This window comes from Nelumbo nucifera, chromosome 1, assembly GCF_055504915.1.
Source record: "Nelumbo nucifera cultivar China Antique chromosome 1, China Antique-T2T, whole genome shotgun sequence".
Lineage (NCBI taxonomy): Eukaryota > Viridiplantae > Streptophyta > Magnoliopsida > Proteales > Nelumbonaceae > Nelumbo > Nelumbo nucifera.
Window position 1 is genome coordinate 91,109,072 of NC_142649.1, and position 144,179 is coordinate 91,253,250.

At 38.2% G+C, this 144,179-nt stretch overlaps 3 protein-coding genes and 2 long non-coding RNA genes across 6 annotated transcripts; 3 read left to right on the top strand and 2 right to left on the bottom strand.

The window, feature by feature from the left end:
• Window positions 1–17,892: 17,892 nt before the first annotated feature.
• On the top strand, window positions 17,893–19,589 carry LOC104586238 (uncharacterized). The gene is made up of 2 exons (XR_733427.3): window positions 17,893–18,150; window positions 18,231–19,589. It is a non-coding gene; the product is annotated as an uncharacterized LOC104586238 (long non-coding RNA).
• Window positions 19,590–20,378: 789 nt separating this feature from the next.
• Window positions 20,379–24,145, bottom strand: LOC104586237 (uncharacterized). The gene is made up of 6 exons (XR_733426.3): window positions 23,812–24,145; window positions 23,652–23,735; window positions 21,283–21,348; window positions 21,024–21,197; window positions 20,881–20,944; window positions 20,379–20,798 (listed from the first exon to the last, which is right to left on the bottom strand). It is a non-coding gene; the product is annotated as an uncharacterized LOC104586237 (long non-coding RNA).
• A 2,976-nt stretch (window positions 24,146–27,121) lies between these two features.
• On the top strand, window positions 27,122–28,114 carry LOC104586236 (uncharacterized). The gene has a single exon (XM_010243406.3). The coding sequence runs from the start codon at window positions 27,331–27,333 to the stop codon at window positions 27,871–27,873; it is 543 nt and encodes a 180-aa protein (XP_010241708.1). The 5' UTR covers window positions 27,122–27,330; the 3' UTR covers window positions 27,874–28,114.
• Window positions 28,115–30,108: 1,994 nt separating this feature from the next.
• LOC104586235 (Chaperone DnaJ-domain superfamily protein) lies at window positions 30,109–71,312 on the bottom strand. Of its 2 annotated transcripts, XM_010243404.3 has the most exons (7): window positions 70,885–71,312; window positions 66,281–66,310; window positions 58,958–59,056; window positions 58,590–58,740; window positions 41,857–42,166; window positions 41,598–41,652; window positions 30,109–30,413 (listed from the first exon to the last, which is right to left on the bottom strand). In XM_010243404.3, the coding sequence occupies exons 1-7, from the start codon at window positions 71,005–71,007 to the stop codon at window positions 30,339–30,341; spliced, it is 843 nt and encodes a 280-aa protein (XP_010241706.1). In that variant the 5' UTR covers window positions 71,008–71,312; the 3' UTR covers window positions 30,109–30,338. The 2 variants fall into 2 exon arrangements, with proteins under 2 accessions (XP_010241706.1, XP_010241707.1); XM_010243405.3 differs by lacking the exon at window positions 66,281–66,310 and having other exon boundaries at window positions 70,885–71,159.
• A 38,517-nt stretch (window positions 71,313–109,829) lies between these two features.
• LOC104586234 (uncharacterized) lies at window positions 109,830–114,741 on the top strand. Its single transcript, XM_010243403.3, has 2 exons — window positions 109,830–110,359; window positions 114,116–114,741. Exons 1-2 carry the CDS (start codon window positions 110,090–110,092, stop codon window positions 114,503–114,505), a joined length of 660 nt encoding a protein of 219 aa, XP_010241705.1. The 5' UTR covers window positions 109,830–110,089; the 3' UTR covers window positions 114,506–114,741.
• Window positions 114,742–144,179: the final 29,438 nt, after the last annotated feature.

Genomic DNA, 144,179 nt, shown 5'->3' on the forward strand with positions numbered 1-144,179 from the left:
GTTTGATTATAATAGAAGATTTTATAGGACTTAGGCATAATAAGGAAATCCTAGTGTTATCATATCTTGGATTAGTACAAATAAACAATAATAATAGAAAGAAAGAAAGAAAGAAAAAAAAGAAAATTGTGTGTTAGTATTGACTTTTAGTTACTCATATATAGCATGTACTTTCAATTATCTAAATCAATTCCTTTTATGAAGTAATAGCATGTTCATAGAGTATGGGTGCATCACTAGATTACCTAGAGATTATTTGGCCTTCACTAGTTCTGTTTTATTAGGGAACCATGCATTCAACCTAAAGGTTTAAGCTGTTCAGGAAATAGGAAAGGTCCTTGAATAGGTATTTATCTCTAACAAGCCCCCTCACGTGAAGGCCCATTGGTCTTGATGTGAACAAGCATAAACTCACGCATACCTGATTTTGAAATTTAGGCCATGTTTGGGAGTGTTTATGTTAAAAATAAGTGCTTCTTGAATAAGCATTTATTTGCATTTGGCACCCAACTTTTTCAAGTGCTTATTTTAAAAAATAAGCACTTATTTTATATTGAGTGTTTGGTGGTCTTTTCGCACTTAAATAAGCAATTGTTACTCTTTTGTCCTTTATTTTCTTTTCAAATTTTTAAAATATCCAATCCAAAGTGAATGAATAAAAGTACTCTAATAGAAGTGCATTTATAAAAGTACTTTCATGTAAAAGTGTTGTCGTAAAAATGCTTTATAAAAGTACTTTTATAAGTGTTTTCATAAAAGTGCTTTCATAAAAGTACTTTTGTAAAAGTACTGTTCATAAAATTACTTTTAGAAAAGTGTCTTCCTAAAATTATTTTTGTAAAAGGGTATACTAAAAATTCACCAGGGACAATTATGGGAGAAAAAAATTGAATAAGTGCTTATTGTATGATAACTTAAAAAAAAAAAAAAAAAAAACTGGAAATTTGGGCTTAAAAGACAAACCCTTATTTTTAAAATAAGCACTTATTTCAGGCTTATTTCCCAAACACCAATAATTGCTTAATGGTGTGGTCCCCACCCAAATAAATACTTGTTTTTAAGCACTCCAAAACATGGCCCTAGTTAATTATAATGATAACAATGAGGATTCAACACTACATCACTTGGTCAAGCAGGAGATGTCAGTATTTATTCTCTAATTTGGGTCCATGAACTAAAGTAGGCAGCAAAATGAGGAGGGGCCTGCTTAATCATCTAGCCAGTTATAGTTGAGAAACAGTGACCTTTGTAAGGTACCGGCCGGTTGAGGGTGAGGGGTAATTAACAGCTCCTGAAGAAGAAGAAATGGTTAGAAATCCTTGTATTTCTTTCTTGATTGTGGGAAGTAAGCAAGAATTGCTAAATGCTAATCCCATGGAGACTGACCTTCTAGGAAGGACTTCCCTGAGATACAATGTCTTTAGAGATCAAAAGAGAAATGGGTGGGCTTCCAGTGTTCCACCTTAGGCATTGAAATCAACCATCTAGCCTGTGCCCAGTTTTACATGCTAAGGGTAGCTAGAGTACTGGCTGAACTATGTCAACCAATTAGAATAATGGGCTCTCTAGCTGATCTTCTCCTATGAGGACGGGATATATAAATGCCTGTTAGATCCCCAAAAGACAAATCCATACCTCTTTGATTTCTTCAAGCTGTGATTTCAATTGCCAACAACCACATAGTGGATCTAAGGAGGGTCCAGCCGTCCAGGCATTATATTCCTTTCATTAGCTCGATCAAGTCAACAATCTATGACAAGGAGTCCATTTGAATGGGTTGGCCCGCATTATATGTGTTATGAGCACCCACACCACGCGGCAGTAGTTGAGGCAGCAACACGCGCACGGTAGGGACCGCGCACGGCACCGCGCGCACGCACCGCGCAGCAGCGACCGCGCGCACACGCCGCGCAGCAGCGGTACCATGAGCCACGCACGGCACTGCGCGCACGCACCGCGCAGCAGCGGCACCATGAGCCGCGCGCACGCACCGCGCGGCAGCGGCACCACGCACAACACCGCGCGCACCACGCGGTGGCAGCACCACGAGCGCGCGCACGCAGCAGCAGCAGAGCGGGGCCCACACGACAGCTCATAGGGTGGGCCCACCCTTATCCGAAAACGTCAAGAGAACGCATGTTTCCCTCATCCCTTATCCCATTCGTCCTTATCTTATCCCCTTTTCTTAGAAGGATTTTTAGTACCATTAAAAGCAAGTAGTTTAATTAGGAGTAGGAGTTTGAGTCCGTTAGGACTAGTCTAGCCGAATCCAACAAGGAAACCTCCTCTTGTAATCTCCTATTTAAGGAGACGCTATTATTGAATGAAGTATCAAATTTTGCAGTCAAGAAAGGAAGTAAGGAGAGTTCGGTGATCTCTTGGACAAATCACCCCCCACGACAGTCAAAATAGGGCCTGTACGCAAGGCCAAGGGCAAGGAAAGGTCTGAGGCTCTGACGGCGGAACGACCCGTGACACGATCCTACGCTCGGGCCCATAACATCTTGGTATCAGAGCCAACCGTCATGGGAGAACAGGAGCCGCTGTCTTGCAGAGTCCATGAACTGGAGCATAGGCTCACTGAAACCAGTATGGAGGTCCGAGAGGTCAAGGAGGACGTTCGGGAGCTACGTCGCCTGTTAGAAGCGTTCCTCTCCAACAAAGATAAGAACTCGGAAGGGCTAGCCTCTACTAGCAGTCGCCGCACGGACGGGACAGGATCAGCCAACGAACATCAAGCCGCAGCACCGATGGCTGCAGTTGTTCCCAAATACAGCCGGCTTGAATTTCCATCTTACGACAGCGCCGGAAACCCATTAGGATGGCTGTACCGCTGCGAGCAGTTCTTCCGCAGCCAGTGCACGGATGACAGAGACAAGGTCAGCCTGGCAGCCTTCCACCTTACGGAAGAGGCACAACTTTGGTTCTACCGCGTGGAGCAAGAAGAACCAGGGCTCAGCTGGGAGCAGTTCAGGTCCTATTGCCTCCTTAGGTTTGGACCCCCAATGACGAGCAACCCACTGGGAGAGCTCATCAATCTCAAGCAAGGGGGAACCGTGGCTGAATACCAGCGCCAGTTCCAAACCCTGCTTGCCAAAGCAGCCACAGTTAGGCCGGATCAGCAAGTGGACATGTTCACAGCAGGGCTGATAGAGCCCCTAAGGGTAGACGTTGAGATGCAGCATCCCCCTAATCTGGTTACAGCAATGAACCTCGCCCGCGCCTTTGAGCGAAAGATGCAGCTCGCTCAGGGACCCTCTAGCATTAGACGGCCAGCCACGACTTGGGCACCGTCGAGGCCAGCGGGAGTGTCTACCCCTGCGCCCAGCAGAGAACAGAGGACCCACCCGGGTTACCCCTCCAGACCAGTATCACGGACAGGGAGCAGCAGGGTGTCACCCCCCATCAGGCGCCTGTCTCGAGCCGAGATGGCAGAACGGCGCGCGAAGGGACAATGTTTCAACTGTGATGATCTATACTCCGCAGGGCATAGATGCAAGAAACTGTTCTGCCTTCTAGTAGACGAGACGGAAGAGGATGAGGAAGAGCCGTCACCAACTGAACCAGAGATCTCGCTCCACGCCATCACGGGTATCAGAACCTCCCAAACAATGCAGCTAAAGGCTCTAGTGACGAGGAGACCCGTGCGCATTCTGGTGGACTCCGGGAGCACCCACAACTTCATCAACAATCAGGCGGCCCGCAAGCTAGAGTTGCCCATGGAAGCCAGGCCACAACTACAGGTAGCCGTGGCAAATGGGGAAAGAGTGCACAGCCCCGGTATCTGCAGGAACACCGAAATTCAGGTGGGAAAAGAATCCTTCCGGGCAGATTTATTTGTACTGTCCTTGGACGAATTTGACATCGTCCTAGGCATCAAATGGCTGATCACCTTAGGCCCAATTCTGTGGGACTTCGCTGCCCTGACTATGACTTTCCACTTGGATGGCAAACCAGTTACCTGGCAGGGAACCAGGACAAGGACCAAGACACAATTGCACGCACTCCAGGGGGAGAATTCGCACGCCACGAATGTGGAGAGACTTCTCACCGATTACTCGGTTGTTTTCCAAGAACCCAAGGGCCTCCCCCCTCCTAGAGCCTGCGACCACCGGATCCCTCTAATTGTAGGGTCAGACCCGGTCGTGGTGCGACCCTATCGCTACCCCCACCGGCAAAAAGATGAGCTAGAGAAGCAATGCGCAGACATGCTACAACAGGGGATCATTCGGCCCAGCCACTCCCCTTTTTCCTCCCCAGTTCTGTTGGTACCCAAAAAGGAGGGAACTTGGAGATTTTGTGTAGACTATAGGGAACTCAACAGCCGAACCATCAAGGATAAGTTCCCGATCCCCATCGCAGATGAATTATTGGACGAACTCCACGGCGCACAGTTCTTCTCAAAGTTAGACCTCAGATCGGGCTATTTCCAGGTCAGGATGTCTTCTGCGGATGTAGAGAAGACAGCCTTTAGGACGCATCATGGCCACTTCGAGTTCCTAGTTATGCCATTCGGCCTCTGCAACGCCCCTTCCACATTCCAGGCTCTGATGAATGAAGTCTTCCACTCTCAACTCCGAAAGTATGTACTAGTCTTCTTCGACGACATCTTGGTCTATAGCAAGTCGTGGGTGGAACATATACAACACCTAAGGATCGTGCTCGAGCTCCTTAAGCAACACCGACTCTTCCTTAAAAGATCCAAGTGCTCCTTTGGGAAACACCAAGTCCTTTACCTTGGACATGTAATCAGCGGACAAGGTGTATCTGTAGACAGCTCCAAGGTGCAGGCCATTAAGGACTGGCCCCGGCCACAGTCCGCCAAGGCCCTCCGCGGGTTCCTAGGGCTAACAGGGTATTACCGAAAGTTCGTCCAGAACTACGGCCTGCTAGCAGCCCCGCTTACCAACCTGCTCAGGAAAAACGCATTCCACTGGGATAGCACAGCCGAGGCAGCCTTCGTAGGCCTAAGGGAAGCCCTCTCCTCCACACCAGTCCTCCAGCTACCGAACTTCGACCTTGAGTTCACAGTCGAGTGTGACGCCTCTGGCACGGGCATAGGAGCCATCCTTCAACAGCAAGGGCACCCGATAGCCTTTTTCAGCCGCAAGCTAGCTGACCGCCATCTCAAACTACCCGCCTATGAACGCGAGCTCATTGGCCTGGCCAAGGCAGTACAACACCGGAGGCCGTACTTGTGGGGCAAACCCTTCGTCGTCAAGACAGACCACTATAGCCTCAAGTACTTGCTGGAACAACGGCTGACCACCTCTCCACAGCAACATTGGGTCATCAAACTTTTGGGGTTTGACTTCCGAGTGGACTATAAGGCAGGATCCCTGAACGGCGCAGCAGATGCCCTGTCCCGACGAGAGGAAGATAGTATGGTCCTCCATGCAATCTCCCAATCAAGAGCCACCCTGCTAGAAGACATCCGGAACGCACTGCCGCAGTCTTCCGAATGGAACGACCTAGTCCAACAAATACAGTCAGGGTCTGCTAACCCAAACTGGGCCTTCCACGATGGGCTGGTATTTTACAAAAAGAGGATATACCTACCAGCCAATTGCCCCCTCATCCCCTCCATCATCGCCAGCATACACCAATCGACTCACGAGGGCATTCAGAAAACGTTGCATCGCATTCACACTGACTTCCACTGGCAAGCTATGAGGGCCTTGGTACGGGACTTTATCCAGAACTGTGCGGTGTGCCAACAACAAAAATGGGAGAATCTGCACCCCGCAGGCCTGCTCCAACCCCTCTCCCTCCCAACACAGATATGGGCCGATATTGCCATGGATTTCATCGAAGGGCTGCCCAAGGTCGGAGGGAAGTCAGTACTGTTCGTGGTAGTAGACCGGTTCTCCAAATATGCTCATTTCCTCCCTTTATCCCATCCCTATACCGCAGTCTCGGTCGCCCATACGTTCTTCACCCACATTTTCCGCTTACATGGACTCCCCGAGTCCATCGTCAGTGACCGGGACCCAATCTTCACAAGCACATTCTGGAAGGAGCTCTTTAGATTACAAGGCACGGCCCTCTCCTTCTCCTCAGCCTACCATCCACAGTCAAACGGCCAAACAGAGGTGGTGAACCGGACAATTGAGATGTACCTTCGCTGCTTTGTGGGAGACCAGCCGCGGCGCTGGGTGGAGTACCTCCCATGGGCTGAATACTGCTACAATACATCTTATCACTCCTCCCTTGGAATGACCCCCTTCAGAGTGGTGTATGGTCGAGACCCTCCGCGCCTTCTGTCCTACGAACCGGGCTCAACACGGCTGGAAGAAGTGGACCGCAGCCTGCAAGCTCGCGACGCCCTCCTGGCCGAGGTCTCCTTGCGCTTACAGCAAGCACAGACGCGTATGAAAAACGCCTATGATCAACAGCACCGCGAAGTCACCTTCGAACCAGGGCAGTACGTTTGGCTGAAACTCCGACCATACAGGCAGCTGTCCCTCAGGCGCCGGGGGCCCCCTAAGCTGGCCCCCAAATTCTACGGGCCTTTCAAGGTTTTAAGGAAGATAGGAAAGGTAGCTTATCAACTTGAGCTTCCGGAGCACAGCAGGATCCATGACGTCTTCCATGTATCCCTCTTAAAGCTTTACATTGGCACTCCACCCGACCAAGTACCTCCCCTACCCCCTTTGCAGGACGGCAGACCTATCCTCCAGCCCCGCGCCCTCGTCGAGTCCCGTGTCCAGCAAGGCACCCTCGAGGTTTTGGTCGAATGGGAGGACCTTCCCCCAGCAGAGGCAACTTGGATCCCCTGGACCGACCTCCACAACGCTTATCCAAACCTCGAGCTTGAGGACAAGCTCGTAGTCCAGGAGGGGAGTGATGTTATGAGCACCCACACCACGCGGCAGTAGTTGAGGCAGCAACACGCGCACGGTAGGGACTGCGCAGCGGCGGCACCATGAGCCGTGCACGGCACCGCGCAGCAGCGACCGTGCGCACACGCCGCGCAGCAGCGGTACCATGAGCCGCGCACGGCACCGCGCGCACGCACCGCGCAGCAGCGGCACCGCGCGCACACACCGCGCAACAGCGGCACCATGAGCCGCGCGCGGCACCGCGCGCACGCACCGCGCGGCAGCGGCACCACGCACAACACCGCGCGCACCACGCGGCGGCAGCACCACGAGCGCGCGCACGTAGCAGCAGCAGAGCGGGGCCCACACGACAGCTCATAGGGTGGGCCCACCCTTATCCGAAAACGTCAAGAGAACGCATGTTTCCCTCATCCCTTATCCCATTCGTCCTTATCTTATCCCCTTTTCTTAGAAGGATTTTTAGTACCATTAAAAGCAAGTAGTTTAATTAGGAGTAGGAGTTTGAGTCCGTTAGGACTAGTCTAGCCGAATCCAACAAGGAAACCTCCTCTTGTAATCTCCTATTTAAGAAGACGCTATTATTGAATGAAGTATCGAATTTTGCAGTCAAGAAAGGAAGTAAGGAGAGTTCGGTGATCTCTTGGACAAATCACCCCCCACGACAGTCAAAATAGGGCCTGTACGCAAGGCCAAGGGCTAGGAAAGGTCCGAGGCTCTGACGGTGGAACGACCCGTGACACGATCCTACGCTCGGGCCCATAACAATATGCTTCCACGTCACTAGTCCAGGTCATCATGATTTGTTGGGCCTATTTTCAAATCCGACCCAGACATATTAGACCAGAATTAAAGCTGCCCATATCAACAATTCAAACATATTTTCGTTGGGCCATTAAACTGATGAAAATTAGGTTTGGGTCAAATGATCAATGACGGTTTGAGAAAATTGGTTGGAATATGAAACCACAAACCAGTACTGAAGTCTTCCTCTTTGAATGGCATCATAGCTGCCATTGTGGTGGCTGGGATTGATTTCAATGGGAGCAGACTTATCTCACTGAGAATTCAATATTTCAATCTGGCCCAAGATAGATTAGGTTAGGTGTCTTAACTTTCCAGTTTCATCAGTCAATTGAATGATAGAAAAGGGAAGGGTTTTGTTGTGAAGATCCAAAATTACAGACTGCTTCAAAAGAAATGCAGAGTGAGTGAGTGGCCATATATGGAAATGGGTATTTGCTTCAGCATCTGCTGCTAAAGCTTTGGCAGCAAATTAAAACACATTGCTGAAAGCCCGAAACTTGATGTTTGGCTAAACTAGCTAGTACGTCTCCTTGGGGCACTTGGGTCAGTAGTCCTACAGATAGACATTGACTACCACAAATTGCTCCTGGAGATACTCCATTAGCCAATCAGTGTTCTAGCAGGGTTTTATACCACTGAAGCTTTAATAGAAAATGCTTATTTTTTAAGTAGAAAAGCATTGATTTGCTACAGAAAACAGCTACTTAAGGTTGAAAATATACCAACCAGGTTGGAGGCGAACCTGAAATTAATGACATAAACCATTTGCCACGTTTCTAAGCTCCGGAGGATGAGAGCACATTCCGTGGCTTTTTAAATTTAGACATATAACATTTTTTAAAAAGTTGCTATTAATGTCTATAGTTCACTAAGCAAGTGACCTTTTTATTTTTTATAAAATTAGATATATGACAATTTTTAAAAAATTTCTATTAAAGTCTATATTATTATAATCTACAGCTCCTCATCATTTAAATACATAATCTTTTCATTTATTGAAAAGCTAAATATGTGATATTTTCTAAAAAACTGTTAAAACCCACAATCCATTATCACTATTTTCAATTCATTCTAATAAATAATTACAGAAAATACAAAAATAGTTATTCACAACTACTTTTAATCTATTTTTAATTATATTCTAATAAATATTGAAAAATTATTTTTTAAAATTTTAATAATGATTTAAAATATTAATAAATATAAATTTAGTATTATTAATTTTATAATGTAAATTTAATATTACTGATTCCAATTCTTATACGGGTAATTCATTAGTTAAAAAAGTCATGAGACGTGACATAATCTGTTCAACAAACAATTCATACAACCCACCAAAATGATGGAGCAGATGATTCAAACCATCGGATTGAAATCTTACTAAAGTGATGATGGAGAGTTCAAATCCGACCGTAGATGCCAATACCATACAACGTGATAATCTCTGGGCAATTGGGTCCCGTCGCCTTGGGAAATGGAGATGGGAACCCCTTAACGGTTTACTGTGGGGAGAGGCTGCCGGAATGTCCTTGGACGTCGGTCAGCGCAGAGACATAAAAGCTGGCATCGATCACATGTCGTCTTTTAATGAGGTGGACGCGGCATCCAAAACACACGCTAAGCTTCGCGTCAGCTTCCACCGCAAAGAAGAATATTGAGAGTTGTGCCCTTTTGGGGTTTGGTCCCTATGAGGGCATGTTCCGTTGAATTGTGATCTCATACCAACATAACATGTTCCAACCCCTATCAACTTCATCTAACACCGTATATCTCACCATGAATAAGATGTACGGTGTCAAATGCTATTTGGTAAGGCGTTGGAGCATGTTTGTTGATAGGAGATTCGGACTCTGTTTCGTTATGTACGGTGTCAGATGGTATTTGGTAGAAGGTTGGAACATGTTTGTTGGTAGAAGATCCGGAATCTGCTCCGTTACGGGGTCAACATTGTTCTGAGTTCTGACTTATGACCCGACCACCTCCTTAATTTTTCAAGATTCCATTTTGCTTAATTTATGCTGCTCATTATTTGTTTTTCTACTTATGAGTCATGAGTAGACCGGTTTATGGGTCAGGTAATCCATTGGGCTTGCTCGTGGGCTCGGACTCAAATCAAATTTTAGGCCAACTAGCTCAAGTTCGGGCTTGGGCCACAAGTATTATACCTGAAATATAAGAATTAATCCGAATTCCCTACTTACAGGATGATGCTTATACCCATCTTGTGGTATTTGCAGTCGTGCATTGGAAATATCTTTCATAAATGAAAATATATAAGTATAAGTGATGTTCCACGACGGCCTGTAATGTGTTGTGAGATGGGTGTGAAGAAGAAATCTGAACTTAAAAAATAATAGTCAGGTTGAGATTTTTAAATAAGCCCGTTCTAATATTATTATATTATAAATAATAAAAAATATAAATCAGTAATAGATATAAGATAGTAAATTGTATTTTGTGAATGAATTTTTTATTTTGTTTGAACTTAGATGAATAATTGTATCTTGGTACAACAATGTTTTTAACGTACAAAGTGTGTAATTGGACATGAACAAATTGAAATATATGGAATTAAAAGATAAAACTAAAATATTGCATAAGCATGCACCAAGCTTTGGGCTCGGGTCCAGGTTTCTAGCTTTATATTAGGATCGGGGTCGGCCTCAAAAATAGGCCTGATCATGGTTTTTAAAACTGACCCAGAGACTGAATTGGTCAGGGGTCCGGTTATCGGGTCGAACGGTCCGATCGTTCGAACCAAACGCTCAGCCTGTTTTGACAAAAAAATAAAAAACGGTCAAAACCGTCCTAACACTTAACCACCCGGTCCAACGGTTCACTGACCAAAATCAACGGTTTTTAGAAAAAAACGGAACCGGACACTTGACTGGTTCCCGGTTTTTCTGGTCCAACTGTCTGGTCCGGTCTGATTTTGAAAACCATGAGCCTGATAGTCCAGCCAAGCTAATGCCCGGGTTTCTAGCTTTATATTAGGACCAAGGTCAGCCTAAAAAATAGGCCTGATAGTCCAGTCAGTCGGGCTCAAGCCCCGGTTTCTGGCTTTATATTAGGACCAAGATCGGCCTCAAAAATAGGCCTGATAATCCAGCTAGGCCTAGACATTTCTATTTTTTAGTGGTAAGGCTTGGCCCGAACCTAGACCAAACTCAACCCACGAATAGATCAACTTAGGAGTGATGCCATGTTTGGTATAATGCTATTGCATGCATTTTTGTTTTCATTGAAGTATTTGGTAGCAAACTAGCAATATTTTCAACTTAGGGTCCATCTGATTATATTTCTAGATACATTTCACTTTGAACTAGAGATGGCAATTTGACCACTGTTCGGGTTTCGGAGAAACCTGAAAGTTTGGAGATTGAGGATTGGGTAGAGATAGTATTTGTCCACCCCTCCCCGGCCCTAGCCTTGACACAAATTCACCCTGACTATATTATATGACATAATATATATAATTGTTAATACATGTTATGTATATAAAAATAAAAAATAAATTTATAAGTATGCAAGTAGGAATGACCGGAGCAGGGTGAGGCAAATTGGGGGATCCCCATTCCCATTTAGGGTCAGGGACGGGGCATGCAAAATCCTGCCATTCTCCGCCCCATTCTGGGTCAAGGCGGGACATTTGGAACAATTGTTGTTTCTACTCACAACCTTTGCACTTGATCAATACAATAGTATGAAAAGATGATTTTTTTTCCTACCAGAAATGTTTTGAGTTCTTAAATACAAAATTGTTATTTCTATATTAAAAATCAAATTGAATGCCAATGATCAATTCCATACATGCATTTTCCTAGTTGAAGTCTCTATGCTATGTGGTGTGAGAAGATATTCTAAAAAAAAATTATATTGATTAACACCAGGCATTGCAATTAGAAAGGACAATGGTATGAAACTATCAAACACAACCTCGGTGACCAAACAGGTTGAACCATTGAGGAACCCTTGGACATATCAACACGCAGGTTAGACACTTATTCTTATTTAATTTGTGTGTAATGTGTTTTTGCATTTATCATACTTTTAATTTAATATGATGAATAATATAATGTTAAAGATGGACAAGCATCTGCTACCAACAAAACACTTCCAATGTTGTCCCAACAAGCCAGCATTGCAGTGTGGGAACATCTCCTTTGTCATTATTTAATGAAGATATTATGAATTGACGTATTTAACCCTGATGATTGTTCCAAAAGTGGTTCGGTTGTGGATTGGTTTTTAAAACACCATTCCAGATATGCCGCATCAAAATCAATAAAATGATTTGTTAAATAGGTGATTAGATTTGACTTTAAATGTTGGTTGGGAATTTAATCCCAACAATATTTGGATTTTCCTTCAAACTAAACATAGCCTTAATATTCATAATGCATTATGCCATTGTTTGATCTGAATCTTACCGAATTGGATTGGGGATGGATTCCTATTCAATCCAATTATGTATGGATTACCATTCACAGCCCTATGTCCCACCTATTTTGTGCACCAGTTCAAACGACTAACAAAATTCTATCAGTGGAAATCACTTTATCTAATATTCATGGAAACATCACAAGGTTACATTTTTCAGCATTGTGACTCTTGGTCTGTACATGACATAACCACAGTATGGATTTTTGTCAACAAACTTTATTGACAAGATAGTTGAGATCTTTGTGGGAGGTCGCTGGCCTAGAGAAGCAAGAGCCAATTCTCAAATCTGCCATGAAGTTCAGCTATAATTGAACCTTCCCAAAGAGGATAATGATATAGTTATTATAAAAATGTTCTAGGGTTTGTCTTCAAGTTTGCTTACATTTTTAATAATTGATTTGCAATATTCACAGACTTTTAGGATAATATTTAATTTATTTTAAGTTCTATTTCTACTATAGAAAAAATTGAACTGTAAAACTTTCATATTTTATTATATATTTTCTATCAAAATAGATAAATTACATTTTCTTAAATCTTATATGTAATTAGTTATTCTTTATCTAATTTTCCTTCTCAAAATTGCTCTTTTATCATCATCATCACTACTGTTTTTGTTTTTATTAAATAATTTTTTATTATTACTTATTGGTGCAACTTAGGTTGGCCTAACCCGAACCTAGACCAACCTAGCATAGCCTAGCCTAGCCTGAAATTTTATATAAATTGGGCTTGAATTTTCAGTCTCAGGCTGGGACTAGCCCCAAAACCTGAAGCTTATTACCAAATTAAGCAAATATATGGTTGTTCTTTATCAAAGGTGAGCTAAATGATGTCAATTCCGGGATCACATGTGCACTAACAATTGAAGCTGGACTGCAGACGAAAGTGTTAATTGTAGTCAATTAAAAGGAAGCTTAGAAAGGAAACTGCCAAACCGGCCCCCTCTCATCAAAGGCTTCAAGACTGTCTCACTCTTTCTTATTTAAGAAACCCATCTACCCAATTCTCTTCATGAAGTGAATCAATGATGGACCCCTAAGATAAAGAAGATCTAAATCCTAGTATGAGAAATCTTTGGCTTTAAAGCATAATTTTAGTCAAAACTTGAATTTATTGGATGGTATTAGAAGGAAATGAGAGAAAGTAGACGAAGATAATTTAAGCATATACATAAAAGATCATCAGAATCCTAAGAAGAGTTAATTTGTTATAAGTTAAAAGCAGCTAAAAGGGTAAAGGATAGACCAGAAAAAGATATAAATAAAAAATAGTAATAAATGATCTAAGTGCTGATAATTTAATAGTGGATATGACATTAATATTAAACAGAACAGATTATGTAACCAACGCTATATAATTGAGATAAGGCTTGAATGATGATGATTAGAAAGAAAGGCGACGCCACCAGCTGTAAAGGAATCAATAGAGAATACAACCATATCTTACCAAAAATTCGGTCCCTCTAACAATATAAAAGGAATCAAAAAATATAGCTTAGTTATAACCCTCACAATAGTCACATCAAAATGATTGTTAGGGGCCTACTTTACGTCTCATTCAAGAATATTTTTGTTTAGTTAATTATAGCTTGATTTCATTTTGTCTTTGATTCTAATCATGTCTTCGTGGATAAATACAAACCCATGAAGACGTGGGATGCCCATAGAGAGACATATTCAGATGTGAAAGGTCAATCTGATGATAATCTTCCAATTGTTTGATTTTTCTTTGTACTCAGCATCGCCATCATGCTAAGAATAATCCCATGCTATTCATACATATCACAATTATCTGATTTGATGCTTTCTATATTTGAGATTTCTTTTTGAATACATTATTCTGGATGTAATTTGTTTGAGTTCATTGTGTCCATGAGGATGGAATTGGAGTGCTTTTGTATGTCTTTCCTAATTCGGCATTTGATAGATGGATTATTTATTAATTATTAGTAATTATGTACATACTTTTGCACATAATAATTCTAGATGATGATAATGATGGATAGTAATAATGTATTCACATTCTTCTATAAACTTTATGTATATATTTTTATTTTTTGTTTATTATTATTAATTGGATGCGGACTGAAAATCTAAATCAAATTACGTAAACATTTCATCCCAATATGTGATAATCAGATCGAGTTGTGAAGTTTCAAATATCATTGATAAGCCTACTTGCTTGGTTAGATTATTCTTTTTGTAATATTTAATCTTTTTGGTATATTTTTTCTTTTATTCATTTATAAAAAAAATGTATGATTTAAATAGAGGGAATTGAATGGGGTGAAAAATAGTAGTTCAATTTACAATTTAAACCTTCATAATTAAATAGGGACTAAATTCAAAAATGAGTATTTTAGTAAAAAGAAAGTTTCACAATCTTATTCATATTTTTAATAGTAGTGTAAATATAGAATTATATATCTGTTCAATTTTTTCTATAACTTTTTTTTTGTATTTTTATATAAAAATAATTCTAATATGTCACACTTACTTTTTGTTTAATATGATAAATATATGATATTATACATGTGCCTAAGTGTTTTTTGAAAAATTTATGTATTTTTTTCATTTTTGTATTTTTATATTTATTAACTTTTATTATTTATTTATGAAATTAAAGCTTAAAATGTTTGACCCAAAATTTGAACTATTGATCTTTGTCAAACAGTTAAATCATTTCATTTTTTGTCAGTTCTAAATTATGTATTTTATTTTAATTACCAATAAAAATAATTCTTATTTATTACATTTTTTTAATTTGATTAATAAAAATATCATAAATGTGTCTAATTTTTTCTACATTTTTTGTAAGTTTCTATATTCATTTCTATTTTAAAATTTTTATTACCTAACTATATACGTTGATCAATTTGATTCGGATGGTTGAATTGCTTAACCACCAATTGGATTAAAAATGGTTTTATTTTTTAGTCAGTTTTAAAATATATAGGTTTATATTGTTAAAAATATTGACATAGATCTAATTTAATAAAAGAAAATGAGGGTTAATAATTTAAGTATAAAACTTAATGATATAGGATTAAATGAGGTGGAAAGTAATAATTGAAATTATATTTTCAACCTTAATATTAGAGATGGACTAAATACACAATTATGAGCATTTTAGTAGCTATTAAAGTTGTCACTAAAGTTATAATAAAATAACTTTTATACCCTTTCTCAAACAAAAAAGTAAAAGATAATTTTAGTCAAAAAAAAAATTACGTTGCATTCGCAGTGTGCATGTGTGAATGGATGGGAGTGCAAATGAAAAAAAAATGCAAATTTTATTTTGGACTTTACTTTATTCTACTGTGGATCTTATTTTCATTTTTATTGCAACCAAACAAAGTTAGGTAAATTTTGAAATAAAAATAAATCAAAACTTGCACCCAAATCATTTGCATTGCCATAGTTTTGCATCAATGCAAATGAATTTGCACTGCAACCAAACATAGCATAACGGAAAAATTTCAACTGTTTATTTGGAAGGATAAAAGACTTAAGCATACATTGGGTTTTCATAAATTGACTTGAGTGTATTCAGAGTTTTTCAATTAGACTTAAATATACCTTATGGGCTAACTCCACTGGACTCAAATATACTTTCCACAAAATGGGAACTTACTTAACTTTCTTAAAATCCTTGTTTCCTCTTATATACCCTTTTAACATATGAGAGTTTTGGTCATCTATGCAAACTGGAGAGAAGGGCATTTCACACTTTCACCTCCTCCCATTATCCTTGCCCAAAAAGGGGAGATGCAATGTGGAGAACTTTGAAGACGAGAGGTGTTGCACAAAAATAGGGTCCTTAAGAAGAAATCCATAAATGCTTCCAACAACTCCACCTGTTCTCTTAAAAAACACAAGAGAAAAGGAAATTTGATTACAAAGTTTCTTCTATTTCAATAAAGGATATCGGGATGCAAAAGAGTAGACTACAATCATGAATTGTGTCAAAAACTCTCCTGCTACCACCTAGGCATGATGACTATCATACTGGTGAAGGGAAGAAGAGAGAGAGGGAGGACTTTGGAAGTCCGCCGCTGCTGTTTGTGTATCGTGAGGTTGGGGAAGATGAATAGTGTTTTTCTCCGAATAGTTATTACAAGGATAGGATGGGGATTAAAAAATATTGCAATGGAGGATTTCAACGGAAGGCTAATGAAAGGGGGTCTTTGTCTCACGGTCATAGTACAGGGGAGTCTTTGTCACAAAACAAAGTATAGGGGGTCTTTGTAATTTACCCAATATTTTATTAGTACTTTATTATGAATATTTTGTTACATGTTTATTGATAATTTATTATTATTATTACTTTAATGTTTTGTTAATATTTTATTAATATTAGGGTTTGGGGGGGGTTTTGTTAAGAGTTCTTTACTTCTTGACAAACTCTAGAATGGGAATCCTATTCCCAAGGGGGGCCTGGAATGTCCATTCCCATTCTGCCAAGAATGAGAATCGAAATCTCATTCTGACCAAATAAACGGTTGGATGCCAACTTCAATTCTAGGCACATATTCCAAGGAACCAAATGAACCCTTAGGGCATGTTTAAAATAATTAATGAAAACCTAAGGTACGTTTAAGATGGAAAACAAATTTGGTCCAACCAACTAGTTTGATTGTGGATCGAAAACATTGTTAGATTGGATTCAATGGATGGGGATCCTGTTTCACTCTAAATATTTTACTCACATAACACCACCACCACCATGTATTGGAAACATCTCCCCATGAATGGCAAGGGAGATATTATATTCCGAATGTGCAATTGTAATGTCCCATGGGTAGGGATGTAAAAACAATTTGTGGGTAGTAAATCTGAGCCCAATCTGTTTTGGTTCATCTTCATTCTTAGATAAAGAAGCCCTACATTCAATTAAGGGCTCGTTTATTTGCATCAAATGCACATTGAGGTTTGAAAAGATGACTTTTTAGGCATCTAGACATCCACTCTTAATTGTAAAGATTCTTGTTAGTGGTTCATATGACTTTTCAATTTGCATAGAATGCACTCTTAATTTTAAAAATTTTTGTTAGTGGTTCATATGCTCATCCACCTCTTAGTGAGTTAAGATGTGTTATAAATTTTTGTTCCAAAAGTGACCTCACTCTATAAGATGTTCAGATCTTTTTTTATTGGTGGAATGACAAGATCAACCCACAATGCCTCGTTTGTTTACCACTAAGTTGGGGGGGGGGGGGGGGGGGGGGGTTGGTCAAGGAGAAAGTTACCACCTTTCCAATGTTTTTTATTGATAAATGTGGGGGTTATGGAAAGTCAGTTTTCCCCTGGATAAGTTGTTGGCAACTTATTCGCGGAAGTCTTACCCTTTTCCTAGGTGGGTTACTTTTCCATTAGGAGGGAAAGCTTCAAAAACCAGTGACACAAAAATGTCCATTGGACAAGCTTTTAAAAAACAAAAGGTCTAAGGTTAAACATGGTATGCATTTACCTAAATAACCTAGTAAACAAACAAGGCCTAAAAGCTACCCAAAAGATACTACAATGCCCTTTGGACAAGCTTCTAAAAACCAAATTTTTTAGGGTAAACATGGGAACAAAGAAAATTCACCTAGCTAAATTCAGCAAAAACACACAAGTAAATACACCTAAGTAGAACTTATTTGGATATGTGCATTTACCAGACTACTTATGAGTAAACGAATGGGGCCTAAAAAGTACTGAAAGGACGTTATAATTGCAAATTGGAAACATCTCCCATGTTGTTGTGATTCAAGGGAGATGTTCTCAATGTGTAGCTGTAATATCTTATGAATAGCATATAAAAACATCCCACACGTTGTGGGCGTGCCGCGTGTCCTCCCACACGTGCACTAAAGAGATTCGTGCGGATGAAACTTCAAGTCGTTTGCTCCCATACTCCGCGTGTCCTCCCTCGCCCAAAAAGGGCATCATCCCTTATTTTGGGTTATTCTTCCTCTCCCATTCTGTCGAACTAAAACTCTTGACCTTTCATAACCCACCGGAGATTGCCTCTTTCGAGTTCCGTCGATCGATGCCGACAACCGTTCCGACAGGATGTAAGTATCCCTTCCATAAGTTTTTCTCATCTTCTACCTTTTTTTTTTGTTTTTTTTTTCTCATTTTCTACCGTTCTTAGATCTAAAACCCGTCGGAGTGGGAGCCCCTTCGAGTTCCATCGGTCGACGCCGACGACCGTTCTGGCAGGAGGTAAGTATCCCTCAACCTTCCATAAGTTTTTCTCATTTTCTACTTTTTTTTTTTTGTTTTTTCTCATTTTCTACCGCTCTCATATCTGAAACCCGCCAGAGTGGCAGCCCCCTTCGAGTTCCAACGGTCGACGCCGACGATCGTTCCGGAATATTCATTTCTACCTTGTTTTTTTTTTCTCATTTTCTACCTTCCAGTAACAAAGCTGAAACCAACCCACTCCCCTGTTCTATTCATACTGTTTTCATCCGATTCTCAGTTGTAACATTATACCTAAAACTTGGAATTATTATTGATTTGTGTGTCAAATCAGTTGTAACATTATGTGGTCTTCAGTTGTAACAATGCAGTCAAATTTTATGTGATTTTTGAATTGTTTGATGCAGACTAACTGTTTAAACGAAGATGCCCTTTTTGGGCATTCAGTTTGACAAAAACGAAGCATGTGGTTTCAGATCCGAATGTTAAACTGCACCTATGTTTTATGTGATTTTCTAATTGAATTGGTTAAATTAAACGAAGCATGACTAATTGTTTGATAAATTGTGACAGAGTTTATGGAAAAAACTCTGAAAGTCTTGTGTTTATGAAAAAAACTCTAAAAGTCTATTAAATTTATGAAAAACAATAGAGTGCTTCCATGGATGAATGCTGAAAAAATATTAGTATATGCTTTGGAATATTTTGAGAATTTATATTTTTAGAAATGAATTTTATTTTAAAATTTGACTCTTGTGTATATAAATATAGGAATGAGTTCTCAATCCACATCCGAAATTAGGTTTTATAAGTACCTGAAATATAATGTAAGATACTACAAGTTTCAAAAAAAATACATAATTCGCATGTCAGATACATCTGCTAATCCTCAAAGATTGTTTTACACTTGCCCTAGCAAATTGGTAAGTAGTATTTTAATTTCATTGTGTTTGTGATGACGGGTCTAGTTATATTAGATATATTGATGAAGCCACCTCAACAAGGAACAATGTAGTGCATTTGGAAAGCCATATTGAAAAGCTAGAGAAGTTAATTGTTGAAGGGTTGGATGCTCTGAAGGCTTCTCAGTAGTTATTTATCGAAGGATTAAAGGCTATGCAGATTTTGACAATAAGTTTTGTAGTTGTGTTTATATTTGTCTTGTACATGTACAAGAACTAGTATTTAGGTGTACTTAGTATTTAGGTACAGGTTCTTGTAATATTTTGAACTATGTGTAATATTTCAGTTAAAGCCTTTGTCTTGTTAATCTAGATTGTTAAAGGGTTGGATGCCATTTTCAGTTAAAGCCTTTGTCTTGTTAATCTGGATTGTTAAAAGGTTGGATGACAACTATTAATCTGGATTGTCTTCATGGCCAAGAAAGCAACCACATACTATGGTACTAACAACATGAAGATCATTGATCAGGATTTAGGAGCAATGTATATCAGCTCCAGCCTCTAGATGTTCATGTTCATGTTTGATTTGATTGGTGAATAGCCTCTGTAGCAAAGCTTAGGTGAGAAAATCAAGCAAGGGAAAATAATCCTTTATTATCCAAAGTTTTAAGATTCTGATTTGTGTATCCTTTATTATCCAAAGTTTTATTTGTCTCCTACCTACCTATTTCATTTTTTTATTATTTCCAATATTATTTAATGCTCTCTTTCTCTTTTCTTAATTCGATTCTAGCCCTTTGATTCATTATTGTTCTTCCAACATTTCCAATATTAATTTTTCTTCTCTATCCAGTCCACTCAAATGGACCAAGTGAGTATTTCATCTTCAATAATTGAAACGTGAAAATGTAGGAATATAAGTTAGCTGCTACTTTAGTTTTGATTTGAGCTGTTTTTTTTTTTTTAATGACCGTTTATCCCCCATTCTCTCTTCCTCTCTGGCTAATGTTGTGACGATCAATTTTTGTTTCTTTCTTTCCTTCTTTCCAACATTCCATTGAAGTTTCTCTGTTAATTCCTTTTATAGGCAATTGCTTGTACGTGAAATAGAATATTGTCATGGCATATGAAAACCGATTGTTACCACACAACCCCATACTGTACGATCGAGAGATGGTATTCCTAAAAATTAAATGTGAGATGAGAAAAAAATAATAACTGGTTGCTCGATCAAAGTGCATACATCTTATCATAAGAACCTTCTACTACAAGAATCCCCATGTAATTGAAATACTGCAAAAGAAGTTTCTTCTCTTTATCTTCAGAACACAGATGGGGTCATTGACTCATTGAGGTTTTTTATGAGAACATTCTTATCTATGTTCATCAAACATTTCTCATTAGAGTGCTTCAACCAAACTGCTACAAGAGCTCTTAATAGAAAACTAGAGAGACTTCACAAACAAAGAGATTGGTAGAACATCAAAAGAGAAAATGTACTTTGTGAAAAAAAAGTTGTTGGGGAAAAAACAACAAATACACGTGAACATCTTTCATCCATGATAACTCCACTTTTCTGGTTGTTGGTCTTGACATGGTCCGATCCATGATGATTCCTACATTTACACATGATAGTTATTATTTTTTTAATTATGCAAAAAAAAACACATTTTCGGAAATAAACAATTAAAATTTCACCTGGCTCATATGAGATCCACTAGAGATGGTTTGGCTAGACACATTTCTGAGTACCTCTACGTACCTATACAGACAATTTCCAATTATAAATTAAAGCAAAATGATTTTACAAAATATTAAAAAAAAATCCATACACAACTTACTTATATGGGAAGATTGTTTACAAAAGAGCTTGAATGGTTATACATGAGCCAATGTGGTGCTTGCATAGGTGATGGCATTGTGTGAACATGTTGCCAATTCCAAAGACAAGGAATGGTGCTTGGTGGACCACTTCCATCTGTAATAGATTGAATATTTTCTCCAAAACCTTGATCCTGAATTAAAAGAATTTTGTTAAAGTTTTAATATAATATAAACCGAAATCTTTGGAAACTCGTCACTTTATATAAACATTAATACCTGTGTGTACATGACAGAGTGGCCAGAATTGGTTATAGGATTTGCACTGCCCTCAACTATACATATCTGAATGAAAGAAGAATTAATCGATAAATGTTTGAACAATAACAAGTGAAATAAATTAGAAAATACCTGTGTATTCTTATCAGATTGGTCCTTCTTAGGTCTTCTCCGCTTGGCTATTGCCTTTTCAAAGGCATTTTTTGGCCTTTTTTAAGAGCGTACAGTGGAAACCTTGTGTTTAAATCCCTTAACTGGTTTCGGAAACCTAGCCCCCAAAGGACTAACCTCAGTATTGGTGTTGTCACTAACATTTGTTTCTACTTGTGTGCCATCAAGATCAATGCAAGGATATTTTTCATTTTCAACTTGTACATCATGAGATGCTACAGATGATTTATCAATAATTGTCAACTACCTTAAACACCCCATCACATCTTCCAAAAGCTTCTCTCCTACTTGCATAGCAATCTTGTAAGCATCATCACTAGGTGCAGCTTTATTTACTACTTGGGTGAGTAGATGAAACATCTCTTTCCTATGTGTTGCTATTTTTGAAGCTTGATCTGAATACCTATCAAATCCAAGAGATGCTTCACCCTTAGACTTTTTTGCACCAATGGTCCATCGGTTCAATACATAGGATGATGGCAAGGGCTCTGCTTATAATCAAGTACCTTCAGTGCATGTTAGATCCCAACAAATTCAAAGTTCTTACAACTACAAGTAATTGATTCATTTCATTGAACTGACGATTCACCCCATACACCTCAATTGTATATTCAACTACCATTTCAACACCACAAAATCTTTTTGAATTGTGCATGTCAATTGTTTCATTACTTCATTATGAAAAATGGAAAAAATATGCCATACACATAACCGATGATGTGATTTTGGTAGCACAAACAAATTGCTTTTGCCATAGCTGCATCATCATCGGTTAGAATTGTTTTAGGCTTTTTTCCTCCCATGGTTTTGACAAACACATTAAACAATCACTCAAAAGTATCCTTAGTTTCATTGTACAACAATGCAACACCATTGTTTACCCCCACAAATACTGCAAATAGTCTATTCTCCTTATTGGTTCTATATGTTGTGTCAAAACATATTACATCACCAAAATGAGCATAATCTACAATCATTTGTGCATCTACCCAAAACAGATTTTTAACTAATTCAGCCTGGTCAAGTTGTATTTCATAAACAAATTACAGATCTTGTGACTACCTATCTTCAAAATATTTTAGAACACCACCTACCTCCCCCCTTTCCATATTCCTAGTCCAGTATGTACACAAGTAATTCATCAAATCCATTGAAGTGAATCTAATATTTTCATGCCCACTAGCCTCATTGGCCATCGACTCCATTACTGCTTTTGGAGCAATTCCTGCATCATCTACCATCATAGTTTGAATACCTTGCACCTTAGTAGCCTTTCTTTGTGACCTCAACATATGTGACTTGGAAGGAGTTACAACCATATGATTTTGCATCTCATCGAAACCAATGACACGATAACCATCCTTCACACGACTTATCTTCATAGTTGCCATACAACCACATCTTGTAATTGGCCAGCGTGTCTTTACAGAAACCCTACATCTATTTGCACTACTCTTTCTTTCTCTAGAGAAACAAAACTTGCAATACCTTATTTGGTTATTCAGCTTGTCAACCACTATTTTCTTTTCGAGTACTAAACCCACCTTCCCAGCATATCTATTTTCTTTCGAGTACTCTTGAGGAATAACACTTAGCTTTTCCTTCAATAGATTTGAAATACTTGCATCAATGCCATTACTTTCCTCACATGTAGGCATCTCATCAGTGGGTTTAGTAAGTTCTTCACTTCTGTTAGGTGAAAGTTTTACCTCATCAAAATCATTGGCGGGTTTGTTGGTACCCTCCATTTCACAAATGCTAGATGAAAGTTTGGATGGTTCACCCTCATCTCCATCAAGTTCAAACACCAGCCTTCGCATGGTGTTTGGTGTTCCGTCCATTCCAAATTTAATCTCTTCTTTGTTGTTGGATTAAATAAAACACCAAATAGTAAATTCAAAAATCCTCATACAATTCAAAAATCACATAAAAGTCGTCTTAGAAACATTAAAGATAGATGTACTGTGAACTAGTCATGCTTCGTTCCTAAAACAACACCTCGACTAGAATCAATATCATTTTTAATTTCCTTTAATTAATAAACACACAAATCAATAATAATTCCAAGTTTTAGGTATAATGTTACAACTGAAAATTGACTGAAAACAATATGAACAAAATAGGGGAGTGGGTTTCAGCTCTGTTACCGAAAGGTAGAAAATGAGAAAGAAAAACAAGGTAGAAAGAGTGAAACTTACCTCCAGTAAATGAATATTCCGGAACGGTCGTCGGCGTCGACCGGTGGAACTCAAAGGGGGCTCCCACCTCGACGGGTTTTAGATCTGAGAACGATAGAAAATGAGAAAAAACAAACTAAAAAGGTAGAAAATGAGAAAAACTTAAGGAAGCGATACTTACCTCTTGCTGGAACGGTTGTCGGCGTCGATCAGCAGAACTCAAAGGAGGTAATCTCCGATGGGTTACAGAAGGTTAAGGGTTTCAGTTCGACAGAATGGGAGATGAAGAATAACCCAAAATAAGGGATGATGTCCTTTTTGGGCAAGAGGAACTAACGTATGGGAGCAAATGGCGTGAAGTTTCATCTGCACGAATCTCTTTAGTGCGTGTGTGGGAGGAGGACACACGGCGCACCCTGTGGGGGGTAGATGCGAACCCTATTTTGGAGGGTAGATCCCAACTCCTCCATGACATAAATGCCAACTCCTTTATCCATACCTTTTCTCACATTGGTCTCTCTTTTGCTTCTCTTTGTCTAGTGGAGATAGTTTTACTAGTTAATCATTTTCTTCCCATATTTTCCCTCATTTTTCTCTTATTTGATATATAAAAAAGCTCATGAATTCATAGGGGTAAATATGTAAACAGTCTCTTTTCAAATATTATAACATTCAGATATTTGAACTGTTCAACTACAATTTGTTGATATGACAATTGTTTTTGTAAAAAGGGAAAATTTCATATTAGTACGCTATATTTTAAGGGTAGTCTCAGTTTAGTACCTGAACTTCAAAACGTACCATTGCAGTACTTGAACTCCCAAAAACTAATAGTTTAGTCCAAAATTGTCAATCAATGTTATGTGGCATGTGAAAGGACACAAATGCCCTTCAAGTGTCATCTAATTTTCTTTATCTACAACTCTCACATAAATCAACTTAAATAAAACTCATCCATCTAAAAGGTCCGTATGAGGATGGAAACAGCCTTCAAATGATTATTGGTTCATAGTCTTCAAATGAGAAGATGAAACTACTTTGGCATCACCAATGAGCCATCCACAGAAACCTTCTCCTACACTTTGATGGGTCTCTCTCTTCCTTTGTGTACTTATAGACACTGAAATTTAGTGGAAATGGCATTTTTGTGTTGGGTAACCATTACCTTAATGAATAGAACCCACCTGTTTCTTTTTTTAATTAATAAATAAATAAAGTACTTACCTTTGATTCCGAAATCATAACTATTTGGTTGTCATATTACAAGGAACTAATGTATTGTTGTGTTTTGTTTTGTGCTCCTTATTTCTTGTAACTACAAGTAATACCATTGATCTTTCTCTTTTCTCTCACTTGCATCCTTTTCCATCTTCCCATTTTGCATTTCTTTTCTTTTTTTAGTTAATTATATACATCATATTCTATTTGTCCATTTCTTTGTTGAATTCCATCGATTTTGAGACTTTTTTTCTTTCTAGATTTTGTTATCTTCATCTTTATACATACTAGAATTCTGATTCTTTTGGACAAAGGAACTAGGCAATGGATATATAGATTCATTGATTGATCGGTATATTATCAACAAGATGAAAGTACCTGTGGACCATATGAGGATGGAAACAATGAGCAATGTCTGTTTTGGTTCAGTCTTAAGGCAGAAGACAATGAACAATGTCTTATTTTGAATGGGTAGTTTTGACATCTTCAAAAGTTTTAAATCATACATGTCATCGTATGATACAAATAACTAAAAATTTGCATTAAATAATGATTTATTTATTATTTATAAAATAAAAATACTGTTTACAAAAATATTTGAAAATATAATATAAATTAAATCTATCAAATCCACTAATTACACTTATATAAAAATAATAATTTTTCAATTTAGAAAATTAATAAAAGTAAAAAATAATAATAATGGAATAATTATTTTAGTAATTAAAATTTATGAATTTTCATATGATGTATCTTCAAAATTTTTATAGATTTTATATGTTTTAAGTTTAGATTACATATTTTTATAAATTATTAACTGACATTTTAATTTATATTTTATAATAACATATTTTATAAATTAAAAATCTATATAATATGTGCCTTGGTCTTCTGATTGATGCATTATTAATAAAATTGTATAATATCTACGCATTCTACTATATTAATTATAATATATTGCTTCATATATATCATTTTAAAGATACAATTCCTATGTATTTACATTATTTTTAATTATTTTAACATTTAACTTAATACTATACTATTAATATATTTATAGAATTTATATGCATTTCCGTAGTACGTTCAAACATTTCCATATATTTCATTCGTATTCATATGTTTTCCAAATATATCCTTGAGCACAAAAAATTATACTACGACATAAAAATAAAAAATAAAATAAAATTTGACTATTTAGCTGAGAAAGACCCTTACTATTTATTTATTTATTTTACTTAGACAGCGTTACAATGACTAATGGAGGGAAATGCACGTGCAACGGTGCAAGAGAGGAAAGAAAATTGACTAGTATTTCATTCTCGGCAAACTTGGGATGGTCCTCGTTTTTGACGTGAAGCCAAGACTAGTATGTGATAAAGTTACTACTCATTATATATGGTTTCTTACGAACGAATCCATACAAACCACCTGCTTACAACTTTACAGTCAATAAATATACCTTACAATTCATTTATTTTGCCTCCCAAATAAATTGGTAAAAGATTTTATTCCTAAACTACCCTTCTTTTTATCATTAATTTTATGTATAAAATGGTGGAGAGATCGTAGAGGAGACACAAATATGAAATATCCTCTCACGAGTCACGATTATACTACACCAGCCGTGTAGGAGAGAGAGGAGAGACAAAGTTTGAAATGTCCACGTGGCAGCTTAATAACAAAAGCTTAGACCCTACTTTAAAGCTTGGATGTTGGGATGTCAGTGGATCGGGTTTTGGGCCTACCCTAATAGAAGCTTTAGATAAAGTTGCACTTACCCTACCCTATTAGATAACGATAGTGTCAATTTTATTCGGGTTTTGGACCGTAATGAACTTGTGCCAAACCCGATCCATTGACATTTCAGCATTGGATGGGTTGGGTAATAGGTTGAAGCAGTTTGGAATCGGGTTCAGTTTGTGATGTTCCGTACGAAACCAGACCCGTTGACATCTCCACCTGGAAGCGATGTTGAAGTAGACCAGACACATCAACAACTCCGATCTGTCCCGTGAGGCCGTGAACCATCAATTCTGGAATCTGGATACCTAGTCACACCTCCATTGGCCGAAAGGAGAAGGGTCGTCCACAGTGTAATTCCAAATGACAAATCTGTCGTCTTCTAATTCTGAGGGGCCACGTGTACGTAACATCGTGCCACGAAAGGCAACTGGGTCCCACAGCAACATTCTAAGTGAATGGTGTAAGATGAACCCGTAAGGGTTCCAAGAAAAGAACCAGAGCAAACACATTCAAAACTAGAAGTAAAACAAAACAAGCCTCCATCTATGATCTATGATCTATCTATCTACTCCTCCACTCCACCTTTTATCTCTTCTTGTCCACATTTCCTGCATCTACTGATCTACCCACCAAAGAAGCCCTAGGAAAAGAATAAACCCACCACACTGAATTGGGTGGTAAGTGGGTGGGGTTCAGACTTCAGAGCAGAGCTCTCATCAGTCTCAGGCTCTCAGCCATGGCAGACTATGAACAACAATCGGTAGTCCCGAAAGAAACAGCCTTGCAAGCCCTAAACACCATAATCCAGCTCCACTTCGAGAAAACCCTCGAGAAGAAACGGGCCGTCGATCTCCAAAAGAAGGAGCTTTGGAAGCTCTTCCAGTTCTTCTTCATCTTCCTCAGCCTGATCTTTGCCGCCCAGGTCCAGTCGCCCCGCCTCCAATGCCGGCACTGCTGGGTCCCGATAGGGCTCCTCACGCTTGCCCACCTCGTCTTCTACGTCTCCGTGGCTCAGACCCTCCGCTGCATCAACGGATTCAAGTACCAGCGGAGGTGCCACAAGCTGACGCTGGGGCTAGCGACCGAGAGGCTGAAGCAGATCAAGATGAGAAGGAACACCGAGCTGGCCGACGAGACGGACGACTTCGAGATCCACTACCAGGAACCTCCCGAGAGCTACTTCGTCAAGTTCAAGAGGAACTGGGCCTTGCATTTCGGGTTCTTGATCTTGATCTACGGCTTCATGGTCTCCTCTTCGGTTGTTCTTCTCTGTTTCTAGAGGCTGTTTCTTCTTCCACAATGTTCTAGGACGTCTTCGAAACACGCCGGCGTTAACCATGTTGTCGCCGGTGTTGTTCTGTAATTTTTGTAACAGCGATGTGAAAAATGTAGCTTTCCCCGTTTCTCTATTTACTTCCTGGTTTTTACTCCAGCCGTGACCAGAGAACTCGGAAAATGTTTTACATGATTTGTTTTGGAAATTCAATTCAAATTTTGAAAAGTAGTGAAGAACTTGACAACGGACAAAGTAGTGAAATATTTAATTATTTTTGCTACTGCTAGAAGTAAGCAGTGCCAGACATTGAAAGGACTGACTGTAATAAATGTGAAGGCTCGTCGTCCTCTTGTTCGTTCAATGTCTCTCACTTTGTAAGTGGAATTTGTAGCTTCGTTTTCCTAATGGGCCATAAGGCCCGGCCCATAACATCATACCTGGGCCTTAATCCATACAAATCTTTAGCAAAAGCTTGCAACTGAGGATTGAAAAACCTGTAACTGATCCTGGGCCTGCAACTTGCCACGTTTCACGTTTGTGTTTATGATTGAAATTCAGGAAATTGAGGCATTTTTGTATATTACTCAAGAGTCAAGACAATTTTTATTATCATTTCAAATACATCAGCACCACTACGATCCATATAGAACAACGAAGGAATAAATGCCAAAAAAACAAAAAAGTGTTTATTTTAAAAGTCACTTGCACGTATTTCCATGTGATGGATTGTACGAATACTTAAATTTAGGGCGTGTTCGTGCAATAATTATATTAAGAGGTATATTAATATTGGTGAATTTTTCTTTCCTCTGAATTCTGAATGCATATGATGTTCTGAATTCTAAATTCTGAAAATTATTAAACGTCTATTTTGACCCTGTATATGAGAATTTTTGCTTGTCTTTTTGGGGGTATTATTAGAAAACAAAAAATTGTATGATTGCATGTAAGAGATAAAAGGAAACAAACAACCATTTTTCTCTTAAAATTTAAAGATTCCTCTTAAGAGATAAGAGTTAAGAGGAAACAAACAGGCCTATTCAATTTTATTTTTTTCTTTTTGGATTTTGAGAAATTGGGATTCCGAACTAAGATACTCATGTTCTTTTTTCAAATTTATGGGGATCTACAGAATTTATTTTCCCTAGGTTATTAATACCCATCTCCTAGGTGAGAAGAGGGGAAGGGGGGAATTGCCAAAATGCACCTACCCAGGTAACTTCCCAAAAAGCAAATGGGGCCTTAAATCAAACAAAGCATGATATAGGTCTTTTAAGCCAAAACACTTACACGACACTTGAATTGAGGGTCGAATGCCTGTTTAAGAGGAATTTCACCCAATGGGGCATTGAAAAGTCATTAAGCTATATTTGGTGAAAAACCCAAAAAGATAAAAAATGCATATATTGAAATGAGAATTCAACTTTTGTAGTAAGGTTTAGCTGATCGCTTTAGCTATTCAGTGGGCTGTGGAATCAATGATAAGGTTCCATGCCAGTATTTATATACATGGGGCCCCCATTTTTACAGTGGGGCTCATGAATTTATTACTGACATGGAATCTCATCATTGATTCCACAGCCGGCCGAACAGCTTAAGCGCTCAGCTAGTCCGAATTCAGTTTTGGTGGCTTCTCCAAGGTGAAGTCAATGCAGTTGTGGAAGAAATGATAATGCCCATCCCAGCTATAAATGCTAAATTGAGATTGAGTGATTGTGGACCATATGCGTTTTATGACTGGCGTGGGGCGTTGTTATTGGTTCCAGCCCTCTACACAGCCATTGAATTCAACTAATCCGATCTGTGGCCCAAAATTCAGCCACAAATCTTATAAATGAATGAAGGCTTAAACTCTTCCAGTGGTTTTGATAATTCTAGTTTAGTATGGGCCCTCACTTACGTGAAGCCCATCTTCTGATGGGCCCTGAACTCAAAACCTTCCATGTGGCAAATTATGAGGGCTTAAGCTTTTAGCAGTAACTGTATCTCCAAACTCAAGATCTTAAGTGAATTTTTAATAAGCCTTTTTCTCCAACCCTCTTCTGCTTCATTAAATTCCAACTGCTTTTTGAAAATTTGGGCCCAGCCTTAACAGTACTAAATAAATTCATGTCCATCTGACAAGGAAACATTCCAATAGTAGTTTTCAATTGTAGAAGAAAGCCCACATTGTAATTCCTTGTTAAAAGTATCAACCAAACAATTGTTACCTCAAACCAAGAGTTAGGATCTCAGTTATTGCTTATCAAATGAAGGCCCGTAAACAAAAGGGCCTTCTAGATTAATAAAAAAGGTAAGGTTTATCCAGACGGCCCAACCACCAAAGAGGTTGGACTTAATTTATGAAAAATGAAAATGAGTATAAATTTAAAAAGAAAATATAACTAAAAGAATGAATTGAATCATACAACATTTCAGAATGCAGATCTAATGGAAAGTAAGTTTATTTTGGGAGTTAGAGTAACAGTTTATGCTGAGGAGAGAGCATTACACAATGACTTGTATGCATTAACACAGAGTTTGAATTTCTCCTCCGCCATTACCTGTTCCATCAACAAATCATGTAAATCAGGCCTTGTTAGTGTTTCAAATCTTGATTATGAAAGCAAACGTGCCCATGTATAAAGGGATTAAAAACACATTAAAGAGATGTTTCTTTTTTTTCGGGTCTTTTTACAGGCAACTGAGAGGTGTTGTATCACAGAACAGTGGAATTATGAATTGATGGGAATTAATTTGAGTTCCACTGTCATACATTTAATAGGAAATTCTGGATAGGTAATGGAAACAAGTTTCAATTCTCCTAATTCTTTAGGATAATAATGTGATAGATCCCAGGCGGATAACCCACCATCAGATCACCGGGCCCATACTGTTCAGGAAACCCAGGCCCGCACAGGTCGTGAAGCCCATGCAGCAGCAGTAGCAGCCTATGCAAAGCTTTACAAACCTCCACTGCTTTTTGTTTACAACCGCAGGCCACGTCATGACCACCCACATGCATAGCTCATGGTAATGATGAGCTGGTAAGTGAGAAAGCCGATATAAGGCCTACGGGTAGAACAGAATGGGCAGAAAAATCATAACCAACTTATTCCCTTCCCTCTTTCTCTTCTTTCCTCTCTTAATTCTGTTTCTGGAGGAAGGAGCTCCGTCGACATCCACCATGCCCACTACTCAACCAATCACAAGACGAAAGGACAGATCGGATGGAGGGAGAACTGAGAGGTATTAAAGACGCCCTCTCTGCTGTGATGTCTCAGCTCAAACGGATGTCAACCCAGCCAAGCAAGGAGGACCAGGAGGGATCGAGCAGCGGCGCCCTTCAACCGAATGGCACCTTCAACCTTCGCAGCCCCAAACTGGTGTTCCCCACGTACTCGGATGATGATCCTTCCCCCTGGATCTACCACGCAGAGCGGTATTTTGATTTTCATGAAATTCCAGCTGGTCAGAGAGTACAAATTGCCTCCATCCATCTAGATGGAGAGGCTAGTCTCTGGTACCAATGGTACCGCCGTTCACACCCACAACTGTCCTGGCTAGACTTTGTTGAGGCCCTGCAAATACAATTTGGTCCTTCCAGCTTCGAAAATTTTGACGAAGCTTTATCTAGAGTGAAACAGACTGGCTTCATTCGAGAATATCAAGTTGAATTCGAGCGGCTAGCCATGAGAGTGCATGGATGGCTGGAACATGCTCTCACTGGCTGTTTATTGGTGGCTTGAGGGAAGACATTAGATTGGAAGTGAAAGCCCTGCAACCCCCTACTATTTTAGCCATTGTGAGCCTAGTCCAACTGCATGAAGACAAGTTGAACCGGGTTAAGAGGAACCAACGGCCGGGAATTCTCGGACCAGCTCCCAAGCCCTTGACATCCAAAACCAAGTTAACCCCAGTTCAACCACACCCCCCGTCAGCCTCCACTGTGAGAAAATAACCCTGGACTGAGATGCAGGCCCGTCGGGAAAAAGGATTGTGCTATAACTGCGAGGAGAAATTTTCTCTGGGCCATAAGTGCAAGGCCTAACAGATGTTCCTCCTTCAAATTGTTGACAACCCGGATGAGAGTGAAGATGTGGATATTGGTCCTATGGTCTCCGACCAGGCGAAGGACTCTGTCAAGGAAAACCCAGAGATTTCACTCCACACCATAACTGGGCTCCACTCCACTGAGACCATTAGAGTGTATGGCATACTTAAGGGTAGTAAGGTGTGCATCTTAATTGACCGTGGGAGTTCCCTTAACTTCACCACTCTGGACCTAGCTCGACAAATGGGCCTAGAGGTTCAAGCGGTTACTCCCTTTGCTGTTAAGGCAGCTAATGGACAGCAAATTCCATGTGATGGGCTGTGCAGGGCCATGTGTTCAGTGTGGACCTATATCCTTTGGATTTTAGTGGGGCTGACTTAATCCTGGGGATCCAATGGCTTAAGCTCCTTGGGCCGACAGTATGTGATTGGACCCTCTTGACTATGGATTTCTGGATGAGTGGGAAGCAATGCCATTTAAAGGAAATTAGGCCAACCAAACTGTTAGTGGTGTTAGTGAAGGGGTATTTCAGTTTTTGTACTTGTTGAGAATGTTGATGTGTACTGTTATGTTAATTCGAGTGCCTCTTACTTAAAAAAGGGCACTTAAGTCTTTTCCAATAAGTTAATAATATAATAACAGGTCTGGCCGAATCTAGGGAGAACTTTTTTCTCTAATTCGAACCAGCCTTTCTCTTTCCTCTCTTTTCTCTCTTCCTCTTTCCTCTCCTACTTCTTGCTGTTTACTTTACAGTCAACGAACAAGACAGAATTCTAGGGCAGGTCAAACTTTAACATGGTATCAGAGCGGGGTTCAACAAATCAAACTTGCTAGAATTCTGTCTTCTGCACATTCGAATTAGGGTTTCTCTTGGGTTCTCAGCTGTGAGTTGGAGACTGGGAAAAGGGCTGAAAAGGAGTGATCGCCCTCTTCCCTAGGAGGTTCCTATGCCTCCGATTGTGTCGTTGGTGATTGGTTGCTGTGGTTTCTAAGCCCTAGTTAGGGCTGGTACGTGTGGTGCAGTGGTGTCTCAGCCCTTCGTGTGGTTGGCCTTCAGGCGATGAGGTAAAGTTTTTTTTTATGCATGTTATCTGTTATGGAATACATGAGAGGTGTAGTACAGTTCGCATGATGGGTTTTCAGATTGCAGTATGCTAGGGTTTATGCTAGGGTTTATTCTGGTTTGTGTGTGATTCGAAGGGCAACAGTGTCTACTTAATGGCGTTGCAGTTTTCAGCATTTAATACTGCTGAAATCAGTGTGCAGACTTTGGTGAGTAGGGTTTGTGGTGTTCCAGTTCTCAGCATTTAATACTGCTGAAACCAGTGTGCAGATTTCGGTGAGTAGGGTTTGTGGTGTTGCAGTTCTCAGCATTTATTACTGTTGAAATCAGTGTGCAGATTTTGGTGAAGTGTCTGTGTGTAGTGCTCATAATTCAGTGCTCAGAATTCAGTGATAAGGGAGTTCGGCAATGGCAGATAATAGTGATAGTAAACCTAGTGTCATGATATCTACTGACTACCTGAATGTCCAAATGACCTCCATTAAACTGAATGGAGAGAATGATGTCCCTTGGGCCAAGTCTGTAGAGGTTTTTTTGAAGGCGAAGAAGAAAGTGAAGCATATAAGAGAGGAGAAACGCCCCGCTAATTCTCAGGAGTATGAAGACTGGGAACAGGAAGATGCACAAATCATTACATGGTTGTGGAACAGTATGGAACCCAAAATCAGTGTGAACTTCATGTTTCTTGACACAGCCAAAGAGGTGTGGGATCATGCTAAGAAACTGTATTCAAGTCAGGATAATACCACTAGGGTATATCAACTGTATCAGGAATACTTCAATCTGCAACAGGGAAATCAGAGCCTTGAGGAGTACTATGCCAGTGTGAGGAATATCCGTAATGAGTTAAATGTCTATCATCCTCTCACTTCTGATGTCAAAGTTCAACAGCAACAGCGAGAGCAGCTTGATGTGACACGGTTTCTGGTGGGGCTGAAGTCTGAGTATGAACCAGTACGAGCCCAGATACTAGGGGGATCTGCTCTTCCAGCTTTAGAGGTGTTTGCTCGTCTTTGGAGGGCTTCCATTGGATCTATGAATTCTAATGTCTCCGATAAATCAGCATTCGCTGTGTCGAGAGGTCGAGGTGGCAGAAGTGGGGCTCGAGGAGCCTAGTCTGGCAGGAGTGGTAGTGGTGGATCTACACATATCCGTGGTGGTGGTCGTACTGGAGGCAGAGATTCAAGGGGAGCTCGTGGTAGAGGACGTGGCTCGGGTCCACGAAAGTGTACTCATTGTGGTTTGGATGGACATACCATTAACTACTGCTATGACTTACATGGTCCTCCCTCGACGTGGGCCAACCATGCCATGACTAGTGACACCAGTTTCAATTATAGACAGGAGAACCGGTCAGCTGACCCGATGCCTTCTACTCCCTCAGATGGTCCAGGCAAGGAGATGGTGAGTGTTCCTCGGGATGAGTATGAGAGGTTTGTTCAATCCAAGTCGCAATAGAACACAGCTTCCTTTGCACACTCAGGTATGGCTTGTTTGGCATCCACACCCAACCCCTGGATTATTGACTCTGGAGCCTCCAATCACATGACGGGAACTCCATGTGTGTTTTCATCTCTCACTCATTGCTCAACATCACAATCTATTACCCTTGCTAATGGCTCCACATCATCTATATGTGGTGTTGGTAATGTTGACCTAGACCCTGTATCCCTATCCTCTGTTTTATATGTACCTAAGCTTCCATTTAATCTTATGTCTGTTAGTAAGCTGACCAAGTCCCTTAAGTGCTCCATCACTTTTTACCCTTCTATGTGTGTTTTTCAGGATCTCAAGACAGGGATGAAGATTGGTGGAGGGCATGAAGCCGGTGGACTGTATTATCTTGATGGTGGTGGACGAACGTCAACGGCCCTTCAATCATCCATTTCTCTTCTCCAGTGGCATTGTAGATTTGGTCATCCTTTGCTAAAAGTGTTGCAGTCCTTAGTCCCTTCATTGAGTCAACTTTCTGTTTTAGATTGTGAGTCATGTCAATTTGGGAAACACCATCGTGTCCCCTTTCGTTCTAGGGTCGATAACCGTGTGTCGAGTCTTTTTTCTTTAATTCATTCAGATGTTTGGGGTCCTTATAAAGTGATGTCATATAATGGATACCGATATTTTGTTATTTTTGTTGATGACTGTTCAAGAATGACGTGGCTCTATTTAATGAAAGAAAGAAGTGAATTATTTGCCATCTTCCAGAAATTTTATGCTGAGATCCGCAATCAATTTGGCGTTCACATCAAAATTTTCCGTTCTGATAATGGTCGTGAATACTTGTCTTCATCTTTTCAAGAATACTTGGACCAACATGGCATTATACACCAAACTTCATGTACCTACACTCCACAACAAAATGGGGTTGCTGAGAGAAAGAACCGCCATCTTGTAGAAACGGTACGCTCCCTCATGCACCACATGAATGTTCCCAAAATCTTTTGGAGCGATGCAATGCTCACCTCTTGTTTCTTAATTAATCGGATGCCCACGCCTATCCTTGATGGTCGTTCTCCTTTTAGTGTCTTATTTCCCAACATGTCTCCGTTTCCGCTTTCTCCTCGGGTATTTGGGTGTGTCTGCTTCGTTCATAATCTGAATCCCGGGACTGACAAGTTAGATGCACGTTCCCTGAAGTGTATCTTCCTTGGCTATTCCCGAACTCAGAAAGGGTACAAGTGTTATCATCCCAGTTCTCGTCGTTCCTTGGTATGTGCTGATGTTACATTCTTCGAGTCTACTCCGTTCTTCGTGGGGTCCGGTGCTGCTGCTCCCTCCACATCACCACCTCCTCTAGTTCCAGTCATGCCTACGTCCTTGCCTCCGGTGCCACCGCCGGTTGACCGTCCACCCATCCGTCACGTGTATACACATCGCCCGCGTGTACCGGCTGTAGCTCCTCCAGCTTCATCACCGTCGACAGATCCAACTCCAGCTCCGACACCAGCCTTCGACCTAGATCTTCCTATTGCCTTCCGGAAAGGTAAACGTATTTGCACCCTTCACCCTATTTCCAATTTTGTTTCACTTACCAGACTTAAGAAGGCTATTTATGGACTTAAACAGTCCCCTCGAGCATGGTTCAATGAGGTGGTCAAGAAGTTTGGTATGAAACAGTGCCAAGTTGATCACTCTATCTTCAGTTTTGACTCGTCGACAGGCAAAATAATATTGGTGGTGTATGTGGATGATATCGTTGTGACCAGGAATGATAAAATGGGCATTGACAGATTGAAGGCATTCCTACAGGAACACTTTCAGACAAAGGACTTTGGCAAGTTGAAATACTTTTTGGGCATAGAGGTAGCAAGATCTAAGCATGGCATTAATTTGTGTCAGAGGAAATATGTGCTTGATTTACTAGAAGAAACAGGGTTGTTGGGTACTAAACCGGCTGAGACACCTATGGAAACAAATACGAGGCTGAGCAGTGATATAGGTGAAGTATTTGAAAACTCTGGCAGATACCGACAACTTGTAGGCAAACTAAACTATCTAACCATTACTCGGCCAGATATTTCATTTGCGGTTAGTGTGGTGAGTCAGTTCATGCAGAAACCTTTGGTCCCACATTGGAATGCAGTGCCAAGGATTGTGAGGTATCTGAAAGGAGCTCCTGGTCGTGGTTTGCTGTATAGGAGTGGTGGAAAACTAGTAGTAGAAGGATACACCGATGCTGATTGGGCAGGTTCTATGTTTAATAGACGATCTACCACAGGCTATTGCACCTTTCTGGGGGGTAACCTGGTAACGTGGAAAAGTAAGAAGCAAACAGTTGTGGCAAGAAGCAGTGCAGAAGTAGAATATAGAGCCATGGCACATACTGCTTGTGAATTAGTGTGGCTGAGGAACCTTCTACAGGAGATAGGATATGACATCAGTACTCCAATGAAGCTCTATTGTGACAATCAGGCAGCGGTTCATATCTCTTCCAGTCCGGTGTTTCATGAAAGAACCAAGCACATCGAAGTTGACTGTCATTTTGTGAGAAAGAAGGTGCTGAATGGGGTGATAGAAATTGCATATGTTAGTACGGGAAACCAGTGGGCAGACTTGTTTACAAAAGGTTTGAGTCAGGGGAGAGTGGACTACATATGTAACAAGCTGGGATTATATGATATATACTCACCAGCTTGAGGGGGAGTGTTAGTGGTGTTAGTGAAGGGGTATTTCGGTCTTTGTACTTGTTGAGAATGTTGATGTGTACTGTTATGTTAGTTCGAGTGCCTCTTACTTAAAGAAGGGCACTTAAGTCTTTTCCAATAAGTTAATAATATAATAACAGGTCTGGCCGAATCTAGGGAGAACTTTTTTCTCTAATTTGAACCAGCCTTTCTCTCTTTCCTCTCTTTTCTCTCTTCTTCTTTCCTCTCCTACTTCTTGCTGTTTACTTTACAGTCAACGAACAAGACAGAATTCTAGGGCAGGTCAAACTTTAATACGAACCAACAGCAAGTTCGACCTGACATGTTATCAATCACAGCCTTCACTCCAGTGCAGCAACCCTGGTTTATTTGGGTTCATTGGGAGTAGGACCCACTATCTATTGTGACAACAGAACCCATACTATTATGGAGGACACCACTTTACAACAGCTCTTAGCAGCGTATCAAAATGTCTTTGGAGAAACAAACAGCCTACCTCCTGTACGTACTCATGATCACCACATCCCTATTCAGCCAGGGGCCCAACCCACCAATGTCAGACCTTACAGATACCCACATGTTCAGCGGGCTGAAATTGACAAAATAGTAGCTGATTTGTTGTCCAAGCAATTGATACAACCGAGCTGCAGTCCCTATTCTTCTCTAGTCCTTGTCAAGAAGGATGGAACGTGGCGCTTTTGTATTGATTATCAGGCCCTCAATAGCATCACTGTGAAAGATAGATTCCCAATTCCACTAATAAATGAGTTATTTGATGAATTGAAGCATGTTGTTTATTTTTCCAAACTGGGCTTATGATCCGGCTACCACCAAATCCGGGTCCTCCCAAAAGGCATCCACAAAACGGCCTTTAGGACCCATGATGGTCACTATGAATTTTTGGTCATGCCTTTCGGGCTGGCTAATGCGCCCTCCACTTTTCAGAGCCTCATGAATGATATTTTCCGGCCCCACCTCAGGCGCTTTGTCTTGGTGTTCTTCGATGATATCTTGGTCTATAGTAGTGATTGAGCTTCTCATTTAGAACATTTGGAGTTAACCCTTGGGATTCTCCAGCGACATCAGTTATTCGCCAAGCCCTCCAAGTGCACATTCAGCCAGACACAGATTCAGTATTTGGGACAAGTAATTTCGCGGGGGACTGTAATGACCAATCCTGAGAAAATTGTGGCAATGACTCAGTGGGCTCAATCCAAGACCATTAAGAGTTTGTGGGGTTTTCTAGGCCTCACCAGTTACTACAGAAGTTTCATAAAAGGCTATGCATCCCTAGCCGCCCCTCTTACAGCTCTATTTAAGAAAGAAGCCTTTGCTTGGTCAGAACAAGCAGAAGTGGCCATAGTTGTCAAGGCGACGCCTAGGTGACAAGGTGCCTTTTGAGACTCGCCTCGCCTAATCGCCAAGCAGTTTTCTACTTCCTACTATAAAATAATTTTTTATTCATTCTTTTTTGAGATTATAATTATAAAATAGACATTATTTAACTAAAATAATCATTTTGTGTGTGTATATACTAATTTCTTTTTATTATTTTCTTATTTATTAGGGTTTAATCAACACAAATATTGCTAAATGCTGTATTGAACCCTCAAAGACTTAAAAACCTGAACCAATAAATAAAGAAGAACTTAAAATTTTATCTAATCAGCACATTTTCCTCTTCCATATATTCTTCTTCTACTTCTTCTTCTACTACTACTACTACTAATACTTTTTATTTTCTTCTTTTCCTATAACAAAAATAAGGGTTCAGCCCCTGTATTTTTTGAATTTTATTTTCCTTCTTCCTTTTCTTCTCATGAATATGTTGATTTTCTATACTTTAATATGAAATTTATACTTTTTTTATGAAAATCATGAATAATTATTAAAGAAATATGGTTATGGTACCTAGGGAACTACCCTAGGATCTATGTTTTTAACATAAAAAAATCCATCGCCTAGGCGACAAAGCGCCCCCCAGTCGCCTAGCCTTGCCTTGGCGCCTTGAAAACTATGGAAGTGGCATTTGAAACCCTCAAAAAAGTTATTACGACGCCGCCTACCTTAGCATTACCTGACTTTACCAAGCCATTTGTGGTGGAGTGTGATGTGTCGGGCAGAGGAATCGGTGCAGTTCTGATGCAAGAGGGACACCCTATTGCTTATTTCAGTAAGTTCCTGCCAGCCCAGGCCCAATTAAATTTACTTACGACAGGAACTGATGGCCAAGGTGCTCTCCGTGCACAAATGGAGAGCTTACTTATTGGGGCAAAAATTCACAATAAGGACTGATCAAAGGAGTCTCAAACATTTGATGGAACAAAGGATTCTTAGCCTTGAACAACAGAAGGGGACCAGCAAGTTAATGGGCTTTGATTTCACCATTGAGTACAAACCTGGTCCATCCAATACAGTTGCTGACGCTTTATCCAGAAGAGAAGAAATGAACTCTTTGACAGCTTACAGACCTCTCCACCCCTTGCTTGATCACATCAAGAAAGAAGCCCAACAAGATTATGAATTAAAATTGATTCGGGAGCAGTTGGGATCAGGAGCAAACCAAGTAACGGGGTACTCCCTGGTGGGTTCAGACTTATTCTACAAAGGGCAACTGGTGATAGCGCCTAAATCTGTTTTTCACACAGACCTTTTGAAGTTGTTCCATGAGTCAGTAGAGGGAGGTTATTCTGGGATGATCAGGATTTATAGGCGCATAGCAGCCCACTTTTATTGGCGGGGAATGAAGAAGGCGGTGCAAGATTTTGTTGCAAGTTGCCTGTATGCCAAACTCAAAAATATCAGGCCCAAACCCCAGCTGGGTTGCTACAGCCCCTACCCATTCCAGATCAGGTGTGAGACAAGGTAACTATGGATTTTATTACGGGATTGCCTAAGTCTGGTGGGAAGTCTGTTATACTGGTTGTTGTGGATAGACTGAGTAAGTATGTGCACTATGTTGCGCTTTCCCACCCTTACATGGCATCTCAAGTAGCTCAGGCCTATATTCGTGAAGTGGCTAAGCTCCATGGTACACCAACAACTATCATCACGGATCGGGACCCCACTTTTGTAAGCCGATTCTGGGAAGAATACTTCCGGGCACAGGGTACTCACACCTATCATTCCACCAGCTACCACCCGTAGACTGACGGTAAACCGGAAGTGGTTAACCATTGTCTAGAGACCTACCTCAGATGTTTCGCAGGAGAGAAGCCTACTCAGTGGCTGAAATGGCTCCCATGGGCTGAATTTTGGTATAATACCACTTACATGTTACTACAGGGACCACCCCATTCAAGATCTTGTATGGAAGAGACACACCCTCAGTGTTACCCTATGAGAAGGGCACTTCGGCAGTTGCAGAGGTCGAACAGCAGCTTGAAGCCAGAGATGAAGCACTTCGATCACTCAAGAGTCACTTACTCAAGGCTCAGAATTACATGAAGATGTAGTATGATAACAAACATCGTGAGGTGGAAAACCAAGTGGGGGACTTAGCCTACTTGAAACTGCAACCTTACAGAGTCATCACTGGCAAAAAGAGCTTGGCAGAAGTTCTCACCCTGCTTCTTTGGTCCCTTTCGCATTTCAGGTAGAGTGGGAGCAGTGGCTTACAAATTAGACTTGCCGAATACTGCCCAACTCCACCCAGTATTTCATGTCTCACTCCTCAAACCATGCCGGACAGATGCAGTTTTGGTGGAGCCACTATTGCCTGAGTTTACTAGTGAAGGACAGATGTTTGTTGAGCCCAATGTCATCACAGACATCCTCTGGATAAAGAAGGGTCACAAAGTGGTGAAGCAGGCCCTTGTTCAGTGGATGAACCTGCCCCCAGAAGATGCCACTTGGGATGATCTCAGTCAGTTGCAAAAACAATTTTCCATCTTGACCTTGAGGCCAAGGTCGTTCTTAAGGGTGGGGGAGATGATAGATCCCAAGCGGATAACCCACCATCAGATCACTGGGCCCATAATGTTCAGGAAACCCAGGCCCACACAGGTCGTGAAGCCCACGCAGCAGCAGTAGCGGCCCATGCAAAGCTTTACAAACCTCCACTGCGTTTTGTTTACAACTGCAGGCCACGTCATGACCACCCACATGCATAGCTCATGGTAATGATGAGCTGATAGTGAGAAAGCCTATATAAGGCCTACGGGTAGAACAGAATGGGCAGAAAAATCATAACCAACTTATTCCCTTCCCTCTTTCTCTTCTTTCCCTCTCTCTTAATTCTGTTTCTGGAGGAAGGAGCTCCCTCGAAGAAGCTCCGTCGACTTAGAGTTTATCACAATGTTGGCAATATTTGCAGTTTATGTTCACTCCAAAAGGCATTTTATCAACTGGAAAAATTGCAAGTACTCTGTTTGATATGACTAGGAATCACTTATACCATATTAAATGGTATAAATCTCCACTATATTCTTTTTTAAATACTCAGTGCAAACAACAGGATAATAACTTAAAAGACATGAGACCATACCTGTGAAGGTCCTTGATGCTTGTCAGGGTGCCACTTTAAAGCTGATAAGCGGAAACTAGGAAGAAGAAAACACATGTAAAATGTAAAGATCATACACTTAAGAATGTAGATTAACTGTTATCAACCAAAAAAATATATAATAGAGAGAAAAAAGTAGATGATCATGTAAAGGAAGAAAGCAGGCCAAGTTGAGGAGAAAATAGTGAAACACTGCTTCAAGGATAAGTTTATTTTCACAAAAGCAGATTGGCATACTTACGCGCTTTTAACATCTTCAATCTTTAATGGGCCTGTAGGTGGCAACCCAAGTATTTTTCTATCAGAATATGAACCTATAACACATGGCTCATTATCATCATCAGTTTCACTTGTAGTATCCCATTCTTCACTCCTATTTCTTGTCCAGTCTGCATGGTCTCTCCACTCAAATCCAGGTGTTGAATACTGGAAATGGGATTCATCCCAAGGTCTAAAAGACCAAGTAAAACATCTGCTACCAAATGTTGCTTGAAAGATTGTTTCTGGATGCTCATCAAAGTCATCAGAGAAACTGTCCCTTCTTAGCTTACCTAAACAGAACGGATGGAACACAAGTTTGTCAGAACAGTACCCAAATGTAAGAAATCAAAATAGGAATACTTCTGCGGCTCCCTAAGTAATATAAATGAACCATTAGATTGCATTTTAAGCTTTTCAGCTTCATCTCCCAGTCATGTCAGCAAGAAGAGTTGTATACCAAATCACCAGAAATCCAACAGATGCAGCTGAACCTAGATAAGTATATACATACTCGAGCAAATGAACTATGCCCCACCCCCCAAGCTTATTCTGGTAGTTAATAGAAAAATAGATAGATGAAAAATTAAGAGACATACAAGGTCAACAGAAAACAGAAGGGAATAAAAATATGCTATATTGTAAAGATAGAAGGCACATCCTGCCAGTACAACGCCCTTTACAGTAGCCACCATACAAAAACTAGCAGTTCCCAGAAGAAATATCACTAGTTACCTAACTGAAGCCCTCCCAAGTCCCACCTCATAACTAGAAACCCGACTACCAAACACCAATAAGAGCACCCACACCAAAGCCAGCCAAACTCTAAAACTGAAGAACCACCAAGGCGCCAACAAACCGATATACGGGACTTAAATATGGTGGATGGATGGAAAATTCCTTATATTGATCAAAAAACACACCGATATATGGGCATGTAATAGAGGCCAAACAGCATGGCAGGACAGTCAAACTATCAAAGAAATGAGGCACTTAACAAGGTCAAAAGAAGTAAAGTATAGATGGGTGAAGAGGTCTGCAAACAGCTTGGCAGATCAACTGGCATGGCAAGGGATGAACAGAACTGAAACCCTTTGGGTTATTTTGTAATGCATAAGCATATTCTGAGACTAGGCAATCTCAACCTCTGGGATGCCTTCCCCTATACTGGTCTGTTTCTAATTTAATAAAATTCTTTTCAGTTATTCATCAAAAAAGGGGGCATCCCATCATTTCCCTCCACCACCTTTCCCTTTTACCTCTTGTGCTCTCTGACAAGCCCCTTGTTTTTTCCTGCATCCCACTCTTGCAATCCATGGTTCTTCAATGTTTCTAGCAGGTTATTGACCTCTTTAAGAGGATTCCCCAGCTTTCTTATCATTAACTGGAACATCATTGACTTACTGGAGCAGCTCTCTCTACTTCTATGAAAATATTTAGCAAACTGAATAAACCCAAAATCTTCATCACTTAAGTCAATCACTCCACATCTTGTTCTGTCAGAATACACTTGCTAAGGTTGACCTATTTGTGTATCCAATTTTTTTGACAGGTGTTTTTGTATATCTAATTCACATCTTCAGATTCATCCAAGTCTCAATGTTTGCACTGCTATTTTAAGGATGAAAATTCCCTCTTCATCAGGTTTAACTTCTCAAAGGTGCATCTTTTGACCTTCCTCTGATTACTTGGTAGGTTTCTTGGAACTAATGCCGAAAAACGGTGCCACATCAGCACCACCATAGTTGTCAAGGTGCCTAGGCGAGCCTACATGACCACAGGGCGCCCCATCGCCTAGGCAGGTGCCTAGGTGATGCTTAGGTGATGGAATTTGAAAGTATAAAATAAAAGATCCCTACCCCTTCTTAAGCTACTTTATTAGTTTTTTATACTAACCAACATACCTTTATACTGGCTATAAGCAATAAATTCATTCAAATAAAACATAAAATGCCATCATATATACATCATACCTGTTTCAGGTCAACAAAAAAGGGGGAATGTAGCGGAAAAAAAAAAAAACGAGAGAAAAATAAGGGGGCAGAGCCCCTGTTTTGTTCCCAAAAAATATTTCTTAGAAAAGAAATATATATATATATATATATATATATATGAGTTAGAGGACATGGAGCAAATATATATATATAGGAGTAAGAGAACGACTTGGACTGTGTTTAAGGTGGCAGAGACCCTGTTTCAGGCTAATAAAGGGAGAATGCTGCAAAAAAAGGAGAGAAAAACAAAGGGGCATAGCCCCTGTTTCGTTCCAAAGAAAAAAAGCATTATTAAAAAATAGTGCAAAAAGATATGGGAAGTTTTAGAAAGTTGGGGTGCAGCCCCCGTTTAAGAAGGGAGTGGAGGCTGCAGAGCCCCTCTTTCGTTTCCAAAAGTATTTTTATAAAAAATTAAGAAAATAAAATACAGGAGTACCAGGGTGATTTGAGGAGAGAGGAGCTTGAGGACCATACTATTTCTTAAATAAGAAAAAAAAAGGACCATACTGTCTAAGAAGAAGAAGAAACTTACCTGGAGGTCTTGGATGACTTGGACCAAGTCCTCGGTTTCTCTTCTCAGTCTTGGTTCAGAACTCAAACCCAAAGAAACTTTCGTAGCTTTAGTAAAAAGGAGAATTATCTTTCTAAAAAAAACTGTAACATACAACAGGATGTATTCTAATAAAATAAAACTAACCAATAAAATGATAAATATATATAGGCATTCAAAAAATGATATAATATGTATATGTGTGAGCGCCTAATACAAAAAACATCTTGGCATTGGGTGAGGCAGCTTCTAAAAATCACCTAGTTTCCTAGGCAATGCCTAGGCGCCTGCCTAGGTGTCACCTTGACAACCATGAGCGCCATGTCTGAAATCCATTTTTTCAGACAATGCCTGATGTTTGGTTATTCATTTTTCAAAACAAAAAAGTTTTCTCAGACCATGCCTTGGAAACCGGGAAAGGTGTAGTCTGAGAAACCGCCCTTTTTATGTTTTCTCGTTTTCCTACTGTTGCTAGCAACAGTATGTTGACATGGCATTGAAAAACGCCAATGTGGCAGCAACAGCAATGGTACCAAACAGAATAAAAAAGAAAAAAAAAAGTTTTCTGAGAAAACGGCATGCCAATGCAGCACCATTTTCTCAAAAAACACCTCAGGAAACGGCATTGGTTCCAAACACCACCTTAGAAGGGGGAATTTTAATCAGATTTAACCTCTTCAAGGTTAGCACTGCTACTTAAATTGAGCATGAATTTTCTTCTCTTTTCTTGTGTAGAACTATAGAAATTTTTAAACTTACTAGATGATGTTTTCTTGTATAGAATCAGTGATTCACAAACATTATCATGTAATGATGTAACAAGCAACAAGGCACATTGGCAGAGATTGTGCATCTATAATGACAACCTAGCAAATCAGCAAAGATAAATGCCCTAAGGATTGTATGCCCGGAGTCTAATTCTTGCTTCAATGCAATGGAGAAAAAGTACAAAAGTAGGAATTCTGGTCTCAGATGATCTCTTCTGGATGAAATGGAAACAAATAAAACTTTCCTTTGCATCTTTTTTTTATAGGTAAAAATAAAATTCATTAAAAGGAAAAAGGAAACGAATACAAGCACCAATGTGATGTTAAGATAACACCCCAACAACAGAACAACAAAGCAAAATGATTACAAAGCAGAATCAATAGAAGACCCCAATAAGCTTAATCTTCCACTTCAAAAGCATCGTCATGCCCATCGTCAGCCTCATTCCACACCTCTCCACCTTCACCTAAGTAGTCGATCTAGACTACAATCAGTCTTGAATTAAAAAGAAAAAAATGATGAAAATTTGAAAAGAAGAAGAAGAGAAGAGAGGAAGAAAAGAAGTACACGAAGAGAGTTTCAGAAAAGAGAGAGAGTAGGTCATAATTTCTGCCGACCCTCTCTTAGTATTTATAACTATTGGCTAACTGTAAAAGGGCTGAATTGCCCTTATTGCTTACATGGCAAATAGAATAAGAAATAACTAATAATAAAGCTGAAATAACTACCAACTAACACTGTCATATCTAACAGAAATATTGCTGCCATATGAACACTGTGGGGACCACATCAGTGTTTTTTACACTCCCCCTCAAGTTGGGAATAGATATTTGTCATTCCCAACTTGCATAGATCTGCCTCTAAATTCTTCCTTGGAACAGCCTTGGTGAGAAGATCTGCAAGCTGCGTGCTGGAGGTGATATACGGAAGACACACTTCCTGAGATAAAACCCTTTCTCTAACAAAATGTCGGTCTACTTCAATATGCTTAGTTCTGTCATGCTGTACCAGATTATGAGCTATATTAATAGCAGCCTAATTATCACAATACAGCATTAAGGGCTTCTCATAAGCAATACCCAACTCCTCAAATAGTGATTTCAACCATAGGATTTCAGCCACACCATTAGCCATGGACCTGTATTCAGCTTCTGCACTAGAATGAGAAACAACACTTTGCTTCTTACTCCTCCAGGAGACCAGGTTACCTCCTACAAAAGCACAATATCCAGAGGTTGACCTTCTATATTCAATACTCCCAGCCCAATCAACATCTGTATGAATCTCTATCTTCATGTGATTATTATTCTTGAATAGTATACCTTTACCTGGGCACCTCTTCAAATATGCTAATATCCTCTCAACTGCGAGTAGTCCTAGGAGAGTGCATATACTAAATGACAATGCTGACCGCATAACTGATGTCCGGTCGTGTGAGACAAAGATAAAGGAGTTTTCCAACTAACCGTTGGAACATAGCTTTATCTTCAAGTGGCTCTCCACCCTCTGCACTGATCTTGTGATTCTGTTCAATAGGTGTATCTACAGGCTTAACACCTAACTTTCCAGTTTCTTCTAACAAATCTAGAGCATACTTTCTTTGGGAAACAAAAATCCCATGTTTAGATCTAGCTACCTCAATACCCAAGAAGTATCATAGCTCTCCCAAATCTTTCACCTCAAGTTCTTGATGAAGGAGTTGTTTGAGAGACTCAATCTCATCATTATCATTCCCTATCACTACAATATCATCCACGTATACAGCAAGCAAGGTCAAGGAAGAGTCCACTCTCTTAATGAACAATGTATGGTTTGACTGGGACTGTACATAGCCGAACCTTTCAAGGGCTTGTCTGAATCCATCAAACCAAGCTCTGGGGGACTGTTTTAGTCCATACAAAGCTTTATTCAACCAGCAAACCTTCTTTCCTGTGTCTGCATCATAAAATCCAGGAGGCAACTGCATGTAGACTTCTTCCTGCAAGTCTCCATTGAGGAAGGCATTTTTGACATCCATCTGGAACAAGGGCCAAGAGTAACTGGCTGCAAGGGACAATAAAACTCTAATAGTGGTCATCTTTGCTACTGGAGCAAAAGTCTCCAAATAATCTATAACATAAGTCTGAGTAAATCCCTTTGCAACTAACTGAGCCTTATACCTTTCAATAGAACCATCAGCATTATGTTTCACGGTAAATACCCATCTACATCCAACCGGTTTCTTCCCTTTAGGCTGGTCAACTAACTCCCAAGTATTATTCCTCAGAAGAGCATCCATTTCAACCTTCATTGCATCTTTCCACTTAGGAACTGACAAGGCCTCCTGCACTATTCAAGGGATAGGAATATCAGCAATAGATGTGAGGAAGGACCTGTAAGAGGGGGACAAGTGATCATAGGACAAGAATTGAGAAATGCAGTGGGCTATGGATGTGGTGCAACGTCGTTTGCCTTTACAGACTGCAATGGGGAGGTCAAGGTCATCCAAAGGAGGTAAGGGCTCAACAGTGGAAGGTATCTCAGTGGAACCTAGATCCAATAAAGGAACTGTAGTACCTGGGTCTGGATCCGCAAAAGGAACTGGGGCTGGCCTAGACTGCTGATGACCGAAATCAACCTGCCTCCACCGCCTATGATAAACTCTCAAATCCTGGCACCTCTGACACCCCTCCCCATTACATCCCTCATCACTCAATGGAACAGGTAAAGGAACTTCTGATGAGTTAACCCCACACTCACTACTCTCCCCCTAAGGAGAAACCTTAGGATAATAGGGTACATCCTTGAAGAAAGTAACATCCATAGAGACAAATCTTTTCCCATAAGTGGGTTCATAGTAGCAATATCCCTTTTGAGTTTGTGCATAATCAAGAAAAATACATTCGGAGGCCTTAGGATCAAATTTGGAATGATGAGGTCTAAGAATCTGAACAAAGCAAGTACAACCAAAGGTTTTAAGGGGAACAGTAAAGAAGCCTTTATCAGGGTATAGGAGGGTAAATGGAGGTTTCATGTCAAGAACCTGTAAAGGAACTCAGTTAATGAGATACACTGCTGTAAGAATAGCATCTCCTCGTAAACGAATAGGCACATTGGAGTTAAACATGATGCTTCTGGCCACCTCCAATATGTGCCTATTCTTCCTCTCAGCAACCCCATTCTGTTGTGGTGTATGAGGACAAGTACTTTGGTGGATAATCCATGGTCAAGCAAATAGGAGGCTAAATGGTTGGCAAAGTATTCTTTCGCATTATCGGATCTGAAGATTTTGATTTTGATCCCAAATTGAGTTAAAATCATCTGATGAAAGATCTGGGTCAAAGTAGGAACCTCATCTCGAGAACGCATAAAGTAAACCCAAAAAAACCGGGTATAGTCATTGTTAGAGCTAACCGAATAAGGGTAGATTAGTCATTTTATTTCTATTAAGTTGTGTGCTTATGTGGCAGTTTTAATAGAGACTTCTTGTCCCATACTTAAGTGGGGGCAGTTTAATCTTTGTACTACTAATTAGAGGCTAATCCATATTAGGGTCGACTAATAGGGTTTAGGCTATCAGGTTCGGCTGTTCTCTTCTTCTTCTTCTTCTTCTTCTTCTTCTTCTTCTTCTGCTCTTCTCCTGGTTCGAACTACTGTAGCTACAGAACAAGCATGGTATCAGAGCAGGACGTTACTCTCTAAATCTCCTCCCCTGCTCCTCTCTGTTCATGACCTCATTTTTTTTTCTTTCTTTCTGGGCTGAAAATGGAGAACACAGATTCAACCTAGGTCTGAGAACACTTCAGTCCTTCTTCCTCTGCGCAGAACTTGACTGTTTTTCAAGAAAAAAAAAACAACTTCAGAAGTGGATGGTCGACTGAAGTTCTCCATCGGAGGTTGGTTACCTTTTTTTTTGTGTTGTTGGTATTTCTGGGTTGAAAGCCTTCAAAATCTACTTGGACTGATCAGAACCTAGAGAACTAGGTTGTTTGTAGCCTTGGTTCTTGGAAAAAGGTCCAACAACAAGCTGTGTTTACAGTGGTCGAATGGTGTAAGGGTATGTTTGACCCTTTTATGTGGGTCTGTAGTTGTTTTGAAACCTTTGTTGGTCACAAGTGACCTGAATTGAATGACAGGTTACTGCAGTGGCAGTAGTTGATGTTTCCTTTGGACTTGTAGTGCCCTCTGAAAAGGTCAGACAAATTTGTACCATGTGTGGCATCTATGGTTGTGTGGTGGTGCTTGTGATGCTCAATCTCTATTGAGCAGCTTCAAGAGGGCTTGTATGTGGTCAGTGAGTTGCTGAATTAATGTCAGTGTGATTCATGGTTTTGTGAAATCAGTAGTGGTGTGAACAAGAACAAACATTTGTGTACCTATCAACTGTGTTTGGGGACGGCTATAGTGTCTGGGACATCTGTGTGTTTGGGGACTAATTGATTGTGACTGGTTGTGAACAGTGGTGATTGATTGTGACTGGTTGTGAGCCTATCATCTATGTTTGGGGACTGCTGTAGTGTAGGGAACATCAAACTCCTGACAGCAGAACTTAGTTGGCGACTGGGAATTCAGATTAGAAGTAGCATTGGAAGAGCATCATGGCAGCAACTGGAGATGGTTGTAGTGATCAGAAACCTAATGTGGTGATTCCCTCTGACTATTTGGGTGTGCAGATGACTTCAATTAAACTTAATGGTGAGAACTATGTACCATGGACCAAGTTAGTGGAAGTTTTTCTCAAGGCAAAGAGGAAAGTGAAGCATGTGAAAAAAGATAAACCACCAGCTAACTCTTTAGGGTTTGATGACTGGGAACAAGAAGATACCCAAATCATGACATGGTTATGGAATAGTATGGAACCCAAAATAAGTGCCAACTTGATGTTCTTAGATACAACTAAGGACATATAGGAACATGCCAAGAAGCTTTATTCTGGGCAGGATAATACTACAAGGGTATATCAGCTCTATCAGGAGTATTTCGATCTGCAACAAGGGAATAAAACCCTAGAAGAGTACTATGCCAGTATGAAGAACCTCAGAAATGAACTCAATGTCTATCATCCCCTCACTCCAGATGTTAAGGTTCAGCAACAACAGAGGGAACAGGAAGATGCCCAAATCATGACATGGTTTATGGAATAGTATGGAACCCAAAATAAGTGCCAACTTGATGTTCTTAGATACAACTAAGGACATATGGGAACATGCCAAGAAGCTTTATTCTGGGCAGGATAATACTACAAGGGTATATCAGCTCTATCAGGAGTATTTCGATCTGCAACAAGGGAATAAAACCCTAGAAGAGTACTATGCCAGTATGAAGAACCTCAGAAATGAACTCAATGTCTATCATTCCCTCATTCCAGATGTTAAGGTTCAGCAACAACAAAGGGAACAACTAGATGTCACTAGGTTCTTAGTGGGGTTGAAATCAGAATATGAATCAGTTAGGGCCCAAATATTGGAAGGCTCTACTCTTCCTACACTTGAGGAAGTTTTTGCACGGCTTCGTAGGATTTCTTTGGGACCTACAAAGAATCCCACACAATCTGACAGATCAGCATTTGTGATAGCCAGAGGAGGTGGACGTGGTACTAGAGGGGGAGGACATGCCTCTCGAGGAGGTCGTGGTGGTTCTGTATTTGGCCGTGGTGGTGGTCGTGACTCAAGGGGAGGCCGTGATAAAGGAAAAAGTAACTCTACAAGGAAGTGTACCCATTGTGGCAGGGACGGACATTCGGTGAATTTCTGTTATGATCTCCATGGCCCTCCTACATAGACCAATCATGCAGTAGCTGGTGGGGTTGATGTCAGTGATAACCAACAGGCAGATCTAACACCTTCCACATCTACATCTGTTTTCGGGAAGGAGATGGTGAGTGTACCGCATGATGAGTATGAGAGGTTCCTCCAGGCTACTTCACAGCATACTACAGCCACCCTTGCCCACTCAGGTATAGCTTGTCTGGCATCCAAACCCTCTCCCTGGATTATTGACTCTGGAGCCTCTGATCACATGACTGGGACTCCAGGTGTGCTCTCTTCCCTCTCTGAAAATTCCACATCTCAAACTGTTACCCTTGTCAACGGTTCCTCTTCTCCCATCTGTGGTGTTGGTAATGTTGACACGACTTCTCTTTCTTTATCATCTGTTCTATATGTCCCTAAGTTTCCATTCAATCTTATGTTTGTTAGTAAATTAACCAAGACTCTTAATTGCTCTATTACATTTTTCCCTTCCTTTTATGTTTTTTCAGGATCTCAAGATGGGGAAGATTGGTGGGGGGCATGAGGCTGGTGGATTGTATTACCTTGACGGTGGTGGATCGTCAGTTGCACTTCAGACTTCACTCACTCCTCTACAGTGGCATTGTCGACTAGGGCATCCATCTCTCAAGGCACTCGAGATACTGGTTCCGTCTTTGAGTCATTTGTTGTCTTTATAGTGTGAGTCGTGTCAGTATGGGAAACATCGTCGAGTTCCCTTCAGTCCTAGAGTTGATAGTCGTATGTTGAGTCCTTTTGCTTTGGTTCATTTAGATGTTTGGGGTCCGATCAAAATAGAGTCTTATAATGGTTACAAGTATTTTGTCACTTTTATTGATGATTGTTCAAGGATGACATGGATTTATTTAATGAAAGAAAATAGTGAATTATTTTCCATTTTTCAAAAATTCCATGCTGAAATACGTACACAATTTGGTGTTCCAATCAAAGTTCTTCGTTCAGATAACGGTCGTGAATACTTTCTTACTTCTTTTCAACAGTATTTAGAACAGCATGGCATCATTCATCAAACTCATGTGCATCCACTCCTCAACAAAATGGGGTGGCTGAACGAAAGAATCGTCATCTCCTTAAAACTGCTCGGTCTATTCTTCATCATATGAGTGTTCCTAAACGATTTTGGAGTGATGTTGTACTTACTGCGTGTTTCCTTATTAATCGGATGCCCTCCTTCATTCTTCATGGTCAGTCTCCCTTCTCTATTTTGTTCCCCACCTTGTCTCCCTTTCCATTAACACCCCGCATCTTTGGCTGTGTGTGCTCTATTAAGTGTGTCTTTCTTGGCTACTCTCGGACTCAAAAAGGATACAAGTGTTACAACCCCATTACTCGGAAGTGCTATGTCTGTCCTAATGTCACCTTTTTTTAGTCTGTCCCCTTCTTCTCGGGACCTGAAGCATCGGTGTCTCCACCTTTGCTTCCTCTTCCTCTTCCTCTTCCAGTCAGTGATCCCGTTCCGGGTGTTTCAATTAGGGTTGACCCTTCACCTCCTCCAGTGCAGATCCCTACTGAATGACCACCGATCCAGCACGTGTATACTCATCGACAGACACCGGCTCCTCCTCCAGCTTCTACCTTGTCTGCGGATCCTGTTGTTGCTCCTGTCCCAGAACCTTCAAAACTTGATCTTCCCATTGCTTTACGAAAAGGTAAACGTAGTTGTACCCTCCATCCCATTTCCAATTTTGTTTCAGCCTCTCTCCTTTCTACTTCACATCGCCAGTTTGTTTCACTGTTGTCATCTATTTCTATACCTAAGAATGTCCAAGAGGCTCTTAGCTCACCTGGGTGGCGGCAGGCAATGGAGGAGAAACTCTCTGCCCTTCAGCATACTCAAACGTGGGAGCTCACTACTCTTCCTCCTAGTAAGCATGTTGTGGGTTGTAAATGGGTGTATACTGTTAAATACTTGTCGGATGGTAGTGTGGAGCGTCTGAAGGCCAGACTTGTTACTAAAGGTTATTCACAGTTGTATGGGGTGGGCTATATGGAGACCTCTCCAGTGGCTAAGATTGGCTCTGTCCGTGTCTTAATTTCCCTGGCATTTATGTATGATTGGCCCTTGTTTCAACTTGACATTAAAAATGCCTTCCTTCATGGTGACCTTATGGAGGAGGTATATATGGAGCAACCACCTGGGTTTGTTGCTCAGGGAGAGGATGGTAAGGTGTGCAGATTGAAAAAGGCAATTTATGGGTTAAAACAATCGCATCGTGCTTGGTTTGGGAAGTTTAGTGAAGTGGTGAAGAATTTTGAAATGAAACAATGCCAGGTTGACCACTCGGTGTTCAGCTATGATTCAGAAGCCGGAAAGATTTTATTAGTGGTCTATGTGGATGATATTGTCATAACTGGTAGTGACAAATTGGGGATCGATAAACTAAAGGTCTTTCTGCAAAATCATTTTCAAACAAAAGACCTTGGGACATTGAAGTATTTCTTGGGTATAGAAGTTGCTAGATCAAGACAAGGTGTAAACCTGTGTCAAAGAAAATATGTTCTTGATCTGCTGGATGAAACAGGACTGTTAGGCGCAAAACCGGCTGAAACTCCCATGGAGCCAAATGCTAAGTTGAGTAGTGATACAGGGGAAATATTTGATGATCCTGGAAGGTATAGACGGTTAGTGGGGAAGCTGAACTATTTGACTATCATGAGACCAGACATCTCCTTTGCAGTCAGTGTGGTGAGCCAATTTATGCAGAACCCTCGGATACCTCACTGGGATGTAGTTCTTAGAATTGTAAGGTACCTGAAGAGAGACTTGAAGTAATTGGGTATACAGATGCAGATTGGGCAGGCTCTGTGTCTGATAGAAGATCTACTACAGGTTACTGCACATTTCTTGGAGGAAATCTTGTGACATGGAAGAGTAAGAAGCAGACGGTTGTGGCAAGGAGCAGTGTTGAAGCCAAATACAGAGCCATGGCACACACTACATGTGAATTAGTATGGCTGAAGAATCTCCTACAAGAAATCGGGTTCTCCATGGATAGACCTATGAAATTGTACTGTGACAATCAAGCTGCACTCCACATCTCATCTAACCTTGTTTTTCATGAGAGAACAAAGCACATAGAGATTGATTGCCACTTTGTGAGGGAGAAGTCCTTACTAGAGAGATAAGCATAGAACATGTGGGCTCAGGTGATCAATGGGCAGATTTGTTTACAAAAGGCTTAAGCTCAGGGAGAGTGAATTATATATGTAACAAGCTGGGATTATATGACATATATTCTCCAGCTTGAGGGGGAGTGTTAGAGCTAGCCGAATAAGGGTACATTAGTCATTTTATTTCTATTAAGTTATGTGCTTATGTGGTAGTTTTAATAAAGACTTCCTGTCCCATACTTAAGTGGGGGCAATTTAGTCTTTATACTACTAATTAGAGGCTAATCCATATTAGGGTCGACTGATAGGGTTTAGGCTAACAGGTTCGACTGTTCTCTTCTTCTTCTTCTTCTTCTTCTTCTTCTTCTTCTTCTTCTTCTGCTCTTCTCCTAGTTCGAACTACTGTAGCTACAGGACAAACAGTCATCAACAAACAACAAGAAATATCTATACCCCCCCCCCCATAGCAGTGATGTGATAAGGACCCCAAACATCGGTATGCACAATATCAAAAGGATTATTACTTCTTTTATTACTCAATGAATAAGATGTTCTACAATGCTTTGCAAGCTCACAACTCTCACATCTCAAATTGGACATCTGAACAGACTCAAATAAATCAAGAAACAAACTCTTCAAAGAACGAAAAGATAAATGACCCAACAGAGTATGCCAAAGCATAACCTGACTAACAGACTAAGAAACAAAAGACTTTCTATCTTCACTATCTTCCCAATGTTAACTCTCTAAGCAGATAGATCCCATTCGTCTCACGGCCAATCCCAATCACCTTCCTTGTCTCCAAGTCCTGAAAAACACATCGGTCAGGGAAAAAGGTTACTAAACAATTCTAATGTTTTGTAATGCTACTGACTGAAAGCAAATTAGTATTAAGCTTAGGAACATGCAGAACTGAAGATAAGGATATGGCATTAGACAACTTGATGTCTCCCTTGCCAGAAATGGGAACAAGGGAACCATCAGCAATGGACACCTTATCTCTACCAAAAGATAGTGATAGGTAGTGAACAGTGATGGCAAGCCAGTCATATGGTCAAATGCACCTGAGTCTATTACCCAACAATGTTCAGGGTTACTTGGAACTGAAGCATGATAAGCTGAGGCCCGAGTACCTGAATGAGCAAAAGCTGATGTGGGAGCAGATGGTGACTGAGATGATTGAGCTGAATTTCCAACTGAGTCAGGGCAGCCCGAACAGCAGCTAGGGTGTCTAGGGGTGTGCCTTTTGTGCCCGATGAGGAGGCACAATCAGTATTAACAGTCATATTAGCATTACCCCTTTTGTTCCTGAGTTTTGCTGGGACTAAATGAGAGTGCAGCTTCCAATAGGTGTCTTTAGTATGCTTGGGTTTCTTGCAATGTTCACATACTAGATCCCGCTTGTCTTCCTTCTTTATATTCCTCTCCGTATAACCCCCGGACTTAGGTTTGACTGCTGCCAAGGCTGGTGGGAAGGGCTGATGCTGCATCATAACCTTTCTCCTAGTCTCTTCACTGTGCACTAAGGAGTAGGCTTGTGATAGGGTCACACTGTCTCTTGTCAGTAGTTGCTGTCTCACAATATCATACTCAAGATTTAGACAAGCTAGGAACTCAAAAACCCTATTAGTCTCAACCTGCTTTCTATGAGTCTATGCATCATTCTGGCTTTCCCACTCAAGTGTTTCTAGGTGGTCAATTTCATGCCACAAAGATTTCAGTGTAGAGAAGTAAACCGAGACTGGTTTCTCTCCTTGCTTAAGGTTGTTAACCTCACATTTCAGTTCATAAGCCCTAGCAACATTAAGGGGTTGGGAGTAGGTCTCTTTCATGACATCCCAGATTTCCTTAGCTGTTTTCGCCCACAAATAGTTCCGGCTGATACGTGGCTGCATAGAGTTGCACAGCCATGTCATAACCAAATAGTTCTCCTGAACCCATTTGGTATAGGTTTGGTCCTCCTTAGTTGGTTCTTTCACATCTCCCAACAAGTAGCTCAATTTTCCCCTACCCCCAATGGCCATCATAGCCGATTGAGCCCATTCTAGGTAGTTTGATCCATCAAACTTAACTGTTGTAATCCGAAAGGTATTCTCAGACATGTTACCAGAATTGCTAGTCCCAAAAACGCCTTCCCCTTGACTCTTGAACTCCATTCTTGATCAAGAATTAATAAAAAAACTTTTTTAATTACTGTAATAGGAGAAACAGCACCCAAACAACTTATAACAGCCGACCTAGTTCTTCCAAAGAACACAGAAAACAGAATTCTGAATGAAACCAGTTCAAATTCTGATCTGAAACAAATAACAGTTCTGAATTTTAGGGTTTCCTCTCAAAACCCTAAAGAAAACACAAATTCTGAAGCCGCACCTCTCAGACTAAACCAAGATTATCTTTTCTGAACAGAATCACAAGAAAAAGCTTACTTTATGAAAAAATCTCTCGTCACCACCTTCTAGTTGATGCAAAACCCTAATCTTGAGGATCCAAAACTTCTTCTGATTCTTCCTGACTACTGGAACTCTCCCAAACTTCTACAATCTCTTAGTAGAAGCCGCACACTACTAGTAACCTCCAAGAATCAGCCGATCCTCCTTGTTGAAAAACTTCCAAACCTAGGTGGTTCTCATGCTGTCGGCCTAATCAGACTAGCATAAGATCTCCCAGGTCGGCTCTAATACCAAGTAGTCGATCTAGACTACAATCAGTCTTGAATTAAAAAGAAAAAAAGGATGAAAAATTGAAGAGAAGAAGAAGAGAAGAGAGGAAGAAAATAAGAGTAGGTCATAATTTCTGCCGACCCTCTCTTAGTATTTATAACTATTGGCTAACTGTAAAAGGGCTGAATTGCCCTTATTGCTTGCATGGCAAATAGAATAAGAAATAACTAATAATAAAGCTGAAATAACTACCAACTAACACTGTCATATCTAACAGAAATATTGCTGCCATACGAACACTGTGGGGACCACATCAGTGTTCTTTACAACCTACAACGGGCTTCTTAAGATTATCTTCTCTCTTCTTTCAAAAGCTTCAAAATCCCTTCTAGGAAACCCCTCTCCTACATTCTTTCCAACCCTAACATCCCTATCTGCCAACTTGAGCATGGTAACCCCTGGCACCGTAGTAAATTATGGTGTAAAGGGATCATATCTTCATGAGATGGAGATATAAAAAATACTTTTTTGTCTCTTTTTCCATGAGAAACTGTATCTATGTATGTATTCTAAAATAGAGGTATACTGTGTACATCATAGGATGTAAACCAATATACAAAAACATACAGCTTGAAAGCCTGAACAATTCAAAAATGAAACAATACTGTAAATGTTTCTTTCGCCCAGAGAAAAGGAAAGATAAGAAGTCTGCACTGCCCACCTAGCAAAGCTATTGGCAGTTGAATGAAGCTCTGTAAATACCCAAGTAACAGTTAATCTCCTTAGCTGAATCTTCTCCAACAACCAAAGCGGTCAGCCCCAATGAACACACTCAGCTTTTGTAGAATTCACATCACCAACAAGGCCGGTGCAAATTCTACCATCCAAGGCAAGAACAATCATGTGCAAGATTCCAAGGCAACACCATCAAAATACATACCTCACCATCTACATGAGGTTGCAATAGGGTATCCAAGGGAAGATTGGAAAACCTCTAGTAAATTGATTACCAAACCATTGTAAGAAATTCCTATGAGTTCATGGATGGCCAGATCTAATAATGACAAACAAAAAGGGCCCTGCTCCTTAGCCTATTTTCCTTCAAAGATATATTTGCCTCTCTCCTCTCAACCTCCCCCCCCCCCCACCTTCATCACAACACATGGCTTTCCAATACAAAAAGCACCTGGATCTCAGGTACTGTGTTCCAGCAATGCATCTTTTATTTGTTAAGGTTTAAATAATAGACTCGGTTCAATAAGTTGAACTCTTTGAGTTTGAAATTGTTGATAATCACATTGATAATATTCAAAGGACTTCTATGTATTCTAACCTTACAGGAAACCCAAAGAAGTTGTACATTGTCTCCACAGAGGGAACCATCCACAGTTGCACACTAACTTGCCAACTGAAGTTACAGAACAAGTTAAGAAGATCCAAACTTCAGTCACAGATTAATCAGGTTATATAATCAAAGGTCTCAATAAACCTTCTTATGGTGTCAGAAAGTAGAAATTTTATCATCTTCCTTCTGCTGCCACACACACACACACACACGCACATAGTAAGCTTTCCTTAAATGGCCCAGAAAGCTTCAACATGCTCAAAAGTTGTCCTAGATGTCTTCTCATTCATCGAAAAATTATAAGCCATGTGTTCTAGATAAGCTGTCTTTTATGGGCAACGTTTAAATTAAAAAGGTCCTCACTATATGACGAACAGTCTGGATTGACCACAAGATTCCTCCATCTGACTACAATATAATAGGTTGTGGAGGGAAGATCCCTATTTGAGCCGGCTAGGAAACCTTCTATATAGACAGACAATGAAAGAAAGCTTATGTTTGCTTTGGTTATACTGGCCTTTTCGAGCATGTGATGAACGGTAAGGTGCAGCTTTTGCAGAAGATTTCCTTGATCGAGACTGCTTAGTAAAACCATGCGAAAAATCAGTTTCTCCTTCACTGCAGCTGTTTTTGTTTCTTCTGTTGGTGTTCCATGTTTGACCATCATCCTGGATTTAGAAATTGTCAGATCCCATGCAAAACTTACTAATTAGAATAAAGCAAGACCATGAAAGTTCAAAGAACAATCTGCATAAATAAAAAAGAAAGATCATTCTTTCATAACCTTTTTTAGTTGTCTATAATAATAAATAAATTCTAAGATTTTTTGTGGGGATAATGTTCTTGAGTAATGTCACATATCAAAAGAGGTCAAGAAGGGTAAACCTGAAATGAAAATCTAGAGCATCCACTCTTGAAAAGAAGATCCTTCAGAGCTTTCTTTGCATCTGCACGTTTTTGACGTGTTGCATATCTCACATAGTTCTGATTCCAGGTATGTTGCGTCAGAGAATCTCAAAGAAACAGTAATTGGGGAAATTGTTCAGTTGTAAGCATTTCAAAGATTTGATGAAATATGATGCAAAATTTAAGTCATTAGAAATAGAAGATCAAAATGCACTTTCCATCACTGTAAAATAGAAGAATGATTATTCACATGAAAAATGGATTATGTATTTATATAGGTTTCTTATATGGATACATATATGTACAATACTTCAAACATGCATTTTCTAAAGCATGCCTATGTCCACCTGCAATGCAGGTAGGGATGATCATGTCCTAGGCTGGGCTGGGTTATTACAGGGTAGTAGGGCTGGGTTATTACAGGGTAGTAACAGCATTTGGGCTGTCTGCGTCTGTCCTGGCCCGCACCACAGGTCTGATAATAGATGTCCAGTCTGGGCCAGGCATCCAGGCCTGTCCATATAAATTAATAAAAATATATTTAAAAATTAAAATTTAAATATATGTCTGTATTTGAAAATACAAAAATATATAATTTATTTTACATATTTTAATATATCAGTATATATACTATAAATATATTTATACAATACATATATTATAAATATTATATAATATATATTAATATTATTTATATTAACCTTCTGGGCTGGGTTGGGCAATGCTGACCAGGCAGAAATGATCAAACCTTAAATGGAGGTAACAAAATAAACTGATGCAAAGAAAGAGGTAACATCAGTAGGGCAACATATATGCAAATGCATGTTTCACAAGTTGCACTTTTAAGACATTAGACTATTAAGAAAGACTGGGAAAAAAAGAAGAAAAGATCATCAATTTTTTACTGGAACACAACAAACAAGGGAATAGAATTCTTGAGAATTGCAAAATCAGATGGACTCTGGCTCAGGTTGAAAGAGGTTCTTGGTCATACTGAATAGGCTTTGCATACATACAAGTGATTCAGGTAAAACCTAGTACAATCCTTCCCAGTAACTGGATGCAAACTCAAGCAAGTCCTTTAGATCAATATTTTAAAACATGGAGGCAAGATGCAAGATGTTCTACCATCCTAAGGCATGAGGTGTAAGCCTCCCAGGCATGGAATTTTTAATTAATAGGTAATTAAAAATAAGATAAAATAAATAAAAAAGTAAATATCCAAAAAATAGGAAAATTTATGAGAAATTAGAAAGTTTCATATTTGCAATTTCTAATAATAAAACCATCACATTTATATATAAAATTGAAGCATCACTGCATAAAGTATCATTTACATAATTATATAAGTATCATCAGCCATCATTATATCACTTGCAAAGTTGCAAATCAAAACTACTGAAATAAGAATTCACATAAATTGCACAGCATTAACATAAACAAGTGTGCCATCTCATATTCAAATGAAGATAATGCATTAAATGAAATCAAATCTATGGTGTCCCAATTTCTATTTATAACATTTTCATGCAATATTACAATAAACAAATTTGGAGGGTTTTTATCCTTTGTATTATGTTAATATGTAATGGAGAACATGATAAAATGGTTCCCTCACCTTTATTTGTAATATTTTTTATTATAAAAACTAGCTTCAAAGGTAAAGAGCATATGAGGTGCACACCTCCTATCTAAAGTGCAATAAAGGTGCATGCCTCATGCCTCCAGTATGTGCCTTCAGACACTTTCTTAGTGCCTCACCCGGAGGCATATACCTCCTAAGTGCAATAAAGACGGGCAATGCACCATTCATATATGCCAAACATTCCAATGCAATTTTCTATTAGGACATGGACAAAGTAACTGCCAATTATTTTTTCTATTATTAGTAACTGCTAAAAGATTTATTTATTATGAAAAAGAATGATGTACAAGAAAGAATATGTGCCTAGTACCACTTGTAGATCATGGCCAACTGTGCTGTCAAACGCACTATGCCTTCCTTTGTTACCATTACGCAGCTGATCAATATACCAAAAGCCCTTGGCCTGTTGGAATGTATAAAGCCAAGTTGTTTAACTTTTAGGGTTGTAACATACCACCATGCTCTGCAGCTAACATATCAGTTGCTCTTACTCCAAAAAGCTTTCACTCTAAAAGCAGTAACTCTTTCCCTGGCCTCTCTCACTTTGGCAGTAGTTAGTCCCTTCCACAGTGGCTCACTTTGGCAAGAGGTAGCCCTTTCCCCATGGCGGCTCTCACTCTGTTCTAACACATTCCATCGCAGCTTCAACTCTACTCTGAGTAGTCCTTTCCATGACAGCTTTCACTCTGTTCCAGGTAGCCCTTTCCTAGATAGCCCTTTCCGTGATTCAAATCCAAGAAATGGGGATACTCAGTAGGCTCCAATACCAATATTACATACCCGACCAATACACTAAAAGTCCTGACTGTTGGAACTTGAAATGCATAAGCCAAGCTTCTAAACCTTTAGGACCATAACAATTACACATTTAGAAATACAACTGTGGCTACATTGCCCCAAAGAAATTGGTTTCTATAAAATCCATAACAAGTGTTATTCTGAGATGATGCAGGTTTGATATCCAGGTCAAGTTAACCATAAGCTAACAGAAATAGAAAATATGACTCCATACTTGGTGGTTGGAATAATGCTTTGTTTGAGTTGAGGTTAATGGCTGTAATATCTTCCAGCTGTTTAAAAATAAATAGACGAGAAGAATTAAGCTTAAAATGTGTACTTCAAAACAGCTTTATTTCTGAGATTAGATCAGAAATAGAGAAAATAAGAAAGAGAAGACAAGAGAAAAGTCGAAGCAGAAGAAATCATAATGAGAGTGGCATCTCCCACTCTCTTATTTTATTAGGGCAACATAAAAGAAGGTAGAATGACATAAATACCCATGAACACCAAGATACACATATTATTACAACACTCCCCTCAAGTTGGGTCATAGATGTCAAACATTCCCAACTCATTACATAATTCATTATGATGAAGGGCATTCACACCCCTTGTAAAGACATTAGCAAGTTGTTCCTTGGAGCTTACATATGGAGTACAAACTTCACCCCTTTCAATGTTCTCTCCCTAATAAAATGTTTGTCCACCTCAATATGCTTGGTTTGGTCATATATACCCAATTTTACATGACATCAGCAAGTTGTTTCTTTATTGTTGCAATAAAGAAACATGGAGCTGTCAACAGTAAATTCCAACTCTCCCAGGAAATTCTTATCCATAACACTTCAGCCACACCATGAGCCACAGTGTGGTATTCAAATTTCCACACTAGACCTAGCAACCACTAGTTGCTTCTTACACCAAGTCACCAAATTACTACCCACAGACCTCCTGTCATCGGCTGATCCTGTCCAATCAGCATCAGTATACACTTCGACCTCCACATGGTCATGCTTAGAAAAGAGGATGTATATTCCAACTCTTCAAGTATCAAAGCACCCTCTCTGCAGCCAAGAGATGAAACTTCTTAGGAGAATGTATATGCCGTATATACTGTATATGTGATGTCCCACCTAGTTGTAAATAGGTACAACAGTCTCCCCACAAGTCTCTGATATTGCTTAACATCTAAGAGAGTCTCTCCTTCACTTTCCCCAAGCTTGTGGCTTTGCTCAATAGGAGTGTCAACTGTTTTGACCCATAGTTTACCTGAATCCTATAGAAGATCTAGGATATACTTCCTTTGAGATATAAAGAATTAAAAATCCTTATCAGAGTGGGCAACCTCAATCCTAAAGAAATATCAAAAAAGGCCTAGATCTGTCACCTCAAACTGAGAGGCCAAGAATTGCTTCAACTTCCTTATCTCAGACTCCCAATTACCAATAATGATAATATCATCTACATGCACAATTAGACCTGCAATCTTGTCCCACTCTCTCTTCACAAATAGTGTATGATCTACCTAACATTGCCTGAAACCCACTTGTTGAACAACCTTATTAAACCTACTGAACCAAGCTCTAGGTGATTTCTTCAGGCCCTATGGAGACTTTCTCAGCGGACATACCTTCTTCCCACTACCCTTAACCCGGAAGGAAAGAATTTTTCATATCAAGTTGGAGTAGATCCCAATGAAAGTTTGCTACCAATGAAAAAAGAACTCAGATAGAGTTCATTTTTGCAATAGAAGCAAAGGTTTTAACAAAATCCACTCCATACACTTGGGAAAACCCCTTTTCTACCAACATTGCCTTGTATCTCTCCATTGAACTATTAGCCCTAAGCTTAACTGAGAAAACCCATTTACACCCAACCGGTTATTTGCCTTCAAGGAGATCCACTAATTCCCATGTGTTGTTTTTATGTAGGGCATAAATCTCTTCCTCCACAACAGCTGAGCTTTCAGGTAGAGCCAGGGTTTTAATACCATGATATTAGATCGAAAATAGAGAAAATAAGAAGGAAAAAGAGAGAGAATAGGAGAAAAGAAAATACAAAGTGGAAGATTATCTTTTTCTACACATGACAAAACCATCCTTTTTAGCTTTCCCACACATCCATCACAACATCAGAGTTGCTTCCACAGCTGTTTCAGATTGCTGAGAATCAGGATGCTACTGTGGTAGACTGCTATGAATTGAATGGTAGATCTGTAACTTGGTGTCCTTCATTTTGAAGACACTTCCAGGATTGGGAGATTGTTAAGTTTTCTGAGTTGCTTGAGCTGATTTCAATCCAATCTTTGGACATAAATAATGATGACAGTTGGAGCCGGAATTGGAGTGCTGATGGTCTTTTTTCAGTCAAATCCTTTGCTCTCAAACTTTCAGACAGGAATTTAGCTTCTGTGCCTGCCTCGAGAATTTGGAATCCCCTTTCTCCCTCAAAAGCTAATGCTCTGGTGTGGGCAGAAGCGCCAGACAGGTGTTTAACTAAAGCTTATCTGTCTAAAAGAGGGGTGCAGGTCCAGGACCAGTTGTGTGTGCTGTGTGGGCAGGCATTGGAGGATAATAATCATCCGTTCCTCCATTGCTCTGTCACCTCATATATCTGGTGGCATTACATCTCAGCTCTGGGGCTAGCTTGGGTTATGCCTGGAACAGTGATAGATCTGCTTTGGGGCTGGGAAGTTCATGGTCTCTCTAAGCTTGCCAGCAGTGTATGGGTCTCTGTTCCGGCTGCAGTGATAAGTACCATATGGACTGAAAGAAACAGCATGTTGTTCCAGAATTCTTCCAAAGATTTGGATGATTTAATTTCTTTTTCTTTTGGGAAGCTGGTCTCTTGGGTTCCAGCTGCAAAGGGGCTTCAGACTTCTGACCCGGGGGTTCTATTGAGGTCTAGGCATTTGTGGGAGTTGTATCATTTATCAATGGCTGCTGATTCCTATCCAAGGTGTTATCCTTGGGGGTCTGTTGTATTCTATCTGATTTTAATAAAATTACTTTACCTTTTCTCAAAAAAGAAATAAAATAAAAAGCAATGAAGATTTAGGAACGTTAATCAGGTCAAAGATAGTTGGAAGGGTTCTAATTCTTCTAGAATTTCAAGGATTCAGTAAGAAGTGAGTTGATAAATGACTAAGATGACTTTGATTTGATTAGTGAGTTTGGTGACTTTGGATCTGAATTATGGATCTGAATTATGGAGAGTCTTGAATTCTTCTAGAATTCAGTAAGACGTGATCATAAGAAGACTTTGGATCTGAATTATGGAGAGTCTTGAATGACTAAGATGTTTTTTGTATTTTGAACTAGTGATTTGATTAGTGAGTTATTGTATTTTTTTATTTTAAATTCTATCTGATGTTTGGTGACTCCTTGTCACCAAGAAGTGTATTGTGTTTTTTTTCTGTCAATAAAACTTCTTTATTTATCTTAAAAAAAAAACTCTTTTTTATCACAATTGTCTCATGTGATCCTCAAGGGAGCATATTATTTTTTATTTCATCTATTACTAACCTTTTAACTCTACGAGTGTTGGCTTGTCTTACACTGCTAAAGCCAAGCTTGGTAAAAGAGGACTTGTCAACTATTATGTTAGCAGCTGGCATAAAAACCTTTAACCAAACCAATGTGAACATGAATGAAGGAGCAGTCACCAATTTGAAACACCTGAAAGAGAGATGGGAACCCCTAACTCATCCTCATCCACATTGATGCCTGGTAGCCCACTTTTTCCATGGTTGAATCTTAACTGGCTATCAACTCAAAGTAATATTCCTTTCAGGTTCTGAATCATCTTCTTATGATCACGTCTACTACAACAAGTTTCTACAAAGGCCTAGTTAGAACTGTCAAAATGGTGAAGAAGAGATGAAACCGGCAGCTCGGTTGCTTTATCTCAACCCTTTTCCCTTAAACAGACATTTTGGCAACTATGTTAGATAAGTAAGAAGAATAATGTTTCTGCTCTATATAAAATTCATTTGGGCTTGCATTTCTAGTCACAAACTTTGAGCTTTCCAATTTGATTTGGATCCTTTCATTTATGATTTGGTATAAACAATTTTAATTATGGTTATAACTTAAATAAAATACATGAGCTTTAATAATATTGTTCTGCATGCAATTGGATCCAAACAATACCAATTTAACTAAGACTGGTTGGCATCTTTTCTAGAAGTTTGAAGTCCAAATGTGTGACAAGATATACAACGCCAAGTGCTATGGCATGATCTCATTGTTGACAAAGTTGAAACCCTTTATTATGTAATTATGTAATCATGGTTCCGGTGGGGCTTGGCTCATGTTGGTTTTTAAATAGGGGCCAAGCACCTCCAAGCTTGATCAATTGAATAGTTTGCTCCTTTTTTCCCCTATTTTATGTTCTAAATTTGTCATTAAAAAGGGTTCCTAGCCTAGTAGAGCATTGATGACAATTCAAGAGGTCACAAGTTCAAACCTTCTGAGGCCTTCAAAGTGATATAGTTTAGTTAACAAAAAAAAAATGAAAAGAGAAGTATATATTGAATACATAATATAATATAGTATATATGATATATAAACAAATATATGATATACTTGGATTCAAGGCCTGGTTGGGTTACTCAGACTTGAGACTTCAAGTCTACGCCCTGTCCAGAAATTTACAGTCCTTCTGGGTCAGGTTTATTTTGATCACCCCTGTTTTGAGCAATAATAATGTTTCCTGTTTATACACATAAGAACTAAGTGCCAAACTAAGAAAACAACCGCTACAAATAGCAGATACATCAATAAAATCCTCTAAATGAACATTAATTTAACAATGCTCTACAGCAAAGAGTTATATTATTATCCAAGTTAAGTACAAAGTGGATTGCATTTTGCCACCTTCGATGGTTGTTGACCTCTCCCAAAATCCTGCAAACACATTTCAATGTTTTAAAGATCACATAGAAATTATGACACTAAGATGATGATGATGATGGCATTGCACAGAACAGAATGGCAAAACAGGATTAATGTAGCCGAACCCATATGGTTGGAGTAAAGCTTAGATAATGATATCAATGATAAAATATATGACACTAAGAACTAACCAAAAGAAAGACGGTCAATATGAGAAAACTTAGGTATCAATACCATATAAGCCAGAAAAAAAAAATGGGATTGGAGTTGCAGAAAAGCATTCATGTATCTGACATCTAATTGTTGGGATAAGGTTCTAATGATGAGATGATACAATACAAATAGGTTAAAGGCACAGACAAGAACAAATAACTTACACAAAGTGAGAAACAAAAAAAAAGGGTCAAGAATCAGTAGGAAGTTATCAATCTTTGCAAAAAAGCAAGGGTAAACAACTTAAATGAAGGATTTCTATGAAATAGAGATCTCTTATATAACACTTTATTGCATAGACAACTAGCTAAAGGTCACAGTTCACAGAAGAGACAGTTTTGCCTGCAGACATGGTGCATCCTGGAAAGAGAGCTAACATTCCAGTGCATAGCTAAAATTTCAGGTGTTCATTTCTTTTATCATTTTCAGATGTGCTCAAATTTGAACCTCAATTTTCTACAACGAAGGAAGAAAGGAGTAGAGAAGAAATTGGGAGAAAATAAGAGAGGATCTTTGGTTGAAATTCAATGTGAATGAGAAGTTTATTTAATTTGTTATCAAACAAGAAAGGATCTTGGGTCATCTTATCCATGCAATGTCATTTTCCACAACTATTAGAAAGCTTAGTAAATATGTTATCTAACAAGTCCGAATGTTTAATTGATTTGAGAATGTTCAAAATCTATTAGAGCAAGGACACTGTTCAAAATCTTTAATCATGACTTTAAAATGCAAGGACACTATTCTCAAAGGCCTAAGATGGGTCATTGGGAAGGGCAACAAAGATTTTGGTCAGACAATCAGGTCCTTGACCAACCACTCATTGACAAAATCCCAGATTCTCTAAGAACAAGCATAGATTTAGAAACAAATGTCCAACATTTCATTTATTGGGACTCAAAATCATGGCACTTAAACAAGTTGGAATCAATGGTCCCAACAGATTTGATCAACAACATTTTGGGTACCCATTGCAGTTACCAATGTTGAGGATAATCTTTGATGGGATTCAAATACTCATGGAACTTTTTCAATTAAATCCATTTACTGACTAGTTGAACTTGGTCTGAACCATGAGGTCAAGACGAAAGCCATCTAGAGGATTCAATGCCTGCCGAAAATAAAGATTTTCCTATGGTTCCTTTTAAACAACAAACTCTCACAAGAAAAAATCTTCTTGATAAAGGGTTTGATTTTGATGGAAATTGTCAAGCATGTCATGAAGTAGAAGATTTAAATCACATCTTTGTTGATTGTCCCATTGCAAGCCAAACGTGGGCCACTACCCAATACCCATGAAATTTGTCCAGGGCCACAACCATAGTTGTCAAGGTGTCGCCTAGGCGACTAGGCGCCCTTGGCTGGGCGCCTTGCCGAAACGCCTTGACTTTTAGCAACTAGGCACCCGCCTAGGTGACAAAAATGACAAGGTGGGCGCCTTTTGTAATATCATTTATATTGCTGTATCTTATTAATGTATGTGCTCATTTTATTATATGATTTATATATCAATTATACTTTGTTTTAATGTTTTACCATTGAAATTTAAAAAATCAAAAGGTTTTGAGAAGAGAAAAAGAAAGAAAGAAAAAAAGAAAAGAAAGAAAGAAAGAAAGAAAAGAAAGAGGAAAGAAAGAATAGAATAATAAAGTTCTTTTTCTTCTATTCTCTCTCTAATTAAATAAAACAGAAACTTCATCCTTGTTTTTTTTTCTATTTTACTTTCCATCTTGAATATTTATCATATAAAGTTAATAACCTTCTTTAGCTGCTAATTAATATGAATTTGCTCTATTAAATACTTATTATAGTAGTATTGTTTTTGAAAATAATGAAATTAATAGATGTAAAAGATTTTTATCTTTTAGATGTGATAATTTGCCACATTTTTAGAGGAAATTTAATGTTCTTAATAAAGAGAATTGCTATTTTTCAATTAACATACATGCTGAATGGTATATAAAACTAGGACACTAGCCAAAAGTCAGCTTTTTATATTATAATTTTTTTATCGCCTTGGCGACTACGTGCCCTAGTGTTGCCCAGAATCGCCTAGACACCTTGAAAACTAAGGCCACAACAATCTGAATCATTAAGAGATTGGTGGGAAAGACTCCAAAATCTCAATAACTATCAGAGCTATTCCAACCATTTGGAAAAATGTGCTTTTATCCTATGGCCCATTCAGAAGAGTAGGAACGAGAACACATTCCAAAATAAAATGGTAGGCCCTGTCCATATCACTGAAAGAGCTTGGATCCAACTCAAGGAGTTCTTTAAGTCATCTCAAAATCAATTCAAGTGAGCAACCTAGGAGGAGTCAAATTTGGGTTACTTGGTTTCCCCCTAAACACCATTCTATCAAAATAAATTTTGATGCATCAAGAAAGGACAATGGAGACACTACGATTGGTTGCATTGCTAGGAATATTGAGGGCAAGATTGTTCGTACAATTACTTGTGCAACAGGAAGAGCATCTATCAATGTAGTAAAAGCGTTAGCAGCTAGAGAAGCCCATGTCATGGCCAGAGAATGGAGAGATTGTAACATCATTATAGAAGAAGATTCCAAGTTGATAGTTGAAGCTCACATAGGGAGTGCAAAATCCCCTAGAGTATTGGTACTTTGGTCGAACATTGAAGACTGCCACAAGATTGTAGAAGAAGACAGACTGATCACTGAAGATAAGTTATAAGCACATTTATAAAGAGGCGAACCAAGCAGCAGACTGGATTGCAAATTTAGGACACCTTGGTACTTTTATGGGTTTGTCCGAGGTTCTAGAATGTAGAGACTTAAAGCTTATTGTTTCTTTTGATTTTTGGGGAAGAGCTACCCCCGTCTTCTGTAGCTACTTTCTTATTTACCAAAAAAAATCTATCAGAGCTGAGCTTTCCATGCAAATGTTGTCAAAATCTTACAAATTACGATACGATTCACGATTTGAATCATGAATCCCAAGGGTATCGATTCGAATCTTATGTTTGAATCCTTCTCTGCAAAAACCTTACAATTTTTGTTTGAATCCTACGGCTTGATTCATATATCTTACGATTTTTACGATTCAAATAAATCCAATTAAGAATTAGTTCTCTACTTTTTTTTCGTTTATGTTTAGTTTTGCCATGGGAGACTTTTTTTAAAGCCCTTAGTAGAAAATGATTTATTTACATTATTCAAGACTAGAAATTGAGTCAAGTATCAAAAAAAAGAGACTAGAAATTGAGTTTGTTTACTATCATATGAAAGATAAAGGGCCATTGTATGTAGATTTGTTTGATTTTCAAGTCAAACTTCATTATATCATCTTAGGCTTCTATTGTACAAGTGGTAAATTCTATTGTTTTAAGTACATATATGGCAGATATAGATTAAAAATAAGATAAAGTCACTTTCCTATATATATTTAGCCTTTTAATATATCTATATTTAATTTTTTCACAACTTTATAAATAAAGGAGGGTTCTAACAGGCTCGTGCTAAGGCATTTCCTGAAAGTGACATGATGTAGCAATACCCAGAATCCCAGAAGTTGCAGGAAAGTAGACTTGCCAGTTTGTGCATGTGCATAAAAGAACACAAGTAAAACGTATGTGTAAAGTGGCAAGAAAAGATCCTGGAATTCACAATTTTATTGGACAGAGTGGAATGTCAAAAGAGGATTTGTGTGGCTGAACAAAATTTGGTTAGGCCAGAGAGAAGGCTCCATTGAATTGAGTTGAGTTGAGCATGTCCAAGTCAAATGCTTCTGATATTTCTACTTTTAAGGAAGTATTTTGTGTATCTAAACTTAAATATAAAAATTTAATGTTAAGAAGTTGAATCCTTCTTTTACATTAAGAGACATGATATGATTAGAGAAGTTTCATAATAAGCAGCAAAATTGGGACTAACACCAACAATTGATGATGAATGTAAGATTGGCACAAGAACCCTCACTGGTACCAAAAAGGTCTTGAAGTTTGGCAATACATTACTCAACTAAGCTAATAGAACCTTTATTTGACAGCATTACCATATTTCAAGTTTCCATCATTTACTGTTCAAGTATCATAAATCAACCAGACCTGAATTAATTTTCCATATGGAAATAAACAGGAGCACATTTAGACATGAATATCAAATACTTTACGGCATCAAGTTTCCTACATTTGTAATTAACTTTCCAACTTTATCAGATATTAAAAGCACGAGTAAACCTAACAGCCAACATTAGACCAAAAAATTCAAATAACCAATAAAATTTGGAAGATTAAAAAGTACCCAGTTATGAACTTAATATGGATGAAAACTAAAAGAACAGCAATGGTTCAAAATATGAATAGTTGACTAATAAAAGCACGAAAAAAAAATAAAAACTCAGACAACCCACCGGCTTCCATTTATTCTTCCACTTCTCGAGCGACGCAGGAGTTGAATGAAAAGAAGCGGAATGAGAAAATTGACAGAGGGAACTCCTAAAAATTAAGAGGTTTCTCCATCTGGGTACTTGCATATCTCCTTCAAAATCTCCAAAAAAACGAAGAACAAGCGAGAAAGATGTCAAATTAGAGTAATAAAACAGGGCAGTTTTATCGCCTCCCTCCCATGAATTCCGGCTACTATTTAGCGGAAGGATTGTTGTTTGTGGGGAAAATTCCAGCGTTCAAAAATAACAAGCCTTCTGTGTCTGCGGTCCAACAGAATTAGGGGAACAACAGGAATGCTTGTAATTGTAAACATGGAGTTTCAAGCTTCAACTCCTCGCCCTGCAGACAAGGTGGGACCCATAAAAATATATTCAACTTTGTCTTATAGTATGTCGTTTCTTGGCCCCATTATGTCTATATGGCGAATAACCAAGGGTTGCACATACTCGTTGTATAGTATAATCCTTAGTAAACAAGGTTATAAGATAAGTAGGGGTGAGAAAAAAACCGAAAAATCGAACCAACATATATTTTTATATATTTTATATGTACTTATGTATATTATATATATTTTATATTTTTATATATTATAAATTGATAAATATGCATTATATATTTCTAATATATGATATATTTATTTATTATTTAAAATATAATATATTATATATATTTCTAATTTTTTATTATATATTTATATGTATTTTTATAATATATATTATAAAAATTAAAAAATTGAAAAACCGATGAACCGAATTAACGATTAACCGAATCGGTCAACCGGTTAACCAATTGGCTTTAATTCGGTTTTAGTTACCGGTTTTCCAAAAACCAATAGTACCAATTCGGTTACAAAAAAAAAGGCTCACGATTAGGAATGGTAATGAGGTGGGTTCAGGGCGGGGCACCCCCCTCCCCATCCCCACACCGAAGTCATGATACCTTGCCTCGTACCCGCCCCATCCCTTGTGGTGGGGCGGGTTCAGGGCGGGGCATCCATTCCCCATCAGGGATGGGGAATCCCCGAATTTTCCCCGCTACAAAGCAATTACTGAAAAATACTTTAGGGATTATGGGATCCTAGGATTTTAAAAATTTTGGGAAAACTTAGAGATATTTTAAGTATCAATATTAAACCTAGAGATATTTTACTAATTTACCTTCGAGTTTGGGGGCAGGTTTGGGGAATTATATACAAAACTCGTCCCCGCCCCATACTCGGTTTGGGGAAAATTTATTTTTCCCGTCCCTGCCCCATCCTTGTTTAGGGTCGGGGAAAACCCGCTCCATTTGGGGTGGGGCGGGGCAGGGCCCCGGTTTTACGGGGGAAATTGCCATCCCTACTCATGGTTCGGTTACCCTAGTTATAAGGGTTTGGGCTTGCAGGAATTCAACAGCTCATGGATCCAAATCCACACCCCACATAATGGGCTAGAAATTTAAACAAGGGGAAGTAAAATACCTATATTTGTGTATTTAGTCAATCTCTAATTATGAGGATTGAAAATGTAATTTTAATTATTGTTTTTCACTTCATTTAATCTCCTTTCATCAAATGATTCAAGTCTTATATTTAAGGTCCCATTCTCTTTTTATTAAATCCTATATTTAAGTTTTTTTATTAATAAATGCTATTAATTATGTCTATGTCCAATAATTTTAACAATATAAAACCATATTTCAAAACTTACTCAAATACAAACTCATTCTTTACCTAAGTGATGACTAAGCAATTCAACCATCATAATCAAATTGGTCAACCCATGAAATCATAGTCAAATAATAAATTTGTTAAATATAAAAAATTATAAAAATATAGAAAAATTAGACACATTTATGATGTTTTTTAAAATCAAATTAAAAAATTAAGTGTAATAAACAATAATTATTTTTATTGATGATGAAAATGAAATACATAATCTAAAACTAACCAAAAATGAAATTGTTTTCTTGTTTGACAAAGATCAATAATTCAACTTTTGGGTCAAATGTGTCAACCTTTAATGTCATAATTAAATAATAAAAATTAATTAAATACAAAACACAAAAATACATAAATTTTACAAAAAAAAACATTTGGGCGCATGTACAATATCATATATTTATCATATTAAACAAAAAAGTTATTTTTACACACATAGAAATAAAAATTTATAGAAAAAAATTGAACAATCTATAATTCTATGTTTACACTACTATTAAAAATAGGGAAAATTCCTTAATAGTACCTTGAATTTTGGGAGTTGTGTAAAGTTAGTCCATGAACTTTAAAACGTGTTCCTACAGTACTCTGAACTTTCAAATTGTGTCTAATAGGTCCCTATCCTTGGTCCCTATCGTTAGTTGATCGTCAGTCAACACCGTTACGTGACATCATGTGCACATTAAATAATTCCAAAATGGCAAAATTACCCTTTATGATATTTTTCTAACCATTTTACCCACTTTGTTTGAGTGTTAAAAGAAGGAAAGGGGAAGAAGGGCTATGAAACCAGACATGTGATTGTCCGGTTACAGTTGATCGTTGAATGGGGGAGCTTGTAGGGATGGTAATTTTCCCCATTTCTCTAATCCTTGTGAGGATCCACCCCGAATGGGGCGGGGATGGGGAAATTTTCATCCCCGTTAGCAAGGATGGGACGGGACAAGAAGAGCACTCCCCACCCCGTGGGAACCTCGATCCCTGCCCCGTGGGATCCCCACTAATATATGTATATATGTATGCATACATTATATATGTATATATGTACACATACATCTATATATTAATATTTTTTAAAATATGGTTGAATATGTTTGAATCTTTTCTAATAGGATTGTAAATTTTAATTATTTTCTTTTTATTTTTTCAAATAAAATAAAAAACAAAAACAAAATGGTTAACATTATAAAAATCACGGGGAATGGGGATCCCCGTGGGGACGGGGATGGGGATAACCTTGTCCCCGTTAGTAGGACAGGGAGACCTGCCCCGTTTCCATTCCTAGGAGCTTGAACAGGGGAGTGGGAGCTTCAACAGTTGATCGGTGTTTGGTTTCATAACCATTCTTCCCCTTTCCTTCTTTTAACACTTAGACGAAATGGGTAAAATGGTTAGAAAAATATCATAAAGGGTAATTTTGCCATTTTGAAATTATTTAATGTGCACTTGGTGTCACGTAACGGTGTTGACTAATGGTCAACTAACGGTAGGGACCTATTAGACACAATTTGAAAGTCCAGTGTACTGTAGAGACATGTTTTAAAGTTTGGGGACTAACTTGACAACCCCCAAAGTTCAAGGTGTTGTTCAGGATTTTTCCCTTAAAAATATGAATAAGATAGTGGTAGGGGTGAGCAAATGAGTAGATTCTACTTCGAACCGAATGGAATCAACCTCGAACCAGCCTTGAACTGGCCCTACCTAATATGTTACAATGTAGGGTCTAGTTCCAAATTCTTGGAACCGACCCCTACCCAGGTCGGTTCCAGGGGTCTATGGGTTTACCCTACACAAACCAACCTGATGAACTGGCCTTGGTTGGCCTTAGTGCAACCAGCCTTGGAACTGAACTTGCCTTGTAATAAACTCCAAATTATTTTTAAGAATCTAAAGATTTGAACCCTAGCACTCATTGTTACAAAAGCCATGGTCTCATTTGACCATTGAGTTATTTAAGTAATTTTATCAATTGTTTCCATTTTAATATTTGAATGTGCATAATAAATAATGTAAAAGGTAATATTTACAAAATTTAAATTATATTATGAAAAATTTTGAACCATATGTGAATATATTATAATAATCTACAAATAAGTTTACTCAATTTAATCAATAAACATAATATAAGTTTTAAATTATATACTATCATTATTAAAGATCAACTTTTTAAAAGACATGTTTCATTTTTTTAAGAGGGAGAGTAAACAAAGAACAAGTTCCATGGGTAGACCTTGGAACCGACCCTGGAACCGATCTTCACAAGGTAGGTTCTAGTTCCAAAAACCTGGAACCAACCCCTATAAGGTAGGTTCTAAGTTCTGCCATGGAACTGAACCAAACCAACCCATGCTCACCCCTAGATTGTGGAACTTTCTTTTGACTAAAACATCCGTTTTTTGAATTTTATATCTATTTAATTGTGAAGCTTAAAATGTAATTTGAACTATTACTTTTCACCTCATTCAATTTCCTTTCTTTAAATCTTGCATTTTTTTTTATAAATGAACAAAAAAGATACACTAAGAAGATAAAACATTACAAAAATAAGAATCCAGCCAAGTAGGTAGGCCTGTTAATGATACCCAAAACTTTGCGGCCCAATATAAGGCGTTTACGTAATTAGATTTGGATTTTGTAATTTGCATTGGATTAATAATAAAAACCAAAATATAAATAAAATAAAAAATAGAAATTTTATAGAAATTTTTTAATACATTATTATCATTATCATCATCTAGAATTGTCATACTAGTTATAATACAAATGTAAGTGAAGTAGTTAAATGTTAATACTCTTAAGCTTGGTTTGTTTGTAATACAACTTAATTTGTATTGGTGCAAAAGCATGAGAATTCAAATGAATTGATGACAAATTCTGCTTAATTTACTTTTGTTTTAGGACCTATTTTGCTTTGTTTATTTGCATTGTAAATGAAATAAAGCCTTAAGCAAAGCAAAACAAAACCGGAGACAATTTCTATTATAGAGGAAAAGTATAAATACCTAAAAAACTTTAGCCAATAAAAAACCCACGTGAATTTCGATGAATAGTAGATTTAGGCATAATACATTTTCGATATCATAGTCCAAACTTGAAACAAAAATTAATCAGAATATGCACTCTTATACATCTATAGTTATATAAAAATAATATAAATGGATTCACACGACAAACAAACAGTGCCTTTAAGATTAGAAAATTAGAAAATAGAGCAAACTATTAGCGCAGGAATCTTTAGCACTAGTATTGACAACGAACTTTCTTTTCCTTTAATTAAAAGGAAGCAATTTTCTATTGGGAAATGGACTTCTGAACATTTTATATCAGTTGATTGATCCCTACACTTCCATGTTCCAATGAACATAACTAAACACCCTTTAAAGCAATACAACGAGAAAGTTGATGGTGGCACTGGAATTGTTTAGAGGAGATACTTAAAGGGATTCTATAATCCTCCATTTTGCATCATTTCTTCTTCTTTTTTCACTTTTTGATTTTATTTTTTGTGGGTTTCACTATGATACCAAAAAAATTGTAATCAATCAATAGGTATCATAATTCAAAATAGATGAATTGATTAAATATATTTAAAAAGAAGTTTTATGATGCATGTTGTTTGAGATGACATTGTTTTAATCAATGAAATTAATGAAAGATTAAATAAAAAATTAAGTTTACGGACAAATGCTTTACAAACATCAATCAATATCAATATATTATATATATTAGGGAAAATTCCCGATTAGTATCTTATACTTTGGGCTTAGTATCACTTTGGTCCCTGAACTTTGAAACGTGACAATTTAGTATCTGAACTTTCAAAACATGCTAATCCAGTACTAGTCGTTAACCAGCTATTAACCAACCGTTAAGTAGCATTTGAAAAAGATAAAAATGGCATTTGAGTGTCATCTAATTTTCTTTATCAACCATCAAAGCATTGACAAAAAATGAACAGCCCCAAGTTCGAGTAAGGATTTGGAACTCTTCTATTCAAAAAAGTTGGGGTCACCGGAAGACCCATTGAGACATGACCCCAACTTTCTTGAACAGAACAAATAAGGATTTGGAACTGTTCATTTTTTGTCAACGTTTTCATAGTTGATAAAGAAAATTAGATGACACTCGAAGGGCATTTGTGTCTTTTTCAAATGCCACTTATCGGCTAGTTAACAATAGGTATTGGATTGGCACATTTTAAAAGTTTGAGTATTGAATTATCACATTTTAAAGTTTAGGGACCAAAATGAAAGTAGGCCAAAGTACAGGGTACTAATCGATAATTATCTCTATATATTATTATGAAATGGGTGTGATGAGGGGTGATTTGGCCCGACCTAATAAGTAAAGGATACATGGACGCGACCAGCTAGCCATATGACAAATTAGCATGTGGTGCCACATCAACAGATCGCGTGACCTCGGGTGCTCAATTACTTAGGAGTGGGTGCACCTCGGTACCCACGTACACCGAGGTGTCATATAACCAAACCTAGAAGCTCGCCAGTTGTCTCCAAACTTCTTGATATCATGCCACATAACTGCAGGTTTTATCCTTGCCCCACCCGAATCAGAGGGAAACGATAAGCCTCATTAACTGGTATGTTACCCTCATTCCAAAACGGAACGGATCCCTACATCACGGGCTGAGGATTTTGGGAGCGTTTCGTGAAACCCACGGCAGCCCAGCTATATAAAAGCATCAACCCCCAAGACTCAGGTATGCACAATTACTTGTTCACTAGTTTATCTACATTCAAGCTTTCAGCTTGCAGCCAGAGTACAATACTAACTTAAGCATTGGAGCGACCTCGTCGGGTTAGCCACCCCAGATTCTTTGATCCTTTGTCTTGCAGCTTAGTCCAACTTGCTACGTGGCTAGTGTCTAGATAATCTTCCAATTAGGAGCTTCCGGATCTTGCACCATGAGGGTGTATTATCCTTGTGCTAAATGGAATCTATTCATGCAATTAGATGAACTCTTCATATGCGAGTAATTTGAGCATGCGATTATCACTTCTGCCCACTCCTCGCCCTCTCCCGAGGAAAGGCTTGCCGAGCAAGCTACCCCTTACCTCGTCGGGTAGCTTGCTCGTCTAGCACTCATTGTTCCCCTATCTTCCCCATCTCCCTCTCTTCCTCTCTCTCCGTGTCTCGTGCTCACTCTCCCTCTCATTTTCCCCTCCACCTCTCTCTTTCTATGAGAGCAGTCAAGATGAACCATTGCAGTGAAGAACTTTCTTGCCTTGTAACTTCAGAAAGGTTTGGGCTTCGGCTGTCGTTGTAAGAATTTCTTTCACTTCCCTTTCTATTTCTCAAAGCCCTTGTTTGGATCTTGTGTCTACATGCGCACGGGGAAAGCTACCTCTTTCAATGGTTTCCATTGTAGATGTTTTTCCATACTCCGTCGGGTTTTTTTTTCCGCGTCAACAGTCCTATAATATATTGCTTGGGTAACTTCTTGGCCTTCACTTTTTTTCAGGTTATTATGAATGTTATTGTTGCCTTTTTTTTTGTTTTTGTTTTTTCATGTTCTTATTATTTTCTTTAGAGACTCCCTTCTATCTGTGTTGTTTTCATTTTCTTACAAGCTAAGTTTTTGTTTTCATTTTTTTTACAGGCTATCTGTGTTGCCTGGCTCCATTGGAACTCCTTAATGGAGTTATGAATTTAAGCTTGATCAGAATTCTTAGGTTTGTTCTTTCGTGTTGAGTTATGGTTAATGGTGTAAATCAAGTCCGTGTCGCCTGTGACCTGGCACGATTGTATGATTGTATGGGCATGGGCCGATGGGTTGTGTTGGGCTTGGGGTTTCAGGTCAGCGGGCCAGGCCGATACGACATACACTGTCGTGACGTGCCAACCATAGCCCGTGGGCTAGCACGGCCCGGCCCGACCCATATATATAATATATTATATATTATATAATAATTAATAGTATATAATATATTAATAAAATAAACAATATTTTTCAATTTTATTATACTATTTTATTTAATTATTATATATAAGCAATTGTATACATCAAAATTCATATAAAATTAAAACTTTAAATTTTTTCAATTTTTTAAAATTAATAACTTTGACCCGATGCACAGCCTGGCCTGGCCCGAGGCTCGGCACGGCCTGCACTTTGGGCGGGTCGTGCCATGCCGGCCCAGCACGCCCGTTTTACACCTATAGTTATGGTATCCTCAGAAGGATTTTATACAACTTCAATTTACAGTTTTATACACCCTTTGAGTTATTTATTTATTTAATATTTCTTTTTGACCTTCTTCTTTTTGCTTTTGCAGTTCGACAGTTTGCTTTTTTTTTTCCTGATTGAGTCCAATTTATATGAGTTTTCATATTCTAGTTTTTTCCTCTTTTGCAGGATTTTTTCTTCCCAGATTTCCAACGGCAGCTTCAATTAATTAAATATATATCTTTGTTTCGGATTCCACGATATGATTATTTTTCTTAATGAAGGCAGAAGATACAATTAATCTACTTATGAAAGATACAACTAATATGTTTGTGGTCTTGTTTGCTTTTGAATGGTCTTCTACTAGCAGGCTCCTGGCCGATATTTTAGGTGTGGGCCTAAGCTTTCTTCACATTTATTAACTACTAATGGTTGGTGTTATATTGTTTCTTCACATTTATTAAATCTATAGGTATGCAGGATTAGTTTGTAGTCAGCTTGATTTATTGTTGTTTGTCCTTCTATGTTTAATTTGATACGTTTTTTTTTTTTATTTTTTTTTGCTGACATGTGTGCTTATTCCTTTGGGAGCATTGATTAGGGATTGTTTTTTTCTTTTTTCTCTTTAGTTTTGAACCGTTGGTTGTGGTTTATGGACAATTCTCTTTTATTTGGTATGATTCAGTTTTTAAAAGTTATACCTCTTTGCATTTTTTCATTGGTTTTATGTAGCTGTTTTTTATTGCAATTTGCTATTGCACTAGCAAAAAAAAAAAAAGATAAAATATATTAGATTTGGGCTGGTTTAGTTGTCCAAACTTACACCTCTTAATGTATTAAATTGTATTGCTGACCTGTAATATGCATGAATAGAAAAAGTGAGAAGCAGAGGGAGTTGGAGAGAGAGAGAGAGAGAGAGGAAGAGGATTGATCATTTTTACTGATGGAAGGGAGGGAGAGAGGGGGTGGAGGAGCAATGTAGATGCTTGAATGTTTATATATCCATTGGATGCCTCTCTTTTATTGATGGGAGGGGGAGGGGGAGGGAGATGCTTGAGTAGCTATATATTTATTTGACAAAAAAAATGGATTAGAGAGTGGGAGGAGGAACGAACTCTGGGCAAGATGGAATAAATAAGTCCAATTTGGCATATACAAGTCCAACTATGGGCACCAATGGTTGCCATCTTTATATACAACTCAACTTCTAGAAACTGTAATTCTTGACATATTTTTCCTAAAGTTATCTCTTGGCAAACATTTAACATCAATACATCATTGATTGATGTACAGGGTCTTGGAGAAACATTTGGGAGAGTGACAATTGAAGCTATGACATATTGATTTTCAATATGTTACAAATCCAACCATAAATATTGATGTTGCTGTTTCATTTAACCTCTCTCTCTTGCAATATCTATTGGATTTATGCCTTGAGAAACTAAGGGTATTTTAGTAGATGAGTGGAATAATTGCCAACCTTAGAATTCTTATTTCAACCAATCCCTCTAAACGCTAATATATGTACAAACTACTATAAAATATTTGAATATAAATATTTTTTGATTTTATTATTTCATATATTAAGTCCTAAAACTTGGGCAGTTGAAAGGCTGACTAGATCATTCAACCCACAACCTGCAAAGGTTAAATGAACTTTCACTATGGAATCATACTTGGGTCATTGATGCATCTCAATCAACAATGGGTGTATCAATAGGTAGAGCCTAGGTAGTCCCTTACAAATCCTAGGAAGATAATAGTGAATACAAGACCCAAAAAAATGCCAGAGAAAATCTCTTTCTCACAAGAACAACATCGGGGTTTATATTACAATTGGGGACCTAAGGTGTAAAACTTTTTAATCTAATAGTCAAATATCAGTAAAAGACCAAGTCAAGATTACTATAGTTGTTGTCATAATACCTTTGCTCATTTTTTTCTATTGTTTTCCCGGTCAAAATTTTGGTGACTTTATCATGTAAGAAGGTCCTTTTTGCTACTTTTCTTTTCTTTTTTTCTCTGTTGGTTGTGTTGAAAAGAGCAAAAACTTAGTATTAATGAGGCCAAAGATTAGAATAATCCTTTAGAAACTTGAGTTAGTTTCAAGAAAGAGAGTCTGAATTTGGGTGAAAAGAGATTGCATTCTGATGTTCAAAAAAGATTGGGCAGTTTAGCATTAAGGTTGTTGTTGGGCAGTAATATGGATCTAAAGCGAGGGAAATGACATTATTATTCAAAAGGAAATTATCTCTGGACTTCAAGAGGTAGCTGGCAGAGTCAGACATGGCAGGAAGGGATTCATAAAACAAAGATAGAAGCTTCCAATTGGATTTGTTGTGACTGTTTGGAGTAGGACTCTTCGCAATTTGTAACATCACTCTTTTCATCCATTATAAAGAAACCATCATAGTGGTGAAAAAAAATGTTTCCATTGCAAAGCTTGGGCTGAAAATGAACTAGGGAGTTGTTTCCAATTATAAGTTTTTCTACTTTTCTATATTTCCCTTTCCCACAATTTTGTAGGTCTTATTGTGTGAATATGTGGTTCACCATGGTAGTCTTATGTTGTTTCCCTGAAGGATTTTGTGGCTTCAAGGTTGAATGTTCTTGGAGCATGGAAGATGCCTCAGGTAAGTGCATATTCATCCATTGCACGTTTCTAATTGCCTCTTGATCAAAATGTCCCTATCTTTCTTAATTTGTACATTTGGATTGCATCACATTACTAGATGAGTAGCTAATAACATATTCAACTCTAATACAATGGGGATCCATTGTATGTTACTTAGTTAATTTTGTTGAAGGGGTGAGGATCCATTGTATGGATGGCCAGACTATGGTAGATGGTTGAGCGGAATTTCAAAAATTTCCTAATCCTTATAGGAAGTGTTTTGAAAAACTACATTTTTCAGGATTGGTCTTGCACTAAACTGGACCAGATCTGAAACCAAACAAAGAGGGAGATTTATACCTGATACAAATACCACAAACATAGATCCCAAGGTGGAAGTTCACGCCCAAATCAATTCTAAAACCAGCCTCCACTAAAGATGGCGTAGTATATAGGTGAAGCTTATTCAACAACATAGTTTTCAGCAAAACTACAACCCAATTGCTTGGATCGAAATAGGGAAGTTGAGCCTGATATCCCCTGAATTTTTCTTGCAAAATTTAGAGGAAAAACTGATCTATATCAGTTCCAAATAGCTGAGGTCGAACTAGGAAAAACTAAGAGACAAACGGGTGTAGAGAGAATTAGAAATTGCAAAAATATGAAGTTTTGGACTAGTCCGCCCCCTCCTCTTTTATAATCTCTTATGGAGCTATCTCCTAATCCAATTAGGAGATAATCCATATCTAAATCAGATCTAGACTCTAATTAGAGATATACCTTATTTTCTTATAAGATTAGGTGCTTCATAACCAAATTCGCCTCATGTCATATGACAACTTAAACTGTCATGTAACAACTTAATTAATCATATTAATTATGGACCTTAGGCCCATCAGCTATAAAGCTCATGACCCAAGGGTGTTGCATGGCCAACTTAGGCCTGGTTTCTATGGTGTGGGACCCTACAATGACTTCACATAAGTCTACATGGGTTCGGCCTGGCCTTTGTGAAAAAGGCTTGGCCGAATTCACTACTAAACACAGTGAACCCCCAAGCACATCACTATGGGGTCAATATGAGCCCAACATTTACACTTAAATGATCATTGAATTTAAACATCCTATGAAGACCCAGGGATAATAGATTTAAGTAAGACAAAGCCCATTAGGTAATCAACCCTTAATGGTCTCTTACACTTAACATCTCGTCTCATAATGATAAAACATTGCTCGACAGGGAAGGACCTCTTCCCTGGCTGCAAGGTACATTATCATACTCTCTGCTCTGATAGATCCCGAGAAATAAAACCTTTTGTAAACATTTTTCATAAAACATGTTTAATAAATATATTTTGCAAAAACCAAATCTTAAATACAGTTGAGATCTACTATTGGTGGTTTAGGTTTCTATTAGAGAGAGTGTAAGCCTTATCATTCACTTCGTCTAACAAATGGGCCGATCCAATCACTATGATCACCCTCTCAAATGAATTTTCAGACTGCCCCAACATACCCATGTTTTGACCCTCAATGGATCTCATTGATTGGCATACCAAAGATAGTTCAATCCAATAGCTAGTGCAGTATCATAATCAAGTCTAAGGATTGTGTAATTTTCTAGTTTTGCCCATCAATCTCCAAGGTCTAGGGCATAACTTGAAAATCCAGGTTTAGTGTTTCAACCAAACACACATTGTATGTGCTTTGGGTCTAACCCTAGTAGCTGAGACAAGATGCCCCAACTTCTTTGGTAGCACATCAATATCAGCCTTGGCAGGATAAACTCTTCAACTCTATCAAACGGCTGAGAACATTCTAAATTAACACGAATCTCATAAGTGTCTAGTTTAATGGGTAATTTCATAAAAACATACCAATATCAACATGAAACAATATTATACTTTTATTCATTTATAATAAATGTATTTGTACATCAATTTTATTGGAGCTAAGGCATACACTGTCTAACAAATTTATTAATTGTGGCTTTAACTATTTATTTGATGTTTGGATTTATTCTTCACTTTTATTTAAACTAATTATTAAAAATCATTAATTAGTTTTGTCATTGCTCTTTACCTCTTCTTTTCCTTTATAGTTCAACAAGCTGATTAATTTCTAATTCTTTTTCCTATTTATGTGATTCAAAACTCTTTTCTTTTTTGTGTTTATCAACAAGTCTATCAATTATAGCTTGCTTGGGTTTTCTCATAAAAGGTTAACACAATTGATGATGCGCGATCTGGCCGCTCCCTGTTGGAGGTCTGCTCGGATGCCGAGTTGGCTAGTTCACTGGGTTGACTTGCAAAGAGACAGTACTAGAGTACCCAGGCTGCTTTACCCAAGGTGGGCATTCCGATGTTTAAATCAATGAACTGAAGATTTTGGAGAGAGCTAAAGAGCGAAAGAGTTAGAGAGTTGCGAAATCTAAATTGTGCATAGCTCTTGAAGTTGGAAATGAAACCTTTATATAGGTATTGTTTGGTGTGAGCTCCACGCACCGCGTTCGAGATCTCCGGGAAGACGTGGTTGACCGGTTCAAAGTCTTTAGAGGTAGTTTCACATGCAAACTGAGCTTTCGTGCCTTCCTTTGAAACATTAGGTATGGGAGCTAACTTCCGAAGGACCCAGGAATGATGGGTCGCGCCATGGAGGAGGTCGACGAGCACATCTCGTAAGTCGCCACCTGGACCTTAATCAAGTTAGCAAGTTCTCGAGGGAGGTCGCTCCCCATGCCGAGGTCGCTTCGACCAGTACTAAGGTACCATAGGTCGACAAGTCCTCGCAGAGGTCACTCCTCACATCGAGGTCACTTGGACCAATAACAATGAGGTACAATGGGTCGACCTTGGATGAGGTGCTACTAGCTGCCCTACCGAGGTGCCTGAGCTGGGTATGAGGTACCCTGGACTAATTTCGGGGTGCATCTCCTTAACTCGGCGAGATACACGTCTATCTGTGTGGCATTGAGGTGTCAAGTGGAGAATGCGGATGCCACATATTGTCAGGTCAATAGAGGGAAAATCACCCATCATCAGTTGCCCCCCACATTGAGCTGAGGCCAGTTCGGCGAAAAGTGTAGCTTGTTTGGAGATGAGGCTCAAGGTGACCTACTACGAGCTTAGTAAAACTTGAATTTATTACAACATGTCCTCTATTTCGTTGGTTTTATGAAATCCTCTTGAATGGAAATTCTAAAGTCTTCCCTTATTCTCCATTTCTCTTTTTTATCAGGTTGGCGGTGAGATACCGATGTTCTTTGAGACTGATTCGAGTGTAGTATCGACAGTATCAAAACGATGCCGAACTAGATAGATGGGGGTCAACCTGCTTAGATCGGCCTACCTGTTGCCGACATTTTCAAGGTCGGCTTAAGGGGGTCTTAAGCTGAAAGCGGTTTAGCTTCCCCATAAAGTTCGGTTTGACTAGGTTGCCAAAGTGGATGGTTATTCTGTAAATGTTTTTTTGCGCAATGCAGATTCTATCATTCAATTTCTGATAGATGTGTATAAGTTGGGATTACACTCCCCTTGCGAGTTGATCAGTCGTGCTATGGTGGGGGTGTAACTGAAGCATCTGGGAACCAGGCACGAAGCACATTTGCATCTATGCCGTCGCGAGGGAGTGACTCTCACGGCCCTACGTTTGCGGGATAATGCCGCACATATGCTACACCTGCTCCTGGAATTGCCGGCCATCTACTCCTACTAGAGCCATGTGGGGCACACCTTAAGGGGGTGGCTCTACTGTCTACAGGTCGCATACTCTCAAGGGAACCATGAAAGGTTTGACCTGTGAGGCCAGCTCCATAGTCAACCAACTGCCAACTCTCATGGGAGCCATGGAGAGCTTGATCAGTAGTGAGGCTTTGTAGTTAGGGCTGGGAGACTATCTGGGCCAGATCGCTAAAGCTTGCCTAGGTCGGTCATTTAGATTCTGTCCCCCTTGTGATAGCATTGTCAATATGTGTGTTTGATGTCGGCATTGGATGGTAGATTGGTGCCACGGTTACACTGCGTTAGTCCTCAGAAATGCTGGTCATCTACTCCTACGGTAGCCATAAGGAGCTCAACCTACAGGGGCGGCTCTACTAACTGTAGGTCGCCAACTCGCACGGGAGCCTTGAAAGGCTCGACCTGCAAGGGCAACAACACAGTCCGTTGGTTGCCAACTCCCACAAGAGCTACAAAGGGATTGACTTTGCGAACAAAGCTAAAGAGGCTCATCTGGGCTGATTACCATTAAGTGCAAATTTAAAATGAGAGTTGAGAACCTGGCTTTTAAGTAGCGATTCTCACAGATGATGCCAATTGATGATGTGTGATCTAACCGCTTCCTATTGGAGGGAAACTCAGATGCCGAGCTGGCTAGTTTGCTGGGTCAACTTGTAAGAGATAGTATCAGAGTACCCGGGCTGCTTTATCTAGGCTAGAAACTCTGATGCTTGAGTCAACGAACTGGAGATTTTGGAGAGAGTTAAAGAGCGAAAGAGCGAAAGAGCTAGAGAGCTAAATTTCTCATGCCTCTTGAAGTTGGAAATGAAACCTTTATATATAGGTATTGTTTGGCGTGAGCTCCACGCACTGTGAGAATCGCTTGGACCTCAGTCAGGTTGGCAAGTTCTCGAGGGAGGTTGCTCCCCTTGCCGAGGTCACTTCGACCGGTATTGACAAGGTACCATAGGTTGGCAAGTCCTCATGGAGGTCACTCTTCATGCCGAGGTCCCTTGGACCGGTAATGACGAGGTACAACAAGTTAGCCCTGGATGAGGTGCTGCTAGCTGCCCTGCTGAGGTACCCAATCTTTGTATGAGGTGTCCTGGACTGATTTCGGGGTACATCTTCTTGAGTCGGTGAGATACACGTCTATCCGCGTGGCGCTAAGGTGTCAAGTGGCAAAGACGGATGCCACGTATCGTCAGGTCAGTGGAGGGCTAAATCACCCCTCATCAATAATCAATTTTATAAAAGTGAAAACAATGGCCTATTTGGATACCTGCAATACTTTACAAGAAAATTCTTATTTTCAGCTACTGAATGGTAAACTGGAAGATGGTGGAGGCCTCCATTTTAATTTATATTTTTGTTCCACTGTTATGCCATAGTTCATTGTTATCGTGTGAGGGTGCGACGTTGTTTTGAATTTTTGCACTTGATATTTATTTGATGCTAAGTTATATTTAGTTGTAGGCCTACAACATTATGTATTCTATTTTGTTGAGTGGAAAACAAAGTTCTAGAAAGAAATGGCTTTCCAGTTGTACATAATTTTAATTCTATGTTTTTTATAGCAAGTTGTCTAGAAGCAATATATCTTGTCATTAGATCGTAGGGGCTCCCTTGCTGGTGAAGTTTTAAAATAAATAGGATTAAAACAAAATACATGACATGTAATTTAATAATAATAATAATAATAATAACAACAATAACAATAATAATAATAATAATAATCTATACTACCTATAAAAGTACAAATAGATCTGATTGGCTTAAGGAATTTTCACTAGACTAAAATACCCCATCTTTAAGGTTTGAATCAGAAAAAGAGCAATGGTAAATATATAATTTTATTTTCTCATTTAATGCTTATCATAAAATGACTCTTCTTTCTCATTTAATGCTTATTACATAAAAGACACAAAACTCCTTTCTTTTTGTTTATAATTGTAAAACAAGTCAATGGAAAAAATGTTATTTAACATTTCCATTTAATGCTTGCTAGGGAAAATACACAAAAATCCTTTTTTTTTGTTTAATAATTGCATAAAAAACTATGGTAATTGTTGGAACCTCCCTTGAAGTAACTAGAATTTTATTAAGGGCAAATTTCTTAAACTACCCCTACTGTTTAGTGAATTGACAAATTATACCCTTACTGTTTAATTTTTATCTTGCACCACCCTATTGTTTTTGACAATTAACTAGCTATAATATTACTGACATATAATGATGTACTTAGAATGATGTACTTTATGAGTGGGAGCTGTTAGACAGTTTTGTATGCCCTTAGCTTCAATCAGAATGATGTACTTTATGAGTTTATTGTAAATGAATAAAAGTGCATATTTGATTCATGTTCCCTTGGTATATTTCTGTGTAATACCCTTAAACTTGACACTTAATGAGACTCGTGTTAGTTTAGAATGTTCACAGCCAGTGGGTCGGTCTGGGGAGACCTATCCTGATAAGGCTGACACTGTTGTGCCACCAAGTCGGTTGGGGTGGCCTGTCTCAGCTGTCAGGGTGAGACCCTAGGCACATACAGTGTAGGATTAATTGAATCTATGAATTGGACCAGATTTTCAGTATTGCCCTGGACCTTGGAGATTGATGGGCAAAACTGGAAAGTTACACCCGACCCCCAGACTCGATTATGATACTGCACTAGGTGTCGGATTGGGCTGTCTTTGATATACCAATCAATGAGATCCTTAGCGGGGTCAAAACCTAGGTATGTTGGGACAGTCTGAGAATTCATTTGAGTGGATGATCATAGTGACAGGATCAGCCCCTTTGTCGGACAAAGGTAATGATCGGGGATGCACTCTCACTGATGGAAACCAAGACTGCCGGCAGTCGATTTCAAATGTTGAGATTTGTTTTGCAAAATATATTTTATATGAGATATGAAAGTATATATATTATGGTTTCTAAAATGTTTGCAAAAGGTTTTAATTCCCGGGATCCATATAAGCAGAGAGTGCAACACTGTTCCTTGTAGCCGAGGGAGAGGTCCTCTCTTGTCGGGCAGTGTATGATCATTATGGGCTGAGAGGTTAAGTGTAAGACCATTGAGGATAATACCTGATAGGCTAATCTTGCATCTGCCCACAGTCCTTGGGTGTTACAAAGTGGCTTGGCCCAGGGACCACTTAGGGTAAGTGTTGGGCCCATTGAGCCCATTTGATCGGTTTCATGGGGTGCACTGTCCATAACAGTGTATTCGGCCAGGCCTTGTAACAAAGGCTGGGCCAAACCCATGTCGCTGATGTGTAGATTAATGCTTGGGTCCCACGCCATACAAGGAAGCCCAACTGGGCAGTAGTTAGGAAGCTTAAGTGAGCACACAAGCTGACCCTATCCCCTCAGAGAGTCCAGATCTGAATGTGATTCAGATATAGAAACCTCCTAATGAGATTAGGAGAAAGCTGATCTAATTTGCAAATAAGATAAGGGTTTATCCTTATCACCTAAAGAGAGGGCTGATCCAAATATGATTTGGATAAGCAACTCCTAATAGGATTAGGGGCTGATCTTTTAGATTAACAAAAGAAGGAGGGGGCGGTAGTTTTTAGAATTAAGCAACCCTGCAGAATTCTTTCTTGCCGCCTCATTGTTCTTGCCGCCCTGTTTGCCAGTTCGATCTTTAGTTGTGGGAGAAGTCAAGATTCGATCTTGACATTAGTTCTTTAAGAAAGAATTGATAAGAAGCTGTGCTCACGCGCCATCCTGCTGTTTCTTGCGAAGGACAGAGTTCTTGGAGAAGAACATTGCTGATTCTGCTCCATCCTGTACTGCGCCATCTTCAGTGGGAGCAGTTTTTGGATCCTTCCTTGGGCATGAACACCTTCGTTGGGGGATACTGTTTCTCTGTATCAGGTATAATCCTCTCCTACTCCTTTTGGTTTAGATCTGGTTCAGTTTATAGTTCAAGAATGATCATTGAAAATATGATTTTCTAAATAGGGAATGCGATTCCCAATTGAAGGGAGAGAAATTTTTTTTTGAAATACGCCCCTTTATTCCGCAAGATTTGGGCGTCCATACGATGGAACTTTCATCTCCTCAGTGGTATCAGAGCCAGGTTCAAATCTTGAACCAATTTGTTTCGGATCTGAACCTACGCAAATGGGCAGAAGGCGTTCTACCTGATTTGCGCAGATATGGGTTTTGGGAAATTTGTTCCCAAAATTAATGGGCGAATAATTTGAAATTAATTTTATTTAAATCTGATTATTGTTTAGAATTGTTCTTTATGATTTTCTTGATTTATGGGTTGTTCGTACAAGAGGAGATCGAAATCTTGATTTGCGCCGGGAACCTGCGTTTTTGCAGATTTTGGATTGCTTTATTACATTTGGTCTGTAAAATAATTTTTTATTTTTTAGACTAAATGTATAGGTATTCAATCTAATGTAATTATTAATAGAAATTAGGATTTCTATTTATTTTATTTTTTTGGATCGAAGATGGCGGCGCAGTAAAGGAGATTTCGCAGAGAAGAAGATTTCGCAGATGGGAGAATTGCAATATGTGATTCGCAGTTTATGAATCTGCAAACTGTGATCTAACCTCTGTTTTGCAGGATGGATTGTGCGAACAGCCCTATTTGACTGTATCTTGATTTTCTTTTATCAGTATTTAATTTCAGATTATTTTCTTGAATTAAAGATTTAATTAAAGATCATACCCTAGACCCATTCGAACCAAGATTGGTTCAAACTGTTTGGACCGAATCTAGTGTTTAATCAAGGCTGAAAGTCAGCCCTAGATTTCTCACTAATGGGCCTGAGGATTGATATTTAATTAAATGGTTAATTCGGCCCAACCTGTAAAGGCCCAGTTTTAAATGGTTAAAACTGCTGAAAGCCCACTTAACGCATAAAGCTACATGGGCTGAACCATTCGGCCCATATACCTAGATAATATTAATGGTTAATATTATGGATTTAAAATGGGCTTCAAATGGGCTTTACAGATAATTAATTGATTGGATCAATTTATCCTTGTATGTGATGTATGGATGTGTGATGTGCTACGTACATGGGCCATAAGTGCTTGGCCCATGCTCATTCGACAGTGGCTCTTGCGCACACCATGGATGAATGCACATCATTGCCATGGTGTCCCTTTTGGTCATTGGATGACCTCCCTCAGTGGTGGGCCCCACACCTCATCAAGAAGTTACGTGTGGAATCCTAGTCGATTTAGGCCCACCGAAATCTGACTTTATGAAAGTCAGTGGGAGCCACTTTGGTTTGACCTAGATCAAACTAGGGCGTAATCAACTTTTCCCTCCAGCTAATATGAGTGCATGAGATAGGGAGATTCATATGATGAACTCTCTAAAGGCCTTCCATCATTAGCATGAGGATGGGTCCTGCAGTAATGAGGAAACGCACCAGAAAATGGGCTATCCATTTGCTGTTGGGCTTGTCTGAGTGTTTCATAAGATGATAGGGGCGTCATAGACCGATGTGGGAGGGGTTTCACCAGAAAATGGGAACTCTCTCATGGTACCTTGGCGTTCACGAATATGATGGGTAAACATTCACTGGACAGAAATGTTTACCTGAAAACGGCTCTGAACCTTGTCTGACTGAGGCCAAAGGGAAAACTCATATGATGAGTGGATATGATCCTTTATAGAAAGGTGGTGGGGTTATGCAGCTGAAACAGTTGGCTCCATGCACCCTATGTGATTTCCCACATTTCCAGAGATAAACCGTAGTTTCCGTCATTGAGAAAGTAGGGAAATCTCAGAGATGAATAAATAGAAATGGAACGTAGATTAAAATCCATATCTATGAATTGAACATGAATCAAATATGGTTGTGGACTGATGTTTGCTCTTTTATTAGAAAATGGCAAACGGATCATTTGCAAAATTACTTGATGACAACAAGTTGAAGGGCCCAAACTATGCCGACTGGTACAGGAACCTTATGCTGGTCTTAGCTTCTGAAAAGTTAGATAAAGTGGTAAAGAATCCTGCCCCGGAGCGTCCGGGTGATAGGGCTTCTGAGGCCCGAAGGAGAGACTATCAGGAATGGGAGGAGAAAAACTCCCTTGCCCGGTGTTACATCATTGCCTCCTTGGACAACACAATACAGAGGCAGTTCGATCATATCGAACTTGCCAAGGACATATTGGACAGTCTCAGGACGATGTATGAAGAGCAGAACCGTTCTACTCGACAAAAGGTCTTGAAACAGTTCATGACCGCACAAATGACCAAGGGCCAACAAGTTCACGACCATTGTCTTCGGATGATGGGATACATCAACGAACTGAAGGCTCTTGGATCCGAGCTGGACCTTGTGACCCAGATGGATGCTATCCTTAATTCTTTGCCTACTTCTTTTAATCCGTTCATCATGAACTATAACATGAACAAACTGAATGTCAGCCTGCAAGAGCTCAGCAATATGTTGCAAAGAGCTGAAGATCTGATTAAAAAGGATGAGCCCGTAGGTATGCTTGTTGACGCTAGCAAGACAGGCAAGAGAAAGAGGAAGGCAAAGAAGCCACAGAAGAAAGCCACTAAGGGCAAGAAGCAGAAGAAAGACAAAGCATCAGATGCCTCTAATTTTCAACTCATATTTAATCTCAACTGCTTGGGGTTTGTAATTGCAATTCATAACCTCTAATTTTCATTATCATGAACTCTAGGATTATGTGATGATCTTTCAAGAACACTGAACACCATATATTGATTAACTTTGAGATCATATGAGGTACGATGAACTCTGAAAAGTCCAAAAGGATGGAGCCTCTGCCCCACCTCTTGAAGCTGTCGTAGCTCCGCATTTCACATGTTAGTGAGCTCGGCGTTATGCCAGCCTAGACGAAGATTCTGCTCCTCTACCGCCCGTGGGTCCAACAGAGGGGCCGGCTTAGACTCAGAAGGCGGCAAATTGAGATCAAAACGCAGTCTCTTCGAAGAGCTGGCACCGCTTCCATCACCCCCATAGAAAGAGGGCGAGTTCCCCATGGCGGAAAGGACCCAATAAAAAAAGTATGTTATTATTGCCGCTCCTCTACGCCGCTCTCGCCACTCTGTTCTTTGTCGAATATTCCCGTCAAAGGGACAACGAACAGATGGTGGAAGGTTACCCACATTAACGTTCAATTCGTTCTCGAAAATCTATGAAGGTGTTGTTTCCAAGTGCCGGATTCTTCATGAAAGGTAAATTTTTGTAATTGGAATGGTTTTTATATTTGAGTTTTGGTTTTGGATTTGAAACTCGGATTCGTCGAGATTGGTTGTTAGTTAAGTCTTTAATCTTGCTTTTTAGAAAAGCAAGAATTTGCAGGGATCCTGGCACCAAATCTGCAAGGAACCCAGGTTAGAAAAGCAAGAATTTACAGGGATGATGACAGGTAATGAACTGAATTAAATGGAAGGGTAAAACTGACTTTTTATCTTTTATGTTTGAATTTAATGGCCATGACAATTGTCAAAAACAGTAGGGTGGTGCAAGACAATACTTAAGCAGTGAGGGTACAATTTCTCAATTAACTAAACAATAGGGGTAGTTTAAGAAATTTGCCCTTTTATTAATAATAGTAGTACATTCTAAAGTTTTGAGTGGTTGAAGGAGCTGAAGTTGGATTTATCATATAGAAGTTAATTTTTACAAAGGTAACGAGAATTCAAATAAAATTATGATGAAGATAATTGATAAAAATTATTAATTTATTAATGAACCATAATAAATAAGAATACTAATAATTTTGTCAATGATAAATAAGAATAATAAGAATGTATTAATTCTTATTACCTTTGCAATAATTTTATTTGGACATATCTTTATATTAATGAACCATAATAAATGCGATAAATAAGAATAATTTTTATAGATGTAGAAATATAAAAAAAGTTGCAAAAAATTTTGGAAATATATTATACACTATCATCATCACAAAATTTGTCATGTGCAAAACATGTACACAAATACTTTCCACGCTCTCCTATTTTGTCAATGTTCAAAATTTCCTTTCCAAAGTTACCCTTGAAATTCCAATAATATCCCATTTTCTTATTCTCGGTCTCCATCCCTTTTTTCACTTTTTCTCCCTGTTTCTCACTTCTCAACCTAAAGATGTAAAACATTATTATGCCTGGATGATCTCTACAATGTAAAACATTCTTTTGCTCCATGAAGTTGGAGCAAAGAATAACCACTTTTACCTATTATCTCATGGGATTCAAATATTAAGTTCATTTTTATATATAGGACTTAATTGTTAAAATTTTGGTGGTTTGAAATTCTAAGAATTTTTGGTTTCCCTTAAAAGGCTTAAAACTGTTTCTATTTATCTATTTACCTATTACTTTTGGCTAATAGTTAATTCCATGTCTTAATTATTGAGTCCATAATGAAACTAATAATCTATCTAAGAGATTGTAACTATATGTAGGCTTAATTCTCCTCACCTTTAAACCGGTAAACCTATGGATGTGATAAACTAGAGGCTTTCCTATGTAGACGAACAACCTTTTAAAATGAGATATTGTAAGTATGTCTTTTAGCTAGAAGAGAGATAATGAAAGTGATAGATCCTTTATATGCTTTTCTCTTATGATTTATAATTGGTGCTTTGTGCATTTTGAAAACTTAAAAACTTGCAGCCTTTACTATGGATTGTGATAAACCATGCAAGTTTATACAAAAGGAGAAGAAAGGAAAGGAATTAATGTTCTTGAAGTGTGTGTGTGTTCAAATCTGAAATTGTTCATGTGATTTCCTCATGAATTTGGTACCATGAATTACTTTTTTCAGACCTAAAATCTCCTGTTTTGTTCTATAACATGGTTTGGATCTTGCTTTGTTTGCATTTAAGAAATACTACTATTAATTACCTTTTATATCTAAAATTTCTCATGTGATTCCATTATGAATTTGCTACTATGAGTTAAATTTTCCAGACCTGAAATCTACCATTTTGCTTTGTAGTATGGCCTGAACCTTCTTTTTTTGCATATGATATACTATTATTTATGATTCTCCCTATGATATCTGTAACATCTCCTTCTACAGCTTTGTAAAACTATGGTAATACAAATGATTTGGGTGAAAATTCTGAATTATTTTTGTTTAATTCAAATTTTAGCTTATTTTGTTTTAGGGATAAGTACACTGTACTCCCCCTTAGAAATCTGAAATGGCAGTCCCCTCCTAGTCTACTAGTAGCCCCCCCTCCCCCTCCCCCCATATAAACCGCATCTTGCCCGTGAATTTGGCATCAATCCACGGGCAGGATTCAGTGCATTCCTAGAAATGTTAGCTCCATTAAGGGTTGACTGAACTATAAAAACCCCTTTGTTTTATTGCAGTACAAATGAAGTAAAGTAAAACCCAAAGCAATCTGTTATCAGTCATCACCCTTCCATTATGCAATCATTAGATGCAATGTGAAGAAACCAAAACAAAACATTCATCATTCTTAGTGGCTGCAACATGATTATGGGACCTCTTGGGCAGTGTTGATTCAATCTACGGATCGTGTTCCAGACTCAACATTGATCATTTGTACTTGGCTGCCAACACTTATGGATTAGTTTTGGGTATATGGTTCTAATTGAATAACCATTTTATTCAATTTGTGTATTTTTCTCCACCTCAGAAAATTTTATGAGTATGTACAGTGAGGAATAAAGACAAGTGGGGGAATCTATCAATGGGGTATTATAGCATAAGTAGGGGTTTGGGACAATACATTCAAAAAACCAATAAATTTATTGAGGGGGAACAAACCATAAATTTCCCTTTTTTTGGTAATAACATGTATTGGATTGTTTGTATTGAACTAATTGTTAAAAGAAGTATTCATATTAAACCAATTTCATGTATTGAAATAATTACTTTTATCAGGCCCACATTGATTTTTTGTATAGGTGAATGTGTGAGTGGGCCCCATAGGTGATAATCATATATGTCAATGTATAGGGACTACGTACATTAATATCTTGTATAGGAAAATGTATGAGTGATGCCCACTTTAATATTTTGCATAGGTAAATATGTAAGTGGGACCCACAAGTACTATTTGTATGTTTGAATATATTACTAGGCCCCACAAATGACATTTTACATGTATGTAAGAGGGACTTACAAGTATGTTTACCAAACGGTTTTTCGATCTTTTTAGCTTTTGAGAAGATCTTTGGAACAAATTTACAACTAAACGGTCTTTGGTCTTTAAAGATCTATTTGTGAAAGTTCATTGGTCTTTTGAGGTCTTGAGCTTTTGGAAGATCATTTAAAAAAGACTTGCCAAACGGCTCCCAAGTGTTCTCGGTCCAGACTCTCTCTCTCTCCCCTTCAATTCCTTTTCTCCTCTTCAAAACTCTCCATCTACTTTACAATTTTGTTCTTGAACTAGATCTACAAAATTTTGGGAGCCTTAGTTTTGTTTTGTTATTCTAGCTAAGCTAAAAAAAAATAAATCAATAAGTTCAAGAGCAAATTACAATCGATTTGCAAGGTTACCTGCGGTTTTGCTAGGGTTCTAATCTCTCAAAATGTTGGTTGATCAATTTGCATGCGTGTTCTCACAAGCTATCATTCCTGTGGGGGAAGGGGAAAGGTTTATTACTAGTAAGAAATGATTAATGATTAAGAACCAATAATTTAACAACAAATATATGACATTGAACATAATAGAATTCACGACAATTGGCAACCAAAATAGGACCCATATAATGGACCTCATATAATTGGGATAAAGCTTGGATGATGATGATGACGATAATGACAATAATATTTTTTCTTGGTGTTCAATCTAATGAAGAATTATGTGTTAATTCTGGGACCAGATGGATTCTCCAACCTCTTTTATCAATCTTTTCGGGAGATAGTAAAGGAAGATGTAGTAAGGGATATTAAATGTTTTTTTAACTCTGAAGAGATGAGTAGAAGTCTCAACTCAACTTTCACTGCTCTAATCCTTAAAATTAAGAATCCAGAAAATGCATCACAATTCAGGCCAATTAGTCTTTGTAACACTGTTTACAAAATAATTGCAAAAATTTTAATAAACAGAATGAAACCAATCTTGAATGATATCATCTCAGAAAACCAAAGTTCCTTTATCCCTAGAGAGTCATTTCAAATAACATCTTAATTGCTCATGAAGTATTACACTATATGGCTCACAAAAAAGCAAAAAAAGGCTTCAAGGCAATTAAGTTGGATATGAGTAAAGCTTATGATAGAGTTGAATGGGGTTTTCTGAAATTAACCATGCAGAAAATGGGCTTTGGTAATACATTTATTTCTTGGATCATGAAGTGTGTATCCACAGTTACCTACCAGGTCTTAGTAAATGGCTCCCTATCAAGGAAAATCTACCCCCAAAGAGGTTTAAGACTAAGGGATCCCCTGTCCCCTTATCTTTTCCTCTTGTGCTTAGAAGTCTTCTCATCCATTGTTAATCAAAAAGTGGCCCGGAAAGAGCTCTCTGGAATCAAAATCTGCAACTTAGCTCCAACAGTATCTCATTTGTTTTTTGCATATGACAGTTACTTTTTCTCTAAGGCAAATCTTAAGGATGCTAGTGCTTTGCTGGAAGCCATCTCCCTTTATGAAAGAGCCTCCAGGCAACAGGTGAATTATCAAAAATCTGAAGTTTTCTATAGTAAAAACATGCATCCCAAACTAAAAAAGATGGTTTCAAATGTGTTTAAAGTTAAAAAAGTAGACAAACATTCTATTTATTTAGGTGCTCGCCCTCTTGTTAATAGGAAAAAGACCCAAATCTTTGAACATCTTTTGGAGAGGGTATCAAACAAAGCAAAACATTGGAGGGGTTCTTTGCTATCTCAATCAGGGAAAGAAGTCCTAATGAAGTTTGTCCTGACTGCAATTCCAACCTATTGCATGCCTTGTTTCCTACTCCCAAAGAGCATATGTAATTCTTTGACAAAAAGCCAAAAATCTTCTAGTGGGGAGGTCAAGAGGATAAGAAAAAAATAAGATGGGTAAATTGGAAACAAATTTGTAAAAACAAATCAAATGGGGGTTTAGGTTTTGGAGATCCTAGAACTTTTAACCTTGCTCTTCTTTCCAAATTAGCATGGAGGCTTTGTACTGATACTATAAATTTATGGGCAAGAGTTCTGAAAGCAAAATATTACCCTGAACACCACTTTATCCAAGCAAAGCTAAGAAGTCAGCCCTCTTGGGGATGGAGGAGTGTCCTAGAAGGAAAAAAAATCCTAGAAAATGGCATTTGCTGGAAAGTGGATAGTGGAACCAGTATTAAAGTCTGGGAGGATCCATGGATCGCAAACAAAAGTGGTTTTAGATTAATGGGCCCAAGGCAACAAAATAGTGAGAACCTCCGAGTGCTTGACCTAATAAACCAAGATAATAGAAGTTGGAATTTTGAAATGATAAACTCCACTATTCTTTCTACCTTTATCCAAAAAAAATTTAGACATTGAGATTCTCTTTGACCCCTAGGATGATAAATTAATCTAGTTAGGCAGTAAAAATGGAAAATTCTCAATTTGATCAGCTTACTTCCTAGCTAAACAATCCCAAGAAGAAAACCCTGAGGTCAATGTAATTTTCATGCAAAATAAAAATTATGGAATCTTGTTTAGAGACTTCCAATTGAACCAAAAATCAAACAATTCCTATGGAGATACTATTTAAATGGTTTAGCAATTAAAGAAAATCTTGTTAAAAGAGGATTAGGAGATTCTAGTATTTGTGAAAGATGTGAAAAAGATCCTGAATCAATTCTTCATGCGTTGCTTCTGTGTGATAAATCTAGATGCATCTGGTTGGGATCAGGTATTGGAATCTGATGTAGCGCGATCCGGTCACCCCTAACTGGCACTCACGTGGCTCCTAGAAGATACCTAAGATGAAGAAGAAGAAGAATCCCCGGGGGCTTACCCGGCGGGAACACTCTGATGCTTAAGTTAGTACTCTGTAGGAGAAGCAAGGAGAAGATGAAGGCTAAGAATGTAGATAGCGCGTTATCACTATACTCGAGAGATTAGAGGTCTCAAGAAGAAGTTTCTCTTCTGCCCTGAGGGCTTTTATAGGGGCGTTCATGTCAGGTCGGGCATAACCGCCACTGGGCTCCTGCCACAGTCGTTTCCTGCCAGGGATGCGCAAGTGGCCGTTGTGACGTACTTCTTGCCCGGGTGAGTGACATGTTTCCAAAGTGGCAGGCACGCCTCCTCCTGCTGAGAGACGTGGACACAGAATGTCGAAAGGATAGGGACTATGCCGTCAGTAAGGGATGTGGCGCAATCCGATCGGTATGGCCTGTCAGATAGAAGCTTCCTAAGGAGTGCTCACACGGCTCATTTGCGAGCTACTTTGTGGCGAGCTCGGAATACTTCAGGATTACCATTAATAGAATTGGTCCTTGGGATGACTTGTCTGCTTGGGAGCTCGGGCGAGCTAGTTCCCCTAGATCGCAAGCTAAAGTTGCCTCGGAGTATCGCTTCAAAGGTAGCTTGGGGAACCCGGAGCTCGCGTTGTGGCGAGCTCCTCTTTTTGTGAGTTACAATGTAGCGAGTTGCCTTATGGGCCCGCCACTTGGTCGCACTAGGCTACAATGCTGAACTGTCGCTCGTGCTGAGTCAGTGTCCACGTGTCACTGTTTCATAGGTCAGGTCAAATCGTCCTCCATCAGAATCAACCCAAGCTATGGTCAAAATTTTACAGTCTTCAAAGATTGGTTAATGCATATTTTCCTCCAATTAAGAGAGACTCAAATGGAAAAATTAGCAGATATTGCCCTAATGTTATGGGGCATCTGGAAAGACAAAAATGTGTTTTATTTTGAAAATGAAAATTCAAATCCTTTTATAGTTATCTCTCTCATTTGTAGGTCAATAGCAAAGAGATATCATCTCTGACAGCAGAGATCAGAAAGCTCTTCCAAGACTAGCCACGGAAAGATGAATGTTTTTTGGATCCCACCAGATCAAGGCCATTTGAAAATTAATGTTGATGGCGGTTTTTTGGAGTCATCTACACAGGCTTCTTTTGGTTTTATTATTAGAGATCATTTGGGGTGCTGATGGGGTGCGGGTTATGGACCAGCTAAAGCATCATCGCCTCTGAAATCAGAAGCTCAAGCCCTTTTAGAAGCAGCTATTTTTGTTGACTAAATGAACAAATCAGACCTTTGTATTGAATTAGATTGTGAATACTTAGTTAAATTGCTAAATGATTCTGATGGTTGTGAAGACCCGGATGTTCTCTTTTGCTGCAAGGATATTCAAGAAATTACAAAAAGAAGAAACTTCAGAGTATAATTCTGCCCAAGAGACGCAAACCAAGCAGCTCATGCTGCAGCCAAATGTGGTTTCTCTGGAAGTTTTGAGTCTAGTATTGCAATTCCTTTATGTCTATCAAATGTAGTAAAGTTGGATTTAGTTTTTTGTGATCGTCTGTAGTAGTTTGTTTCTTGAGTCAGTAGCTGTTGTATTTTTTGTTTTGTTTTCCTTGCCTGTCTTAGTTGTATCTTTTTCTCTGGCCTTAATGAAATGGATTTAGGATTCACAAAAAAAAAAAAGGCTTTTTGTTTCCTTAGAGCACCCTTCGAATTTGTTAATACTCTTTTGTTCTCTCTTCTCTTTTAAGATTTTAAGTGGATTAGATTTAGATGGGATTTAACAAAATTCAAATCCAATCTAGTTATTGGATTTGGATTGGATTCAAATTTAATCCGACTTTGCTTCAATTTTTTAAAATAACACACAAAATTAAAAAGTTAATTATATTTCAACTTTTCAAAATCCAATTGGATTTGAAGACCTAAAATTCAAATCCTAACGGATTTGAATCGAATTGGGATTTTATCCAACTCCACTTTAATTTTAAAAAATACAAAAAAAAATTAACTACTTTTCAACTTTCTAAAATCCAATATGATTTGAAGACTGTAAATTCAAATTCAAATCCTAATGGTCAACTTTTAATTTCCTAAAGTGCCCTTCTAAATTTATTAATATCCCACTCTGTTATCTCTTCTCTCTTAAGGCTGTAAACGGATTCGGATTTTATTCAGATTTAATCCGACTCTACTTCAAATTTTAAAATACAAAAAAATGAAAATTTTAATTACTTTTCAACTTTACGAAACTAGATTGGATTTGAAGACTTAAAATTCGAATTCGAATTCTAATGGACTCGAATCAGATTCAGATTTAATCCAACTCTGCTTTAATTTTAAAAAACACAAAAAATTAAAAAGTTAATTATTTTAAGACATTCCAAAATCTGATTGTATTTGAATTTGAATCCTAACGGATTTGGATTGGATTTCGATTTAATCTAACTCCGCTTTAATTCTTTAAAATACTAAAAAATAGAAAGTTAATTATTTTTAAAATTTTATATCTAATAAATTAATGTAAATATAACGTAGTGAATTTATTACATATACAAAATTCATATACCTACTATATAAAAGAGGGGGTTTAGTGCTCTCCCTCTTTTCGTCAATGATCAACTTTTTATATACAAATTCATATATAATATAAAATATAAAAATATATTTTCTTATAATTTTAAACATAATTATATAAATTTTATATATTAACAACAATAAATATTATAATATAATTTAATTGGATGGAGTCAAATCCGAATCTGATCCGATTACATAAACAAATCATTTAAATCTAAGATAATTGAAATGGATGTCAGATTGGGTTGTGCATCTGAATCCAATCCAAATACAATTGGATTTGAAGATTTCGGATTCTTGGATTCGAATTTGATTCGGATTGGATTCAAATTTAATTCGATTCTACTTCAATTTTTCAAATACAAAAATTAAAAAAGTTAATTACTTTTCAACTTTCCAAAATCCGATTGAATTAGAATTCACCTACTTTAACAATCCTTAGACTAGGATTGATTATTGGTTTAGTGTTTAATAATCAATCTACTTTCTAAAGATGAAAATATTTTCCACATTTTCTTTTAATGAATAATTTTGTTTAATTTATTTTTTTAAATGATAATCTGGTCAAACCTAGAATGCATACAATACCCATATATTTTTAACCTTATATACACATGCAAAGCACGTGATCTTCCACTAGTAATAATAATAATAATAGGAGTGTAAATCAGAAATGACTTAATGTGACCATTTTTCTAGTACCTTAGTTTAATAATTCAAAACAAGGGAGAGATTGAGGAGGATGCATGTTCCCTAGACAATTTAAGCAAGTTGGGAAAAATGGAAGAATATCTATGACTTTTGTGTGATAGAAGAATATCATTTAGATTCAAAGGAAAATTCTATTAAACAATTGCAAAGCTAGCTATATTGTATAGAGTAGAGTGTAAGGCAATCAGGAAACAATATGTTCAAAAACTGAATGTAGTAAAATGCAAATGTAAAGATGGATAAACAGAAAACTAGAAGGAGTGAAGCCACCTGTAAAAACCTAGGAGTAACTCCAATAAATAAGAAAAGAGATATAATAGACTAAGATGTTATGGTCACGTGCATAGAAGACCACTAATAGCTCCAATTAGAAATAATATGTTGTAAGTAAAAGGGGCTAGAAGAACTGCATATAGACCAAAAAGGACATGGGTAAAAGTAGTAAAGAATAATTTAAACACTAATAGTTTGACATTAAATATCAATTTAAATAGAATGAATTGGTGAAACATGATTTATGTAGCCAACCTATATAATTGGGATAAGACATGAATAATGATGACGATGAATATCATGTTTTAATTGGTAAAAGCTATTCTAGTATCATGTCGACAGCATAGATCTTTTCATTTTTTTTCTCTGCAAACCATTGGTCATAATGATGCTGTAAGGTGAACAAAAAATTACAATGACAACAATATTTAATAACCAATGACTTATTAGGTCCTCCCTCCAAATATTCAGGTGCTGAATCAAACCCACTTTTTGGTTAATGCATGTCAAGTGCACCCTACTCTATCCTCATCCTTTAAATTCTTTTAATAATAATAATTTGGTAAAAGTAAAGATGTAGCGTAAAGGGATGTGGATTATTGGGGTGGACATCCCCGTCTGCTCTATCCGCTCTGCATTCTTTGTGCAGATTTTGCACTTTACATTTAAAAACATAAATATAAATATATTCAGTATAAATACAAAATTTGGAAATTTAAATATAAAGTATTTGCAAGATTTTGGTAAGAACACATATACAAATATGTATAAGGCAAAACCTTGTACTTTATATTGTTTTGTATTTTTAAACCTTGTATTGCACATACTTGTAACTGATTAACTGATCAAGGAACAGCCATGCCACTAGAGCTGTAATGTGGGTTAGGCCGGTGGCGGGCCAGCACAGTACATCACGATAGGGGCCAAGCCTGACATAGCACAGTCGCTACAGTACCATGCCGTTCTGGGTCTAGCCTGCGGAGGGTATTGGCCCCCCAAAGCATGGCCCATAGGTGGTCTAGCCCGATATGGCCCGGATTTGAGAGTTATTTGTAATATTCAAACCCATTGTAATTTTTATCATTTTATTAATTCAACTCTATTGTATTATTTTTTTAATGTATTTTTCATTTTATTGTACACATTAAATTTGAAATGAAATAAAATTTTCACAATTTTTCCAACTTATTATCGATTATTCATGTTAATTTTCTGCTATTATATGTTATTTTTTATTTTTTTCTTAATTTATGAAAATTAGAAAAGAAAAAATAGGCTCAACACGATATGGCTGAGTTGGGATGTCAATTGAACTGGATTTGGTCCAATCCTATCAAGTCCAATGTGAGTCCATTACAAATGGACTGGTAGGGGTGGCCACGAGTCAAGCTCTTCACGAGCTACTCGAGCTCGACTCATGAAAAGCTCAAGTCGACTCAGTTTCGATCGAGCTTCAAGCCAATCTCGAGACCAATTTACAGGCTCGTTTATTAATCGAGCCGAGCTTGAGCCTAATAGAGCTCGACTCGTGAGGCTTGCGAGTCGAGCTTGAATAAATATAATAATAATAATAACATAAAATTATAGAAAATAATATATATAATAAAAATATTATAATTCTTAATTATTATAATTATTAATTTTTTAAATATCAAATAAAAAATATTTTTTATTTTATAATTTTTTTTCTTAAATCGAACTCGAGCCTCATACTACCTTGGTGAGCCGAGCTCGAGCCTCGTACTATTCGGCTTGGCTCGGCTCGGCTCGGCTCGGCTCGAATCTACCCCTATGGACCAAGCCCAATCCAATCCAATGAATGTTTTGGACCAGTTTGGACCGGTCCAATTCAATGTCTGGACCGTCCAATCTGTTTAAATTTATTTTGATTTAGATTGGTTTCAACCCAAACCTGGTCTATTGACACATATATTCTTATCTTATATCAATGGACCAAATATTGGCTTAATCCAACCCAATCCAATATAAATTTGTTACGGATGGACCAGGTCCAGTCCAATCTAATAAATATTTTGGACTGGATTGGTCCAATCCAATATGTCTTGTTGGCTTGTCCAATCCGTCTAAATTGATTTTAGACTGGACTGGGTCCGATCCAAAACCAGTCCATTAACACTCTACGGCTGAGAGCTAACTAGGATATGGGCCATGTTGGGCCTGACCTGGCGGGAAGGGGACTGGGCTACCCGAGCATGGCCCACCAAAGCCCAAAGGCCTGGCATGGCATGACACAGATGGCATCCGGGTTCCCTTCAATCCGTGCCATGCCAACACGACATGGCCCATATTACAGGTTTACATGTCATGATGGGATTCAATCACTGCAAGGCCCATTCGAACAACCATTATAGCCTTGCATTGGGAATATCTCCCCATGAAATAAAGCATAAAAGTACAGAGATGTTCCCGATGCAAGGCTGAAAAGGCTGTTCGAACGGGCCTTGCAGTGACTGAAGCCGATCTCCTACATGCCACCCTCATTACGAGATTTATTTGGGTACCTCCCTTCAACTAGAAATTGTATAGGAAATCTGGATCCACCTTAGGAAAGGTTTTGATCATCACTGGAACAGATAGACAAGTCTTACGTCCATGTGGCCGGAAAAAAGCCATCTCAGACATTAATGGTTAAATTTTTCAATAAAAAAAGAGGGATAGAGAGATGCTTAAGAGAGATTGGAATCAGTCCTCACAAGACTTGGCTCACACCATCCTCACAAACCACTTACAATCATATATCAGGAATATCTGTACTCGTATATTTTTATTTATGAAAAGATATTCCTAATGTACAGCTACAATGACTGTAAAAAGGGACCGAATTTGAATTTTTTAGGCTCAGTTTGGAAGGAGTATAAATACATATTTATACAGTGCAAATACATACAAAATAATAAAAAATACAATGTTTTACACTCTACATATTTGTATTTGTACTCCTTCCAAACTGAGCCATAAGAGAAAAAGAGAGATTTCCATGCCTAAATTCATTTGTATTTGTGCTTTTATTTTCTTTCTACAGGGGTTTTGACAAGGGGGTTGCTTTCTTTTTGATCCTGTGTTGGGCGATCGATACCAGTGGTTGTTGCTTTGTGTTTGCCATCCATGGTTAATTCCGTTCACAGTTTTTCGATGGATGGCGGTTATATTTTCTGGTAGCGATTTTTGGGGCTTTGTCGTCTTTTGTGGATCTACTCCAATCATACTTTTACCGATACTTTGCAGTTTCTTTTGGGAATCTCTTTGTTATCTTTTGTTTATGTTTTTTGTGGATTGAAGATGTGCTGGTTTACTATTTCTGTTAGTCATTATTACTTCACTTTTTATTTGATTGCAGAAGTTGTTTATGTTTTCCTTCATCTATTTTTATGTTTTGTTCTTTCTGAAAAATTGTATCTAAATTTTTCTGATTGGCCTTCCTGTTAATTCTTTATACTTGCATTAATTTCTTGATTGAATGAAATATGCTTTTAAGCCTTGATCATTTATCATGTTTTTTAATCCGTTGTTGACCTTATTGGTTAGACCAGTGATCTGGTCATGATCCTGGTTTCGATCAACATCTAAGAGTCTAACTAACTACATTACAAAAAGAATCTTTACTCGGTCGGCAACCCACCAACCCAGACAGTTGGACCATTGATCCATCTGACAGGTTCTGCAATTTCTGGTTCTTTGTATTATTTTAAAGTTTCTATATTTTTAGTTTGAAGCTTTTTCAACCGTTCGTTAAAATTAACTGGTGATTGAGTAAAATTAACTGGTGAAGATGATGGAATGAATTTGTGAAGTATTAATATAAGACTATTCATTATATGTTTGGATAACTGTAGACCCCAACCATTTAATGATTACGTAACGAAAAAAAATAAATAAAAAACATGACACTATCCAAAATGCAGGTTCTCAGTTAAAGGGACTTAATTGGAACCCAGATTTCTTACTCATTTTCTCTACCCATGCCCTGCCCATAATACACCGCATCATCTGCACATCTCATAATACGAGACGGTGACGTGTGGCAGCAATTCAAAGTGGGTGGAGTGTGGGTAGAGAGTAATGTGTAGGAAATCCCGTTTGGATTAGTTGATGCAATTCACCCCAAGGGAAGAAGTTATCTTGAATGGAGCTTTAGATCTGTGTTGGGAGCAAGGTTTTAAAAATCGGACCAAACACAAAATAAATTTTGGGACTGGTTTCTGAGTTGAACAATCTGATTGTCCTGTTCGAATGAATGATCCATTCTAATTTAAAAAAATAAATAAATAATTAAAATAAAAATTGGTCAAAATTGTTATCTGGGTTGATGAGTTGCCAATACAATCTCCTGGATTAATGGATAACTGACCAAATCAATAAGTTTTGATCGAATAGCGATTTTAGGATGAAACGGAACCAATTGCCTAACTGAGTCTCACGTCAACCAGTCCGACATTCTGATCTGGTCCGATTTTCAAAAGCATGGTTGGGAGTGCTTCATCATTGATTAAACTGCATTGACCGAGCTTTCCAGGTTTTACATCAAACATAGCCTCTAAGCTTTAAAGCTTTATGTGTGGGGTCCACTCTGTAAAGCTTGAAGCCACTATATAAAGCCCTCCCAAGCAGACACTCAAGCGTCCAATGGGATACTTTAGCAAAGAAGCCTATAACACCAATAAAACTACCCTCGTCCAAGAAATCAGCTTAAGACGTGACTTCTATGTGCGTACTTTAACCAAACGTACATTTGGAGGGTGGACAACGCAAAACCGCAAAAGGTCCCTAAAAAATACAAAGCTACAAAATTTGATGCTTGACAATCAGATCCTTTTGTACCAGTTTACTCAGGGAGGGACCCATCAACTTGTGAATGCTGATCGTGTGAATGTACAGCAAGTTGCATGCTAAGCACCATCTTTATATACCTACATAATCCTTTTATTACCTACGACCAACTGGTGCCTGTTGGGAGTTGGGATCACCTGCCAATAAAAGATGTTCTAACACCCTCTCAACATGATCTGACACTGGACATCTCATATATAGTGGGTCTCAATCTCATGCTAAGATGTACGGTGTGAGATTATGTTGAGAGAGTGTTGGAATGTATTTTGCTAATAGGTGATTCAGATTCATCAGATGGGTGGAGTTCAGATCATTTGCCAATAAAACACGTCCAATCCTCTACCAATATGATCTTACACTGCATATCTTATATATGGTGGGTCTCACTTTTATGGGGAGTCCCAATATCATGGTAAGATGTACAGTATTAGATGAAGTTGGTAGAGGATTAAAACGAGTTCAGATCTATGCCCCACGAGGGGGGGCGCCCCACAACGTCCCACAGTGCATTCCCGCCTTGTATACTCCCGATGATGACATCATTGGGTCTGATAGTATCATCGGGAGATATTCTCAATAGATGGTGGGGATGTGTTGTGGGACATTGTGGGGTGCCCCCTTGTGGGGCACAGATGTGAACTCAGTTGAAACGCGTTTTATTAGCAGTAGATCTCAACTCGTGGTGTTTAGTTGGTAGGTAGGTTTGTTGGCTTGTCCGGGCAGATACAGGGATTTGAATTCCTCTACCACTAATTTGGGGGGAGGGGTTAACTAAGAAGAAGGTAGTCAAAAATTTTATGCAAAATTTGCATTGCTAATAAATGTAAACAAGGGAAGAAGTGCAAATTTTGCATGAGATAGTTACAAATAAATACCTATAAGTTTTCTTACTTTACTTTCCTTTTTCTCCCTACTATCACCATATTTATTCCTGTTAGTTATACGTACCCATTCTCTAAAACTAGAACCACAAAGAATTGAGCCTTAAATTAATTAACCTAATTAATAGTAATGGATTACCTACCTTTTCCGGTCTGGAGCACTAAACGTCTTTCTCAGTTTCTGGTTGCCATGAATTTTTAAAATGAAAAAAATCATTGATGAAACCCAAAGGTTTGTTTATTATTTACTTATTTGCATTTGTCCTTATAAACATTTTTATATTAGTTTATTTAATGTTCATTTATGTCGAAATTTATCCAGGTACCATGTTTATCTTTGAATCTTTTTATTTTAAAAAGCATGTTCAATGGGTATTTTTTATTTCATTAATTTTCGTTATTTTTTCTTTCTATATGAAATTAATTTATTCACCTAGAGAAAGATATGACTTCCCTAAGTAAATTACCAAAAAAATTATCAAGGGAAAAGTTGAATTTTCATGAGAGCATGATCCCATATTTGCTAATAAAAAATATATAAAATTTGACTAAGGTTAAGTGTGGGAGTGCTTATTTGAAAAATAAGTGCTTATTAAAATAAGCACTTATGAGTACGGGTGTCAACAGTATTCTAAAATCCGATTTTGAATTTGAGATTCAACATAATCAAATCAAAATAAGATAATATAATTCAAATATCCAATTGGTCGAATTCGAATATGACCTGATTCGATTTGATAAATATCCAAATTCGACTGATTATTTAATTCTTATATATTATATATAAAGTAATTAATTTTTTTATATAATAATTAAATTATATAAATAATTTATATATTTATATAGTTTATATAAATAAAATATTAATTTTATATATTTATTAATTATCTAAAATAATTAATTGGTCGAATTTGAATTGAATCAAATATTCAAATATTTTATCAAATTCAAATTCAAATATTAATTTTCAATATCCATCAAATATCAAATCAAATTTGGATATCGGATTTTCTAGTCAGATTCGAATTCGCCTGATTTGATTCAAATTCGATCCATTAATACCCCTACTTATCAGTGTTTGGTGAAAAAACACTTATGTTAAAACAAGGGTAATATAGGTATTTTAAAATGATGTGGCTGGCCAAGATTGGACAAAAAGGAAATAAGCACTTAAAAATAAGCACAAAATTTGGGATTCTTAAATAAGTGCTTATTCTCAGAATAAACATTTATTTTGGATTTATTTCCCCAAAGCAAATAAGTAGGAATGGCGGGGCAGATTCGAGGAGGGTTTTGTAAATTCTAGATCCTACCCACCTCCCTAAACCTCCCAATCTATACCCGCCCCAAAATCTATAGTGGGCTGGATTTTGAGGATCCAAATCCTTTCGGCATATGAAAATGCAAAACCCTCCCTGACCCTATCCTCATCGCATTCAAGGGTAGGGGCAAGTTGGGTTTAGAACCCATATCTATTTGCTATTATTTATTGTCATATATAAGCAAAAATAAGTAAAATAACATAAATAAATAACAAAATTTCTAATTATTTGTTTAAAACATAAAAAAACACATAAATTATCAATTATCTTTCACATAAAATTCAAAATATTATTAAATTTAAGACCTATTAGGTAAAAATTTATATGTTTTCCAAAAATATGCACATCAGGGAAGACCAAATTTAATCTAATACCGTATTCTACCCATACTCAGGGTTGTAGAATCCTAAAAATCGTCCCCACCCCAAAACCCCATTTTCAAATAAAAAAACCTGCCTCGTCTAAGAGGATAGGGGTGGGTACCACCGAGTGGGGTAAAAATTGAAAATGATTATCGGTATGGTCCAGCCCGAAATAAATGCTTTTAAAATTAGAATAACAATTATTTTTAATCACTCCCAAACTAATTGGATCTTTCGTCCCTTTATGGGCCCAAACGTATCGGGTCGGGATAAAATGTGTGGACCTGTGGAAACGGGTCGATGGGCAAACAGATCAATAACTCGATACTACAGTGCTCATACAACAGTTTGTATGAGAATGGACAGGAATCATAGGACAAAAGATTTGGTATCCAGCAAATCATGAACTCATCATCATCTAATTAGACGGTCAGGAGCATCTAAAATCTACTAGCTTCATTTTACTACTGATTGACAGGTGGGTCCCAGCAGTGGCCCACTGGCCCACGTGTAGCATCATGGTGCATAAAAATATTTGATAGGTCCAACTTGAATAAAATATATAACGCTCAGATCCACCAGACTACGGTGGTTAACTGTAACTCCGTATCAAACGTGAGAATAAGTATCGATAAATCTCACACCATCACCCGTTGGATTTTAAAACCAGATGACCCGAGTCTCTAGATGTCAAGATCCAACGGTGAAGACTATTTCTGCACGGTAAAAGAGAAGGATTTAGTTTCACCATTTTGGGAAATCCAGGAGAAATGAAAAATTACAGGCTGTGATTTTGTAAATCAAATCTCAAAGAAAAAGTATACTTTTCTAAAAAAAGAAGTATGAAATTCGTTCGAGGGTCTGAATGTGTGTGTTGGCGTCTGTCTGTCTTTCTTTAAAATTTCTCCGCCGTAGAACGAATGTCGGAGCTTCGAACGCTGAAACCGCGCCTTATTTAAACCCAATTCCCACCATTAATCTCCCTCGTCCTTCCTCATTCTTCTCTCCTCTTCACCTTCTTCTTTTGAATCTCTCTCAATTGACAGAGGGAGAGAGAGGGATCGGAGGTGGGAATTGCTGTTCGAGGATTTGAGATTGAGCCATGGGAGGCTGTGCAAGCAGGCCAAAAGGTTTCAGGGCTGAAGTTGAGAAAGCTGCAGCGCCTGAGCCGGCGCCGGCCAAGGAGGAGCCTTGTACGGCCTCCGAAGCGAAGATCGAAGGAGAAGTTAAGGAGATCGAGGCAGCGGTGAAGGTGAACGAGGAAGCAGCTAAGACCGGAGGTTTAGCTGAGGAGGGCAAGGTGAAGGGCGAGAATGTTGAGGTCGACGAACACGGTAACAAGCGCCGATCTCTCAGCACCTTGTTCAAGGAGGTAACGAATAGACCTAAGCTGCTTTGATTCTTGATGAATTTCTTCTTTTTCTTTCGCTCTACTGCTTGTATGCCTTTTCAGCTTCTTTGCTTATTTATTCATTGCATGAAATAAATAGTACTCTCTGCTCACTGACGTTAGCTCATTAAGCTGTACTTGATATTTGAAACCATTGTGGAGTTCCTGGTTGAAATCACTGCAAGCCATTAATTCTCTGGAAAAACATAAGAAATGTTGGGATCATTCTGCAAACAGATTGTTTCTGCCGTAGATCTTCTATTCTTTTTGTTCTCATTTTGAGGATCTAAATTCCAGACCTCCTTTACTTTCGTCCTAAATCATTCAACAAAAGAGATTTCCTTTTGATTTTTTTTTTCAGAAATAATAATTCTTTAATTAATTAATTAATACAATATATTATTCTCGATCTCCCAACATCATGAGCTGGAACAGCTCTTGGCCCTGCGCTCTGAAAGGGGCTTTATTTTAAGGAGAAACTCTTCTTGTCTTTTAGCCCTTGTTTGGCGCGTCTTGATTAGCAACAACAGCAATGATAAAGCTGTTACAGTCCGATGTGGTATGGACTGTGTTGCACTATAAAACAGTAGGGTTCATTTTCTCATCCGTTAAATCTATGTTGGGCGCCAGACAGATTCCGGGACCCGCCACCTGTTGGGTCTTGGTATCTACCTGTGGGGTGAAGGAGAAAAACTGTCGGCATTGAAATGTCACTTGTCATTTGCTTGTCTTCATGTTTGATGTCTGACAGCAAAGGAATGGGTAGTGGGTACCCGATTACCCTGTTCCGGTTAGCAGGGTCCTAGAGTTTGAATCCACGAACTATGGACCCGACCATAGGGTTGATCTCGGGTGAACATATTCACCAATTTCCATTAGTTCTTATCATTTAGCGGGTCTGGATCTGGATCCACCACTAATTGGACCCGAACTTGATAAATCCCAGAACGAATGCATATTAGGATTTGGTTCTGGAAACATATGGGCCTATCGAAAACCCGGTCCATTTACACCTGGGTAGACCAGACCGAATGCTTATAGATCATAGTAGGGTCTGGCTAAAAGAAAACCTTAGAAGTTAGAACCAAGCTAAAACTTGGGTAGACCAGACCGAATGCTTATAATAGTGTCTGCTGATCTCTGACCCGGCTCATTTGGCACCCTTCTTAAGATAGAAGGTTTGGTTGTAACCATGTGTCTAGTAGCGATATGAACTTCTTGGTGTCATTTTTTCCTCTAGATATATCTTTTTTTTCAGAGGAGGTCCCGTCGTCCTCAATGGAATATAATGGCTTTTGTGACAATTGACCCAACTTAGAAAACAGTTACCTTTGGATCTAGTTAAAATGACGCGAATCTCTTGTTCACGAGAAATCTGTTCATGTCTGCTTACAACACACTATCCTCGTGTATTGGATACATCTCCCGGATGAGATATTCTCCATGTGTGACAACGATCCATGTGTGACAACGATGTTACGTGGGCAGATAGAGTTCTTGTGGGCAGGAGATCCGGACTCAGTTAAAATAATTGTTACTGCAACATAATGCCGCTTGTGGAGTCAGATTAAAGAGTACTACGGTCAGAAAGGATCTTTTCCCTAATCTCTTTTCTTGTGTTCTTTTCTTTCTTGGCAAAAGGCAGGCAATGCCTCCAAGAGGGAATGCTTGTGCTACGACCGCATGGGTTACATTATCATTGTCAAAACGCTGGCCACATCCTGTGTATTAGACATTACAGCTGCACAAGGGGAACATCTCCGCACAAGGGGAACATCTGGCCAGGACTCTCCAATCGCCTTACTTGATGTGAAAAATTACTTTACTGGTCAAGGATGGGATGTGGGGAACTGGGGCGTGCGTAGGGGCAAGCCTAAGTCCGGAATCCGGATAATATATCATCTTCAATTGGAGAATATTGATGATGATGGTGATGATACAAAGAGATTGCACACCCTCTTATTATGCTCACCATGTATAAGAGAGGTTATTTAAGTACACAAGGTTGTTACACGTCTCTATTGTCCAATACACTGTCACTGACTCATATCTCTTGGTTAATAGACCCATGCCATTGTATTATCTCAGCATTTTGGTCTGTTGCTTTGATGGAGAGGTTATTTAAGCACACAAGGTTGTTACACGTACTCTATAGTCCAACACACTGATTCAGATCTCTTGGTTAATAGACCCATGCCATTGTATTATCTCAGCATTTTGGTCTCTTGCTTTTATAGCTGGTGCTAAATTATCCTGTTTCTTTTGGCTGCTGAATTTGAATTCGATCTCCTTAAGGGTGGTCCCAATTCGATCTGTATATAATTGGATTGAATATGGATCTATCCCTATCCAATCTAGCAAACTGATTCAATTCGATTTAAATATATGCTCTTATATGCTGAACATTTATATAATATCTATTTATAAAGTTGGTTTAAATGTTGTTTTTATTAAATTGCCATAGGTTCAAGTTTCATAATGTTATTTTTGATTCATTTTGTTCATGAAAGCCATTTTTAGTTCATTTTATTAATAATGTTGATATACTCATTAGGAGTGTACATGGGTTGGGTCGGTTTGGTTGCTAGCATGGCCAACCGAGCTGACCTCTCAGGTTGGTGAATAGGCAAACTGAAACCAATTGACCCAATCATGAAGGTTCGGTTTGGGTTAGTTTTTTGGTTTGATCAGGTCAATCTATTTGCCATGCCCATTCCTTTTTAACCCAACTTTTTATGTTGTAAAAAATTTTAAAAATTTAAAATATACTATAATATATTAATATTTATAATATTATTCTATACTAATATATATAATATTAATATATATCTATAGTCGGTTTGGTTCAGTTTATACATGTTCAAACTGAAACTGACCTGAGATTTTGGGTTAATCTATTTGAGGAACTGAAACCAACCAGCAATTTAAGAAACCTGCCAAACTCAGTTTGAGTTGGGTCAGGTTGGTCAGTTTGGTCGGTTTGATCAAACTCATGAATTACCCTAATTTTGATAATTTTTAGTTTAATTTATTAACATTATTCAATATCCAATTGCAATCTGAATTCGATTCGGATCCAATGGATATGATCCCATTGAATTAGAATATAAATGAATCAAATTTGGATTTACCAATATCCAATTCGATTCAATCTATTTGCAGCACTTACTGTTTCTCCACTTATTTTCGTCTAAGGGCTCATTTGGTGAGACCTGGCAAATGGTTGGAAGATGACTTGGGCAAGCATTACAACACTTGGTGCTGTTTCACTTCTATTCATTGCTATTAAAGTTTTAGTCCTTTCAAAAGATTGAAAACTTGGTTTTTTAGCCGTCTGACCATAAGGTACACCGTACACCTGACTGTTTTTCTGAAAGAGAATAACAATATATTGTATATAAAGAGGAGGTATACCCGACTATTCTTGGTTGAATTTTTGTGCAAGTCGTACAAAACTTGCTTATTTTGGGATATCTATGCCCTCTACTGGTTTGTATCACTGAGATAACTTGCTTATTTTGGGATGCTATGAGCAAGTTGATGAATGTCTAACTTAACGATGTCACTAATTGGATGTTGATGGTGATTATAATCCATCCAATTTGGTAATTCAGTTGCTCCACTGATGCAGTTCAGATGTAGAATATATAACAATCCATTAATTTAATTGCCCATGTTTTTATTGTGTTGGACGTTTTGTGAAAGCCTCTTAACTTTTTAAAATTTTTCATTTTGCAGAATGAAGAAGAGTCAGAATCAACTGGCAGTTCTGAAACAACCCAAACAGAAAATGTCCCTTTGGATACAGTACTGAAAGAAAAAGAAGATCCAAAGACAGAGGAAACCATCACCAATGTTCTGGAAGCTGAAAAGGCCAAAAGCCCAGTCAAGGAGGACACTGCCGCAATTGTCATTACATCTGAGACAGTCCAAACAGAGAAACCAACTGAGTCTGTACTAGTAGTGGAGACTGTAAGTACTGATGAAAAGAAAAAAGAAAAAGAGGTTGCCACCAAGGATGCCAAAGTAACAGAGACAGCTTCAGCAGATGACATTAAAGGAGAGCAACCTGTTTCGTTGGAATCATCTGTGAAGGTAGTTGCTGGAGAAGTTGCAGAAACAAAGTAAAAATGGAAACTGGGAGGAACTGGTGCAAATAGTTATTCTAAGGATTTGTTTCTTCCTATTGTTTCTGCAATATAGGAAGTTGCTCTATCTGTGCTTTTCTCTCTATTCATTCATTCAAGTTCCTTTTCCTTTCTGGGCATGTCTCATTTTATTTATCCCTTTTCAGTTCAGGTGGACATGTATGGGATTGTTGGATGAACTGATATAATTATAAATTTTTGTGTACTTGTCCTGTAGATGGTTTATCTCTACTTTCAATTAAAACATAAAACCACGCGATCCCCCCCCCCCCCCCAAGGCTATGCTTCGTTTGATAGAAAATTTATGATAGTTCTTAACAAAATTTATGAAATTCCTCGACAGCTTTTCCTCAACTTTCTGTTTCTCTCTTATTTGCGATCAAACCAAACACAGCCCAAAGAAAAACTACTCACAATGCCCTAATGATATTGCTTTTGAAGTGTCTATTTTTGCATGTATAAGTTGGTTAATCCCCACAACCAGATAAAATACAGTTTGAAAGGGCTACTACTAGTTCCTATGATAATAGTAATTTGATTGCCGCATTAAGGTCCATTGCCATCAAAACAGATGTTAATCATCCATACGGGCCATTTAATAACTGCTGAAGTTGGGTCGATTATTGTAACATCAAACAAGAAAGATTAATATAATTTAAGGGTAAATTACAAAGACCCCTGGGTCTCTGACAAAGACTTCTATGTACTTTGTTTTGCGACAAAGACTCTCCCTGTATTATAACCGTGAGATAATTTCCGTTAGCTTTTTGTTGAAATCCGTCGTCGTTGCAATATTTTTTATTAGGAAAAAAACATTATACATCTTCCCCGATGTCATGATATACGAACAACAGCGGACGTAATCCCTTTTACCTCAAATTCCTTCGTATATTTCTCTCCATTTCTCTCCCCCGATTTCTCTTCTTCCCCTTCCCCTTCACCTCAAATTCAACAACAGCAGCTAAGTGGAATACTTGAAACTACGATTGCTTCACAGAAACCCCCCAACACAAACTCTCTCTTTGGACTCTGAGCGTCTCTCTGTTCTTGTCTTGGCCCTGCGCAGCCGTAGAGCCTTCAAGGCTCCCATTGTTTCCGGCGCATCGACGGGCTCCGGCCAGTATTTCGTCGATTTCAGGATCGGAACCCCACCTCAGAGCCTCCTCCTTGGGGCGGATACAGGCAACGATCTCGTCTGGGTCAAGTGCTCTGCTTGCTGAAACTGTAGCAAACACCCTCCAGGCTCGGCCTTTTTGGCTCGCCATTGAACCACATTTGCTCCGATCCACTGTTACGGCTCAGCGTGTCAACTCGTCCCTCACCCTCTGAAACACCAGCCCTTAACCACACTCGCCTCCACAGTACTTGCCGCTACGATTACTCGTACGCCGATGAGTCTAGAACAAGTGGGCTTTTTGCCACAGAGACGACGATGTTGAATACGAGCTATGGAGGAGCTGCTCGGCTGAAAAACCTTGCTTTTGGTTGTGGGTCGGGGAAGCTTTATATTATGTTGTGTATCGTGAAGGAGCTATTCAGAACCTTCAACTATGGAGGGTGTTTGAAACTCAAGTTTTAGTTTTGGAGAGAACCTTCCAACTTAAAACGATGGGTTGCTGATGGGCAATTCAACCAAATCATATGATTTATTAGTTCTGAACACTGGGGGTCGGATCATGGTGGTCGAGTCATTGGCGTTGCTGCTCTTCTGATTAATTGAGAATATTTCATCTGCATAGTTGGGAGGTAACACAGTAGATCAAAAAAGATGTTGGAATGTTCTTCCCGTTTCCTGTCTCCTTTCCGCGAAGAAAGCGGTGATGAAGAGTTGTCTATGCTTCCTCGGCACACGAAAGTCATTGTTACAGGGAACAACCGGACAAAATCTGTTTTGGTGGGTCTGCAAGGGGTTGTCAAAAGGGCTGTTGGACTCGGCGGTTGGCACTGGCTGGTATTTCTTCCGATCTCTCTATTTTCCATGACAGCGACATCTGTGTATCATTCTATTTGTTCATGACTTTGTCATGCATACCTAGTTTAGGGTTTTTGCTTCCCCTTGTAATCAGGGCAATTGCTTCTTTAAATTGGTCTCTGGCTTCACTGGTAACTTAGAATATTGGACGAAGATAAGGCTCATCCCGGAATTGAAGGCTCATCCTAATCCTCGATTTGTATATTTTCTGTACAGTTAGCACTCAGAAGTTTTAGAAGTTTTGTATTTCCTTTTGGATTAGGAGTTGGTTTTTAGAAAGTTTTGAGGAGCAAGAACTCCGATCGAATTTGTATATATATATATATCATAAGATATCAATGGAAAGGGAGAAGCTTGGGGCTTCCGAAAAATTTCATGGTATCAGAGCATGGGACTCAATAGCAGTGATTGGCGACGGTGGGATGTTTCCAGCAAGAAACGTTGGTGAAAGTGTGAGAACATCTGGTTCTTGCGACGCTTTGGAGAACGACGGTAGCTGTGCAGTTCCTCCCGTGCCGGAAATCAAGGCGACAATGGAAATTGATGATCATCATAGTTTGTTAAGCTTGATCTTCTTCCCTCTATTGCTATTAAGGTGCTCCATCACAGAAGTGGTCTGTAGTATCTACCGGCCTTTCTAAGCTTCCGGCAGGAACGCTGTTGCCTTTGCTGGAGCACGATCAGAATTTGGTGGTTGCAACTGCCGGAGGAGGACCAACTCCAATGAGGATAAACTACGTCCGGATCAAGATCCCCGACGTGATGCACAACCTCAAGATCGTTGTCCACAGCGTGTACTTGCCATTCCCACATCTTCATCCTACAATTTTATAGAGAGGTAAGAGCTTGTCGTACGCCTTCAGGGAGAAGGAAGAGTTGAACAGAAAGGAGCTCGGGTTTGACTCGGAATCGGCGGGCTTGCTTGTTCTGATTTCTTCGTGAGCCTCGTTAGGATTGTCCATCTCGACGTGTTTCTTGCTCGGACGAATCTTGCTGATCGGTCACCATGGCTGCCAACACCGAGAAGAACGGTGAGAGCTCGAGTAAGTCTGTTGGACTGTCTTCTCCTTTCTATTTGCATCCATCAGATAATCATGGAGTTATTATTAGTCCGGTTAGTTTGCAGCACAAGCCTCGCAAACATCGTGAGACAGTAGAGTTGATTCAAAAGACAAAACAATTGTGTGTAACAATTGTGGTCGATCTGGCCATGAAGCAAAAAATTGTTTCCAATTAATTGGATACCCTGATTGGTGGGGAGACAGACCCCGCGGTAAGTCGACCGGGCGTGGAGTAGGATGAGGAGAAGGGGGTGGACCCTCTAGTGGACGTGGCCGAGGTACGGCAAAGGCTCATGTTGCTTAGTCATCAGCAAGGCGTGAGGTGGCTGCTAATGCAGTCGTGACTGACGGAGACAGGACTGGACTGAATGGGCTTAATGACGAAAAATGACAGACTCTTGTAAGCATGCTTAATGCTTACAAAACCAGGACTAATGAAAAACTCTCTGGTAAGAATTACTCCACTAAATGGATTGTTGACTCTGGGGCGTCACATCACATGACAGGGAATTTAAATGTGCTCATCGACACCTATGATGTTGCACCTTGTCCTGTTAGGTTACCCAACGGTGCGCACACCGAGGCCGTGAAAGAAGGCACCGTTGAACTTGGAAATAATTTTAAATTGCTGCACGTATTATATGTCCCAAAACTCAATTGTAATTTATTGTCAGTAGGTCGGTTACTTCGTGACACAGATTATATTGTGACGTTTACTAATAAGTTGTGTGTGATACAGGACTACATCTTGAGGACTCTGATTGGCGCGGGTGAACAGCTTGATGGGGTCTATGTCTTCAAGGGTGTGGCACCGGTTCGAGCTTACAAGACAGATGGAATTGGGTCATGCGATTTGTGGCATCGGAGATTGGGACACCCTTCTTATCAAACGATTAACTTCTTAATATCAGTAATAATAAGAACGAAACCTGTGATGTTTGTTTGAAGGCAAAACAAACTAGAGATGTTTTTATTCAAAGCAGCAATAAGGTGACTGATTGTTTTGCATTAATTCATTGTGACTTATGGAGTGCTTATAGAGTACCTGCATCTTGTGGTGCGGTATATTTTCTGACAATTGTTGATGATTATTCTCGAGCGGTTTGGATTTATTTGCTGGCTGAAGAAAGTGAAGTTGGTAAAAAACTCAAAAATTTCTATGTCATGATTGAACGTTAATTTAATAAGAAGGTTAAGGTGGTGAGAAGTGATAATGGAATAGAGTTTAAACCCTTGAAGTCATATTTTGACGAGCAATGAATTTTATTTCAAACTTCCTGCGTTGGGACACCACAACAAAATGGTCGTGTGGAGAGAAAGCATCATCATATTTTGAATATGGCTAGAGTGCTCAGGTTTCAAGCACATCTTCCGATCAATTTCTGGGGTGAGTGTGTTTTAACCGTAGGGTACTTGATTAACCGGGCACCTTCGACCCTTCTTGGTGGTAAAATACCTTACGAGATGCTATTTGGACAAAGTCCTTATAAACATCTTTGAGTTTTTGGTTGCTTATGTTTCTCGCATACTCGGGACCATGACAAGTTTACCGCTAGGAGTAGGAAATGTGTCTTTATTGGGTACCCTTTTGGGAAAAATGGGTAGAAATTGTACGACCTTGAGTCTAGTGATTACTTCATCTCACGAGACATGGTGTTTAGGTAGGCCGAGTTTTCCTTTGCCACTCCGGAACATCAATCCTCTGTAACCAGTCCTCCCGTAGCCAAAGAAAATATTGGGTTGCCTTGGGCCACTCCTCCTGACATGGTATTTGAGTCACCTCATATAGAAGTCAGGGGGAGTGCCATGATCGATGAAGAAGGACATCCGAACATGGGTAATGATGAGGAGGGAGGTCCTCTTGATGAGACAAGGAGCCATACAGATTACAGAGATAATGAAACTCTAGCTGCTCCTCAGCCCACCACGGAGGTATTAGGCCGTAGACATCGAGAAAAGCGGACCCCCAGCTATTTACAGGACTTTGTCACACACTCAGCTCATCGCTTAGACCCCTCCGCTGTTTCTCCTGCATCATCTTAGTCCTCAGGTACTCCTTATCCCATAACTCAATATATGACGTATGATAATTTTTCTATGAAACACAGACATTTCTTGGCAGCTGTTACTGCAGGCCGAGAACCTACTCGTTTCTCTGAGGCAATGACTGATGCTCGGTGGCGCGAGGCTATGCGCCAAGAGATACAGGCTTTGGAAGACAATGAGACATGGACCTTGGAAGACCTCCCACTTGGAAAAAAGACAATCGGGTGTAAATAGGTCTACAGAATCAAATACAACTCTGATGGATCCATTGAAAGATTTAAAGCACGGTTGGTAGTCCTAGGCAACACTCAAGTTGAAGGTCTTGATTACAACGAGACCTTTGCCCCAGTGACTAAAATGGTCACAGTTCGAACCTTCTTAGCAGTTGCTACGACCCAACATTGGGAATTGCATCAGATGGATGTCCACAATGCTTTTCTGCACGGTGATCTCCATGAGGAGGTCTATATGAAACCTGCTCCAAGTTTTTCGGCCTCCGGGACTGGAAAGGTATGCAAACTCCAGAAATCTTTGTATGGTCTGCGGCAAGCCCCCTGGAACTGGTTCTCTAAGTTAGGTGCTGCCTTGAAAACTTTTGGGTTTGAACAGTCCTATTCCAATTATTCCTTATTTACATATCACAAGAATGGGCTTGTCTTGCACGTCCTGGTTTATGTTGATGACTTGATCGTTGGTGGGAATAACCCGGAGTTCATACACAAATTTAAACAGTATATGAACCGGTGTTTTCACATGAAGGACTTGGGTGTTCTTAAATATTTTTTGGGCATTGAAGTGACTCGCAGATCATCGGGGATATTTCTTTGCCAACGAAAATATGCACTTGATATTATTACAGAAACTGACTTATTGGGGTCCAAACCTGCTCCCTTTCCTATTACTCAGAATGATAAACTTGCCCTTACTGACGGAGCACTCCTGGATGACCCTGAACGATATCGACGTTTTGTGGGCCGTTTGATTTATTTAACCATTACACGATCGGAGCTCAGTTATTGCATCCATGTCCTGGCTCAATTTATGCAGTGTCCTCGTGTTGATCATTGGGATGTGGCATTACGTGTGGTTCGTTATCTAAAAGGACGTCCTGGTCAAGGAATATTTTTGCGTTTTGATGGTGATCTGCAATTGTGATTCCGACTAGGCAAGTTGCCCTCTAACTCGTCGCTCTTTTACTGGGTACTTTGTCATGTTATGACATTCCTCCATCTCCTGGACGACTAAGAAACAACATACTGTCTCCCGGTCCTCTATCGAGGCTGAATACCAGTCAATGGCTACTGCTAGTTGTGAGTTGAAGTGGCTGAAAGGTCTGCTGTCGTCTTTGGGTATATCTCATCCTCAACCTATACGCTTGTTTTGTGACAATCAAGCTGCTCTGCACATTGCTGCAAACCCTGTCTTCCATGAGCGAACCAAACATATTGAAGTTGATTGTCATTTCATTCACAATGAGCTCCAAGTCGGCACCATTGCGCCTTCCTATGTCCGTACCGGTGAACAAGTTTCTGACATTTTCACAAAGGCTTTCGGACAAAAACAGTTTGATTTTTTCCTTCCCAAGCTGGGCATTCACAATCCTCATGCACCACCTTGAGGGGGAGTATTGGACGAAGATAAGGCTCATCCCGGATTTGAAGGCTCATCCTTATCCCAGATTTGTATATTCCTTGTACAGTTAGGATTTAGAAGTTTTGTATTTTCTTTTGGATTAGGAGCTGGTTTTTAGAAAGTTTTGTGGAGCAAGAACTTCGATCGAATTTGTATATATATATATCATAAGATATCAATGGAAAGGGAGAAGCTTGGGGCTTCCGAAAATTTTCATAGAAAGATTTATTGGTTGAGTAATGTGGTGGGTTTCTCATAATGATAAGGATCGTAACTGGATCTATGTTCATGAAATTTCTATCAACAATTATAAATTAGGGATTTATGGGTGAGTGAAAAACGTTATAATTGTGTGGGAAATTAGTTTGAAAGGCGGAGAAAAAGAGTATTATTTGTTATGTTTCTTGTTTTTGTCATTTGATCATTGATTTAAATTAAGCTCACGAAGATTATTAGTCGGTGCAAAGGCAGTTCAGGGTGCAAACCCATCAGTCGTTTCTTGGGTAATAGCAAACACCCTCCAACTATGGAGGAGCTGTAAATAACTGTTGTTCGGTATCATGAGGTCGAAGAAGATGAACGGTGCTTTTCTCTCAATTGTTCTTATTAGAAGGGTGGTATGGGGATAAAAAAAATATTGCAACAACAGATTTCAATGGAAAACTAACGGAAAGAGGTCTTTATCTCACAGTCATAGCACAGGGGGGTCTTTGTCACAAAACAAAGTACAGGAGGTCTTTGTCAGAGACCCCATAGTACAGGGGGGTCTTTGTAATTTACCAATAATTTAAAGACAATAGTAGATTAGATGAAAAATGAAACTTGGAGTATGATCCCAAGTGTAGGAGCTAAGAAGAGACTAATAGTTACAAACCATTGAGAACATTAGGAGCTAAGAAGCGTGGAGTATGATATTCTTTTTCTGTTTTAATTTAATTTTATTTAGGGGCATATTTCTTCAACTACCCTTATGTTTTAATAATTAACTAAATCATATTGTCTTAAAGTACCTCTACTGTTTCTTACAATTGTCTAAAACATCCCCACCTTTAAGTTTTCATCATAACCGTATGACATCACGTGATTGATATATTCTTTTCAAAATCTCTAAAATACCCTTTTGTCACAATGAGATTGGGAGCGGAAACTCTATTAGAGAGTTTCAAACCAAAGCGCAACGGACTGCTCCCGCTCGTGCCTACACTCAATATCGGCAAAACCCAAGAAAACAAGCAACTCTGGCACCAAACCAAACCACTCAAACCTACTACTGCATGGGCTATCTCGGCTGCGACGCGGAGGAGACGTGTCTCCGAAACGAGTTCAGGCAGGGTTTGAGAAATGATGTGCTGGAACATGAGCAGGATCTCTTTTGTCTTCATAGTGGTGGTTTGTTATTAATTAAACTGTCAAAATTGGCGTTGCAATGAAGTTGGGGCATCCATGGCGCTTGCTTTGAGTCTGAGCTCCTCGTTCGCACTAGCATTGTTGGCAACAACAACTATGATGACAACCGGAAATGCCACTCTTGCTAATACCACAAGATCTTCCTCTTTCTTCCCTTACCTTGTTGGTTCACCTTCTCTCCCAAGCCCCGTCACTCCGAAAGTTCCTCGAAGGCCATCATCTGCAATAGTTGCTAGAGCATCTCATCTTCTTCTCCGTCTACTGTAGTGGCCGAGCCTGAAAGCATCAAGGTATTTTTTTGCTTTCCGATTCATTCAGTTACTCGCATTTTCTTGTTCAATTGATTGCTCTTCTTCAGGCGAGGCAAACGACGATCCAATATAAGAGCAGTTGGTTTTTATGGTCACTATATAAGAAGAGCACCCTTTCTTAGACTCTGTAAAGAAAGCAAGCAGAAAAGGGTGCTCTTCTTGATTTGATGTTTGCTGGTACCTAGGTGTTTTGGATCTTCAAACTGAAGGATCTGCATGCAAGGCTGCGGCTGTTGAATGATTGGGCTTGGCTTGTGAGGAAGTGAGGAAGAAAGCAAGTGAGAGCAAGAGAAGGGGGTGTTTTGTAGTATGGGTGAGAAATTGATAGGTGTGGACCGGTCCACACCACACCCTGTGGCAGTGATCAATCTACACTACACCATAGTCCACAGTTATTTTGAATTGTGTATATATTGTGTGGGCCAAACTAGTCCACACCCATAGTGGCATTCTATAGGTGTAGTGTGGACTGGGAGATTCACACTACACTTATTGATTCCATATATATTATATACATTTTATGAGAGATCTACACAATTGATCATAAATGTCTAATTTTTGCATTTTATATGATAAATAAATTGAAAAAAAGGCATCAATATGTAGACAACAATTGCATTTTTTAAATAATTAAAAACATTATTTTAAATATTAAAAAAATAAAAAATTAATATTTTAAGTATTATTTTATTTATAATAATATTTAAATAATGAAAAAAGAGTTGAGAATGAGAACCATCAGACTAGTGCTAGAGTTAACATTAAAAATTATTATTTTATTGATAAAATATTAAAAATTATTAAAAGATTAAATAAAACGAGAGTAATTGGATTAATATAATGTAGACGCGTTACACTGAAACCTTCCCACATCCATAAGAAAATACTGTGGACGATAAATTGGGGTGTGGCCCGTCCCTGTCCACACTATTTTATGGGCGGGGACTATCCACATATTAGCAAAACACCATATCTTACCGTGGACAGGACCAAAACAGTTCCGTCCATGATATTTACACATTACCAAATGCCACTAAAATGATACTGATTTAACCATCTCCCCCTTCAAAACCAATTACAAGGGTCCATTCTTGTTGGATTTTCTTTCTTTAAATGTCTTTCCTTCGTGAGGAGGGACTCAATTATACAATTGGAATGGTGTTTCTCCTGGGTTATTCTTTTTTCTGTCGGAGAATGAACCAGAGAGGAAGATTGATAAAACACTTCCCCTCTTCTGCTAAGAGGATCACCGTATAAAAGTGCCCAAAAAATGTGTCGGATGCTTAAGTTGGATCTCCGTTAACTTGAACAAAGAAATAACTTGAAGGGCCACTATTACGGAGAACTCTGGTCTCATCGGCAAGCTGGTTAGTTACCTTATTAGGAGATGAGTAAACTTGGCTGAAATTGACCATAGCTGCAAGATTTTACTCAAGAAACTTGAGGAGCTCACCTGAAGAAAGGCTATGCAGTGGTGAGTTCAACTGTATACGTCAATTCGTCATCACTGATTCCTCAATTTTTTTATTAGATGGGTTTTATATTGAAAATTTGAGGAATAGTAGTGGGTAAATTTAAAATTTCATTATTTTCCGTTAGTGCTTACTCGGCGATATCAATTCTCAGAAACAGTAGGAATACTTCAAGACAATAGATAAACAGTAAGATAGAATTAGTCAATTAACTAAACTATAGAAGTAATTTAAGAAAAATTCCATTTTATTTATCTTAAAAAAAAAGAAAAAAAAGCTTGGAGTATGATCCCAAATGTAGACACCTGGGTTTACAATAGCATGATGTGCTAACTGATGAATAGCAGAATTACATGTTCTCGGAGTAAAAAGAACTGAGTTAACGGAGAAGACCTTGAAGTTCCTGCAATCCACAGTCCAATTATGAATGCACCAAGGGGACTAGAGGCTAGAGCTGTCCTGTTCTCCATAAGCTAGTTACACTGTAAGAGTATTCACTTTCAGCTTGGCCCGGCCCACCCCGAAAAATTTGGACTTGGGCCTAAATTATTTGTTCAAGATTGCCTGGACCTAGGCTCACAAATTTCTGGGTCAGGCCTGGTCTCGGCACTTCAGGCTCAACTTTGGCCTGGCCCATCCCCCAAAAGCCTGACAATAGATTGTACAGACATGATCACATGAGCCAGGGATATATATATATATATATATATATATATAGAAGGTCAATAATGTAAAATTCAATCAATTACTGCATTTATAGCATTTATTTCTCTAGGAAATAATACCACCTTTTAAGTTACTTCTATTGATTGAAACAAAATAATCATTAATTATAAAGCAGTTCGGATCCATGCAATTGGATTTCAATAAGAAATTTCCATGTCCACTAATTAGCACAAGGCCAAATCTCTAATAAAAAGTGAAAACTAATAGAAGAGTATTTTGATTTATTATTTTATTTTTTAAATATCAAAACCAAACATAATGGCTCACCGTTTGCTTTCTTGACTCCCTTCAAAAGTAGGAAAATCTTTCAACCCCTTGAGAAACAATGATGTAAAAGCTACACTTCAACTTAACAACACAGTGACCATTCAAAGGAAATTTCTTACCATTTGCAATTAGTGGGATAGGCTATTTGGTAGAGTGTAGTACAGTGTTGTTGTAACTGATTCGCTTACATGGGTTGTTTTCAACGATAATAGCAATGGATTAGAAGTAGCAACCCATCGGCCCTGTATTGGAGATTCATACAAAAATGACGTAAAACTCTAGAAAAATTTCGTGTTCTATCGATGATAATTTAAATGATAAATATTTTTTTTATCAAAAGAAACACAATATTTTAGGTGAATTTATTTCTAAAGGGATTTAATTCTGAATCTTTCTTAAACTTATAAAATAACAAAGGCCGTTATTTGTCAAGACAATAGTTATTGGCTATCAAAATTTCAGGGAAGATCTATAGTGCCAGAATGGTATAATAATGGAAGAGGTTTGACCACTCAAAAACCCTGATTAATTTTGATAAAGGCCACCTAATTGGTTATAACTTTTATGATACTAGTTGATTGGTTACAAAAATTTCTGGTATCATAGTTGAACCCCAAAGTTTTGCCATTCATCATAAAAATGGTTGAGAAGGGGTTGTTGCCGTTTCAAGTTTATATTTCTTGAAAACTAACAAAAAGAAGTTTTCATTTTAAAAACAAAATCATATATATTGACAAATACTTCCAAAGTGAAAATTTTTCCAATTTTTATTTGGTCATTGTAGACACAAATCTAGAGTATATTAATTAACTTAATCATATATATTGATATCTAATATTTTAATTACTGAAATATTTATTAAAAAGTATGAATATCATGATGAGGTTGTCTTATGTTAGTTACAAGACATTGAGTTGGTGCACATTTTCTGAGATGCATCACTCCCTTGTGATCCTCCAATTAATGAGTCATTGAACTTTAGAAAATAAAATGTAAATGCTAATAAATTCAAATACTAAGATTTGTAAAGAACCCTAGAAAACTAGAAAAATCGTTAATAGAAAAAAAAGCCTTGTAATCCACAACAAATCGATTTAGATGTAATAAATAAATAAAATACAATAAAAAAGCTTACAAATAGTTGAATGTGTATTTCCTTTTATAGGCTTGGTTGGAAAGTTTCTCCATTGGTTCTCTCATATTTCCATACATATCAAATATATCAAAGTATGCCTTTAATATAGATAACCTACACTATGTATTTCCTTCTTATGATGACTATAAATTAACGTAGTCATGATCCACCCTCAACTGATGCAGTCTCATAAGACATAGGCCAGATTAGTTAAAAAAAAAAAAAAACTAGAAAAGTTAAATCAAATTAGATTAAGAGATCTAATATCCATGTGTTAAGTTTAAAAGGGCCTTTGAGAACATTTTTGTTCTTTCTTTTTCTTTGTTTTTTTGGTTTAGAAAAATACATTCATTTTTTAAATTTTAAATGGATGATACATTGATATAGATATATAGATGTATGGCATTTATAACAATTAGATACATGCTTCTCTCTCTCTCTCTCTCTTTCTCTCTGCCATTAGTAAATACTAAGGGTGGATTCGAGCCGGGCTGAGCCGAATAACTAGCTATTCGATCTTGACTCGCCAAAACAATGTTAGGCTCGAACTGGATTCGAACTAGAGACTTGACCTTGAATTTGACTTAGCACAAAATCTCGCAAGTTTGACCTTGGGTCGACTCGAGCTCGACTATGAGCCAAGCTTCCTATAAAAAATAAAAATTAAACATATAAAAATTATTTGTTATTATACATAAAAAATAAAATATATTATATGTAATAATATTATTATAGATATAATAAAAATTATTTGTTAGGCTCACCATCTTCATGAGCCGAGCTTCACTAGGATTAATCTCAGCTTAAATCTTGGTTAAAATTGAACTGAATCGATCTTTCCACAAGTCGAGCTTGAATAACTTGTGAAAAGCTCGATTCATTTCCATCCCTAAATACTATGAATTGAACCTTTCAAAAAAAAAGTTATGGGTTCAAAGACGTCTTGAGCTTTCAATGTTTTGAATCAATACTATTTTGTTTTTAAAATGATAAATTTGTAAATATCATCACGTGCGACCCACATGCACATTTACTAGTATATAAAATACTGCAATATACAAAGTTTTAATAATTATCAAGGAATCAAACTTATGAACCACATTATGAAAGTTGGGAAGATGGTGATCAGACGTAAGTTATGACAAGAAATAAGTATATCAAAAATCAATTTAGTTTTATGCTAAGGAGATCAACCATGAAAGCTATCTATTGATTGAGACAATTGATTGAAAAGCTCTAGAGAGATAGATCCTCATATGATATTCATTGATCCAGAAAAAATATGATAAAGTTCTTAGAATAATATAATAAGTTTTGAAAATAAAAGTACCAAATAAATGTAGGAAAATCTGTGCTGCACCCTAAAGACATGATATTGGAAAGGCTTTGACCAATCAACCTCCCCATGAATTTGGTAAATGCCACCTGATTGGTTATTGCTTTTGTGATACTGGTTGGTTGGTTACAAGTTTTATCTAGTGTCATACTCGAATGCAATAAGTATATGGGTTTAATTTAAGTATATGTATAAGGACGCAACAATTGATGTTAAAACATAGATGGGAGTCGGGAGAGATAGAGTTTTCATTTACAATAGCACTTCACCATGACTCAACACTTTGTTGATAATATAGTACTATTAACTGATGAAATTAAAGAGGAATTAAATGCAAATTAAATTTATGGAAAATGTTTTAAAATCATGAGGTTTTAAAATAAGTTGGACTAATACAAAAACAATACATAAAATATGAATTTAATAATAATAATAGTGATAGTCCCAAATTATTCGTTTGAGGGTATAGTCCTGTTCCAATCGCATTATAGCATGCTGGGCTATGCATAATTTCTTATCCACAATTAAATATCATGGATCAATCCATACCACAGTGGATTTGAATGATTACTATAGTGTATATTATATAGTGTAAATTGCAGATTAGCACCTTGTTCTTTGGGCTAGTCTCACTTTAGTACTTAGACTTGGCAATTGGGTTGGGTGGGTCAGGTTTGGGTTGGCTCAAGTCACTTTTGGGTTGATTTTGGGTTCAGTTGGGTCAACAAATGCTAGACCCTAATCCTAAATGTTCGGGTTAGGGTTGACCCATGGGTTAATCCAAAAAATAACTAGAATTAAAAAAAAACAAAAAAAAAAACATGAAAAATGTCAAATTTAAGGAATTAACCTTAAAGTTCCAAACATAAAATAAAAAAAACTTAAAAATTAAAAAATTCAAAGAGTAAATGATAATTAGTAAAGACTAAATAGTAAAGATTAAAGAATGAAAACTTCTAATAATAATAAATAGTTCCAATTAGACATGATAATTGGGTTTGTGGGTTGACCCATGACCCAACCCAACCTAACCGACCATATTTTTTTCGAGTTGGGTTGGGTTGTGTCATTATCAAATTAAGGTAGCTAGATATGAGACTCTAACTCTGTTTTTTCGGGTTAGATCGAGTTGGGTTCACAGGTTGGGCCAACTTTTTGCTAATCTATTATTAGTACCCAAACTTCAAAACCAACCGATGTAGTACTTGAACTCCTAAAACTGCTAGTTTAGTACCCATTGTTAGTAGTCTATTAGTTAGAGGTGTAAATCTGGCCGTGCCACCCATGGTCCAACACGATTTTTAACCGACCCGACATGGCCTGGCATGACAATACACGGGCCATGCTAGGCTGGGGGTTTTAGGTACGTGGGTCGACACAACACAACACAACTCCTGCGGCTCGTGTTCTGGCCCGGCATAGCACGCAGCCTGGCTCGGCCCACGACACGACCTAACACGACCCATATATATTTATATAAATAATATATAACATATTATGCATATTATAATTATATAATAATATATAGTATATAATATATCAATAAAACAAACAATTATATATATATATATATATATATATATATATATATATATCAAAATTCATATAAAATAAAAATTTTAAGATTTTTTTAAAAATAAACCTTTCATAGCTTTGGCCCAGTCCCTAACCCAGCCTGTCCCACGGCCTGTTGTGTTGGATTTCTGATTTTACATGAAATGAGGTTCATGATTAAAATGACTCCGATCAGATAATTGGAATCAGCTCCAACTTTGGGTCTTAAGAGGAAGGGGTAAATAGTGTTGGATTTGGGTGATCTTGGTGTCATTGGATTTGGATTTTGGGCTCTACGCACCTATTGTTTTGTATTTCTGATTTGACATGAAATGAGGTTCATGATAAAAATGACTCTGATCGGATGATTGAAATCATTTCCAACTTCAAGTTTTAAGATGGAGGGGGTAAAATACATTGGATTTGGGTGATCTTGGTGTCGTCGGATTTGGATTTTTGGGCTCTACATACCTATGGTTTTAGATTTGACTTGAAATGAGGTTTAGTATCAAAATGACTCTGATTGGACGATTGAAATCAGTTTTGGTTTTGGGTCTTAAGATGAAGGGGTAAATATTAGATTTTGGTGATCTTGGTGTCGTTGGATTTGGATTTTTGGGTCTACATAACTATGGTGTTGACTTGATGTGAAATGAGGTAGATGATCAAATTGACTCCGATCAAACGATTGAAATTAGTTTCAACTTTGGATTTCAAGATGAAGGGGTAACTTGTATCAAATTTAGGTGATCTTGGTGTCATCGGATTTGGATTTTTGGGCTATATGTACCTATGGTGTTGGATTTTTTGACTTGATGTGAAATAAGGTTTCAGATTAAATTGACTTTGATCAGACGATCAAAATCAGTTCTGACTTTGGGTTTTAAGATGAAGGGGTAAACAATGTTGGATTTGGGTGTCATAGGATTTGAGTTTTTGGGCTTTATGTACTTATAGTCTCAAATCCTTGAGGCCTAATTTTTGTAAAATTTCAAAAATGCCTTGGGTCGATTGAGAGATTGGTCGAAGCATGCTTGAAACTTGAAATGCTATAGAAAGAGTGAAGAGCACAAAAATGGGATGTCTACATATTGTGCCTATTTGTTTGAGGATGATAATCCGAGCAACAAATCTTGAGGAGACAACCCATTTTTGCATAGAAGTGCGATTGAATGATTGTTCCACTTTGAAACAAGGCTGTTTGAAAACCTTTAATGACAAATGTGTTGGTTGATTGAAAGAAGATGATTGTTTTTGATTGAAAATGATTCTCCTGGAATCTCTTCTTATGGTATACTTCCATAGCTGTCTAACACTCATTCGGCTATTGACAGAAGGATTGCTATACGCAGGCCAATCCCTAGATCTTCTAGAAGGGGTTTTTGAAACAAAATCTCTCACTTACAATGTTTGTATGGCTGTCTAGGACTATGGTTGTCCTTGCAATAAAGGAATTACAAAGTCTCCCACTGGCCAATTCCCTAAGATTTTTTGAGATGCATGATTTGATAGATAAATGAAGAGGGAAATGTGATTTTTGTCAATGAAAAAATCTTTTTTTTTTCTTTTTGCAAGAAAACTATTGAGTGTGGAAAAGTCATTTCATCATATTTCCTTGTTAAGCATAACTGAAAGACATCTAGTAGGTTCTTACACCTGAGCCATGAATGTTTGACATGGGCAAGTCAATATGCATGGCTCTTTGGGAATTTGGCTTTGATGTCCAAAATATAATTTGATTTTGGGAGTTGGATCAACCACTTAATATGATGATATGAAGATGAAATAATGTAATTGCAATGAAAATATTCTTGAGTCATAATGTAAGAAATGAGATAGTTGATGATCGTGTACTTGATGCTTTCCTATGTTTAAGGTCAATGATTGATGTTGTTGATTGTAGAAAATATACCTTGGAGACATATGACGGAGTAGATAGACTATATGAGATGCTAACTTATTGAAAACACTTTACTTCTTTTTTGTTGTTGGGACTTTCTTACCTTAGAAGAATTGTTTGAGTTGTTGAATTGTTATTAGCATGTTGCACATAAAGAATTGATCTGAACTACTAACTTAAGAGTTTATCCACTTCCTCAAGATATAAATGTCACTGAATTTTGCATAGATTTGGGCCTTGTCATAATTATTCATTTATGATCTCCTTGGTTTTGGATCGCATAGCAAAATTGAATATAAGTCATGCCCTTGGTTTGAGTCTTTTTCATCCTCAGCTATGTGTAGCTTGTATCATCTCTCTTTGGTGATCTAAGGACATGGACTTTCTTCCTTCATTGCTCATGCCATTTATTATTTTTTTATGCCCTATATTTTTCTTGGATGCTCTTTTAGGTTTTCATTCAACAAGATTTTTTCTTCTTTTTAGACTTTTTTTGTTTTTTTTTTCTACCTTATTTTTTGGAATGGTTGTATTTAGAACAAGGGTCTAGACTGCCTATGTACCCAATGTGGGATCAACCAACATAATTTCGGGAGAAGTTAATTTTGATAATAGGTGTTTGGTAGCTTTTTAAGATTCATAGAGGACTTTGTTTAGAATAAAACATGGTTTGGAATTTGGGTTTAGAAAGGGAGGAATAAATGCTAAAAAGGGTATAGGGTTGTTATGAAGGATTGTGAGTTCGTGAAAAGGATGATGGGGTTCAAGTGTTTAGGGGTCACCTTCTTACTAAGAATTATAGGGTTTATTTTTTTTTTTATTCTTTAAGCAAAGGAGTTTCTTAGAGTCGTACCAACTATCTCCTTTGACTTGAGGCTTTTGTTGCCCAAGGGTCCGATGAGGACTTTTCCTTAGGACAAAATGTGGCTTAGGGCTTGGGTGAAGAAAGGAAAGGATGAAACGCTCAAATTGAAGGCGACACTTAGGAGCTTATTAAGGAGTTATGGGTGCATTGTGTCACCTCACTTGAGTGACTGGATAGTTGGGGTCATGATGGGTTGCAACTTTGACTTAGCTTTTGCTTGGATTTTTCTTTTCTTTCTTTGACTTTTTAGCTTTCTATAGGAAATTTTGTCAAGACTAACTTTTTTCTCATGACCATGTTGCCCTAGTTTGGAGGGAGGTTGGTGAGTATTCCTTAAAAGGACCCTAAGGAAGGTGAAGGGGTGTAAAAAGGAAAATATTTTTGGATTTTTTGGGTTTTATTTTTATTATTTTTTTGTGATTTTAAAAAGGAAATGCCAAGTCCAAAGTGACTTGCAAGGGATTAAAATGTGATCATGGGTGGTTTAGGGTAAGTGTTGGGTGTAGTTAATTCCAAGAGTCCTTGTCTTGCTTAAATTATTTTCTTTTTTTTTTTTGGGGTTGCCTAAAAAGATTGAGAAGGTGAGTTGTTCACTTAGGAAAGGGTTTAGAAGTCAAATTTCATGATTCATAGAGGAATGGCTAAGGTCCATTCATGGGTTGCAAGTGGTGAATGTGTAAACATAGGTGGTATCTTTCATTGTTTGATTTTTTTTGCTCTTTTTTCTTTTCTTTCATTTTTTATTTTTTTCTAAGCACCTTGAGCTTTGGAAGTCCATTCATACCTGAATTGATGCCACACTTAGCACTTGCTACATATGACTCTACTGAGATGTTATGCTAGGAGTTGCATTAAGAGTTGATAGGATAACTTGACATGCTGAGAATAATGTGATGCTATGATCAAAATGATGGTCTTTCACGCTGATCAAATGTCTTGTCATGATACGGATCAAAGTTCCTTGCCATGATGAGAAGTGATATGATGACTTGCTATGATGTGGGCTAGACTGGTGGTTGATGATATGCCAAGTGTTGATCTGATTATGAGTGTGTTGATAATAGGTGATTTTGTCGTGATAAAAACCAAGGTGCCTTGTCAAGTTGGAGTAATCTGATGATGTGTGATGATGTAGATAAGACTAATGATTAATGGCTTGTTACACTAAATGTTGATATCATGATAATTGATGAATTCTTTACAAATGATGATGCATTTTTGTTCTTGTCATGATTCCAATACTTGACCAACTTTCAAGGTAGAGAGATGTAGAGTTCAGTAGTTCTAGGATCCATTTGATCTTGAATATATAGTTTAGCTTTACATGTTAACATGTCGAATCATTCTCAATGTGCTTCAATGCTAATGAATTCCTTTCCTCAAACTTTGCTTGTAGAGACAATGAAATCCTAACTTCTTTTTTTAATAGATGTATGAATGAAAATTCCTTTTTGGGATTTTTGATGTTTTTGGTTTTTGAGGATTTTTTTTTTTATTTTTTTGGATTTTGAAATTTTTTATTTTTTGTGTTATGAAACTTTTTTTTATTTTTTATTTTTTTTGGTTTTTAAGACAAAACTAATGCAAAGAAAAGCTATATCCTTTTGAAAAATGGTAACCATCTGGATCGGAGGTTAAGATGAAGAATTCCATTGGGAGATGTTTGAGGAAATTTAGGCACCTTAAATTAAGAAATGAATATTTAGGGTTGAAGATAATTGTATTTGGAGGAATAGTTGAATCATTACACCCAATGGGAGATTCAGGTTGATTTAAGTGCATTGGGGATAAAGAAAATGAGTGAAGAAATGCAAAAACACAATGAAAATGAAAGTTATTGACTAAGCCACGTATGGGAATGAAGGTAAAGATGAGAAACAACCACTAGAGAAAATGAATTATGCTTGAATTTTCACTGTGCTTGATTGAGAATGATGATGTATTTATATAGGATGATGCTAATTTGATTGGATCATGATATTCTCTTTGACTGATAGTGTTTTCATCCTAGAAAAAGTGTGAAGGCTCTAGACTTGGGCCTAAGTCAGTAACAGGCCCTTGGTCGGTTTGCTTCATGCTTGAACAAAGGGAGTCTTGCTTGAAGTTTTTATATAGCTGAAAGCTATGTAGACATGGATTTGGGCCTATGCAGAGATGGGTTGAGAATTAACCCATGGTGATTCGAGTAGTTTTGGAAGACTGTGATGCCCTTTGGTTGGGCCAAATGGATCCAATGAATCAAGTAGTTGAGAAAAATTGTGAGGCACTAGACTGGGGTCAAAGTCAAATGTGAGCTCAAGATTATCCCATGGTGGATCAAGTGAAATAAGTGATTGTGAAAAATTATGAAGCCCTTGGCTTGGGCCAAAGTCAATTGTGGGTATAATACTAGCCCATGGTGCATCAGTGTTTAGTGAACAATTACCTAGGGATGGGTCAAGAGGTAAACAACCTTGCTTAGGCAGTTGTAATGAGTTTTGAGGCCTCAGACTTGGTCTTTAATCAAGGACAGACTTAGGAGTCACCCATGGTGGGTTAAGAGGGTCGAGAAGCATAATTTGTTGTAAATCCAAGAATTCTACTTTGATGTCCGAGTTAATGACAAGATTTGAGTAAGTCTATCCTATGAAAAGCTTGATTTGCTAAATTTCTTGCAGGAGATCAAGAGTCATATCTTTTGCATCTAAGTCATATATGAGTTTGAGATTGGACCAATTATGGATATCATGTTTTGCATCCTGATGAGTTCCATGCTGCATCTCTAGACTTGAGTTGAAAGTTAGCCCCAATTTGAGCCGGTTGGGGTCATGGTTAACCTACTCCTGATGTTGTCTACCTTTTGGTTATATGCCAATGATGGGATCTTGGTTAATCCAGTTTTGGTCTCTCTTTCCTTTTCTTATGCCATGTTAGTCTTCTATTCTTGTGGTGGGGTTGGGCTCTAAATTTGTTTATTGAGGCTCTTGTTTTACATGCCCTAGGTCATGTAAGTCTTCTATGTCTGTGTTTGAGATGTGCTCTAGGTCATCTTGCTTAGGCTTTAGCTTTTCTTGCCATACACCATGTTAGTCTTCTAATTCAATGATGGGGCCTTAATCAACTTGGTTTGAGTCTTGCTCCTATTGCTTTATGATATGCCAAATTTCCTTGTCTTGGTCTTTCTCAACTTGCTTCATACAATGCCAATCTTCTATGTCCAATTCAAAGGTGGATTGTTGAGATTCTAGGGAAAAACTTTGCCCTTGGTCTAGACTTGTACTAGGGTTTTATTGTTCCTGATTTATAGGAATCACTTGAATTAAGGCAATAGAACTTTGTTCTAAGTCTAGTTGGTCAGATTGCACATTATAATCTTCTTTTTGAACCAATTTGTTGATGTGTATATGCTTTATGGGCTTGATGAACTGAGTTGGATTGAAGGACTAATCTTCTTCAGTCTTCTGTTACATTACAATGATAATGTGCATTGCCATTTTGGGGAGTTCTCTTCTTGACCTCTAAATTGGTTTAATGAGATGGATTGGATTAAAAGCTTTGTCTTTGTTAGGTGTTGATACCACCTTCACAGACTGGATGGGCCTAATGCACTTGGTGGGATCAAACGATTGGCTCTTTTGTTGCATGGTGTTGACTTGATGGCTTGGTAGGGCTTGTTGCTCTTTTGTTGGGCCTTGAAGATTGATTTGATGTTGATCTTCTAGGGCTTGGATTAACTTATTCTCACAGATTTTTTGTTGAAGTTGATTGATTGGAGTTAATGCATTGTAGACCACTGCTTGAGTTTGAAGTTTATTCCCTAGTTAGTTCACCTTGATGTCTAAAGACTTGGCCCCTATAATATTTTGTTGTCAGATGAGATGTCGGCTATTGATGATACTTCAAGGGTGAATGTATTACTGGATGTCAAGGAGTTATCCACTTGGGAATTTACATAAACTAGGACTTGAAAAGTAGGATGATAAATGAGAGTTAACCTACTAGCATATTATTTATTCAAGCTCTTTAAGACTATTAAAGTTTGATCCTCATCACTAGGCTTCTTAAGGACTTGGTTTACTTGATCCCTCCACTTAGTTCTGAAGCCTGTAAATGATTCTTCTAGTCCTTAACCAATTCTAATTTATGCTTTGATAATAGGATGCCTATGTTGTATGAGTAGTCGTTCATAAAGGCATCAACTAGACTTGGCCAAGTCTTCACTAGGTCAGCGTCAGTGTTCATTAACCAAGCTGTGGTAGGTCCAGTGAGGTTCCTTAAGAACAATTAGGCTAAAATCTCATTAATTAAGCCCATGGGTCTTAGGATTTATTGATACATTCTAATGTGGGCCATTGGGCAACTAGTCCCATCATATTTGCCCATGTTGGGCCATTTAAAGCTTAGAGGTAGCCTATGTCCAATAGTTAAGTTAAGGTCTTCTAAGTTCATGTTGTTGCCTAGCAACTTGCTAAGGCTTTGCTCTAGGTGGGTCAATCATTGGTCTAGACCTACATCAATTGTGGTTACGGACAAGTATGTTGCCCCTTGTATGGAATTTTAGGTTACTGGTCGTATTGGAGTAAAGGACCAGGGTGTTTGGGTCTAGATTCTTTGGCTATTGTTGCCCCTTGCATAGGGACTTGGGCTTGGTTTAATTGCCCCAAATTTGGTTGAATTGGCATTAGTGAGGGCTGATTTGGGCAAGAATACCCCTGAATGGGTTGTATTGCAACTGTGGCCCATAATGATTGGACTTGATTATATTGCCCTTGATTGGGCTGATTTGGCTTGGTTAAGGTCCATGATGTTTGGGCTTGGGTGTATTGCCTTGGTTTGGTTGAATTGACATAAATGAGGCCTATGATGGTTGAGTATGATTGCATTGCCCTTGGTTGGGATGACCTGACATAGAGGAGGCCCATTATGATTAGGCTTGAATGCATTGCCCCTGGTTGGGCTGAACTAGCAAAGATGGGACCCATGATGGTTGGGCTTAAGTGCTTTTCCCTTGGTTAGATTGGGCTTGATCCTTGGATTGGATCTAGCTTACTTGGCTTTGGATTAAATCCATTTGGGTTTGCAATTGATCTTGATCCATTTTTTGGCTTTGGGATTAGTCTATTTGATTTTGGAACTGATTCATCTATTAGCTCTAGAATTTGTCAAATTGTCTTAGTTTCTGGCTTAACTATTCTATTGTTCTAAATAATTAGGTGATGTTCATACTTGGGTCGGGTTGGCCTTGGGTTATAACCATGAGTTTTGGTTGTGCATGCTTTTATTTAAAAGAAAATAAAGAATTGTACCTGAGTGGGCCCGTAACTGCTCCTACCCGCGTATTTAAGCAAAGGCAAAAACAAGAATACAAATGCAATCAAAAGGATAGATACAAAGCAAGAATACAAGTGCAAGCAAAAACACAAATGCAAACAAGTACCAATGCATTGAAATGCCTAGTTGGGACTCTTAAGGGTAATTTCTAGGGCTCTACATGTAAGGGCTTGGTTTTGTTTCTATAAGTTCCTAATGAGTGTAGGGGAACCTCAGTCGAGTTTGGCTACCCATATACCTCAAGACAAGTCTTGGGTACATTGTTGAGGCCTCACCTCGTCTATCCAGAGCCCCCAACTTTATTCAAGGTGTGGTTGGATATACTGAAGGTAAGAGAGAAGGTCCTCCTTTTTATAAGATGGTTATCCCTAAGCAATCATACCAAGGACTGCCTGTAATTGACTTGGATGGACAAAATGCAATGCAATATGAGTTATGTGTGTGCAACATGTGTGAAAGTCCAAAATTAATTAAAATCCTTGGAAATTGGTTTTTGAGTTAGGTTCACTTACACAATTCCTAGCGGAGTCGCCATTTGTGGCTACCCAACTCAAAGGGGGATGAAATGGATGGAATGGAGTATGGAGTCACCACCTAAATTTTTAGGAATTAGGAATTTAAGAAAACTCGAGATTTTTACAAAAAAAATATTTTTTCCTTGGATACTCGTTTCCCAATGTGACGGAGATTTGATGGATTTGGGGACCAAGGTACAGTGCGGGAAGGTATTAGGCATCCTGCACATGCCCGGTTAAACTGGCCTTTAATTCATCAATGTTCTAAGGAAACTTTCATGATTTTGGGCTTGAAATTTTAATTAACACACACACGCAAACATGATTAAATGAGGTAAGCATAAAATTAAAAGAAAATGAACATGAATATAACATTAAGACAAGCTAACAATTGAAATTGTAAAAAGACAAATAATTAAGTTATTGTATAGCATCTAAATGTGGTGATTGAATACTTTAAACAATTGACAAACTAATGGAAACAAACCAAAAAATAAACTAAAAAAATTAGAGAATTAATGGACTAGCTAAGTGATGGTGAGCTAAACTATGACAAGGGGGGACAAGAGTCGATTTATGAAAACTAGTGAATAAGTGATGATGGGCCAAACTACAATAAAAAGAGATAAGAATCTAATTAACTACAAAACAACCAACAAACTAAAAAAAAGATAATTAAAATGGGATACTTTCTTAAAACACACAGACTAAAAAACAACCAAGTAAAGACAAAAACTTCTACAACTACATATAAAAGAACTAGTTAATGGAGGCTATAAGTCAGACTAATACACCTAGAAAAAACAAGATGGGCCTCTTAATGGAGGATTGTTGTAACGTAAGGGATGCTTGACCTAATAAAAGACTAGCTTTTATTTCAACAAAAAAATAATTAGATTACAATTTTTTCTATAATTTAACTTTCTAAAATAGTGCTAATCATTCCTAAACATGTGACACTTCGAATGAGTTTAATGCATGAAAAAAAGTTAATTTTAGAATGAAGCTCGGAATGATTGTTTTTGGGTAAATTAAAGGAAAAATTTCTCAATAGTACCCTGAATTTTTTGGGTTGTCAAGTCAGTCCCCAAACTTTAAAACGTGTCTCTACAGTATCCTAAACTTTCAAATTGTGTCTAATAGGCCCCTATCGTTAGTTAACCATTAGTAAATACTTTTACGTGATATTAGGTGCACATTAAATAATTTCAAAATGACAAAATTACCCTTTTTGGTATATTTCTGACCATTTTACCCATTTCATTTGAGTGTTAGAAGAAGAAAGGGGAAGAAGGGTTATGAAACTGAACACCAATCAACTATTGAAGCTCCTGCTCCCTTGTTTAACCTCCCCGGTTCAACGGTTAACTGTAATTGGACAATCACCTATCTGGGTTCATAACCCTTCTTTCCATTTCCTTCTTTTAACATTTAGACATAATGGGTAATTTTGCTATTTTAAAATTATTTAATACATACCCAATGCCACGTAACGGTGTTGATTGACGGTCAACTAATGGTAGGGACCTATTAGACACAATTTGAATGTTTGGGGTATTATAAAGACGTATTTTAAAGTTTGGGGACTAACCTGACACAACCCCCAAAGTTCAGGGAACTATTTAGGAATTTTCCCTAAATTAAATTATTGAAATGTAGAAACTAGGAATGCTCATGCAAGGTCAAAATAAACACTTAAGAAGATCTAACAATAGTATTCATCGTCGGATGGCTATTAGGATATCCCTCAAAACATTTCTGATTTTAAAAATATAAACTAAATAAATATATGCTAATTGCTAAGCTTAAAAAAAAGACAACAAGCATACCTCATGATCAAGAACGTTTCCCACCAAAGATAGACGTTATTCCTTCAACCATATGTTCAACAATTCTTAAATTTGGAACCAATGATTTCAATCCAGGTAATCTCTTCGAACACACCCCCTTGAGCACCTCTTGCATCATGAAGAAGCCATTGACTTCAAGATCATTTTAAAAGGCCAAAGATATGGAGTATGTGGCGATGCACCCCTTGAGCACCTCTTGCACCATGAAGAAGCCATTGACTTCAAGATCATTTTAAAAGGCCAAAGATATGGAGTATGTGGCCTAAATGATTTAAGAAGATTGTTGTCAACTTTTTTTCAGCAACATCCCCTCAAGCAAACCCTAGGGCTATGTTTGGTTTGAAGGAAAGGTAAGGAAAGGAAGGGAAAGGTAGGGAAACCCATACAAGGTTTGTAAAGGTTTCCCTACCTTTTCCTTCAAACCAAACACAGCCTAAGCTCTTCTCCATTTTGAATAAATTCATGATCAGTCCTAACTTGTTATCAAAAGGACTTAGAGTGCTTTTGGAGTGCTGGAATATGGCTCAACATGGGAGAAAACACTGTTGTATGTTTGTAAGTGTCTGTTCCAATGTTATTGCTTCAAGAATGCTTTCAGCTTTGTCTCTTTGATGTGAGTTTCAATATTCTAAGTTTAGGTGATTGACTTGATTGATTGGAGGCTCCTTAATAGGGATGGCAATTTCATTCGTAAAATTGGGGGCCTGTCTTGCCCTACCCAGTACAGGGCATTTCCTCGATGTTAAACAGGGATGGGGAAAACATTCTTGCCCCGAACTAGGGACGGGGTGGCTTCATGGTTTGCATATAATTCCCCGAACCCGCCCCGAGTTAGTATTAATTTCTAAAATACTTCTAAATTACCCACAAATTTTTAAAACCTTAGGATCCATAATTTCATTTTTATAATGCTCCCAAATTGTCATAATCCAATTCTTGAAATGCCATAAATTCCCTTATCAATAAGAACTATTTTTGGGTGGTTGCATTGGAGTGGGAAAAATTCGGGGATTCCCTGTACCCAATGGGGAGTGGGTGCCCCACCTCGAACTGCCCTATCACCAGTGACGAGGTGGGGATGGGGTAGGGTATTTTGGCTATGGGGTGGGGATGGGGTAGGGTATTTTGGCTATGGGGTGGGGATGGGGAGCTGGTGCCCCGCCCTAAACTCGCCCTGTTGCCATTCCTACTCTGTAACTGGTCAAATTTTAAATTTTAAGATGGTTCTAGAGGCTGAGAGAAAGATCTGATCGTGTGGGTCCCAAGGTTTGAAGTTGTAATGAAGAAGATTGCAAACAGATGGTTTGGATCGAGTCTAGTTTCGGATATCAAGATGGAGGGGTTAATAGTGTCGAGATTGGATGATCTTGGTTTTGTTGGACTTGGAATTTTGATATCTATGCATACACAAGGTTAGATTTTTGATTTCATATGGGGTATGGTTTAGGATAAAAAATGATCCCGATTGGACGATTAGAATTGGTTTCGCTTCAGGTCTTAAGATGGGGTGTCAGATTTGGGTGATTTTGGTATTGTAGGATTTGAATTTTTGGACTTTATGTACCTATGGTGTTGGATTTATGATTTTACATGAAATGAGGTTCATGATCAAAATGACTCCGATGAGATGATGAAATCAGTTCCGACTTCGAATCTTAAGATGAAGGGGTAAACAATGTCAGATTTGGGTGATCTTGGTGACATTAGATTTAGATTTTTTTTTGGATCTACGTACTTGTGGTTTTACATTTCTGATTTAACTTGAAATGAGATTTAGGATCAAAATGAATCCGATAAGATGATCAAAATTGGTTATGGTTTTGGGTATTAAGATGAAGGGGTAAACGGTGTTAGATTTGGATTTTTGGCTTTATGTACCTGTGGTTTTAGATTTCTGATTTGATGTGAAATGAGGTTTAGGATCAAAATGACTCCGATCGGACGATTAGAATTGGTTCCGGCTTCGGGTCTTAAGATGAAGGGGTAAATGGTGTAGAATTTGGGTGATCTTGGTGTCTCCGAATTTGGATTTTTAGACTCTACATACCTATAGTTTTGGATTTCTGGTTTGATGTGAAATGAGGCTCAGGATAAAAATGACTCCAATCGGACGATTAAAATCAGTTATGACTTCGGGTCTTAAGATGAAGGGGTAAACTGTGTTGGATTTGGTTGATCTTGGTGTTGTTGAATTTGGATTTTTAGGTTCTGTGTACCTATCGTGTTGGTTTTCTTATTCAACATTAAATGAGGTCAATGATCAAATTGACTCCGATTAGATGATCAGAATCGGTTCCGAATTTGGGTTTAAAGATGAAGGGGTAAATGGTATTGGTTTGGGTGATTTTGGTGTCATCGGATTTAGATTTTTGGGCTCTACGTACGTATGGTGTTGGTTTTCTGAGTTGACATGATATGAGGTTTAAGATCAAATTGACTCTGATTGGATGATCAGAATCGGTTCTGACTTTGAGTTTAAAGATGAAGGGATAAATGGTGTTAGTTTGGATGATCTTGATGTCATCGGATTTGGATTTTTGAATTCTACGTATTGATCTTGGATCCTTGAGGCCTCAACTTTTGTAAAATTCTAAAAATGCTCATGAATTGATTGAGAGATTGATAAAAAAATATTTAAAACTTGAAGTATTAGAAAAAAAAGTAAAAAGCACAAAAATGGGGGGTATGTAAGGGTAAATTAAATCATTTATAGAACGTCAAGAATGTGATTTCAACGACACTACAGTTGGCCCTAGTAAATTCAAACACAGCGCACAAGATAAAGATTTAGAGTACAGAATGGCTGGAAGGCATGGTTGAATTGATAAGTTCAATTACTTTAACTGTTATAGAACGACCACTTAAGGTGAATGGTATTTGGTCCTCACAAAAACGGTTCTCACGCTGTTAAGTGCATTTGGAATATTTCCCCATGACTAACAACGTACAAGTACGACGACGACAAAAGACTGTGAAGGACAGTGTAAAGACAGCTTTGTGAGGACGAAATTCCAGTTTAGTCGATTCACCTTTAGTAGAATTGGATTTCATCCTCACGAGTGCATTGACATTGTTTCTTCATGAATAAAAACATACATGTTTCTACTCTAGAGTAATAGTACCTTGGTGCCCGGGTATGGTGTAGTTAAAAGTTCAAATAAAACATGTGATTTCAACTACACTACGTGAGATACAGATCAGAGCGAGTACCGAACACACCAGCCTATTGGCTAGTTGTGTTGAATTCATTACTTTTAGCTTTATTAAACAACCACTTAAGTGCTATATAGTTGGGTGGTCGTGTCCCGAGTCATAATACCTTGGTGCATGGCATCATGGGATCATGGCGTGGTCCAGACTATCCCCTTATACTATTCTTTTATGTACAGAAATGCTTTTAATTTTCTGGGCAACATGGGGAGAGAGATCGATCCAATTGCCAAGGCTGTGTTTGGTTTGAGGGAAAAAATAGGGAAAAGAAATTAAAGAAAGGTAGGAAACCTTTACAAATCTTATATAAGTTTTCATATTTTTGCCTTCTTTTCCTTATTTTTTCCTTCAAACCAAACATAGCCCAAGGGAAGCATAGATAGTGCGCTGGTGCATATTAGACATGTTCCCTATGAGCAACAATTATTGAAATTAACAGCATTTCAAACACAAAAGAATGAGAAAAAGGCTACCCTCTTTTTTCACGTGGTAGAAAGAGAAAAGTCATTTTGCTAAAAGCTACCACAGAGGAAAGGGTGAGGGCATGGGCATCTTTTTAATTTCAAATCCATAAGTAAGTTGACACATGCAAGATTTCTAATTTCATACCATCAGTTCTGTCTTGCCTTTTTCTTTTGAATTCAAATTTGAATATCTTATTGTCGGATATCTAATTCCATTAAAATTGTAATAAAAAAACTTCATGATATAATATAAATAATATATATATATATATATATATATAATATAACATACATGTATAATATACAAAAAATATATAATATATAATATTTCATAACTAACAGATGATATTGTGGGTTGTGGCGGATTGGATCAGGGTATATATATCTGAATTCAGTCCACTAACTAGACGGATCAACTTTTTTGATCTGATGGGATTTGTTAGCACCAATGGAGGTATATATTAGAATCTAACTTTTGTTGGATTGAATGGGATTCAAATCAGATCTGGTCCAACTTTTTTGCAGCATTATTATAGCCCAGGCTTGAAATTAAGTCTTGGGTCAGGTCTATACTGGCTCAGGCTGGCAGAGCTTTGTTATGATATTTTATATTACTAGATA

Excerpts from the sequence above, each read along its gene's own strand:
- LOC104586236 (XM_010243406.3), top strand. The coding sequence starts at position 27,331 with ATGGCAGACTATGAACAACAATCGGTAGTCCCGAAAGAAACAGCCTTG.
- LOC104586235 (XM_010243404.3), bottom strand. The coding sequence starts at position 71,007 with ATGCAAGTACCCAGATGGAGAAACCTCTTAATTTTTAGGAGTTCCCTC. Across the intron at positions 66,311-70,884 it reads GGAAGAATAAATGGAAGCCG|GATTTTGGGAGAGGTCAACA; the intron begins GTGGGTTGTCTG and ends ATGTGTTTGCAG. Across the intron at positions 59,057-66,280 it reads GAGGTCAACAACCATCGAAG|AACTATGTGAGATATGCAAC; the intron begins GTGGCAAAATGC and ends ACCTGGAATCAG.
- LOC104586234 (XM_010243403.3), top strand. The coding sequence starts at position 110,090 with ATGGGAGGCTGTGCAAGCAGGCCAAAAGGTTTCAGGGCTGAAGTTGAG. Across the intron at positions 110,360-114,115 it reads TCAGCACCTTGTTCAAGGAG|AATGAAGAAGAGTCAGAATC; the intron begins GTAACGAATAGA and ends TTCATTTTGCAG.